The sequence below is a fragment of the Ostrinia furnacalis genome, unplaced genomic scaffold (genome assembly GCF_004193835.3).
Source record: "Ostrinia furnacalis isolate ACB-3 unplaced genomic scaffold, ASM419383v2 OfSCF6157, whole genome shotgun sequence".
Lineage (NCBI taxonomy): Eukaryota > Metazoa > Arthropoda > Insecta > Lepidoptera > Crambidae > Ostrinia > Ostrinia furnacalis.
In genome coordinates, this window is record NW_021136396.1 from 72,063 (window position 1) to 194,959 (window position 122,897).

The window sequence follows — 122,897 nt, forward strand, 5'->3', positions numbered from 1 at the left end:
GTATCAATCATGGTATACCTACATAAATTTTAATTCGTCCTAATATTGTAAGTAGGTAATTAGTAACTATTTTTCAACTTTTTAGTGTAGGTTTTTTTTTTTTTTTATAAAATTTTACTTATATCTTGCTTTTTAGTTAACTAATTATTACCTTGATTTTACCACTGAAGGTAGGCAGTACATTGAGACCATATTCTTCATGTCTACTGTAAAATAATATTCCCTACAAAATACAGGTTACCATATAGGAAACCTAAAAATACCTTAAACCGTCAGCCCACCTTAAAAACACGAAAGAATACAACTGTTGGTCTATTTGTAACTATAATATTTAAAGAATTATCTTCCAACTCCTAAGCATTAAGGAGTTGTACCTACCATGACCAGTTCATCATGATGAGATGATGAATATCTGATGTAAACACTTGAATAACTTTAGAAACTATACTTATCTATCTTCCAACTCCTAAGCATTAAGGAGTTTTACCTTCTATCATCAGCTCATCAATATGAGATGATGATTTCCAGGAGCAAATACTTGAATAACTTAAGAAAAAGTTTAAATTTATAAAATTTGAGGGTTGCCCTCGATTTCCCTAGGATCCCATCATCAGATCCTAACTTGGTGACAATGGGACCACCTCAGAAGTGTACCCTATCGAACAAAAAAAGAATTTTGAAAATCGGTCCACAATTAACGGAGTAATCGGTGAACATACATAGAAAAAAAAATACATACAGTCGAACATATTATAACCTCCTCCTTTTTTGAAGTCGGTTAAAAAGGAACTTTATAAGTTCAATTTTAATGCAATTTAAAGAGAAAACAATAAAGACTGACTGATTATAACAACGTTTTCTTTATTTTTCTTTTGTAAGGAAGTTTCGGTTTCGGTTTCGGTTTCGGCCGAAATAGACACCGTTGCCGAAATTCGTTTTCGGTTTCGGTTTCGGTCGTAAAACTTGTTTCGGTCGGACACTATTAATGCCTCCTGCAATGTTTTTCACCATATTATTATAGAAAGCTCTTAATTTTTAACCGACTTTAACAAAACGAGATTCTTAATTCGGTTGGCATAATTTTAACTATATAGATTGGTCCTCACTGTAATTTACTAATGGCTAGACAGTGGCGGCTGTGGCGGCAACTGGTGAGCGCTGAAGCGATAGGACTCGTAATATTTATGTACTCACTATAGTAGGGAATTTAGTGCAATGATTTGTATGGAGACCCCTTCACTTTGGTATAGAAGGCTCATTTTTGCACCAGTTGTTCTTTGGGTGCTCCTGAGTGGATTTCCGTCGGTAGACATCGGGAGCCCCCCCTGTGGTAGCAGGGGGAGGGGGGGCAAGTTTCCTTCTGCCGCGCTTCACTTTAAGGCCCATATCTTCAAAACTATGGGTATTAGGGCAAGTGTTGTGTCATTTTCGGATAATTAAAGGATGGCGAATTCATTTCTATAACAAACTTTTTGCCTTTTCATACAAAATAATAGAAATATGGAGTAAAATTCACAAAAACCAAAAAGTATTTTTTTAAATAAACGTCGTTTACTTTCAAACCACTGGAGATAATCTAATAAAAAAAAATATGTCCTGAAAGCTACATTTATCAGGATTATAAATATATACCATTGTATGGTACTTTTTTTGAAAAAAGTAGGTGAAAAAAAATTTGCCCTAATGCCCATAGTTTTGAAGATATGGGTCTTAAAGTGAAGCGCGGCAGAAGGAAACTTGCCCCCCCTCCCCCTGCTACCACAGGGGGGGCTCCCGATGTCTACCGACGGAAATCTACTCAGGAGCACCCAAAGAACAACTGGTGCAAAAATGAGCCTTCTATACCAAAGTGGAGGGGTTCTTGCACTAAATTCCCTACTACTAGTGGTAGCGCCACTGTAGTCCTGTGTCACTCGCTATAGTGGCGCCAACTGGTGAGATCAAATTTTTCCGTTCTTTTCAAACCGGACGGAATGAACCTGACTAGAATTTGGCCCGGTTTCCACCAGGCGGAATACCATAGAATTCGACAGCGGCGCGAAGGAGGCTATTGGAGAAGTGGAAATAATGAAATCTAATTGGTGATTCAAAACACTTCTCCGCTCTGTTCCGCCTTGGTGGAAACCGGGCCTTAGGAAGGTAGAATAGGTAGCTAGGTAAATAAAACGTAATGTAATCAATTAAACATTTCTCTATATTTCATGTTTAACATAGAACACTGGCCAAACTGACAACTGTATCAATAAACTGGAATAACCACATTTATATGCACTATTCAAAGCAACTACAATAGCAAATAACAGTCATACAATGATCAATGATTACACATAGTACATCTCGCTTAATGTCACCCCAGTGCTTTTTTAAATCTAGGGTACTAGGTACTACCTCGATATGATTAATGTACCTAAATAATAGGCAATGCACATTGCACAATTTTTTTACACAATCATAGTTAAATCTTTCTATTTTAGGTACCTATAATATTATTTTTGTTCCAAAGCCATATAATTTAACTACCTATTCAATATTTTGTAACTGAATTATTGACAGTATCAGGTACTATTTAACACATACAATGATACAAAGTAGAACTTAAATAAATGTAGGATTTAATAAATATAAAAAAATATAATTTATCATGAAACAAGATATTAAAACTAAAGTTGTAAAAGAAATTTATAAAACATTTGAAGTAAAAATGGAACTTTCTACCCTTAAAATATTAAGTGTATTTTCAATAATTATATTATCAAAAACAACAGCGATAAAATTAATAACCTGTAATAGAAATTGGACAAAATTCATTTGTTCGGATTTCTCCTGCTGAACTCTCTTGAAGTAGCATCCATACAGTATTGTGAGTGAACTAAAATATTATTTCTTCTAAGAACTACATTGTGTAGTATTTATCCAATCAAAATGCGTAGCACAGCCATTAATAATAAAAATTTAACATAGGAAGATAGATAATTATCTAATTGGCATAACACTTAGTGAATTGCAAATAGTGTAGTATTTTCTAGTCCATCCAGTGTTTAGATTAAGNTTTAACAACAGATCTTTTCGATGCATTATCACTTACAAAATTAAATATTAGCCATGAATGCCATGATAATAATAATAAATAAGAAAAATACTTTTACTTATAAAATTAACATGGAAACCTAGGAGTTCTAAAAAACTAGTCAATTTTAAACAGTGCTTACATTGTAATCTAAATTAGCTGTATTTATTACTGTTATTTCAGGCCTCATAAAAAAGTATAATAACAAAATTTGTCTGAAATTCTGAATCGACTAGAGTCGAGGAAGATATTGGCGCCCAACATGGTGATCAGATCAGAGCTGATAATTTTCAGTCATTTACAGTAATAAATTGTTTCAAAAATTCGTCGTATTTCGTCCTGAGTAAATTGTGAAATATTTTCAAATATGCAACAACAGTCTAAATTCTAAAACATAAGTAACCATTGCATTCAGCATCAGCACTCTAGTTTCATAAAAATAGCACAAAAAGAGAGGACCATGAAAAATACGAGTATTCTTCTAATACAAATTAGGTATGAAGGCATTTCATAACATCTCAGAAGTCGGGATAAGTACCTATATTTGGTTAGGTGTGTTTAATACTAATCTAACTGCATAAATATCTAATTACGCATATTAAGGTTATAAATGTATAAATGCTATTAAATTTATGTAACTGGTCTTGGGCGCGCAGGTAAGGGTGGCGGCGCACCGTGTCTGGCAGGAACCGGCGGCGGCGGGCCGGCGGGCGGCGGGGTGCTGCTCGGCGGCGGCGGCGGCGGCGCGCACGACGGCGGCGGCACGCTGTCCGCCTGCGGCGACGTCACAGGGCTCGGAGCGATTATCTTGTTGGAGTCTGGCGTGACAGGCGCGGGCCGAGGAGGCGGCGGGCGCGCCGGACTCACAGGGACCTGCTGCGCTCGCGACGGAACCAAGGGCGTCGGCGACGGCGCTGGGGGCCTGCTGGGCTGCTGTCTGCGCGGCGTCGGCGGGGCGGAACGCAGCGGCCGCTCTACCTGAGCCTCGCCGACTAGCGGAACCGTATTATTCGTGCATAGATTTATTTCAGATCGAACTATGTCGACCCAATCGGGACACTTCAATGTTATGCTCAATGGGATAGAGCAGGCTGATATTTGACCCTTTTGCGCTGCGGCCAATGCGTTCTGTCCATCTCTAAATGTGATGCTCAGAGACTGCTCATCTATGAAACGCACTAGAGTGACTTCGCCGATTGTGGCCAATTCCTGCAGCACAGCTGCCATCACGTTATCGTCAAACACTGACTCGTCGCTATCGATTTCCTCGATGGGTTGCACGATAATGCTTGCGTCGGGAGGACCGAGGTCTTTTACTACTTCATAAAATACTTCCATACATTTGGTGTAACTGACTTGAAGAACCTCCACTTCTAAAATTGCAATAACTGGACGATGGTCACTTTGTTTCAGTTCGGCGCGACCATAGTGAAGCAATTTTCCAGCAGCGAGTTCTGATGTCGTTTCAGGGTCAATGGTGTGTTTTCTGCTTCTCCATAGAACTCTGTCAGTCCAAGCGGGTGCCCGACATTTTTCGCTGGTATCGTAATCATCGCTAAAAAGATCGTATTTATAAGTCGGTGGGAAAGTAATATCTCCTTCAAAACAATTTTTGAAAACCAAGCCTTGCGATTTTTGTTGAATAAGTTGATCTTGTTCAAGCAACCTGTGCATATTGTTCTGCGATACTAACGAACGTACTTCATCTTTGTCAAGATCAATTCTGTAGTTAAAATCGCCGCACCAAAATACGTAATCGTGAGAATACAGTGACCTTCCCATAGGAAAAGCGATTTTTCGCGTGATTTCAGTGTAGTCTGCATTGCGTTCAGTAACTTGAGACTGTCCAGCAGCAAAGTGGGCGCAAACAAAGCACAGGGAAGTTCCATAAATTACCATACGGATTCCTACCGCACCCTTGTTTCCCGTGGCACCTCCTAAGCCAGTTTTAACCGAGTCCAGGGCAACATCTCTAATGTGAGGAACTAAATCTTTTCTCACAAATAGAAATAAACACACACCAACCAACTGATGACATGACAGCAAAGTGTAAGGAGCATCTCTACATAGAACCTTCTCCAGCTCCTCACTCCATGCTTTGGCATTGTCTGAACTAGCTGCCATTATGTTACTGGCATTCAGATCCACTATCTCTTCAAAACCTATAGCAAATATATCAGATGGGTGTTCTTTTAGGTTTACAGTATTCACCAAAGATGAATTAGGACAATCCAATAACCAATCTGCAAGAGATACATCTTTGTATGCAAGACTTCTGAAATGTTTACCACCATTGACATTATAGGTACCAATAGTGATGCGTATGCTCGTTGGTTGGGTAAATTCATTAGCTCTTCGACACATTTCTCTTAGGACTGGGGTTGATGTATGCAAAATATTGGATGGCAGTAAAATTCTGGTTCGGTCTGCTAGTTCCGAGTTTAATGTAGAACCTAGCAATAATATGTCAATAGCTTCTTGTTTGGAGTTGTCCAGCAAATTATTCTGTATAGTGCGGGCTGCAGACCTTGCACCATCAATCAGCTTAGATCCTCCCTGTATAGCACCAGTCCCTGCATAGATTTTTGAAATTTCATTGCCATTATTTACCCACATTTGCTTGAACACTTCTTCAAATCTATTTACATTTTGCTTTTTATCAATGCACTGCAGCAACATTAATTGGATTGCCAGCATTTCCAAACCAATGAAAGTTTGTATAGAATTTGTTCTGTCTAAGCAATCTAAACAATTTGTCCTGATCACACCCTTTTGGATGTTGTAAATATCCTCACCTTTGGCACTGAAGATGCTTATGTCATCATAGTGTTTTTCAATTATTTTTTTAAATTTGGCCAAGGCAGTTTCTATTGAGCCAGCTCTTACTTCCTGGTGATAGTCAAATATGAGCTGGACTACATCAGAATGACTGGATTCATTGAGATGTTTCTGAAATGCATTACTAAGTGTGGCTTCTCCTTCGCTGCCACCAATCAGACTTGATCCAAGGAGATTAACTACAAATACAGATCCATAATTTCGCTTCAATTGAGTGAAATGTCTATCACAGGCACTAGTGGAAGCATCATACCCTCTTGACATTTTCACCTTGTGTGACCCCACCTGAACTCCAGGTTGCTCCCAAAACAATGGTACTGAACCTCTGGTTTGAATGTAGGAAGCCACAGAGTCATCAATATAAATGGCTTGCTCAGTTTCAACAAAATTAGCTACATTACCATCATCATTACATCCTCTCACATTGAATCTAGTCCCTGCCCTTTCACAGCTCAACCGGGACACTAAAGCAGCCCTGGCTTGGCGGTGGCCAACATAGATAGTGCGTATTTCCACCGAGCCACACATGGCTCTGGTGAGCCAGTCATCACAATCAATTCCAAATCTTATCAAATGTATAAATAAGGTTCTGTTCCAAAAGAATCTGTTGTCAGGGTTTGCACCCTTACTTTTTCTTTGAGCACATAGCGTGAGATCAAATAGATTGTCATTATTTTTACCAGTATTCCATGAAAAATAAAAAGTACCAGAGTTGAGAAGCTTTCTTACTTCAGAAACTTTATCCTCATTCTGCGATTGGTAGAATAGCGGTAAAAATTGAGTTTGGGTTATTTTAAACACTTCGACATCGCCGACCTTACCGACGGAGCAGCAGCCCGTGACGAGAACGAGATACAAGAGGCAGCTTTCACCCGAGTTGAGTTGGAGAACGCCCAGGCAGCCGTAGGCGTCAGCGATTTTATGATATTGCTTCTTTAATGTGTCTGTTTCTTGAGAGGACAGAGAAACCACTGCCTGAGACTCGAAGAGTAGCGCTGAGTCTTTATTTCGGTGTTGTAAAATTACACTGTACGGATTCGGGGGCGAAGACTTTTCCAGCACTTTAAAACCTTTTGACATAGCCATGGCTATTGCTAACGTAAATTTAGCATCGAATCAATAGTTATTGATAATTGCGATTATCTATCCATCCGCCCCCCCTAATTTTATCGAAAGATTAATTTTCAGGAAAAATAATCGACCACCACACAAAAACGATCAAATGTCAATTGATTTTTTAATTTCAGCACTGTCTTCTTGTCATGGATATGGAAATGAAATATTAAGCCATGTGCCAAAAATAATCCTTAATACTTCGAGCACTAAACTTAAAAGGAGACGATATCGACCTATTGCTACATTTGTCAATGTTATCACGCAAACAACAATAGCAATCAGACAAAGGGTATGGTTATAAAGTGAAAAATCATATTTATAGTGTCTTCTTTTATTTCTACATGTGTTTAAAATATTATGAACAATAATAAACATAATTATTAATTTAGTAATAGCACAGAATAATAATAAGTACCTACTACGTACAGAAGTTTTTCTTCGCGAAGGTATTCAAAAAATGTATGCTCAATGTCATCAACAATATGGTGTAATTTAGCTTGTCTCAAGAGTCGAGCACCATTTTGTTGACAAACGTCAGTGATCGGCACTGCGCCGAAGCTATAGGGCTGACTTCGGTAAAATGATGTGACGTGAGGTGCCAAACTGCGGAAAATGGCGGAGGAAATACATGATTAATTTAGCATGAATTATCATGAATAACATAACATTAACTACTTATTTACCTCTCAGTGTATTGAGGCAACTTAAAAAAGTACATTCTGTGTTTTTATTATTATTTAGGCAGTTAAATACTGCACATTATTTAGTACACCATTTTCTTTATTTTCTTCCATCATACACAAGAATACGCGTGCGTGAGTCAATGTTCGCTCGTATGTGAGGCCTTGTCGAATAGTATCCTATAGGTGGGCCATCGTGCGTGTTTTGTTTTCGATGTAAACTCGCGGAGATGAACAGGCCTGGTAATAGGTAATTATAACTTAATTAAATATAAAATAACATGAGATACATTAATAAACAATGTTTTAAAGTGACGTTTAGTATGGAAATGTCATTTTAAAACAATGTTCAACAACTTTGTAACTTTTTTATTAGTAAGGGGGTAACATTATAGAGATCGAATTTGATTTTACAAAGTATAAGCAAATTAATTCAGTGCGAAATTAACATATTTCTTGTAGGCGGCTAGGGAAGACGGCGATAGCGTGGTGTGTCCCGTGGTCCTCCGCACGTAGTCTTGGTACACCTGCTTGGAGGCTCGGGACACGGTCGGCGGGATCATGTCCACCGAGCTGTCTATGGTGAAAGCGCTACTCACAGTCATCACCACGTGGATGTCAGACTTGTATTTGGGGTTGGAGCGCTTTTCGAAGTTCACGTAGCGTTTGTATCTGCAATCATAAATGGTTACGGTCAGTATTTTTTTAATCTAATGAAAAAAATATTAATGTCGTTTAGAATTGGGACTTTTAATGGCTTGATTTCAGATTTCAAATGTGAGGTGTCCTATAAATACATGGCCATTCTAGTACATCCGTTCAGCATGATACTTTAAAAGTGCGGTCAATGGTAGGTAGCATAGTGAAATCTCGTTTCTGATATAATATTAGCTGTTGGAGCTGCAGAGATCACTACTTACATGATCATGTCCCGTTTGGAAGGCTCTTTCAGTAAGATCCTATTCGCGCGCTTGATAGCTGGGAAGGGCGGCGTATCGTCCTGTACCTCTGATGCCAATAAACGTGCCACCATGGTAAGCGGCGAAGGCGTCACTTGGCGACTCGGAAACGAGTTAGTTAAGTCGTCGTCCGTTGACGAGTCGCTGTTGGAGCTGAAACAAAATGAGGATGAGAAATAAACATCCCACCAATAGAGACTAAAAATTATTCACGTCTTTGTCAAAGTATTGTTTTAGAGATTTTACAACAATTACTTACTCGCTTGAATTATTAGACGTTGTGCTAGACCGACCACTGATTACAGGATTCTTGGACGTGGGTCCCTTGTTCTGGCCCAGCGCTCGCCCTCGCACCACAAACGGGCTAAAGTTTTCAGTGAAAGTTGGCGCTAAGTCCCTGAGAGTGTGGCACATCTAGAAAATAAATTGAGGATTAAATATTGCACTAAATATTAAAAAATACAAGAAAAAAAAAGAAGTTGTTATGGTCATGGCCACTTTCAACTCAAAACGAAGCCATCTATGCCGTCTCCATATCGTCTCAACACTCAACTGGCAAGAAGCCCGAACTGTGCCGTCTCCTTATTAGACAGCTCGCGCATCTTACAGCACAGTACTCGCCTTGAACTCGAAGCACTCCGCGAACACGGTGTACTCGAAGGGGCGGTGCTGGTCGCTGTAGGCGTCCACCATCTCGAGCGCGGCGCTGTGCTCGCGCTGCACGCCGATGATCTCGCAGCACAGTTTGCGCATCTCGTTGCGCGCCACCGGCAGATGGCGTAGCACGTCGTCGTCCCACCATTTGGTGAGAGATCTGGTCAAAAAATAGTATTCATTATCATCTNCATCATTTTCATCATCATTTCAGCCAAAGGACGTCCACTGCTGAACATAGGCCTCCCCCAATGCTTTCCATGTTGATCGATTGGTAGTGGCCTGCGTCCAGCGCTTCCCACGCTGCGTAAACGAACTAAAGTCGCTGACATAGCCCGACGGATTAGCAAGCTGAAGAGGCAATGGGCAGGGCACATAGTACGCAGAACTGACGGCCGATGGGGCAGAAAGGTTCTGGAATGGAGTCCCTGTACCGGAAAAATAGTATTGTCATTTCAAAATTCAATGCTAGCTGTTATATTAGTACCATCGTTTTGCCGCAAAGAGAAGCGCTAGCGTAGTTTTTTTTAAAGGCGTTCAAAGCGTGATTGCTACTGTTTGTGCTAGCTGTGCCCTCTGCACTAAGTATCCACTCTTCGTCAAATAAATAACTATGAGAAATTACAATAGAGTGGTAGAGAGAGAGGGTATTCTTTTGATCAACTTCGACATTGCAGTCTCACCTGTAGTTAGGAATATACACCATAGCCTCCGGGTGGTGTAGATAATAATCGCTCTGGTAGTCCCATATGGGCGGCTGGAGCGGGTCAGGCACAAACAGGCCTAAGAACAAGTTCATGCTGTTTTGCTTCTCTGCATCCGAGAACGTGTTGGAATAGTACCGGCTCAGAGTCTGCATTATATCGTTGCCGTGGGACGCCCAGGGAGCAGTTTTGCGGTACGTTTTTATTCTAGAACAAGATATTGTGGATAGTGAATACGATTTAAAAAGGAATCAAAGTAAAAAATGCACTAGTCTTTCTTGCGTTCACGCGCTTTTAAAAATGCTCAAGCGTAAATCAGAAAAACACTTATTTGTTAGGATATTTAATATAATTGCTCGTATTTAATAATAATAAATAAATAATGTCAATGATAATAAAAAATAATTATTTTTTTTATAAGTATTGGATATCGACTGACGTCAGATGCTCCGTCGATTCACTCACTCATTCAAGTTCTACTACTCACTCAGTTGTTCACTTTATAGTAATTCGAGCACCGGACAGTCAGTCGCTATCCAACCTCCGTCGTGAACAGACGTCTCGAGGAAACTTTGTGAAGTGTTTTAAAGTGTTTAGTGGTGGAAATACCTACTGCTCGAGAAAACCAAGGTTAGTTATTTTTTATGTTCATTAATATAAAATAAGGAATATTAGTGATTGTGTGAGTTTTATGTCATTAACACTTTCCGTGACAGTGAACTGCTATAGCAGTCAAAACAATTAAACTTCTATTGTGTCTGGGTTACTGTCCGGGAAAGCGTTAATATTTTCATTATGATGTTTTATACTAATTAATATGTATTATTTACGCCGTAATCGTTTTACACGTAATATTATTCCTGAACTTCTTTTAAATGTTTCCTACCTGTGCACCAACTGTGAACCACCGTACTGTAGCGCCAACGTATCTCCGTGGTCTTCATAAAGACCCTCTAGTAGCCTCACGCAGTCCGAATCGAACTCTATTACTGGCTCGCCGATGAATCCCAGGGCGTGTAACTGAAAATAGTTATTATTGTATTGCGAAAATCTTTTGACACTTTTTTGCATTTTAGAAATTAGCAGATTGCTATCGTATATCAATGTTTCATTTCAATTTCAATGCAACCGATGAGTATTTTATAGAATATTATAGAAGCACCACTGTAGAGAAACCTCCTTTTACTTGCTAATGGCTAAGACAGTGGCGCCAACTGCTGAGCGGTGAAGCGGTAGGCGGACTTTCGTGCTTACACTCACCAGCCCACCTAGACTTGTCCTGTTATTGTATTGCGAAAATCTTGTGAAATTTTTTTGGCTGTTTAAATAAGAAGAAATTAGCAGATTGCTATTTTTGATATCGTATATCAATGTTTCATTTCAATTTCAGTGCAACGGAGTATTTATTTATAGAAGTTACTGGCGCTGTAGAGAAACCTCCTTTTACTTGCTAATGGCTAAGATAGTGGCGCCAACTGTTTAGTGCATTAGTTATTTTCGATTCGATCAAAAAGTGCCACTTGTCTACGGGGGCTGTAGGTCTAGACTAGTGATACAATCTCTTCCCCCCCTCACTCCCACCCCGTTAGGCCTGCAGCGCCCACAAGGGGGCGTTATCGCTCACTTTGGGAAAGGCTGTGTTATAAGGTTCGCCTGGCTGACGTCACCATCACCTATCTGATGAGCCAGCACGCACTTGCCGATCGCAAACTGAGCGGTATTGGTCCTGTCCAGACAGTCGACGCAGTTGACCCGTGCCAGGCCCGTCTGCAGGCGGCCGGCCTGGTACCTCACTAATATCGTATACGCAACCATAACAATCATAAGGTCCGGTCTCCACCAAGGAAATGAAATCCGATTGGTTATTCAAATAATTTCTCCGCTCCGCTTTGATAGAAACAGGGCCTTAGGTTCTAAATCGCCTAGCTGACGTCACCCTCAACTACGTGGTGTGCCAGCACGCACTTGCCGATCGCAAACTGAGCGGTATTGGTCCTGTCCAAACAGTCCACGCAGTTGACCCGCGCCAGGCCCGTCTGCAGGCGGCCGGCCTGGTGGCCCGCTATATCGTATACCAATCGGATTTCATTCTGTCAATTTCTTTAAATCTGAATGACCAAATCGCCTGGCTGACGTCACCCTACACCTATCACCTACCTGGTGAGCCAGCACGCACTTGCCGATCGCGAACTGTGCGGTATTGGTCCTGTCCAGACAGTCCACGCAGTTGACTCGCGCCAGGCCCGTCTGCAGGCGGCCGGCCTGGTGGCCCGCTATATCGTATACCAATCGGATTTCATTCTGTCAATTTCTTTAAATCTGAATGACCAAATCACCTGGCTGACGTCACCCTACACCTATCACCTACCTGGTGAGCCAGCACACACTTGCCGATAGCAAACTGTGCGGTATTGGTCCTGTCCAGACAGTCGACACAGTTGACCCGCGCCAGGCCCGTCTGCAGGCTGCTGGCCTGGTGGCCCGCTATATCGTATACCAATCGGATTTCATTCTGTCAATTTCTTTAAATCTGAATGACCAAATCGCCTGGCTGACGTCACCCTACACCTATCACCTACCTGGTGAGCCAGCACGCACTTGCCGATCGCGAACTGTGCGGTATTGGTCCTGTCCAGACAGTCGACACAGTTGACCCGCGCCAGGCCCGTCTGCAGGCGGCCGGCCTGGTGGCCCGCTATATCGTATACCAATCGGATTTCATTCTGTCAATTTCTTTAAATCTGAATGACCAAATCACCTGGCTGACGTCACCCTACACCTATCACCTACCTGGTGAGCCAGCACACACTTGCCGATAGCAAACTGAGCGGTATTGGTCCTGTCCAGACAGTCCACGCAGTTGACCCGCGCCAGGCCCGTCTGCAGGCGGCCGGCCTGGTACCCCGCTAATATCGTATACGTATACGAAATCATAACAATCATAAGGTCCGGTCTCCACCAAGGAAATGAAATCCGATTGGATATTCAAATCATTTCTCCACTCCACTTTGATAGAAACAGGGCCTTAGGTTTTAAATCGCCTGGCTGACGTCACTCTCACGTACCTGATGAGCCAGCACGCACTTGCCGATCGCGAACTGTGCGGTATTGGTCCTGTCCAAACAGTCCACGCAGTTGACTCGCGCCAGGCCCGCCTGCAGGCGGCCGGCCTGGTGGCCCGCTATATCGTGTACCAATCGGATTTCATTCTGTCAATTTCTTTAAATCTGAATGACCAAATCACCTGGCTGACGTCACCCTACACCTATCACCTACCTGGTGAGCCAGCACGCACTTGCCAATAGCGAACTGTGCGGTATTGGTCCTGTCCAAACAGTCCACGCAGTTGACTCGCGCCAGGCCCGTCTGCAGGCGGCCGGCCTGGTACCCCGCTAATATCGTATACGCAACCATAACAATCATAAGGTGGACCTTATGATGTGGAGACCGGAGTCTCCACCAAGGAAATGAAATCCGCTTGGTTATTCAAATCATTTTTCCGTTCCGCTTTGATAGAAACAGGGCCTTAGGTTTTAAATCGCCTGGCTGACGTCACCCTCACGTACCTGGTGTGCCAGCACACACTTGCCAATCGCAGACTGAGAGGTATTGGTCCTGTCCAGACAGTCCACGCAGTTGACCCGCGTCAGGCCCGTCTGCAGGCGGCCGGCCTGGTGGCCCGCTATATCGTATACCAATCGGATTTCATTCTGTCAATTTCTTTAAATCTGAATGTCCAAGTCGCCTGGCTGACGTCACCCTACACCTATCACCTACCTGGTGAGCCAGCACGCACTTGCCAATAGCAAACTGTGCGGTATTGGTCCTGTCCAAACAGTTCACACAGTTGACCCGCGCCAGGCCCGTCTGGTGGCCCGCTATATCGTATACCAATCGGATTTCATTCTGTCAATTTCTTTAAATCTGAATGACCAAATCGCCTGGCTGACGTCACCCTACACCTATCACCTACCTGGTGAGCCAGCACGCACTTGCCGATCGCAAACTGAGCGGTATTGGTCCTGTCCAAACAGTCCACGCAGTTGACTCGCACCAGGCCCGTCTGCAGGCGGCCGGCCTGGTGGCCCGCTATATCGTATACCAATCGGATTTCATTCTGTCAATTTCTTTAAATCTGAATGACCAAATCACCTGGCTGACGTCACCCTACACCTATCACCTACCTGGTGAGCCAGCACGCACTTGCCGATCGCGAACTGAGCGGTATTGGTCCTGTCCAGACAGTCGACGCAGTTGACCCGCGCCAGGCCCGTCTGCAGGCGGCCGGCCTGGTACCTCACTAATATCGTATATGCAACCATAACAATCATAAGGTCCGGTCTCCACCAAGGAAATGAAATCCGATTGGTTATTCAAATCATTTCTCCACTCCACTTTGATAGAAACAGGGCTTTAGGTTTTAAATCGCCTGGCTGACGTCACCCTCTCGTACCTGGTGTGCCAGCACACACTTGCCGATCGCGAACTGAGCGGTATTGGTCCTGTCCAGACAGTCCACGCAGTTGACCCGCGCCAGGCCCGTCTGCAGGCGGCCGGCNTTGAGCGGTGAAGCGGTAGGCGGACTTTCGTGCTTACACTCACCAGCCCACCTAGACTTGTCCTGAAGTGGCAAAACGTGTCGAAAGATAAGTCGAAAGGCCTTTTTTGTATGGAGTTACAACAGATTTATTTTCGATTCAATAAGTGCCACTTGTCTACGGGGGCTGTAGGTCTAGACTAGTGATACAATCTCCACCAAGGAGATGAAATCCGATTGGTTATTCAAATCATTTCTCCGCTCCGCTTTGATAGAAACAGGGCCTTAGGTTTGAAATCGCCTGGCTGACGTCACTCTCACGTACCTGGTGTGCCAGCACACACTTGCCGATCGCGAACTGTGCGGTATTGGTCCTGTCCAGACAGTCCACGGTTGACCCGCGCCAGGCCCATCTGCAGGCGGCCGGCCTGGTACCTCACTAATATCGTATACGCAACCATAACAATCATAAGGTCCGGTCTCCACCAAGGAAATGAAATCCGATTGGTTATTCAAATAATTTCTCCGCTCCGCTTTGATAGAAACAGGGCCTTAGGTTCTAAATCGCCTAGCTGACGTCACCCTCAACTACGTGGTGTAAGCACGCACTTGCCGATCGCAAACTGAGCGGTATTGGTCCTGTCCAAACAGTCCACGCAGTTGACCCGCGTCAGGCCCGTCTGCAGGCGGCCGGCCTGGTGGCCCGCTATATCGTGTACCAATCGGATTTCATTCTGTCAATTTCTTTAAATCTGAATGACCAAATCGCCTGGCTGACGTCACCCTACACCTATCACCTACCTGGTGAGCCAGCACGCACTTGCCGATCGCGAACTGAGCGGTATTGGTCCTGTCCAGACAGTCGACACGGTTGACCCGCGCCAGCCCCGTCTGCAGGCGGCCGGCCTGGTACTCCGCTAATATCGTATACCCAACCATAACAATCATAAGGTGGACCTTATGATGTGGAGACTGGAGTCTCCACCAAGGAAATGAAATCCGATTGGTTATTCTTATTCAAATCATTTCTCCGCTCCGCTTTGATAGAAACAGGGCCTTAGGTTTGAAATCGCCTGGCTGACGTCACTCTCACGTACCTGGTGTGCCAGCACCACACTTGCCGATCGCGAACTGAGCGGTATTGGTCCTGTCCAAACAGTCCACGCAGTTGACTCGCGCCAGGCCCGTCTGCAGGCGGCCGGCCTGGTGGCCCGCTATATCGTATACCAATCGGATTTCATTCTGTCAATTTCTTTAAATCTGAATGACCAAATCGCCTGGCTGACGTCACCCTACACCTATCACCTACCTGGTGAGCCAGCACGCACTTGCCAATAGCGAACTGAGCGGTATTGGTCCTGTCCAGACAGTCGACGCAGTTGACCCGCGCCAGGCCCGTCTGCAGGCGGCCGGCCTGGTGGCCCGCGGCGCCGCCGGTGTCGCAGCACGCGCCGGTGCTCAGAAACATGCCCGTGCGACGGACCACGTTCTTGGCTATTGCTGTTAACCTATAACATAGATAGATGACGTCATTCAAGAGTCTGAGTGGTTTATTTTGAAACATATGCATGCCCGTGCGACGGACCAGATTCTCGGCTATTGCTGTTAACCTTTAAAAACACATGTATAAATTGAGATTAATGACGTCATTAACGTATAGTAAATTCCGGTCGCCGAACAAATATAACTAGCCATGATAATTTGTAAAATGTGTGTGATACAACTATAACTGTAGTAGAAATTGGTCCGTAGACAAAGCTACCCATCCTTATCGCTCGCGCGTAAATATAATGTCGCGCTCGCAGACTCACTGTGCGACAGGCGGCCGCAATAAGTGTGCGAGCGCGACAGCAATATCATACGAAATTCTATCTGCTAAGCACTGGACTTTAGTCAGAGTGGTAGAGCTCCAGGTCCAGGGGTAATCTTACAATGTTTCATTGCTGTTGCTATTTATTATCAAAATATTATTAACTGTTATGTGGGGCACTAAATTAATGTGTTATGACCTTACTAAAGAGAAGATTGGGGGTGTGACAACAAAAAAAGAATATGGCAAGTCCATAAGAAATAATGGTTTGGGGAACTTTGACATAGGTGAACTATAGTCATAAAAGAAACTTTTTTGTCTATCTAGATGGAAAATACAAGCAAAAACTCACTTGTCCAAAACCATAGCATCAGCACCTTTATTCATCCTGGCCATATCCAAATGAATGTACTGTACTGCATGTTCAGGTGGAAGGAACTGGTTCAAATACTTTATGGCATTGCTTATCACATCACTGAGCAGTGACTCATGTTTCTTCTTTTCCCTTTTCTTTACTAAGTTGACAAACATTATCGGCGACCCATAACGTCGCATCAGGTTGTTCAAGTGTTTTCCAGGAATTTCTGCAAATGGATCGCTGAGGTCTATCGAAATTGCTGGTTTAGGCACCATTTTTGACACATCTTGTGACCAGTAGCTGGGTATTGATCCTCTCATCTGAACAAAAGAACTGAATCTGTAAGAACATAAAACAAAAAAATACACAATTGAGTATACCACTTTGAAGTATTGAAGCAAAAAAAAAGTAGATATTTTACCTGCCAGATTTGAAAGAAGACACCATTGAGTCATGGACTATCTGCTCAGTTTCAACCTCATTGGCTACATCTCCATGCATATTAGCTCCTCTTTTCAAAAACCTAGTACCTGCATATCTGTTACTTCTTCTGGCAATAAGCGTTAAATAAACCGGTCTGCCAAATATGTTAAGGTTGCTCTGCTCTACGAATCCATGGACAATGTATAGGATCCAGTCTGGGTGGAGATGTGAGTGCACCGCTGATAACAAGTGACTGTTCCATACAAAACGCCATTCAGGTACAGTCCGCATTCCTATGTCTAGTTTTTGAGCTGACTGCCTGTAATTGATAAAAAAATATCATCAATAGTAACTTTAGGAATAAAATTGTTTGTAATGAGAAATTAACATCTTTTACCCAGTTTTTTCTTTCCTTTGCTGCAATTGCCTCTTCCAAGTCTCAAAAATGTCTTCATCATCTTCTTTCATCTCACAAATGCATTGCTTTTGAGTGTCACCAGTAGATTGCAAAGATTCATACACTGCTGCCGTCACTGGCTTAGGGAACAGCACCGGTGCAAGTTGTCTCGGTGGAGCCATGTTCATTTGTAAAGTGTGTGTGATATCATAACTATAACTGTAGTAGAAGTTTGTAGACAAATCCACAGCCAGAAACATTTTCAGATATCTCTGCTCGTCCGGATGCTGTGGCTTGCTTACGTCACTTGGAATGTAGATCATAGACGTATCCTCTATTTTGTAAATGGAATGGGAGCCGACAACAGCGATTTTTCTTCGTTTTGTGACCAAAATAATGTAATAGCCTTCTAGGAATCTGATAAAACCTGTAATAATGAAACCTTTGTTAGGTTCTTAGATTTATATGAAGAGAAAGACAAAGGCTTCATTCAGATGCTACTAACGATGCAACTCCATTTCTCTTACTTTTTTCCATTCCATATTTCTTTCTTTTTCTGTTTCATTTATTTTCGAGCTGTTATAAGAAAGTCAAATTACTTACCCACAATACCAAATGCAGACACCAGCTTATTGAACCCTGCATTCCTGCCACTTCGGTTCCCAAAGCCAATCATGTTCAGCAGTTGATGGATCTCCTGCTTATTGTACTCTACTTTGTCATCGACTAGAATTAACTCTTTTGGGTCAGTTCTGTCTATTTTAAGTACCCGAAACCTGGTTTGAGTGTTATTTGATCCAATTAGATAAAATCTCTGCAAAAGTAAATGGGAAAATATTAATAAATTTAATAGTGATTAATTGCCATTCCCTATCTCTAAAATAATGGCCATCATGTTTATATTTTAGGGCTAAAAATATCAGTCCTTAACTAAGATATTAAAACTAGGTATGTTCCTGTATCAATTATAGTTATTAATACATCAGCAATACACCTCAGTTTCGTTCGTTCGTTCGTTTCAGCCAAATGACGTCCACTGCTGGACAAAGGCCTCCTCCAAGGTTTTCCACAATGCACACATACACCTCAGTTATAGCATCAATAATGAAAAACGGTAAATAAATAGTCTAGTAAATTAATCAATACTTACAGCTTTAGTTTCGTAAAGTGCAATCCTCTGTATTGAGCTGATGATAGGATGAAACATCAAGTTATGTTTCGACATTGTGGAATGTGGACTGTTTTATTACTAAAATGTAAATATATAAACTGCACCGTTAGGTACACTTATGTAAATGATTAAGTTATTTATTTTGTTATTAAATTGAAAAACTTAAAAATAAACAAAAACAGCTGGGCAGAATCAATCAATGCAGCAATTGACATTTGATTTTTGACAGTGACAATGACAGTTTGTTACTTTTTTCGCTTTAATTACGGAATTGGCACATTTTAAATTTACAAAAATATAATCGCGCGCAAATGGAGATGAAACGCAAATGAATTGGAGACATTACTAATTAGCGCAATCGGGGCCTAGTAGCTTGCGAAAGTCAACTTCTGAAAGTTTTATTACTAGTCTAAACCTCGCTTAATGTGTAGGCGCAGGCCACCGATTTTTAGTTGGCCGATAGTTGGGCCCGATTGTAATTTGTATGAAGAATCGGCCGATATCAAATCGGTATAATGTGCGCACTCTCACACCTGCCCATACTGATTAACAGCCCGGACCAACTATCGGCCAACTAAAAGTTGTGATCTGCGCCTAGGCAAAATTTTCTTATCACTTATGTTTATTCCTATATCTAGAATTTGCCGCGAATTAACTTTTTAGCTGTCGTCTCCTGTCTATGGTAAATCAAGTGCGGCTGTGGGCATGCTGTCAAACTAAATTATTGTAGCTTGTGATCACAATGTTATCAAATATAGTTCCAAAATACTGAACTGTCCTGTGCATGACATTGACAGTGGGGCGCCACCGTCAATACCGGATAGCTAGTTCCGATTTTTGCCATGTTGGAAACCATATAGTTGAACGATGGTAGCGCCCCCTGTCATTGAGTTTGGCGGGACAGTTCAGCGTGGGTCATCTTTAACTGTATCCAATGTCTTAAAACATATAATTAAAAAAATCAATCGGAAAATGGATCCACTATGTGGGCACGATCGCGATGGGCAATCCACAATCCCACAAAACTTATTAGGCTACAAATGATTGCAAGTATTTATTGAGTAGGTGAATAAGTTTTTATGTCATATCTTAATAATCATTACTTAAGTAAATAAAATAAGTAAGTATTAAATAAATAGAAAAACGCGTGCGTGACGCGTTGATGTCGTTTGTTCGACCGTTATCGATCGCGAGTGGAAATCATTTTACTTCTTGCAGAATTGAGGGAAGAATCTTATTTGATAACTATAAAAGTAAGGATAGAAAATTGTACATGATTATTTTATAGGCTTTGGTTAGCTTTGGTTGGTATTTATTGAAAATCGAGCCTAAGTATACTGAAAAACAAAAATCTCTAGCATAATGTTTTTATTAAGTTTCAACTACCAATCGTGTGAACAATTTGACTGTGTTTCATGAGTAAACTCATAAAATGAGGAGTTTAGTTATGAGCCGAGTAAAACTACTGTTTGAAATATGACTTAATAATACAAAGTTAAGCTACGGCACCTGAAAGTAGCAAGTTCGAAAGTGCCGAGTGAGTGTTTATGAATGAGTAAAACTAGTTACTCAATTAATCCTATTCAATGGAATAAGGATAGTTGCGAGTGAATTCCACACAATGCGGTTAAATTATCTCCCTATATGTTTAAAAGTGGGTCAAACCTGTGGGTCAAACTTTGAAGCGAGCGTTTTGCATTCTAAAGGATCGACTGCACCGAAGTATCAATGTCTGATTCCATGCGTGTAATGAGGCTTTGGGTTTGAGTGCGGCGTGAATAGGGACAGTCGCGGGAGCGGGAGGCTGTGGAGCGCATGCGTGGGGCGCAGCGGATGATAGTTGCCAGCCTCCAAGAAGCCTCCACTCGAATCGGGGAAGATTTAATTGTGGGAGATCAGATTTGTCTTATATTCCGAAAGTTACTTTTAAATTATACCTGTTTATAGTTACTGTACAACCTACACAGTTACTTATAAATCAATAATTGAGTAAAATATAGGAAATTTTAGATGTTTATACGTAATCATATTCTTGAACAGTCTTTGAGTATACTACAACCGTTGATCCTAATTTGATACACATTGATATAAAAAAAAAACATGCAGCTTTCACTAATGCAATAAGCTTTACCTTTCTGAAAGGCTTCATGTGTGCAGATATTACTGTTTCTGAAGGAAGCGCGATTTTCTGCGTTTACGAGTCAAAATCTATGTTAAACAGTCGCTAGTGGTTGCTGGTGTTTCGTAATACCCTTTTGGGTGTATTTTGCTAACGATATAGGCTTATAGAAATATACATGTTTTACGATACAAAATTATTATTATGACTTGATTTTAAGCTTGTCAAAAGTGAGTATAACCGTAGAGCTTGTGATTAAAAGATCGGTAGAGTAGGTGGGATCGCACAACGCAGGTCTGGCAAGCGGCTAGCGTCGCCGGCGACGGCCAGTCCCGAGCGAACCTCCGAGCAGGCCAAACCACGCGCGTCCTCCGCGCATTACTCCGAAAACCCGCGACCCCCTGGCCACCCGATGAATTAACCATGACTCGCCACGCCACGCCACTCACCACAGTGTCCCACTAGTTGTTTATGTGACAAACCCGCCGATGCGCCGGTAAACAACCGGTCCAGATAGGGAGGCTGTGCCGGTCTCACGCCTGAGCCCACTCTGACTACGGAGGAATGCGGTAATTTTAACTACTGCGGAGCCGCACCGTTCACTGTTAGGGATCGACGGATTACTGCCCACAATAAGGTAAGTTCAACTCAAAACTCTTTTAAGAATAAATAGCTACGCTACAGATAGTAACTGTAGCTCTACCATATCGACTGTGTTGGGAACGCTTTACTCTTGTTTAGTACTCGTACTTATTCGCGAATAATTTTGCCATTTACGCACTAGAAGATGAATGTTCAAGTTATTTCAAATAAAAAACTTATTTGGGTTTCATTTTTGTTCAGTTTTTTGGCTAATAATAAAAATGGAAAATTTTGTAATCATGAGAGATATTTAAAATTATTACTATTCTTTATGTACTTACGTACCTAAGTGAATGCATGTACATAACAATACAGATTCTTATTAAATTTAATTATTCAAGTTTAAATACGGAATACCAAATAAGGTATGCTTTTATGTTCTCCGTTGAATAAATACGTTAATTACACGCACAATCGGTTGTGAAATACATATTTAGAGAACAACCAAATGAACTGGTGCCTGCGGTATTACATAAATAAGATAGATCACCTTTCGCCTTTAGATCTCGAAATTGATAGGCCGCAATTCAGCAATCGATGGAGAACCATGAATACCAAGTGTTCGTACAATTTTCGCCTTTCATTTTTTATTTATTGCTTCAAAATGTAGAAGAATTGGATATAAAAAGCTGCTAACGCTTTAAAAAATTCTCCTTTTGTCTTGGAAAATGCTAAAGTAAAGTTATTACTGCTAAATATAAATGAATTCAAGTGATAGTACCTACACTTAAATAACAATCTTAGTATAGAGGACTTTTACGTTAAATACACTTGCTGTAAAGATAGTTACCTATTTTGCATCCGAAGTCGACTCTACCGTTTACAAAATCGTTGCCAGCTCCAAATCGCAAGAGCTCTATTCTGTAGTGCTCTCATTTTCTCACGAGCGAAGACTGCGGTCCCAATACCAAATAATGTTATTGTTGTTTTTTAATCCGCTTTCTTCTTATATTTTTATACAAGAGAAACTTTACATACGACTAGTCGATGTCGCTTGAATCAATGTACTTTCACGGATTTTCTTTTATTCACATTTTACAGCGTGTAGAGAATTTAAAGATCCTTCACTATCAAGGATGTTACGGATATCGGAATGCGGAAGCTATCCTAGAAGTTTTCGTATTAAAAAAATCTCAATGCTTCTATTCTCCGGTTTCTGAAACCGGGGAATAGAAGCATGGGATAGTTTCTTATCTCAGCGAATATGTAGCAAGATTGGTAGTTACATACAGGTTTAATGGAGATTTAGATCAATCATCAATAAATTCATAAGAGTTACCGATTTTCCCGCAGTCCCACATGAAAATTGTCACGAAAAAAGGTATTTAAATCTGAAAACATGAGGTTTTGAAATATAAATATTATTTTATTACATGTTATGAACGCAATATTAAAATGCATATGATTATATAAACATGATGTACTACACTTTTCAAGGGTAACATTCATCTGCTTGATGCTCGTAGCTCATCCTTCCGACTTAAATGTTTCTTTGTTGCATTTACATTAACTTTAAAACACATCCGTATATTATAATTTGTAGAACACTATTTCGCTGGGCCTTTTGTGGAGTATTCTTTAATTTAGCTAGTCGCCTCCAGGTAAAATCTTTCTGGAACTCTCTCTCTAAGCAAAAAAACTTAGCATATTCTCAGAATTGGTTCATATGAGTATCTTACAGAAGCAGTTAAAGTAGTAGTTAAATACTATCTAAATTGGTAAAAATTATAACTCGGTCTGTAAACATGATTTAGCGATATTTGCCTGAATAATACACATATTGTTAAAAGTTTTATTTTAATATCGGTATACAGTTCTAGTATGAACTTTTAAGTTAGTAGGTATTTGCTCACCTTATATTACTTCATTTGATATTTAGCTTCTAAGCACTCTTACACTAAAGCTTAAAAGTCTCTTAAGTTAAATTGAACTGAAATTAAATGGTAAGACACTTGCACTTTCTGCAATTCTAATAGCTCGCTTTTGTACTTTAGCCTATCTTAAGTTCCAAATAGTTTGTTGACAATACCGGCCCGGGGGTTATTGCCAGCACTTTGAATATTGTACAAAAGTATCACAAAGGTGCCCACCTCGAAGCACCGCCTTTGTGTCGCCACGACAAGCGGGGTCTCCTATTATTGTCTCTTTACAGGTATTTCGGGAATCAATGTAAATGGCACTGAGTACGGAACAATTTATTACACAAAATCTCTTAAATACATACCCATTAGCCATTTATAAATATTATAGCCGGACATTAAAGAAAAAAGTGTTACGTCGTTTTTCCATATTTATCCTTTTCATTTCCTTAAAATGCTTATTGCTCTGTAAATATTCGTGGGAAATAAAAATAATTGAAATGAAAGGCTCCAACCCACATATCCACCAACACAACGTGTTGACTTATGTTTTTAGTGGCTAGTCGGGATAACCAAATTCAACTCAAAGACCACGTCTGTATTTTTAACCGACTTAAANTTTCATTATTACCTACCTATTTTTTAAAAGCAGCAACCATTAAATAAAATTTAATGATAGTCTAGAGTCCGATTACAGTTTTTACATTTTAAAATTATAAATCTAAATCTAGCCTAAAGAGATAACAGGTAATCTAAAAAGTCGAATATCCTGTTTACTGTTCATATTATTACATTTAATAAAACCGTCAAACTCGTGGGCACGGACGGTAGCGTTAATCAGCTTTTTAAACATCCTGACTCCAGTGCAACGGAGATTTAATAATTCTTTGGGAGTTTGAGGATTGTTTAATTAAAGTCGGTGGGAAAAATCACCGTGTGCCCGGGCAAAAGTTTATTCGGTTCTCATCCAGGCTAACGAGCGTGACCGCGGTCGAGCTAACATCCACCTACTTCCAGGACCGCAGGGAGGCGTGTAGAGGTCACCACTGACGTGAGTTGACGACATTTTCCACTGATTTCGTTTTTATTGTACCTACTCTACTTACTGTTATTGTAAGTGTTTATGCTAGTTAGCCTTACTAAAGGATCCAATAACTATAATAGATACACATATTATTTTTTACAGTAAAACACTACTCTACCATGCACATTTTCCCAAGTTATCTATCTAGGGGAAGAACGGTTTAGAAGATTACCATTTAAAAACTCTACTTAGAGATGCTTATTATTTACAAAGTTTCGTAAAGAAGTGCGGTTAGTTACCTACTTTGTAAAGTGTATTTAACGTAGATATATAGCTGACAAAACTTGTGACTCCGCTTACAAGGGCAATTTTCCTCCGCTTTCAAAGTTTTGTTCAGTTTCTCTTTGATATTACAATGTGCATTAAGCTTACATAATATAAACATGCCGTAGCTGTGTTTATTCAAACGTAGGATAAAGTTGGATGTATAGGTAGTTATCGAATAATAGCTCTATAATTCTATTCTTTCGATTCTTAATTTCAGATTCTTTTAGCTATACCTACCTAAATCAAAATGTTAGTGAGTTAAAGATATTATTTAATAGCAAACGATTGAATAAGTTTTAAATAAAAAATATAACTGTTTTTAGAAGATATACTAGGTACTCATATTATAAAATAGAGATTCTCAGGCAGTGAATAAAAAACATATCCTACTAATAATATAAATGCGAAAGTTTGGATGTCTGGATGGATTTATGTTTGTTATTCTTTAATGCAAAAACTACTGAACGGATTTTGATGAAACTTTACAGTATTATTGTTTATAACCCAGAATTACATCATAGGCTATAATTTATGACAATAGGTGACAAACTAAATTTCACGCGGGTGAAACCGCGGGCAAAAGCTAGCTAGTGTTTTAATAAATAAGTTCACGTCCTCAAATGCAAAATATAACACTTTTCAGGAAAATGTTTACATAATATTTACGTTGTAGCCTAGCGATTTTACTTTAGAATTTATAAATCTACATCGCTAGACGAAACATAAATAGCCCTACAAGTATTTACAAGAAGCGGCGCTAGGGTGCGTTCGAGGGCCCGCTACAGATTAAAATTCACACCACGTAACGGTGTCGTGTGTGACTGGCCTAACGATTAACAATCTGTTTTTTCGTGCCGGTGAAAAAGTAAAAAGCCTGTGCGCAATTCCTAAAAGCAAATAGTAGGGCGGAAGGTACATCGTTATCGAATAGCTGTAATTGGGTTTTTATTTTCAAAAGGTTCCTTTTAAAAAGGTGTACAAGAGATAAGAGCATTGTCTTTTGATCAGATCCTGAACATTAACACATTTAGATAAATTTAAACTAAAAATCACACCATCAAGTATTTATTTTATTTTATTTATTTATTTTACCATAATGTAAAATTAACAAGAAACGATAGTAAGTTATCTTCCTGATTCAAACTGTTCACGCCTCTTTGAGTTAAACCATTCGTAACAACTTACCTATTGAATTAATGCTTATTACGCGGGTGCCTACATGTTTATAGTTTTTCACTGTGTTTACGTTACGCTCTCTGGTTACCGTACCGCAGAAGGTAGACTCTACCATGCTAATGTGCGAAGGGCAGGGCGAACCCTTTGTCTTACCGCCATCGCCACTGGGAAACAGGTAATTAGTGCCATTATTGTATTTCCTTTAACTACTTTCTCACGAGTGCATTGTTTCTTTCGTTTAGACGAATGGAGCTTTTGCAGCTAAAAATAAATTCTTATTAGATTACTCAGTCAGCTTTCGATTTAAGGTGTCAAATAATCCTACTATTGCATAATTATACAGAGATATTTATACGATTATTGTTTAATTGCTTGGCCTGCATATAATATGATTCCATAAGCCCGTGCGAAAACCTGCAAACCGTGTGAAACAATAAAATATGCAAAAAATAATTACTGGTAATTTGGTTTGTATGAGAAAATAAAGGGAACAACAAACTATTTTTGTTCAATCCATAAAATTTGTTTGTAAAATTTAATTGGGCGAGCGAATGGTTTCGACCTTCAACTGTAAGCCCATTTTGTAATTCGAGACTCTGAAACGTTCCGCGTGGCACTCACAATGATGCACAGCTCCAACTTTATATAATAGACGTCCGTGACCTAGAGCTATTATGATTACAGCACATACGTAACGGAAATTAAAATTAAGTAGCCAAATACACGGCGCCGCCTATTCAGTATATAGTACTGGCTCTATATACTGAATAGGCAATATAAACATGATAAAAGTAATCACTAATAGAATACCAATATACCATTTGTGAGGTTTTAAATAACGTAACGTAACATAACATCTGAATGCAACATTTTAAAAAGTTTATCTTATTCAAGCGTTTCAAGCTTGCCAAGTAAATCTCATTGACTTTGTCCGTAGCAGGTAAAAATTCCTCGGACCGATTACTTCTTTGATGCTTTCGATTTCAATTTCATTATAAACTTCCGGCTTTGAAATTACGCGGATACTCTCCAAAGGACCCTCGGGATGCTTTCAAAACTTGAAACCCGTACAAATGCCAATCTATTTACAAAATAAAATTACCGTTAATAATATATATATTTTGCATTTTCGGTGCAAAGTAATCGATGAGCTCAAGTCTAGTCCCTTGTTAAGTATTCAATGAAGTAGTGCAACGAGTTTGTGAAGGATAGTAACTGCTACTCCTAAATGGCTATCTTCGTGAATTTATGTGGTATCTAGATCGATTCGAACGCTGATTCAGTTTTGATCTTTATGGGAAAGAGGATAAGAGCGCATGTGGTGTGCAGGCTCTATCAAGTTCAGTAACAGGGTCAGTCGCTTACTGCTCTGGTCAGGCGGCGGCAGGAGGCAGAGGCCGCTGCATAGATTCGCGGCTGAAGGACCGTGCAACTGAAGTTTATGGCCGGCTCCTGTATAGAACAGGGCGCCACGCCCCGGTCACATAACTTGTGAATACTTAAAAATTATTTTTGATAGGGAATAGTATCATTTCTGTGCCAAACTTTTAATCAATGTCCTACCTAATTTGACACACAGCGGAATTACTCAAAACTTGTACATACTTATACTATTAAGGCATAGTTTAACTAACATACCATATTCAGAGTCATATGCGAAATCTGGAAATCATCTTTTTTTCGAAGCCGCATTCAGGCCATTTCGACCCCACCCACTGTAAAAAAATCCAAAATTTTCAGTAACGTAGAAGGCATTTATCCTTTTGCACTTGTATAAAATAAGTATTGATTGGCCAAAATTCTGAACGAATCGCGAGCACAAACATCCCAAAGTCGCAACTTTCTTCTCGAGTTTGTCTCCGTCTCGACACGTGTAAACTTATATCCACGAGGGGCTAGACGAGCAATTTGTTTGGAGGCGTGGAGTGTTTGCCGAGCGGTGTCGGTGCGGCATCCCTAATGAGCGGGAATCGGCGAAAGTGCTAGACCGCAGCAGCTGCGGTCTTGCGGGCGGACCAAGTAGCCATAGGCTAGGGTTGCCATCCGTCTTCGTTTCAGAGGGTAAACTTGGTGTCTGAGAGCGGAAATGACACGCCAAAGGAGTACCCTATTAAGGCTGTCATCCTCACGCGGCAGGGTTAAAAAGGGGTCACCACCCCTTTGAATTTGCCCGGACTTTTAAACAATCCGGATGTTGATGGAAATTTTTAAGCTTTCAAAGGAATGTTTTGTATTTTTAGGGTATTTTTGAAAACTCTGTTTTTTTAGGACTTCCTAATTTCCAAATGGTAACCCTATCCAGGGCTACGAGAATAATGAGATGATAATGAACCGGCGGGAGCAGGTGCGAGCCGAGGTGAACGCGCTCTGCTGCCGACGCGATCAGTGAGAATTTGATTCTTATGAAGCGGACGAACGGTCCGTGTACTACGCGATGTTAACAGCGATGCGTAGATAAATCAATCTTCTATCAAACTTCTACAATTTTAGGTGTTTGAGGTTATGTTTAACTTTATCTAAGTCTAAAGTTCATCAATTTTGTACCGTGAATATGGAAATCTCTAATAAATTAGAAATTCAGAGGTTAAAAATAAACCTTAACTTTAAACTTGTGTCGAGTTCAAGTTTTCCTTCTATATCTTTTTTACGGCGAAAAGTAGCTTTTCTCTTTCCAGTAACCACAAACTCTACTTATTCTACCTAAACCAAATCAAAATTGATTCAGCAGCTTTAGCAGACAATACGTAAAATATACATAAAGAAACATTATATGTATATACTTTCGTATTTATAATATTAGCATGGATACGTCAGGTCGAAGTAGGTCAACAATGCGCCAATCGCATTCTTGATAAAATTCGTAGCAGAAAATAGCGAACACGCACAGCCCTCAAGAGAGGCGAAAATCTTCCCCAACTTTGATAGCTTCAAAGGAAGTTGGAAAATTGCACGAGAATTACAACAGTTAACTACCTAACTATGTATTGTGTACCCAGTAAAAGTAATCATATTATCTACAAAAAGGATTGACTAAAAAGAAATTAAAATAAAGCTCTACTTGTCTCTTGGAATACTATTGACCCGAAGTTAACGTCTTCAAAAGTGGTTGAAACATTTAAAGCTCACCATAGAAGGCAAGTTTTAGTATTTGACCTACATATTTTATTCATCTATTCTATGCCATATACAGCCACGGTAGACGTGTCTTTATATCAGTATCTGTAGACAAAACAAATAATTTCAATTCAAACGTAAACGTTCCCAGTTATTGAACCGAAATCTTACATGCTCTAGCTAGCGGCATGGGTAGCCAACTAAATTACTATTATAGTGTCTACCTAACAAAACATTTAAATCAACTTTGACGCTAAATGGCTCTCTGAGTTGGGATGTAGCTGCCACGGAGGCAGAATTTGCAGCTGAGGGCCGACCGGCCTGCATACTGATGTTCCATTATCATGTACAGGCGACGGCTCATCAAGCATTGAGGCATCTTATGTAGTTGTAATAGGAACTATTTTCCAACAAAAATGGAGACTGACGTGCTGCCGGATGTACATGTATAACATGGCATCTGATTTCTCTAAAATACGCTCGAGAAATTATTGCCGCGTAAAGCGTAGTTTCAGGACTGGCGTACGAATGCATGTACGTACAAATTCACGAATATTAGGGTTATCATGCATGAAATAAATGATAAAGTCGGAAATTGCACTGGAGTTGTCAGAACATCTAGAAAATTCATGTTTTAATTTAAGTTTAATTACGCACTTCTTAGACTGGATACTGGTCTCAATGCAGCTCTAGGTTGACTTTGCTCTTACATAATAATCCACTAGAAGCAGATTAGCATAAGCGGTGGTACTTTCGTTTAGCTGTTCATGACGTGGAAGGAAAAGAATAGAAAGACTGGGAGAAAGATTTTGTAAGACTTAAGAATTACCCCTCGGTAAGTTATGTCAAAAATTATTATAAACTGCAGTTAACTACATAATTAAAATAAGTAGTAAATAAAATAGAAATTATAACATCAACGTTTATTTCCATCGACCCTTCAGCGTGAAGGGCTTTAACTTTGACCGTACATCAACACTTACATAACCGGCGGCCATGTCAGCCCTGGACGGGTGGACGGGCGTCAGCCGCTCTCTCGCCCTCTTGCTCCAATTTCGTACCTGCAAATACGCGGTTGGTAACAAGACGAAACCCGACGAAATCTGGGTGACGGTGTCCCGTCCGAAATATGTAGTTTGTTTTGTCAAACGTAAAAATGTAATATGTATCAAACACATATTTAGCTTTCGAAATTGCGACGCGCTTACGAGAAAACTTTTCGCTATTCGCGCAAAGCGGGTAACTCCAATTTTAGAACTGAAAGTGCTGGGGTAATCAACATTTATTTTATTTTGCGACTAGTTTAGGTCAAGTGGAGTTCTCGCTGCCTAACAATTGCGTAGGTAAGTACGTTTCGATAAATACTTAAAAGTAACATCTGCTTCTCGGAATGTGGGCAAAGTAAATAATGATTGAAGGCCTTCAGTTAACTTTCTAAGAACACATTAAGAAGGTGCGTTCGATATTTCATGTGTTCGATTATATTTTAGAGTTCATTACTTTTGAAAAACTACTAAAGCATGTAATGAAGATCTTATGAGTATTAATATCGTGATTCGTGAATTAAAATTGCAGGTTGAATTACCTAATAAGAAAATTGTACATAACTAAAAAGCACATTCTCCTTTTTCATGAGCTGTACCTACTTTTTTTCAGTGTCGACTAAAACATAGACCAGTAGAATTAAACACAAAAATGAATTAAATCGGAAATAATTCCTACTAAAGATTTCAGTGCTTTAATGGCTTCATTAGTTGCCCATAAAGAAAAAGAGTCGTTCAGGAGAGTGCCAGGAAGAGGTGCAGCAACCGCAGTTAAGGAACGGCTGGGACGAACAAGGATAAGCGAATCCAACTCGTGAGCCTTCACAGGGATACGCTGGTTAAGGCGACCCTTTACAAGGCTTGGGAGCCTACGGGTGACGAGCTATTGGACGTGGAGAGGGTCATAAATTATACACATATTTTCTACTTTGCCGAACATTTGCACGAGAACGGTTTGTCCAAAACATATGAATTTGGTCTTATTTAATGCAGGATTAAATGCCCTTTAACCGTCAGGAAGACCACTTTTCGATAGGGTAAGTCCTTTACGCGGTATTACCGGAAAACCTAAAAAGCGCCCCTTTCGGGGGCCACCACCACTTAAGCACAACTCCGTCGAAGTCGAAAACCTAGGAGAGTCTTAATGGGCAACCAATGAAGCCATTAAAATCTTTTGTAGGAATTATTTCCGATTTAAAAGCTAATTCTACTGGCCTAACAGAATAGAAATGATTTATTGTATTTTCCTTTTCAGCACAATACATTTACACTTTAACGCTAGTTCCACCCCCACTTTGTCCAGCAGTGGACGTCTTTCGGCTGAAACGAACGAACGAACGAACTAGTTCCACATTTTACCCGTAAACGTGTTTTAACATCCCAAAAGCGAAACAACACAAGTGAACAGACATTTAGTAAAACTACTCACAAAGTTCATGACGTTATTTGCGGAGGTACTCCACCTAAATAGACTTAGCACTAAACCCCTCAAAGCGGAACATACTGTATGTAGCGCCCCAACGGGGAACCAAATAAACTATTTCTATGCGCCAGAACTTGTGCTCACAACTTACTACAGTTTAATTTATTATTCATGTATTTATGGGCTGGCATAATTCTATTGAATTAACCATGCGCTCAGTGCCATTTAAGCACAGCTTATCAAATCTTTGATAGTAGTGAATCTTGCACGTGATTAATTTAATTCACATTAACATTATGGAAAATATAATGATAAAAATTTCATGGTCACTGCATCGGAATTAATCAAATCGTAATGTCTACCTTAACCTTCCTTCCAACGAGAGTCGATGGCGTTTAATCTTATAGAAAACAACAAAGAAGACAACTAAAGAGACCCTGGACTTAACAGTCCCATTGAAAAACTGGTCATCCCGTTCCCAATGGTTCTTTTCTTTTGCTTCTCAAAGGCAGCAACGGCACTACCCGTAAATCCTGATAGTCACATAGGGAGTGTAATTAGAGCAAGCTGTAACCGACTGCCCGAAGAGTGGTGTCCGTTACATAATTGAACTTGATGCGTGGAGACGGATGCGGTGCGGCTGCGGCTGCGCAGCAAAACCGGCCGCGGTTCGATGCCCGCAGCTAGTGATGCCGGTTGATAATCAAATGTCGATACTAACTCATCGCGAACGCAGATCGTATCGTAACTAAGTACCCTGAAGTTGTTTAGATGTAGACTCACTATGCACTCGCAGAGCTTCCTGTACGGTTTCCATAACTATGCCCACTCGAAATATAACAATGGGCATGGAGAAAGTTGTTGGCAGGATAAACGATAAACGAGCATGATCATGCATGAGTCACTCCCGTGCAGCTTTGGCAGTCCAATTGTTTCTGATTGAAGTTAAAGCTCAAGTTTTTGTTGGGAATCTATTTTTATTCTGGGCGGTCGGACACATAGACACCTACGCTCATAATGCTCGGCGTCAAGTTTGAATAGGTACCTGCCTGTTTGGAAATCGATTGTTATGAAAGTATCGATATTTAAGCACCACTGCCGTGCACTTGCTCGTGCGATCTGTCGCCGCACTCGCACGTAGTAACCTTGAGTACAGTATCGATGCCATCACCAACGACTTATTTTTCACATCACAATTCACACATTTCAAAATTCAAATGAATGAATCCGCTGTGTTGAAATTTTAAACCTATACATAGAACCCGAAGTAAGTGGCATGAGGAGAACGACAAAGTCATCTGTCGTCAATCCAAAATGTATGTGTAAATTAACATTTATGGGCTTCCTAAACTCGACTTCAACTCGACTGAGGAAACATTTTACATACGATGTTTATCTGCGTTCCTTCCTTTGGAATAATCGGAAAATCAATAAAGCTTTTTGATTATGCAGTGGGTACATCCAAAGTGTTAATTGCCCATTGAATATTTAAAACATCCATCTTATGTCAGGATTCGGGACACAATAATGAACAACAAATCATGAATGTATTAAGGCTGCAGTCACACGATTTGTCTAGGTTTTTTCATGGTGATTTAAAAAAACCCCGCGAAGCTGGCTCTAGCTCTCACACACAGCTACAAAGGAAATAGCATCATCTAGTCTCAACCTAAGTTCAAAAAGTAGATGTCATTCATATTATTCTTGATATGGAAATGTCATTTTCACAAAAAAACCGTACAGGCAGGCTATAAATAACGAAACTAGAAACTGTTATAAAACGGCTAATTAAAACACGACTGCGCCGTTTGTTAAAACCGAAATAACGCTTGTATTTTCGGCTAGCACGGCCAAGTCGTTTGTACTGGATAGAATTGCTGCATACAGGCCGCATAAAAATTAATAATATAGCTAAAGGCGGCATCTGGCGCGGTGTGTGCTCGTCCCTCGTTTAAATCTAATACCGCATACATTTGTTTGTGAGTTTGTACGAGTAGTTATCTCCCTGGATCATACAATTGGATTAACGTTTGCGAGCGTGACAATTGTCATGGGTGTATACGGCAACGCTTCCTCACAAACAATGTGGCTTGTGTGGGTAGATAACAAATTACCTACTTATCTGATAAAATATGTTGGTACTTGTTACTTATATGCACTTTGTATTCATGAATTAAGAACACAATAATAGGTAGTCTGTCTTTGATCTGTTAGAGGAAGAAAGAAAGGGTACGTGAGGGGTGTAGGTAAAAATATTCCATCACGATCCATGGATACAATTCATTCATTTTTAAAACAATACCTCACTTGCCTAACCAGTCAGGGCAGCTATAGTAAATAAGTCTTCCGAACTAAGTATAGCTCCACGCATCTGCTGCCGATTGCTGCCACCTGTCGCCTGACTGTTCACTTTACCCTTTCAATCAACTTTTAATCCGGTTAACTCATCCATTAAACTGGTGTTGGGTTAACGAAAACCCCTGTTTGTTTTTTGTTTTTGTTTCTTTTTTAATTATAACGTTAAATCGTGCTATACTCTCCATGATTTTAGTACTTATCCATTTACAAAATGCTTAATCCATTTATTCCCTTAGTTTTCATCCAAAAATCAACTCAGTTGGTCTGAAAGTAAGGATCTATTGTCTACTATTTCAAACTTTACGGCCATTGTCTTCAGTAACGAGAACTGAAATACTTTTATACCACTTTTCGCAAATAGACTTGCAATATTTTATATGCTAAACTAGAAAAAACTTAGTAAGTACATAAAAAAGAACGTAGGTATCTACGCAGCACATCAATAAAGTCGCTATAAATATTATGAAAAGCAACAATATCCATCTCAGAAGCCCTATTTGAGTGCGGCGGCGCTCCCCCTGCTAAGGCAAATCAAACAGGCTTCGTGTTGATCTATTCTTTGCGCTAGTATCCGAGGCTTACAGTTTATTTTAACAGCTCACTGGATTTTCGATAATTTTCATTGCTTTTAACGTTTGATTTAATATTCACTGTTGGGTAATCTCGAATCTCGATCTTGGCATTTTTGTACTTAAGATAATCTAGTAATTTTAAGTTAATGTATTATTATAAAATTTATTATCTTAATGTTTATTTAATAAACAGAGAGGGAGATAATCTATAAGTAGGATTATTACTTTATGTTAGGTTTGATCTCTCTTAGGTATTTATTCGTTTTATGGTTAGTAGGCAGTTTAAAAACTTAAAAAGGAACAAACTTGAGCAAGTTGGTAACTACGTTCGACACCCTCGTATATCTACCACAAAAACACATTAATGTTGTTTCATACTTAAATTCATTTTACTTTACTTTCGCTTTACGAACGACTTGGGTTTTACGAGGGGTGTCATTCAAGATATCTACATTTTACCTGAAGGAAAGTGGATAAGTTCGTACCTATATCGTATATTTATTACACGGTTCCTCATAGTTTCCCGGTAAAGGGTTTTGTATGATTATTATGTTGAATTCCTTAAAATCCAGAAAATCCTGAAGCAAACAAAGCAATCTCCTTAAGCAGTAAAGTAAAAATCACTACAAATGTAAGCTTTTAAGCCCGCAAAAGCCATGTCTGCGGGGAAACGTAAATGTTTCGGGCCTCCACTTCGTTGACACGATTGATAGCCCACTCCCAGCCGAGCGACCGAGCAGTCAAACAAAACGGGAGAAATAACCGGAAGAGTGCTCTCGACTCGACTGAGAAACACCAACACATCAGCGGTGATGGATAATCTCTCGAGCCTTTCTTTACAAACCGTGCGATTACATGTGTAAAAAACAAAGGACTCTATGTAAGTACCATTAGACAGGCGATGCTGAACTGAAATATTGCTCGCTAAAGGATGCGATTGCTATCACAAACTCTTTTAGTCAATTGCCAGCAAGTGAGAGAAACAGATGTAGATGAAAAACACTCATTTTACGGTGGTAATAAACCATGCACTAAGACCATGCATCGTACCTTACGTACCTAATTTAATAATGTACACATTTTGTGTACGTGATTTAAAGTTATGGTAACCGTTGCATATCCACGTTATGATTCAATTTTTATTCTAAACAGCTTGTCTAGTAGAATACTTAGAAGTCTTTGGTGAAAAGAGAATGTAAGCACACTTTGTTTCGCTCCACCGAAGCCTGAGGAAGTTTCTCCATTGATGCGACACTGTCGAATGTGGAACGCGTGCTCGTGGTTGCGTGAGGTCCTTCACTTCTTTAATTCAAGGTCAATTTGATGTGTGTGACCTCGGTTACCTACCAAAAACATTTTTCTTTGTTCGTTTTGTTAACATTTTCTACTGATAACAGTTTAGCTAAGCACTTATAATTCGCCTTTAATACCTTTATGACGCAAGTGTAAAAGCTCTAAACTAACAATCTTTATTTGTTAGATTACTATCTAAAACTTTATAAAGAGTCAGTGAAACAGGGCGTAAAGATTGTAAAATCTTTTGTATTTCTTATCATCAATAAAATTCTTTGGATGTTGATTTTTCGAAAGCCGTTCGTTAGTTCTTTTGAAAAGCGGGTTTTCGTGGGCGTGCTTACTCCGGCCTTGACTTCGAGACAGATACGGTCTGGAGGGAATCCGAGATTCAGGGAATAAATTGTGCATTCCTATTTTTTATCTCCCTGCTTTTCTAATCTTTGTTCGTGTTTAGAGCATCTCGGTCGTGCATTTTCTTTTGATGCTATTCTATTATATTATTGCTGTATTATGTGTACCTACTATCGTGATACACAAAATACTTGTTGAAATTTTATTTCAATGGCCTATTTCACTATTATGTAGGTAGGTACTATCGTTACCCACGGAACAGAGCTTGTGTTTATTTATGTATGCGGGTAAGACACATTGATCTATTGGAGTAATTAAGTCACTGCGTAGTATTAATATTGTATTTATACCCTAGGTAGAGCATTTGTCTTTATTAATTTTAGATGTTTTTCATACTTATTATATTTAGGTAAGGAATCCCCTAATAAATTAGTAACCTCTATTTAATTTTGATGTCATAATTAATTTTATTTACTACGTTCAATCAGCCAATTACTCTACCGGTCTAGTTAATGCTATTTAAGTACTCGAAGCAGATAGGTCTAGGTAACAAGTTGCAAGTCGTCGAGCGGCGGTTACCCGTCTCGTCGGTTACCGCTATGATGTTTTGATTGCGAGCGTCAGTAAAAACTAAACTCGTACGTAAACCTGTTTCTATAACCGATAGCGTCGGGATAACTACACGTAGAGTTTCGCGCCATTTCTACGGCCAAGCTAACGTAAAACAAGCCACCATTAGTCGATTCGCGCCATTATTTTATTATTCTACGGCAAAGCTAACATAAAAAACAACAATAGAATAATAGATAATTAAATTTTCTCACGCAATCGATTAGAGGCTTGAGTCGTGATGAGAAAGTAATCCATTGAAATCAATATTAGTGTCAACTGTTTTTAAATTGGTTACATACTCGTGTGGAACACTTGTTGACACCATCAATATAATCCATCAAACTAGCAAACAATCAAAATAGGGTCCCTGAAATTGGTACCGGATGCTCTATCTCTTGTGATGTGAACAAACCTATCGTTGATTGCAAACTGAATTTGAAATCACTGGTAGCGTTAAATTCAATTCAAAACGTTTATTGCATGTTACATTACAATTTATAGTGGTGTGACAAAGTAGAGGTAGGTATACATGTGACGCCCTGCAAGAGCTGCACAGCAAAACATCAGAGAGAGGGTTAGTATCTATCTTTAAATAATTTAAAATAAGATTTAGTTAGTCTTAAATGGTTCAGTTGATGTAAAACCTATTCTTATCTTTAATCATGCGAAAGATTTTAGTAAAAAAATATGTTACACATTACTAAAACTGACTAAAACGGGGATGTCCAGCTATCAAAAACACTATCAGAAAAATATGTGTGCCCCTAACTCACCCATGCATGATGCATGCCACCATCCGTCCTTTAGTTCACTTTTTTATGACAAATATTTTCGGACCGTTTCCCAATCTTATCTCTATCTAAGTAGCAATACTAAAAATCAATGTTTCATTGGTGTACTCGTATACCTGATACCGTAACAAACGGACAGTTAATATCCTATTTATAACACCAGTATAAATTACAAATATCCCTAAATCATCGACCACAAACGTAACGTAAGATGAAAACTAATACAGCGGACTAACAGCATAAAGTGGAGGTGGCCAGGATAAACTCGTGTAATGATGGAGCAAACTTTTTTATTACAATAACCTCTGTTGCCGCCCGGCGACTAGTTTTCTCATATCGGCCTTCCGCTCATTTCGCATCAACTTATGCCGCGAAACTTGAGGTTAATTAACTTCTCATCGGTGGCTAGGGGTGTTGCAGGAACACGAAAATTGTTAAGTTATTTATATCGGGATTAAACTGTATCGTTTTAAAACATACATACATACTTTAATTTAAAAAGCTATTTTACTGATTAGTTTTAGTTTATAGATTAGTCAAAGCTACAGGTTAATAGTAGATTGTCACAATCATAGCTTAGGCTGGGTTGCGACATCTTTCTTTAACTTTGACAAACGTCAAAAATCTGTCAAACTCCATACAAGAAACACCGGTCATCGCTATAGTTACGGTCAAAGTTAGGTGGTGCCTCTCTCACTCAGCCTTAAGAAACCAATAGTGACAAAATAAGAAGCACAAATTGTGCTTATACCTACGCATTTTTTTTTCCTTAAAGGCGTGAGTTAGTCAAATGAACAATATTGGTTTAATGTGAGGCAAATCAATAGAATATACTGAAGTTGGCCTATTATTAACTAGCTAAATGTAAAAGATACGAAAAGAACCAAACAAAGGTCAACTACTACTTTGCAAATGTGCAACTTTGATAGCCACGATAGCCGAACGGTGAAGGGGTCGGACTGGCCGACTCGTGATCCGGGGAACGCGGGTTCGGTCCCCGCCGCCGCTCGACTATTGTGGTGAGCTCACTCGTGACACAAGCATATTTAGCTTAGTACGAGGGGCTAACGGGAATATTAGTAATTTGTGTAATAACAAATTACTAATAATCTTTAAAAAAAAAAAAAAAAAACTTTGTAAATATTGTCTTACAGCACACATCCCTAATCTAAAGCATTACTTTAAAATTGCTGACCTGCGCTCCGCGCCACAAGTATTGCACTGATGCTAACCTAATTTTACTGAAACTTGCTGTTCTGCAAAATATCGATTCGCACTGTCTAGATATCGCAATCGTTTTCAGAATAAGACGTAAACAAAACGGTTCTAGTGTACCTACAACCATACTTAACTGTAGTTAAATAGACAAAAATAACAAGTGTGTGTTGAACGGTTTTAACGGAACTAAAAACAATTATCGCCTAGTGTACCCGTGCCCCGTACTAATGTTTAATCAAGTGACTATGATTTTATTTTGTTCTAAGTTAAATCGAATGTACCGCATCCTATGAAAAAAGTAGGTACGATATCAATTTAAGCTTTATTTTACTTCAAAATGATGTCGTTATGTGAACTAACTAAATAAGTTAAATCACATTTAAATTGAATCTGCGTAGGGGAACCTGTTGTACTTAGGCCAGTTTTTCGAATTTTGATTTTTTGAAAAATAATGGTGATAGTTAAACTTGTCTAGTGCAGTTATATTTAAAGATCATTTAATTAACTATATAATTCATTCATAAAACTGTGTATAATTTAAAAAATTTGGGCATACTAGCTGCTAGAAAAAAAAAGGGAAAACTGTCCTAGGTACAACAAACCAGGTGTACCTTGGACCGTGTACGTTGTACCTATTTTTTAAATAAATGCTTATATTCGCTTCAATNTAATTTAAAACGCTATTTTACTGATTAGTTAAAGCTACTGGTTAATAGTAGATTCTTTCACAGCTTAAGAAGCCAATAGTGACACAACGTGCTTATACGCATTTTTTCCCCTTAAAGTTAGACAATATTGGTTTAATGTGAGGCAAATCAATAGAAAATACTGAAGTTGGCTCATTATTCACTAGCTAAATGTAAAAGAAACGAAAAGAACCAAAGGTCAGCTACTCAGCTAGCCCAAAGGCCCCGCACTTTTGCAAATGTGCAACTTTGTAAATATTGTCTTACTTTACACATCCCTAATCTAAAGCATTACTTACTTTAAAATTGCTGACCTGCGCTCCGCGCTACAAGTATTGCACGGATGCTAACCTAATTTTACTGAAACTTGCTGTTCTGCAAAATATCGATTCGCACTGTCTAGAATATCGCAATCGTTTTCAGAACAAAACGTAAACAAAACGGTTCCATATGTGTGTACCTACAAACATATACTTAACTGTAGTTAAATAGACAAAAGATAACAAGTGTGTGTTGAACGGTTTTAACGGAACTAAAAAAAATATCGCCTACGTACTTATCGATGTGCAAAATTATGATTTACTGTACATACTCGGGTCAAGCTAATCGCATTAATATCTTCATAATTATATTAATGAGTTGATCCACCTGCGATATGTGCATTAATAGCGCTAATATCTGTAATGGATGCCTTATCAGATTTGTATGAAAGCTAACCGCTGCATCTTAGCTCAGTTTAGACGCGATCACAGAATAAACTACCTATAGCTTTCTACAGAAAAAGACTGCTCTTCTTCATATCTGTTTTATAGTAAGTGAAGTATTTTATAGTACAAAAAGTATCTAAGTATAATTATAATACTTTTATAAGTAGGTATCATAACTATACATAACTAGATCGAAACAGCTTCTGTCTCTAGTGTAACGCTATAAAAATCGCATAACGTATTAATCTATCCTATCTATTGAAAGCCAAGACAGCAGAATAACGTGGGAACTGTAATGTAATGTAATGTAATGTAAAAAATATTAATGTAATTAAGACTAATTAATAAAAGCTTTCTAACAATAAGTGATGTAAGGCTACTAAAGCTTTTTTGCAGGAGGAAACTTCATTGAAACTGTAATAAGGTAAAATAAATAAATATCCTTGGATATTTTACAGTGCGCCTCTAGTCCCAAACTAAGCAAAGCTTGTACTATGGGTACTAGACAACGCGAAAGGGTAAAATAGATAGAAAAGGTAAAAGCATTTCACACACTTCGCATGCAGCTGTCTGTCAGTGACTTAAACCTACAATTATTTAGTTATAGACACCGTACTAACATCTTAGCTATGACGTATTACAATGTAATACCCTTGTCTATATTCAGGTTCCGGTTATCCGTACACGACTCTCTGGACACTAATCCATTTAACTCCAATCAATCTCAACTGTGCACTGATATAGGCTTTACATAACTACGCTTGCATCTATTTGCTGTAATCTGGGGCAGCCACATAAACCTTATCACGCATATACAATAATTTAATCTTGCGGTAAATTGATTAGTACGCTTGATAAGCCTGCCCGTAGTAATCCATCCATCAGCTTAGGTGTTTCTTACAAGAACTTGCTAAATATGCTAAGTCCTGTCGAGAAAAAAGTAGTTAGGTATCATGTCTTACATTTTTTCATACAAATGAAACTGAAACTTCATTTTTTGCTAAAAGCGTGAATATATTTTCAGATCCCTTACTTGAAAAATGATTTGATCTCATGTAAACTTTTCCCCTATTTCATACTTTTTTCGATTTATCTTTGGAACAAGGGTCTCTCTCTATGTCCTTTTCCTAAGTCTCTATAATAATATGCGTATTAGTTTTATAGTAAAAATGTTTTTTAATGAACGCATTAGCATAAAAAGCAATGTCTCTAGCGATTTAGGTACCAACTTTTAAACTATCGCATTCTATGACATTAAGAACTGAAATACCTACCTGCATATTTGCTACAGTAGGGTGTTATGACGTTTGATGATCGCGACTTATCTGAAACGTCAAACTGTAAGTACCCTCTCATGTCTACAGTAATACTCTCGCTAGTATTTTTCCGCGCAAACAATAAGGCACAAACACTGTAAAATATCTACGGGTAAACAGCGCGATTTCCACGTGATTGTATGGATAAAGTTTGACAGCCTCGCTGCAGGTAGCTCATCAGCTGGGATTTATGCCTTCGCCTGCTATTGGATTCGAACAACACGAGGGAAGTTTCCCTGTGGGCTTATTCCGATATCCTCTACTGAGTTATTGTGAAACACCCTTCCGTAGAAGCGTCGATATACGTGTATTAGAAGAGAAGTTCAATCTACTTCATTTTACTTATCATCAGATATTTACGAACGTTTTGGATCACTGTTTAAGTAGACCATAGTAATATTTCATTACGAATTATACGAATTTACGAATGCATCTTTACCTCGAAGTTATGTAATTAATATCGTTTAGACTTATCGATGTACAATATGATATGACACTAAGGCTGAGTTGCACCACCTTATTTTAACCGTGACTATAATCGGTGTTTTTGGATGAAGGCTGACAGACTTTTGACGTTTGTTAAAGTTAACGTAAGATGGTGCAACCCAACTTATGATTTTATACAAATACAGTTTCCATTTTATCTGCTCATATTACATATTTCATAACTTACCTATTTTAAAGGAAAGCTTTTGTTCGTGTTTACTTATTATTCCTTTATGAAGCCGAGGTTCAGGAAAGGTCGTACAAAACGCATATCAAAAACATTCTCTGGCATAATTATTAACAACAACTTCACACATTTCATGAGTATTGTTCCACAAATAGATGACACATTTAGATTGTACAAAAACGCAATGAAGCGATTATAATTATTTCCAAAGGCGCCTGGCCACGAGTTATCGCGCGACCTGACACGAAGGGCGGACTAAGTCATGTCATACGCAAACGCAAGGAGTGAACACGCAAGTCGCAATCGTACTTTTTGTAAATTACAAAAACGTACCCGACGACAATTTCTATAATAGCTCATACTTAAATATAGCCTATCTATACACACACAACTTGCAAGCAATTTTCTAAACATTAAAAATGTAGAGCACATAATAAATAGAGCTTTGATGATAAAAGCACACATGAACTGAAAGTACATACTTAGATAGGTCGTTTGGTAGCGGCCCAGGTACCCTGGGACCGGACACGAGTTTGGGTCACGCAAATAGGTTAATAGCTGTTGAAAAACCGCCTTAATGGAAGTATAATCGAAGAAAATAAAGCGGCCGCGTTAGCTCCTGCCATTGAATACGCTGGTGCGGAAGTTGATTGGAACGAATTGAATGCCGTGTAGCGTTTTGTGCAATGTGAAGTGAGTTATGTTGGGCTAGATGCAAATTAAGAAGACTCAAACGACCGCACGAACGTGTTCTGGAATAATACAAAGGCAGGAGAAAGGCGCTTATTCCAGTAGAGTTCGTTCGAATCAATAATTTCACTCGGCAAAAGATAGTCAGCGTTGCATTTTAACTGCTTCGATAGTTCTTTGACAAATTAGCGGTCATTATAGGAAAGAGAACGAGGTTAGAAAGCTTGTGTTTTTCGTACTCAGTACAGCATGCAACGGCAACGGTTACAACACGAGCCTTGGGCCCATGTCATTATATAGCCTCATGCACAGTTATTAGTGTCGTAACATCTTTACAACTCATTGCTTCTTATTGGGTTACTTTTTCTATGCCAGAGTCCATATAGGACAAATCAATTAATGTAATTTGATGCTGAATTTTCTACCTACCTACAATATCATCGAACCAAAATGAATATAAAATTATGTATCCCTTTTTCCTAAGCCTCTCTATCCCAAAAATAATATGTTCAATTAAATTCGTCTCATGCTTATTTAGGTATACTTACCTATACTGATATGAGTGAACGAGACGATAAAATCATACCCATTACCTATTTTGCGCAGCAGACCCATTACTAGCTAAGGTAAACCAAACTAAAATTATATTCTATATTAGATTATAGGCTCTGTTGTTAATGTCGGGTACTGTGTATAAACAGGTTAATTTACAGTTACTCGCGCGTAGATAACAAACGTATACAAAATAGATTATGCAAAATTTCTTTGGTCAATGACATCTAAACTATTTAAATAATATGTTAGATATATGTCAATAATTTCCTCGTCAATAAATTCATAATATAATTTGAGTAACATAGCTCATAAAAAATAAAAAGAATAATAGCATAAAGCAAACAGTTAGTTTTGTTCCTCCATCTAACGATGAAAGTCATAGATTAATAATGATAATTATAATAAAAATAAATTTTTTTTAAAAACAAGCTTTTATTCTGAATTTCGAAAGTTTGTATCGCGCATGGAATTTATTCCTCTTTTTCTCTGTTTGCGCTACAAGCTTTCGAAATTCAGATTAAAAGCTTGTTTTTAAAAAAAGTTTATTTTTATTATAATTTTATTTTACACTTTTTAGTTATATCTTAATCTCAGGACCTTGGACGTTATCTAACACTAAAGTGCTCGAAAAGACAAATCCAACGAACCCAAACTCGATGAGTTTCCGCCGTTTTGTTTAGGAGTTCCTATGGCCACCTCCCGACTCCATCATCAGACCAGCTCAATGGTACCATAATATTGCATTGTCATCGGACTTACACATGTATGCAAAATTTCAGCTCAATAGGAAACCGGGAAGTGGGTCAATTTTAAGTTGCAAGATTTGACGACAGACACCAGACATGTGAAAGTAATAAAAAGCTTGTAATGAGATTTGTGAAAAGTTCCTAAAACTTTCTCTTTATGTGCAAAGGTGGAAATGTAGGAATTGTGAAAGTTTGTGTTCTAACTCATCCAACTTCTGGAAGCAAATATGTAGATAAAAAAATAATGGCGAAGTTACTGTCATAATAATAGACCAGAGGAATCACCTCCGCAGCACGCGCAGGGTAATGCGCCGAATTGCGGCCGTATAGCAACGAGCGTGCAATATTAGGGAGGGCAAGTTCTGATTAAACCGTAAAAGAGATTGGTTCGTCGGGAGAGTGGTTTATCGTTGACGTTATGTCGGCAATTCGCCGCGAGAGTCACGCCGCGAGATCACCCGGGAATTCTGCGCGTTACAGACTTACGAGAATCAAATGAAAAAAGTTAAGCAAATTTTCAGCTGCGACTTGCGGTGAGCATTTGTGCCGCGGTAATGTGTTTCGGAATGCCGTTATTTGATGTGCGGTTCATTTTGGAGTGAAGAAGTAAAGTAAAAGTTCCCTAAGAAATACTAACTTTTGATTTCTATCTTCAATTTATTTATTAAGTATAATTAGTAATTACATAGTTACACAATACATATTCTCAATTACGTAACTGATCAACTATAGGTACCTAATTTAATATTAGATTCTAAGGACAGTATCCACCTCGATGGATTTTATGGGCACTATGTTCATAAAAACCATAACATGTATCATGGTGGTAGTGTTTCAGTGTGGAACCTATGTGAACTGCGGATTAACAATTCATTCTGGTTAAACCCAACAGTTCTGATTCCGAAGTTGGCGAGTTATGAGGCATAATTTTTGTGTGATCCTATACAAAGCACGATACGTCGCATAGGCGGTTGGCGCCGCTGCAAAAACGTCCGAGATAAAACAGGTGGCGGCTGAAATATAGGCCCGCATTGGCGAACCTCCTCGGTGCAGCTGTTATGGGCTCATTCCGCAATTTTATGTACCTACCTCCCGTATATTTTTAAACGGTTCATATGCCTATTATTGTTTTTATACCTTTGCTAGATGCACCCATGTCTGTAATTACGAATTGTAGAGCATGCAGTTCTCGGAATAGGAATTCACCTTTAGAGCTCCCATTCGTGATAAATAGAACCTTTGAACTTTTACTTGTCCCAGACAAATTATAGTCCACCAATACATTAAAACTGTTTTGGACATACTGTAACATGTATTGAAATGTGAACTGAACCATGCATATTACTTTAGCAACTGATTGACATTGCCAATACTCATCAAAGATCACAAAATGAAGGACCCATTTAGAAGGCCACTTTAAACGTTCTCAGATCAAATTGAAGCATTTAATCACGTTTAAAACGCCATCATGCCTTATCGACTTCAAACAGTTATCGGGGATACAATATAGGTAGGCACTGTTTAAAATTAAAAAGCTATCCTAGTCCTTAGTATTTCATTGTGCAAATTGCAAGTAACAATAATAGTTGGTATTATTTGTCTACAATATTGAGTATAGAAAGAAAGAAAGAAAGAAAAATTATTTATTTGACAACTAAAAAGCACAAAAACAACGAGGCGGAGAAAAAAAAATGTTGCCAAAGAGGTCACCCACTCAGTATTATCTTGACAGTTGACATTTTACTGCCAAGTCACGGTAATACTATCATACAGTATTGTAACTTCATATAAACGGACGAAACGCGAGCTTTCCTTCGAAATTCAAATCTCGGTATGCGCTCGACATGCAAAAGTCGGGGGTGTCGCGAATGTGGCACAGTAATAAACGGACGATGTGTTGTTTTTAAAACAGTTAGCGCTCTTTTTTTTATAAAAATAATTACAACTACATACCTATTTATACAGGGTGCTAGGTAAATAGGTTTGTAAGCTGACACTAGAACATGTTAACATATTATGCATATAAATGGTATGGTGAAGTCAGTGATACCATTATTTATTTTTTTTAAATTTTCATACAAAATAAAATTTATAAAATTAGATTGTATGAAAATTAAAATTATATCAATTTTCTAACTTCATTATACCATTTATATGCACATGTTAACATGGGCTAGTGTCGGCTTATAAACCCATTTACCTAACACCCTGTATAATAATCAAGCATTTTGTACACCTCAGTCAAGGCGCATTCATTTTACGATCGCAAATTTAATTTTTAATTAAATCAGCTAATCACAAAATAACATGCATTTTATCCTATTTCATTCACTAAGCTATTTTATTTGTCAAAATAAAAAAAAAATACATTCACAAAACTAGATAGAAATTTTAAGTAGGCAGATGTAATGAAAATAGGGCCTGCAGGTGGGCAGCCCTATCGCATGTTGTCATTCTGTGACGTATCGCGCGGCTGTTGACATTTATTTCAAAAATATGGCCGAGTTGGAATACTGTATAGATAGTATTACCGTGGCCAAGTGCCAAGACACTGGTTTTCAGTGGGTGCCTTGTACGCAGGGGCAAAAAAAATATAATAAAATAAATTCAAATTAATTAAAAATTCACATTAAAATAAAAATAACAATTAAATTAAATTAAAAAAAAATACAATTACTAAAATTTCAAATAAACATGTCAAAAATATATAAAAATTAAAATTCCCAATAAAATAAAAATTACAATAAGAATAAAATTAACAAAAAAACAAAACAAAAAACAATACAATTAATTTCAAATAAACATGTCATCATAAATTAAAATTCACATTAAAAAATAAAATACCAAATTAACGACACGAGTATATTACGCGGACTCATACAAAGACGCAGGAAAACATTTTGAACAAAATTGCCCAATTGCATTCACAGCTAGCACAAGTTGCTGTATTCTCGGCGTATTTTAAAAATGGGTCAAGCATCTTCATGTTCGCAACCGGGAACACCTGTATCAAGCAACGTATTCGATGTTGTGTCGATTCGAGCAGCGATTCAAAAATGTTATGATTTCGGGGAATTTCGCGTTTGCAGTTACAGAGTTTAATTTGTGCAATCGAACATAAAATGTTTCGTTGAAATTGAAATTCGACGATCCCATTAATCAGCCAATTTTCACTGTTTGCTCGTTGAACGTTTCCTAGAGTTTATTTACAAAAGCGGTTTATGTCATTACATTTCAGGTCATGTTTTTTAAATCACACCTCCCCATTTTAAGGTTCATTTGCAATGCAAACATTACTCATAACAGATTAAAAGATACACATTTATTTACCGTAAAATATAATTTAAGCATTACCCTTATTTGCCTTAATTTTACGAGTACGTACCTATAATATGTATATCTATACGAGTATGAAGCAGAGGTTTGACCAGAAACAAATGCAAAATTTTGAAAAGTTAAGGTTATGAGTCTTACAGAGTGTATCTCAAGACGAGTATGTACTTCTCACATTAAAGAAAGTGTTAGGTAACTTAATATTTAATCTGTGATAGGGTATGTGACTTTTGATTGAAATTTTGGACTCTACTGGTATTAAACGCCAAAGAATCACGCTTTCTAAAGTTCTATTATTATAGAAATATGAGATATCAAAATCACATCAGCAACACATTATCTCCGATTCGAAATCAAATATTTGCTAGAACCATACCCGGCTAGTTTGAGTTAAGTAAACCCGAGCTCGCGTCTGCTTCCACCGCTCTCATGTAAATTCATTCATTGTAAAAGTCGATGTTGAAAATTCAACGTCAACATTGACTCAAACTCGTTTCTTTTGGTTTCATCTCCGTTTAAAATTTTTATAAGATATTACTCCAGATAGTTAACAATTAGAAACTACTTACTGAAAGTTTCCACCGAAGTTCCGAACGAGAAATTATTTCTCAACTTATTACTTTGTAGCTCCGGTATCTATTTAGACTTTACCTCGGAAGGTTTAATCACATTTTTAACGCCATTTTAACACGCTCTTTTTTGTTTTCATTCAATCTGATTGAAAATAGTGGTCCAATATTTAAAACGAGTAAAAATTAATCCCGTTTATTCCTATCTTTATCGTTTGATTCGAGCAGTAAAAAATAAACGTACACGAAAAAAACGAACGCTATTTCCGATAAATGCGGAACGCACCTGTGAGCGAACGAGCATTTTTCCTTTTTTATTTTGTTAGCGATTCTAAATTCCACGAAATATGAAAATGGAAAGTGTTGTCTGTTAAATGTTTACGGGTTTTGTTTGTCTTTTTTCCACCATTTTCACCGTAAGCCATCAATCAAAAATTGTAGAGTTTGAGCAATCAAAAACGTGTTGCATTGAAGTGTGGGCGAATGTAGAGTGGTTTTCATTTCGGCGTTTGTTGTTGTGTGGACTGTGGATTGTGGAATGGTATGGCGGAAAGCGTGTCTCCTAGTGGCGCAAGGAGGCTGCAGCCTAGTCCCCCGGTGGGCTAGAGGCGCGCGCGCAGGGTGAACGGCCGCGGACCGGTCGCCGCGCGCGCGCGTTTTGCCACTGCGCCCGACACTCGATCTGGAACTGATGTTAATTAATTTACTTCATTGTTTTTGTGCCAAGCAAGTGCCGGCGTTCGGACGCGGTATGTTTTGCATTCTTTTCTCCCTTATTACGGATACGAGTTGTGTGAGAATTACTAGTTTTTGTCTTCGTTACCGCCCTCGAAATGTGATGGTTAAAATTGTTTCAAGATTTTACTTATTAAAGTTCTTATTGTTTTTTATGATTTTGACAGGCATAAGAATCAGTGCTCGAATATTAAGTATGTATTTTCTTTTATTTCAGGTACATACTTACACAAGCCTTCAAATTATACAGGGTACCTACAACTAAATGTAAGTGATACAATAAGTCGTTATGGTTTTCTTGGACTTTGACCAACGCGACAGCAGCTCTACAACTTGAACCTACATATTTTGTTATAGTAATTGCTTCTAATCCTTCGAACAAACTAGAAAATCTTACACTAGCTGCAAAAAATTAATTGCCCTATTATAAATCATGTTGGCATAATGTGAGATTAACGGTAACCCGTTGTTTTCGTGTTACTTGACCTCTGCACAATGGACAAGCGCATGTGGGAATATAGGCCTCGCCCCGTCACGGTGCGCGCGCGCAGACGCACTGCACTCGACGAAGGACTTACTACTGACTATTCATTAACTAAATGCAAAAATAGTAAAGTTACATAAGCGTTCTGGGCGGACAGCCTTAGTAGCTGGCAAGGTTAGACCAATACAAAAAGTACTCGTATGTTTAAATTGTTATTTGTTCTGGGTTTTGAAAGGAAATTACAGACTTGAAACAATCTGCTAATCCCACATAGATGATCCCACACTCAGCTTAAAGGACACGTTAATTCATCAGTATTGAACAACGACAGACAGAGATCTAAGGAGATGGGTTAAATTGCGATTTTACGAAAGAAGGAGATGTTTGTTTCAAAAGTATAAAAATATCGAAATTATTGAAATAATAAACATAGCTGTCAATAATGAAAAAATTTACTGCCCACATCCAGGCAGGTCTAAGTTATCGAATTCCAAATACCCGCGTCGGTCACGGGAGAAGGCGCAGGCGCCCCCGCAGCGCTCCCGTTAGCCGACAGCCTGCAACTCAATTACTACAACAATTAAACCATCACAAAGATCGCTTCACCGGCTTTAAATTAATTATTAACGCTATTAGTCAGGATCATCAGTCCACGTGGGGACAGTATCAAACAGCATAACCGATTGAAACAGCTGTCCACAATGCAATAAGGGTAGTGTAGAGTTTTAGGTTGCATCTTTAGAGTAGGCGAACTTTTAGTTGGCCGATAGTTGTGCCCGATTTCAAATTGTTTGAAGAATCGGCCAAATCGAATCGGCGTAGTGTGCGCACTCCCATACATGCCCATACTGATTAAACTATCGGCCGACGAAAAATCAACGGTGTGTGCCTACTCTTAGACGTAGCTGTTTTTGAATGAGCAAAGTAGCGGAGCAGATAATTTATTTTCCCATTTCCATATCTAAATCGCTCGCCTGTATTTCATGTAGGTAGATGAAATGTGAACGCTCAATTTCAGTTTTGTTTTTTAACCGCCATGTTACCTACCACCACCACCCTACGCCCCTCATACTGTACCGATATTATACGTACCGCAAGTACGTTTAGAATCGCTGACATTGCAATGTCAGAATACACCTATTAAACCTATCTAAACTTGAAGTCTAGACACTAGACTAACCGTAACAGTAGACAGGCTGGTACAAGTGCACAGAAGACGTTTTGAATGATCACATAAGTACCGTAGTTAGATCGATAGCCCCGTCACGCTCTTCAATAGTTTATCGTTTAGTGAAATTTAACCTCGATATTAACTATCCCTTGTGGTTTCGGTTTCAATAGCTTTATGAATCCTTTATTTTTCTTAAATATCTTATTGTTTTACGTTACATTGAAACGTTTGGACGTTTAGGCGTTTTAACGCCTGTATCACAGTATATTTAAGTATATTGATTTATCTACTGTGCCTGTATTTTAGTACGATCGCGATAGTCCGCCACCACAAAAAATGTCATACTGGCATCGGCGGCGACATTAAAGTACCTAGATGTAAAGGAAAGCATCTTCATCATAAAGGTAGCAGGGAAGCGCTGGACGCAGGCCGCTATCAATCGATCAGCGTGGAAAGCATTGGGGGAGGTCTATGTTCAGCAGTGGACGTCCTAAGGCTGAAATGATGATGATGATGTAAAAGAAAATCATGAAAGAGATAGTATAGTATCCTACAGGTTATATCTATAAAAGTGCTAAACTATAAACATTATACTTAGTGATGTTTGTCGCATCGCAGTACCCTGCCTGCGTAGCGGCAAATGATCACGTTAGGTCGCGTAGGTTTGATCGCACGGCGCGTTGCGTCGCATCATGTCATGTTACTCAGTGACGTAGGTTACTGCGTTATGACAGAGTATGTTCTAGAATTGAAAGTAGCAAGTATAGTAACGTTAGATCCTATTCAATTACATACCTACTCTCTAATTCAAATTAAACTGTTTTCTATTCTCTACAGTAGGTACAGACTAGTACAATAGCAAGTACCTACGTCAGATTCATTCATTCGTAAGCCGTGGGCGGTTTGTATTTGCATAAATTACATACTAATCAATTTAGGTCAAGGTGTCAGACGCACCGAGTGACGCAACCGTTGTCGATTGATGGATTTATTTAAAAAGCGATCCACTGGTGCAAAGGTGGCCTTTGTGTGGGCAAGGGAAGTCGTAGTAACTTTACTATTATTTCTTCTTTGTTTTCTCTGACTTGATGTAGGCATGTAGAGCTCTTCAAGTGCGAGTATCATATTAATCCTTATGTATTTTTAAACAAGTCTTCCTTTTACCCAAGAAAGTTATTAGAATGAAACAAATGTGGATGTTGTTGTAAAACTGCAAACAACACGGTCTCGTAATCCCAACTCCCATACAGAGTTTCATAGTCGGCAACTATATCTTGCTAATGCCTGCTTCCAAACACTTTCAACTGATTACATTGTTGTTTTCATTCGCGTACCTACGTATCTAAATTGCGCGCGCGAAAGAACAACAAAGTAAAGCTACGTGCTATCAGCTATGTACCTAATAACAATTTTGCTGGCACATGGCAAAATTATCATAGTATCGCATGAATGGCTCATTACGTTATACCAATAAATACATAATCAAATATCGTAATATCCTAAGAACTAATTCTAAATTTGATCAAGAGATGGCGCTGTTCCGTTTTATTTCGCGGTATCATTTGTTTTTATAGTATTCTCACTCATTCTTATAAAACAGTTTGCGGAAAATCACGCCCGTCACGTAGATTTCGGGTATTATTTATTAAAAATTGAACACATAAATCATAATAGCCTTAAATAATGCAATGGCCCAAGAAAAAGTACGCCATAAATCACTTTGAAGGCAGAACATTTTTAAACTTCACACAAGTAATATTCACCGTTTCACCCATTATTCACGGCATAGGCCGTTATTGTCATTTCTAATACATTTATTTTGGAATCTCATTATGGTATAGGTATTGGTATGAATTTTATTGGAATTCTGCTCTTTTCTCAATAGGTCGGATTTGCATAGAAAAAAAGTTTTTCATTTACGTACCGCCAAGCGGCAAAAGCTGTAAGCTCATTCAAATCCGCGTGTGCGCGCTCAATATCGAGAGTCGAGAGGGCCTCGCGCTTGGCACACTGATTTCATTAATATTCACCGCGTGTAAGAACTTGTGCAACTTCCTTGCCCTTCGCCCTTCCTAATACGCTTTACAATACTTATGGCGATAAAACTCTTGGCATAAACTATACCTTTAAACAACTCGGTAATAATGCAAATCTTAAGATTGTTACCCATATTTACGTGTTGGGTAAAAAATAGGTAATCCTTCACCCTTCTGTTACCGGACCGCCACGGTTCCGCATGAGTGCTGAAAATGAGCTTTTGCTTTTACGAGTACATATTGGTTAATCATAGTTTTTGCAAGATAGAGGTTAGCTGTTAATAAAGCTGTTCATTAGTTGAAAAAAACTATTCTTCACAGTCTGCAGCACATTTTATTCACAATGTCACTAACTCTTATTTATGGTCAAACCATAAATTGTTTGTTTTTACATAATAGTTTATTATTATTCTAACAATTTCGTAAGTTCGATCGTTTCCTCAAGTTCATGATTACAAAATCATTTTAAAATAGTTGGTCGTAATTCTTAGCTGAGATATGATCTGAGGTGTGATTCCAAGGTTGCCTCGTAAGGTCGGCGGCCATGTGGACAACATCCCACCTAATTAAACAAACTCATCGACCGATATACTTCATTTCCATATTCATAGAATCCTAAATAAGTATAAATTGACCATGTTAGGAGTCACTTCCGTTTATTTATAGCAGAAGGCGTCAACAGAAGCCTTATACGGTAGTATAACAATAGGTTACCTAATAAAACTTTAGCTTTGAAGTTTGAAGTCTAAAGCAATAAATACTGACCCAGTTTCAGTTGGAAACACTATTGTTAATCGATAGCGGATCGGTAACCTGCCCTGTACTTGCCTTTATGGTTATTTAATCGTCCTTTGCGTTTAATTTAGATCTAATTAGCAAAGCTTGTGATGGAAATAATGGTTTTAGGGAACAATACACTTAGGTAGGGGTGGCTGTACATAAACCTTAACAGAGCGTCATCTTCTATGTCGTCTTATAGACGTCATAAATGCTATTTTTTAACAAACGTGTTAACAGAGCGTCATCTTCTATGTCGTCTTATAGACGTCATAAGTGCTATTTTTTAACAAACGTGTATCATGCTGTCGAGCACTTGTGGTAGTTAACTGGTAACCTACTTATAACTTGCCTGCATAAAAATATTTTGCACTGCTCTCGATCCTAACTTGATATTGCCGCAGCGCGTCGATTTCCTACCTCAATTGACACCAATCACCAATCTCCGATCTAAATTACGAGGATCTAAAATACTACGGTTCTAAGGGGAATACCTTAGCAGTTTTTATGTCCACGTCGCACTTAGATAGTGAAATCGGTGTTATCTTAGGATGCATAAGGGCAATATTTGGAATAGTGGGTATGGCTAATCCTCTTTAATGTAAAGGGTGAACACCCCTCCTACAGGGAGATTACTTATCTATTAGGTTGCCACTACGAACCCTCTGTTAGTGCGTCCCGACATAAAAACACTCGCACAAAAACAATTCGAGAGAGATGTGGGTTTTTGACTTTTAAGAATACGCTTCATCACTAAGGCCCAGAACAAACGGTGAAACGCAACTGCAACGAAACTGCAACTTTTTAATGATTCTGATGAATGAAACTGAAACAGTTTCAAACTGGTCGCGTCATGTGTGGTCTCTCAACGGACGCTATGGCAGAAACTTAGATGCAATGCAACTCAAAAGTAACTAGCAATTGCAGTTTCGTTGCAGTTGCGTTTCACCGTTTGTTCTGGGCCTAAGTAGTTTTAATTATTTTATTTATTTTATTTTGTTTTATTCAGAAAACAAACAGCTTACAAATACATAAATTGCATAGATGCAGTGTAGTTGGTCAAAGCTTATAGTTTTCACCTCTATACATATAACCAAGGGGTATACAATTTAACAAATTATAGGTATCCTTCATTACAGAGTCAAGATTTTACAGGGGAATTAAAGAAACCGCTTGTAATGATATGGTTGATAACTATGGTTTGGGAAATTCTAGAATTAGAAAGAATGAAAGAAAGAAATTTGAGTCCTACTTATTTATTTCTGTTTTAAAGATGACAAAATGACTAAATTACTTAGATTTAAAACCTCATCTTGCTTGGTTCAAGTGCATTAAAACCGGCGGGAATAAACATCCTTCTATTAATAGATGTAGCCAGATTACGACTTCAATGCAAGTCGGAAAAACATAGCGATAAGTTGGCGTCGCGTCCGTCATTATCGAGCGAACAATCGCTGAGCAGGCTCCCACGGAACCACGCGCTAGTTTTTGTACCCCTCGTATTGGGAAGTTGCACTTGCTACCGCACAAAAAGCAGTTTTATATTCCACCTTATTCCTATACCAGTAGAACTTCCACTTGACTGAGGACGAAATCACTCCGGATGCGACGTAATGAATGATTGGAAATGTGCGCGGCTGCAGTTTTTCTCCGACTGCAATCCAGCTCTCCACGTTTGGAATGACTGGTGTCGTCTGCTTTAGGCCCTCCACAAAACGATTTGAATAGATTCATAGTTGTCTCTCTCACTCAAATTAGAAAGCTTGTATGACTGTGAGAGATGGATAGAGTTTTATCGTCGAATATCAAAAGCGATTAAGGTTGGATTTGTCGCAAGAGTACCTAGTGCAATGCTCATGCATCGCGATCAATGGAAGTGATTTACCTTAATGTTCTAACTAGTGATTTACATGAAAACTATAAAAGCTGATAGAGTATAAGTCCTATAGGGCAAGTCAGTCCTATACCTTTTAGGGAACGGACTTCTCTTCACCCTTTCTAAATTAATGTGTGCATACTTTTAAGGGTTCCGTACCTAAAAAGAAAAAAATAAAACCGACTCCAAAAAACATACACTAAAAAGTAGAAAAATAATTACTAATTACATATTTATTAGGACGAATTAATATTTATGTATACCATGATTGATACCTTTGGAGTCGGTGCCAAGATTATGAAACGTGTGAACCTAAATGTACTATTAAGGAAGCAATAAACTTATTGAGTATTGAGTACTATATTCTTCATGTCAAGTGTAAAATAATATTCCCTACAAAATACAGGTTACCATATCGGTAACCTAAAAAGACCTTAAACCGTCAGCCCACCTTAAAAACATGAAAAAATACAACTGTTGGTCTATTTGTACCTATAATATTTAAAGAATTATCCTCCAACTCCTAAGCGTTAAGGAGTTGTACGTACCATGACCAGTTCATCATGATGAGATGATGACTATCTAATGCTAATATTTGAATAACTTTAGAAACTATACTTATCTATAAAATTAAAAGAATTATCCTCCAACTCCTAAACATTAAAGAGTTTTACCTTCTATCATCAGCTCATCAATATGATATGATGATTTCCAGGAGCAAATACTTGAATAACTTAAGAAAACGTTTGAAAAACGATATACGTCCCTATAAAATTTGGGAGTTGCCCTCGATTTCCCTAGGATCCCATCATCAGATCCTGACTTGGTGACAATGGGACCACCTCAGAAGTGTACCCTATCAAACAAAAAAAGAATTTTGAAAATCGGTCCACAATTGACGGAGTAATCGGTGAACATACATAGAAAAAAAAAAAAATACATACAGTCGAACATATAACCTCCTCCTTTTTTTAAGTCGGTTAAAAATAGGTAACCCTTTTATTTCGTCGACCTGTGACTGTGAATCTCGTCCCTGTGATTGTCAAGAATATTTTTCTCAAGAATATAATATGGTCTGGATAAGCATCAATCAACAGCCCCTAAAGCATATACGGTAAAATCAAAACTTATAAGTATTTCCTACACCTTAAAGTAATTTCATAACTTAAGCTTTGCTACGCCATGTTTTAAAAAAAATTGCAAGAACGTGTCTTTCAGTTACCAAGCCTAATATTTATTTCTTTACTAGGTATTTTTCCAGATTGAAGGAGAAGAGGGTAAAAAACCATTGCTGACCGGGACCGACTCGCACTTTATCGTTTTTTATTTTAATTGACCTAATATACACAAAGACATTTTGATAAATATTAACAAACCTCGTCCAACGAAAGGATTGTCACGGGCGGCGGGGACTAAGATCTCATTTTGCCGGGTGGGAATCAATTATTAAGGGACGCTCCAGTAGGCTAGGGGGGAGTGGGAGAGCTTTGCCCAATCTGAGGCGAAAGGAAAATGTAAACATATCTCGGTGTTCTCTATTATTTGACAGGCATTAAGTAAGACAAAAATACAGGTGAATTATATTGTTAGAATCAACCTCTCGCATTCGTTTCACAGTTGATACAAATATGAATGTAAGCTTGTCCTTTATGAATGTCCTTCGGTTTCGGGTGTGAATAATAAACAGTTTGTGACAATAGCAGGTAGCGGCTAGCTGAGAATTTTGCTCGTCGGAAACGCCAGAGATAGGACAGAATCATGAGATTCGTTGTTGAATCATAATAGCTAGGTCAAGTTAGCTTCATTTGCATGTTTACAGTAAATTGGCGTTGTGTGTGTATGTAGGTAAATGTAACATATTAACGTATAAGTTATTAAATTTTTACATAGATTGTAAGAGACGTATCTAAACCAGGCAAAAACGAGTATTTTATATTTTTTTGTGACGTGCGCCAGTACTTTCCCCTTTATAAGCTAGTAGGGGATTACAATTCGATCAAAGCAGAAGACAAAATCAAAACATTACATGAGATTGTTACAAATGTCTTGCTTGGAAGCGCTTTGTGTGACAATGAGGATCAGTACTGTTGTAGAAAATTCAATAAAACTAGTATCTACGTTAATCTTTAAGACATAAGAAAGATATATCTTTTTGAATTATCCAAATCGGACCATTACTTACGAAGATATTAAGTAATAAACATAGGCCGTTTTTGCCGCTAAAAGTCAACGTACGCTAGGCCGCGTGACGTCATTATATCCGAATCGAGCGCAGCCGGCGTACTAATGGGATGGAAAATATTTTTTTCCGGCTAAACTATCAGTTTTAGAAAAAAACTTTTAATAACATTTATTCTTCAAAATAAAGTAACCTATCGACCAGTAATTTTTAAAAATAAAAATTGTGAAAAATAAGTATTGCTATGTCCAAAAACCAAATTTTCATAGGATTCGATGCAATGCGGAGACGCGGTTGGGGTGAGTGTAACTTAATGATTGGTGCCATTGAATCGTATGAGCGTATGGATTTTTTGCGTTATTTTTCACAATTTCCATTTTTAAAAATTACCTATCGATAGCTTACTTTATTCTGATGAATAAATGTCATTACAAGTTTTTCTCTAAAACTGATAATTTGGCTAGAAAAAAATATTTTCTATCCACGCAGTACGCCGGCAGCGTTCGGATCGGATATAATGACGTCATCGTCCCCGCGCCGGGCGGTCAGTGAACTTTTTTAGTAATTTGGCCATAACTTCGTCAATTTTTGTCGTAGAACAAAAATTTTTGCACTGTGTATTAAGGATTTCTTAGCCCTATAAATCTGCATTCACAGCTAAAAATCGAAATGATCCTCATTGTTACATTCCGCCTATCACATTCATCGATAAAACTAAATCCAAAACGGCTTCCAGTCATAACCTAATCCAGCCAAGCCGTTGAGCCCGCCATCACAAACGCCTGAGCCGTACAGGTACACGCTTGACAGTGGTTGGCAGCAAACCTACTCGGATCGAGATTCGCCATCAAATATTCACATGTGGAGGTAGGTATGGTTGCCGTTTTACTGCCACCAGGCCCCATCCCGCCGGCCAGCGCCCTCTGCCGACCCCGCTTGGAACAACTGAATGTGCTAAAATCAATAACTGACTTGTTTGACAAAAGTTTTGCCAGACGTCGGGCTACTTAGTTGTCTGCAAGGAAACTTAAAAGTAAATAACTGAAAGTTGTAGTTTAATAAAATACTATAAATAAAACTAGTAGACGCTTAGTCCAGCGAGCCAAAGATTGCTTCTGTACCTACTTACACTTTATATGAGCACACCGATAAATATTACATACCTACATTATAAATTACTTATTAGCAACCCTAATAAAAAATATTATATTTACAATAAAATTCGAGTTCATAATAAGATTAAACATAACCCCCTTTCGGCAGGTCGGGTCAAGCAAGATATAAAGTTCTTCAAATGGCAGGCATTTAAAAACCGAAGTTAATTTTCTATTGCTATAGGGTTAGCATTAGCATCCGAAATGAAATAATGAAAGCTCGAAGCAACTAACAGCCCAAACCGCCCTGCGCCCACATTACATTTAATTGTTCGCTGTATCAAAATTTAATTATCCAAGCGCGTAAAATCCCTGGCATAGAATATAAAGTTATATTAACAGCTCCTTCGCCAAAGTTGGGTAATGCTGCAGCTGCGATGACGAGTTAAGGCACTGTTTCCCAAAGTGTTTCACATCGACCCCCTGAAGTTTAAAGACCCCATCTTAAGATCCTTAAAGGAGTTTCAATCTGCATTGCCAGACAAGGCTCAAAAACCTCGATTCAATCTTAGTCACAGATTCTGTAGGTATTGAATCAAAAATTATGTGGAAACCTGGCGTAACTAGGGTCATATTTCAGGGGGGGGGCTGGCCTCTGACATGCTGTGGCCGATTTGTTCTTACAGTTTGAATCTAAATGGAGACTGATAAAAATACGACTATGTTTAAAACGTCAGAAAAAATGATTTCTTGCAATTAGGTAATCTTTTTTTGTGTTTTTTAATGAAGTAGGTAGGTACCTACCTAAGTACAAAAGAAAATCGGGGTTTAGTAAATGTAATCTAGCCTAAGACTGTAAAAAGTCACGAGACAAGTTTGAGAACCTCTGAATTAAAGTCATGCCGCTCAACTCGATAACTGCGCAGCCCCAGAGAAATCATCATAACACTTAATCCGATTTATTTCGCGTAACGATTCCTTTAAATCCCATTTACTTACAGTTGGTAAAACAGACGAGAGTTGATGAAGAAGTGACTCTAAAGGAATATGCAAATAAGAAAAGGAAAAACCCACTATATTTCATAGAACATTATTTAAATACAAGATAAGTAAACCAGCTCTTTGAAATAGACGTTGGATTTAATAAATATCAACTTTGAAGCTGTTTCTCGAAGTGCAACGAATTAATTAAAGACAGCTTAGGAAATAGGATTTCCTTATTCTTTGACTTGGTGCCAGCTAACAGATGTAGGGAGAAAAGTAAAACAAGAGTTTACAAACTTAATTTTAAGTAACTCCCAGGAGCCTTGGAAGAACCCGTAAAGAAAAGATGGACAACAAATAAAGAGAATACCTTAAATCCAAAAAAAACATCAGGACATTACAGTTTCGTATAATGAATTATTTGAATTTTATCAAATAAGAGCATTAATAAAGAAATAATCCAGTTTCAAATAAATAAATAGGTAAACTGTTTAATTCCCTTGCTTACATTTAGAAACTTAATAAAATTGTAGTGTTAAAAAACCTAAATCTGGGTTTAAAAAATTAAAAAAGTATGTTTAAAAAAAAGTATTAATACTCACTGAACTACTTTTGTATAGATTTTTGGTGTTTTTATCTAACGCCCCCTACATCCGACTTCTGTCAACTTCACTACTCGCACTTCATATTATTTTTGTGTGGTTTCAATTTTTCGTGACTCGAAAGTCGACCCGAAACCAGCAAAAGAGGCCCAAGAAAGAGGTTAGGTTAGGAAACCTCGACCCAAAAGATCCGCAGATCAATGTGAACCGAGACGGCGTGAGCGACTTGCAAAAGATTTCTCGCCTATATATAGGCCCGGCCAAAAACTTTAACATCGCGATTCAGGATTGTACAAAAACCGCTGCGCTCCGGGCCGGTTCTATTGACCCTAACTAATAAACACGTCTCATATTTGTATTATTGGACGCGTTTGCTTAATGCATATTGGTTAAATATTATTAAATATTATAAAACAGTTATTTTATTAATAAAATATAAAAAAAAACTTTTCAAATTCTAATAATTTATTTTTGAATCATTAATAAAATTGTCAATAATAATAATTAAATCAATTTCATAAAATATTTTTATGCATTAAAATTTAAAACTTTTAAATAAATCAATATTGTTGTCAGTTTTAGTTGTCCTGATAAAAATAATTCGCAGTCACTGTACCAAGACCCGTTTATTAATACGAGAATGTAAAAAACGTATCCATTATTATTGACTTCAATAGTCCAACCCTTGAGCCTGGGGACCCGGGGAGCCATATTGAATCGGCAACGAGCGACAAGTTTTATTCAAAAGAAAGAATACAATGTACAAGTACCTGTAATCTATTGTGATTTTGTTCCTCTATTTTGTATGTAACTTTATTCAATCATGAGATATTACTGGCATTTTGTTTACCTCCTATATTTTTTGCAGTTATTTTAGCCTAGGCGCAGACCACCAACTTTTAGTAGGCCGATGGTTGGGCCCGATTCTAATTTGTATGAAGAATCGGCCGATATCAAATGGGTGTCATTATGTCCATATTGATTAATAGGCCGATTCAACTATCGGCCAACTAAAAGTCGGAAGTCTGCGCCTAGGCTAAAAGCAGCGTAATAATAAGTACATAGATTTGCATGTAATTTTCTTTGCAAATGTCCTTCTGTGGCGCCATTATCTTTACATTAAAAAACAGTTACCTATATCTTCATAATAATAATATGATCGGAACCGGTAAATATTTTATGTGATTAGCTGGGTATTTTTTAAACGAATCCAAAACCGGTTATAACTAGATTATCTGGCTAGAATAGACCTGTGAATATAATACTTAGTTAACTTTTTTTCGTTACGTACGTAGATAGGGTGCTAACAGTTGCGTGCTGTATTTAGCCAGAGGCTTCCGGCGACTGAGACCGCAATTAACTGGGACCGCGGTCCCAGTAGCCGGATCCGTAAAAAATAAATAATTTTCTTCCGGCAACTGGGACCACTCATAGATAACTTAGAGAAATATGTTATTCAAGCCAAAATCGGTACAGTCATACGAAAAAAAAATCTAAATTATTTATATGAATATCATTGATTCGTTCTAGACATGATTTTATACTATGCTTAGCAATAAGTAGATTAAGCTAGGCCAATTTTACATACAAATACTAATATTGGACTGAATACTGTAAAGCATTTTCTACCAGTAAATTATTATTTACTAAATTTCATTTATGTAGTACAACATATTTTAATGCTTATTATTTTAAATCCACTATAAATCTACTAATATATAAGTACTATAAATCAAACGACAGATTTTTTTATTAAATCAGTATAACCAAGCTATGGCGTATAATTTTATCCCCAGACACTTTTATTCATGAATGTACAAATATTTCAATTTTTTCAAATAATACATACAATGTATTTTATCTTTTCTTTCAAGCGGTATGAGATGACAAAAGAAAAACAATAAAAGTATTCATGTGGACAATTAATCCCGCGGTATAAGTTTTGAGCAGTGTGAGTTGACTAAAGCCTCGTCGATTTAAAGGTCAGGTAGCCCTTTTTAAATAAATATTTTATATTAATAAATGATGTTTTTAAATTAAAAAGGATTTTTCTTCAATTATTACACCTAAAAAATTTACGTTTGTACATTTTTTTTTCAATTATCATTTACAAGTGGTCCCAGTTGCCGGAAGAAAATTATTTATTTTTTACGGATCCGGCGACTGGGACCGCGGTCCCAGTTAATTGCGGTCCCGGTCATAACCGGCTTCCAAAGCTTCACGACTAATAGCTATTTCATTAATGAACAATATTTTATTAATTTTATTATTAAGGTGACTGCTTTTATCAGTAAAATTAAAAAATAAGATCTTCTTTTATTTTATAATCAATCCCTAAAAATAAAATTACAGCATCTTAAAATTCAAGTAGGGACAAGTAAACTTATATGCGCGCTGTACTGTACCCCAAGCACGAATAAATATTGTCGTTCTTGTTAAGCCATAGTAATCGTTTTTTTTATGAAAACCAGAACAGCGCTACGGTCGATTACGTATAATTATACGACTACGAGAGTTATTCGTGCTCGGGCTACTGTATTGTAAGTTAATATTGTATCGTTCGCGCGCAGGATGGGGTTTGCGGTTTCTCACTTCCGTTGCTAATTTTATGGTTTCATACATCCTGAGTAACGATACTTTGTACAAAACGTGTCCTTTTACGTCTTAAAACTATATCGATTACCTACTTATACTTACATTTGATTTTCTAACTAAACAATGTACAAACCTCAAAATGATCTACACCCGTATTCACAAACGATGCTTGCTTAAGTGAATCAGGAAATCGAACGCACATTGAATAGAGCTCTGCGATTGGTTCGTGTGTGACCCTGTGCGTCCACGCGTACTGTGAGACCTCACAGTAATGTTTGTAAATACGGGCGTTAGGTAGATAGCTACAGATTACATACACAAAACCTTCCTTTAATGATGACTTGGTTTAATTCGAAAGAGCACCAGCGCCTTCTCCGAATCACAAGCCCGGCACCTAATCGCAAGTCTTAAAAGGAATGAGTCTTAAATTCACAGATATCAAAGAAATCTTTTTCCGGAAATTCGTTCTGTTATCTGAACCTGCTGATTTCGTGCTTTCCATTACCACAATCGGTGTTACAACATAGAATGCTATATCTGTACTTATCTCGAATAAAGTATTTACCTTTTTCAAGGAAATTAACCCAACGACCAACATTTATTTCGTTTTTAATGTTTTGCAGTTTACAAAATGGACTTACAACTTTTCAGGATTTTATTTCAGACACGTGTAGATATAGTAGTTGTAGCAATTCACGAAGGTGAGTGAGCTTTACATGTGTGATGTGGTGGCTCGCTACTATTCGTTATAAAAAGTTTTGATAGATAGGTATTACACTATCTTTATGTGCATGTAAGTACACGTACAAACAGAAGTAAAGCTCACTCGCCTTCGTGAGTTGCAAGAACTATAGTTCATTCAACTTATGATGGTGATTTAGACAGATAAAACGTTTCGTTTTATGATTCTAACTTTCTACGAATAAAAATATTGAGTTGTAAAAATCAATTACTTTTGTGTGTTTTCATCCTTCCAAAATATCAATCACTAATCTTTCTCAATTAACCTAAACAAGAATTTCTAATTATTTATTAGTTTATTATTTAGAAAAAATTGTGAAAAAATATTAAATGAATTGCTTCTGCGTTAGTCGGAACTTTTGCTCATAGGGATGGGACATAAACAATCGCAATAAATCAGTAATCGGCATGGTGGTCATCTTAAAATCGAACCACGATTATTATCTCAGGCAGGTCAAAGCTAAGTCAGTACGTGTGCGTTTGCCTTTGATGACGGTTTTGTTTTATGCGATTTCTCCACGTATTGTTTGTTATTGTTATTTTGATGTTTTATTGAATAAAATGCATAATTATATTATTTAATTCTTTGTGATTTATTTTGTACCACTAAGAATATTTACGTTTATTCCATTTCCAGATAGTTCAAATTCATAGATATAATTTTGATCAAGATTAAAAATCAAACAAATAAAAGGCGATTAGATTTCTATAGAAAATATTCTCGATTCTAAAAAATATCGATTAGGTTTATAAGGAGCGCCTCACTAAATAGAACTGTCATAATCACCATCTTACGCTGAATCATAAAGTTAATATTCCTTCGGAATAGAGCAACAATCACGAGCTGTCAAACGAAACCAAAAATGAGATGTCATATGTGTGTGTAAAAATAAATATGTGTGCATGTCAGTGATGTATGTATGTCGTTACTTTTCACATGAATATCGATATCGAATTAAATATTAATTAACACCTAACAGTAATAATATAAATAGAATAGGATGGAATGGGATTGTAGGTATATGGAAATTGGGAGAGTGGCCAAAGAAAATAAAAAAAAAACTCAGAAGATTAAAATTATTCAACTTATTTATTTGGAAGAATGAGAGTTACAAACATCAAGACATCCATACAAACTTTCGCATTTATAATATTAGTAGGAGTAAAACAATAATTAAAAAATGATAGTGAGGATCATTTCGATTTTTAGCTGTGAATGCAGATTTATAGGGCTAAGAAATCCTTAATACACAGTGCAAAAATTTTTGTTCTACGACAAAAATTGACGAAGTTATGGCCAAATTACTAAAAAAGTTCACTGACCACCCGGCGCGGGGACGATGACGTCATTATATCCGATCCGAACGCTGCCGGCGTACTGCGTGGATAGAAAATATTTTTTTCTAGCCAAATTATCAGTTTTAGAGAAAAACTTGTAATGACATTTATTCATCAGAATAAAGTAAGCTATCGATAGGTAATTTTTAAAAATGGAAATTGTGAAAAATAACGCAAAAAATCCATACGCTCATACGATTCAATGGCACGCAGAGACGCGATTGGGGTCTCCGCGGTGGTATATTTGGCGATTTATTCAAATAAAGTGTACATAAGTGTTGTTAGAGTCATATCTTCTTCCAAGTAAAATATAAAAATGTATAAGTATTAATTTATTTACTTCTAACAATAAGGTATAACTTCTAACAATAAGACATTGCTATGAAAATCATTTCGATGTACACTTAATATATTAACTAACAGGTAATTACAAAATAATACTTTTCTATATTCACATACAAACGCCATTTATGTACCTACATAATCAGCAGTGACTGTGATAAACAGCGCAGAAAATATATTTATCGATTGTGGTACAACCCTAGTGTAAAACGAAAATTATTTCTTTACACAAAATATTCATAAATTCTGGATTAAGAGCATGAAATCTTTGCTTACAACTTAAATTAATGTTTAAAGAACATAATTATCACACTTAGTGCTTAAAATTCTAAGCGCATTCACAAAAATAAAGCTAAAGTTTGGAGGTGTCGATTTCAATAAATTTACCTGTGAAATGAATATTTTGCAGGATTATTCCTTTGGTGTACATCACAATCAAGGACGGAACAGGTCACCATTATATAAGAAAACAAATTTTCCAAAAATAAACAGGATTTTACGATATTTTTATAAAAAACTATAATTTAAAATTTTCTTTGTGCCTCTATGTGTCACTGCCTGTCAAATCTTTCGCAAAAATGGTTCTATTGACGTGACGATGATAGCATCACACATCTCTTTTTATCACACAGGGTTGCAGATAGTGACATCTCGCTCGCTCATTCTTTGTTGCTCTATTCCGAAGGAATATTAACTTTATGCGCTGAATGGACTATAGGTACCTATATAAATCACGTTTATGAAAAATTGACACAGTCCAAAATTCATACAGCAGCCTCGCTCGTCTGTAGACGGAGTTATACCCTAATTTGTTTTTGTCACACATGTTCTAGTCTTTCATAATGAAAACAATAACGGATATGGTATCCCCAAACAAAAGGTTGCTAAGTTGAGCATAGGTGTAGGTACATAAAGAAAGCCACATTATCAGTGTGCTTACCATGAGTTTACGTCAGGTGTGCTCGCTAGCGACTGCGTAAAAAAATGACATTTAAATGTATGACATATTGTGCAGCGCCCCTAGCGGCTACTTTCAAGAAATAAAATCTTCATAGAATTTTTTGACGTATTCGCTAGCGAGCTCACCTAACGTAAACTCATGGTAGGCACACTGTACAAGCTTCGGTACTTAAATGGTGCATGTGTTTAAAATAGGAGCCGGCGGGCTTCCTGGCCGCCGAGCCACGATCCCGGATCCGCGCTTCCTTCCTCATCACTGCTGTTTGCACTGATAAAACTAACATTTTGGCACACATTTTGGTGACTACAGATTCTGCAGTTGATTTTTAGACTGTGCATCACTTTGAAGATTTAACTCTGGTTTGGAAGCTTTGCCCAAAAAGAAACTTACGTTAGAATGTCAAATTGTTGTCACAAGTTATAATTACGTAAGTATGCTGTCCATAAAGTGTTTTAGGGCGAAATCAAAGTGAATAAATACTAATTATCTACTTACAAACTGCAGTAGGCATTTGCTATGGAACTGCTAAATGCACTAGCAATATTTTAAAAATACCCAAAATTCTAGTTTGAATTTAACTTTACCAGTAACAGCATAACTGGAAATAGCTTACCTACCTTGGACGAGTATAAAATTAACACTAGGTTGTTTACTCTTATCTAATTTATAGACCAAAGTAAACATATTTAATTGAATCAAACAAAAAACATCGGTACCGTTAAACGTAATATGATGTAATTTATTGCGATAGCGACAACTAATATGTAAACCGTTACCTCACGTCGTTAGCGGACTTGTTTGTCGTTTAGATTCGTCTGTAAACAGACAACTCATGTGCGCATTGGCGAATATTGCTAAATTAGTGTACCTACCTAGATTCCTTCTAATTGTGCCGATAGGGACTTGAGGTAGTAGCTCAGTGACAAATTGCCACCAATGTTCAATGTGAACAGTCCTTTAATCTCTGGCCATTTTTCATCACAGCGGACACTTATGCTTTCTTTTCTCTAAATCTAACGGCCACACATAGCGTCCTTCTACGTCTTATTGGCAGGGTTATCGAAAATAGGACGTTCGAACGTTCGTTGGGAAATGCGACAACATGCGGCCTCACTCAGACGAAGTGGTCTTTGCTAGCTACTGAACAATTTCCATTAATGTTCCCGTTCGCGCGAATAAGTGCCTAATTCAATAACGCGCATGCACAACTTTCATACGATTTCAGAGGCGGCGTCTAAGAGCAATATGAATTTGCAAGGCTCATCACATATTTACTCGTATATATCATTTTGAGTGTTATTTTTATTTGCTTCTCTTCTTCTTTTTGAATATTCTGTTATTAATCTTATTTTATTATGTGCCTACATTTTACTCAAGTATGTAAGTATAAAGTATTGGCGGAGGAGTCATGGATCCTTTAGCTCTCACTGACTCTCTGTCATTATCTAAGTAGGTACTTAAATAAATAACTTCATCTCTTAAAACATACTCCAGTGCCTCTACCATGAGTTTACCTACCGAGCATCTCGCTATCGAGGGCGTAAAAAAATGTATGGCAAATTGTACAGCGCCTCTAGCGGTTAGTAGCTGAACCACAGCAAAACTAAAAACACTACCATGAGTTCATCTCAAATCGTTAGGTAAGAAAACCTATCTAAATGAATACGATAGCGACTAAAGTTTTTATTTAGTTTCATACAAATAACCATAAAGTTANACATTTTATGTACAAGAAGTAAAGTGAATATTCATGTTAATTATAATATTTACTAAAGTAAAAATCAGAACGTTCTTATGGTAAATTTTCTCAATCATATCATAATTTTAAAAGTCCAATACACAATCCCATCTCAATAGAAAAAATATACAAAAATAAAACTTTCACCATCAAGACCGAATGTTCCTTGCAAAGAACTTTTATTTTCAAACGAAAAAAAATCTTACAAAACTACTTCAAATTGGGAAAAATAATTTTTTTGCTTGTTTAGCAGTATTTTAACTTAAATTATACTGGTCAGTTTTGCAATTAAACTACGTTTACGTGAAGAAAAAAAATTAATCGTACATCATGTCTTCTCGGACGAACCACCTTGTCAAAGAAAAATGATAATTTGACAGTGACATTTTGTTTTTTTTATATAAAAAAGTTCGGATACCTGATTTTGAATACTTTAAGCCATACACTATCACTCTTTTTTTTCGATAGGCGCGAATTTTCGAACTTAAATTTATCGCTAAAGTTTTAGTTCCTCTGAAGGCACATCCGGCGATACTTCGAAATCACCTCCGAAAATGTCTCGGCGTTACTGACTACAAAGTTTCAGTTCCTTCTGAGGCACATCCGGGCTTACGAGGTTAACGTGACTCACACTGTATTATATTATATTATATTATATTATATTATATAGGCGAAAGTTTGGATATCATGATGTCTGGATGTTTGTTACTCTTTCACGCAAAAACTACTGAACGGATTTTGTTGAAACTACAATATTATTGTTTACTAGCTGACCCGGCGAACTTCGTACCGCCTTAGCGTAGAGATTTTCTTAATATTTTTTTCCGTAAGAACCATCCTTGGACTTCCACAAACATTTAAAAAAAAGAATTATCGAAATCGGTTCAGCCGTTCACACGTGATGCCGTGACAACGCGAAACGGGTTTCATTTTTATATATATAGATAACCCAGATTAACATATAGGCTATAATTTATGACGATTTATATGACAAATAAATTTCAATAAATAAATATGTGACGTGTCTATCATATAATATAAAAGCGCCATCTATCGTGATTGGTTGGACGTTCGTAAATATTCATGCGGGGGAAAGCCGTAAAACGCCATTTATCAACATGATAATATCAGTCTACGAGGTCTACGCGTACGAAGTCCCGGGCGGCCGCTAGTTTTGAATATTTTTTCATAAACATATTTTAATGTGAATTGAAATGAAATTTAAATATTTTATTATTAGTTATTATAATTATTAACTGTAATCTTAAACCTATGACTGTGTGTTGAAATAAATGACTTATTATTATTATAAACCACACGTATTAAAATAATAATTAACATAACTAAACTATACTTACTTAGTCCTACGAGGACTAAGTAATATAGGTAACTATAATTAACTCAATACTTACATAATTAAGTTTAATTTCCAAACTCTGGTAGGTTAGTTTATTGGTACTAGTAGGTACTGCTGTTTAAAATAGGTAATCGCGCGCTGCGCGTGTTCATTTTGGCTAAGTTAACACATTCTGAAATAATGATGCGTGCTCATAGAATGGTAGGACTTACGTGACCAATGTTCATTGGAGAAAGGTTTTTTTTTGGAATCGAATCATCTAGTCTATATATATAAAAATGAAACCCGTTTCGCGTTGTCACGGCATCACGTGTGAACGGCTGAACCGATTTCGATAATTCTTTTTTTTAAATGTTTGTGGAAGTCCAAGGATGGTTCTTACGGAAAAAAATATTAAGAAAATCTCTACGCTAAGGCGGTACGAAGTTCGCCGGGTCAGCTAGTTGTAGATATTTATGCCTAGTCCTGCCGAGACAAACATACTTAATTATTTACTAACATTTACAGTTCCACGAATATGGATTACGGAATATCTATTCGGCAGTTTTTGTAAAGGCACACGCTAAATATAACATAAATTAATATTACGTTTGGCTCGAAATAACGTTTTGCGCGTAAAAATAATATTTCAGACGTGATCTATTTAAATCTTTCAGACGCGCGAAATAGCGTCCGCCTGCGCTGCATGTGGGCGAAGTGGGAGGTCGTTTGATAGCAAATACATAAAATATAGAGAGCTGTGTGATGATACTAAAAAGAATTTACTTGTGACTAATTACTACAATATTAATCACCAACATTGGCTTAATAAAGATTGGGTACTTAATTTTGGATACCTATGTACCTAAGTAGGCTGTTGTGTTACTGTTTGTGACAATAGTTTTTTTAACTCTTATCAGCATCAACACTAAAAAGGTAAGTATCCCGCTTGCTAGAATTTACCTTAAATGGAACCCTGATAGCTATTTATAAATAAACGGTCCAAATTACCTACTTTTTTTTTTTTTGCTAGTTAGCTACTTACTATTCATGTTGACGCTCCATAAATACCTGCCTGCTGTGTATGAAGATATTTACGCAGATTAAAATGTTCTACTCTCATTGAGAAAAAGAAGATTGCGATGTGTATGCTGCCGATCAAGTTACGGCTTAAAACTTTTACTAAAACTTTTTCGGAACGAAATAGTGAGGCTCGGACACGGCAACTTACCACGTAATATGACTATTAGTTTAATCACCTGACGAACTGGAAACTAAAAGAGAAAGTATCTTTTTAACACCTGTTTCCAAAAGTAAGAGTTATGAATGTCTCAGCTCGTCATTATTACCGTAGGTAGGTACTCAACGTTGCGATTTGGTACATTTGTTGGATGATTAGTTTTTTATGTTCTTCATTTCTGCTCGGCATCTAGTACTAATGACGTATGTAGCTTGGGAATAGTATCATCTCGCAGTGTCATCTAGTTCCAAAGAAAAAATGCATGTAGATAGCTACTTTGGAATAGTATCATTTCACGTATCATCTAGTCCCAAAAAAAATGCAAATGTAAGCATTCATAGACTATCATGATGATTTAGGAATAGGTACAGAAAAAAGTGATATCTAAAAAAACGACGCTGAAAAAGTATAAAACAAGATTTTCAGAATACTGAACTGAACAAAGTTGCTAATGTAGTTGCATAGTAATTTTCACAGATATCTGTGGTAATTTTCATGTTTGGAAAACCGCAGTCACACGTTGTCAAAGTGCTACGGTAGGTAGGTATATTATAACGTGTGACTACGCCTTTCCAAACATGAAAATTACTATGCAACTACATTAGCAACTTTGTTCATTTCAGTATTCTGAAAATCTTGTTTTAATACTTTTTCAGCGTCGTTTTTTGTCGTAGTTGGGTTTTAGTTTTTTTACTTTTTACTTAATTATTTGTACCATTTTGGTGTTAAAGTGTATTTGTGGCGCATAATATTAACAAAAGTTAAATTGATGAATTAATAAGTACTAAAGATGCTATGAACGAAAAGATATGTGAATTATATGCAATCAGCCCATGAATACAGGTAAAGTCACAAGCAAATGCTTGTAAATATATATATACTTATTCAAAATGTTCAAGTAAAGCGCTTTCAAATGATACCAAACACGGCATATTTATCTTAACTTTAATTTTTTACTCTGTATGTTTTGTCTGCTAGAGGGCGCCACATTAGATTTTGTGAAACCCCATATAGCCTATAACCAGCGGACAATTAAGACGCTTCTAATGATATGTCATTTGTCGAATTCTGATAAGTAAGTAGTTTAGAAGTTACGAGGGAACAGATGAACATACATACATACATACATAGCCTGTCAAAATCATAACCCTCCTTTTGCTTTGCCGTAGTCGGGTAAAAATAAAAACGATAATCATTCTTAAATATGTTATTTATTTATTGGAAGACATACGTTTGTGGTATACAATATTTTTAACAAGGTAGATAAGTTTAATAGACTAAAATAATGATCTAAATCAAGAGAAGTTAAAATATCTATAGGAAACTTCAATTCAAGATAAGAATTTAAACCATTCATCATTTTTTATACTTATTCAATTTATGGCACTCACTATTGCTTATCAAACGATAAATCACAATAAATTACCTACTTGTCAACAAAATAATATTTATAGTTAAAGAGTACATAATATTCTAAACATATTAATTACACAAATAACTGACTGAAACTGAATTCAAATTGACCAGTATAAAATAAAGGTTTAAATAAGTAATATTACGTAATACCTAAAGAATATTTTATAATACTGTTTATGCTTCATATAATTTCAATAATACTGTAACACACTAACAAATTACATTAAAGTTGTTTGAGAGTTTTTCGCAAGGCATCCAAATAAATTTCAGCGTGCTTTGGTGCGAAAATCAGAGCTGGGCGAAGACGTATAGCCAGCTCGCCACAGGCGCCGCCCAGAACACCTACAATAAAAATATGTGCGTAAGTACGTAATAAAACCGACAATAAACGGCAACGTTACAACGAATTGACGGGTGATTATTACGAGTTCATTATTATTCTGTGGTATTTATTAAATAAGCCAAAATGAACATTGAAATTATACAGGCTGTTTGGTGGAAGGTTAGACTTTCGTGGGTGGGTAGGAAGGTCATTTTAAAAATACAAGTTCGCCCATTTGACCCTAAGTCACAGAATAAGTAATAGTACTGTGAGCGATTTTTTTTAATTGATATTAATAATTTGTGTATTATTATCTGGGGGCACGGCAGTNGCAAATAACTTACCATGAGTTGCAATTTTCAAAGATGTCATCGAAAAATACCTTAGCTGTCACAGTAACGTAACTCACTGGCTTATTGACGTGTGAAAAGCGAAATAAAATTGTGGTTTTAGGTGTTTTCTTTATTAAATTATGTCGGAACGAAGTTTATTACGATGGAAAATGTTATCAGCATGTGGGCAGACCTCCAACTAGGTGGACCGACGATCTGGTGAAGGTCGCGGGAAGAACCTGGATGCGGGCAGCGCAGGACCGGTCATTGTGGAGATCCTTGGGGGAGGGAGAGCATGCTGCGTTTCCCAGAGATATGCGAGGGAATAGTGTCGTGCGAGGATGTCTAGCTGTGCTGTGAAAATGTGTGCGGATTTCCACCAAAGCTGTGCGAGGAAAATGTATCGTACGAGGATGTGTAGCAGAGCTTTGAAAATGCTCATAAGTGTTGTACAGTCTGAGCCGTTTCCACCAGAGATGTGCTGACCGAGGCGAGGTAAATGAAGCGATTCTAGGTTCTTTACAAACACATCCTTCGCTACGCATCCTCGCACATCTCTGGTGGAAACGCAGCCTTACGAGATCATGATAGAAAGCTAAGCCGACAATGAATATTTTCATAAGTTGAAATTTACTTTTGTTTTTAATCAGTCTGTGTATTATGTAGGTATTAGGTTTTGTGAAATAAATAGTCAATAAAAATTAATCATTTTATTTTCAACTAGCTTTTGCCCGCGGCTTCGGCCGCGTGAAATTTAGTTTGTCACAGATCGTCATATGTTAATCTGGGTTATAAACAATAATGCTGTAAAGTTTCATCAAAATCCGTTCAGTAATTTTTGCGTGAAAGAGTAGGTAACAAACATCCAGACATCATGACATCCAAACTTTCGCATTTTTAATATTAAGTAGGATATTAGTAGGATATATATTTACTTAATTATTAAATACATATCCTACTGACGAGTTTGCTACGTATTGTATGTTTAGTGACCATGAAAGATTAAAACAATATAATGTATTTAATTAATTATAATATCTTAAGTTCTACAATAATAAGGTAGGTAGGTATATCCATCCAGTTACCCTAGGTCTTTATTATGGATTTAATTTACAAGTAGGTGAGCACTCTGCTCTAAACCCTTTGGCTTCAGGGAAGAACCTGGACCGCCACCAGTCCATGCAGTGTTCCCTTGGCAGCTCTGTGTATGCGAGTTGCCTTCTTCTTGCTGTTTAAAGTCACTCCACACCTTAACAAATAAACATTACAAATAATAATGACGAAATATGGACGAAATAAGATAAAAGCAATCAAAATGAATATAGTAGTACGTATTTATACACACTTTTCTCAATTTCTCAGTAGTTTTGGTGTCGCCGGTGGCATCAGCATTTCACGTTCGCGTGTCCGTTAGTTCCACCCATCGTTGACTAATGTTGGCTCTTTCTTGGGGCCCTTCAGTGGGCATACTCAGATCGCCATATCTATAGAAAAACAACTTTATTGTATCTAGAAAATATAAATCTAGCACTGATATTACTGAATTTTAGCTAGGCACGTGGAAGTTATGCTGGAAAGGTTGTATTTCTCCAAAAAAACCAGCTCAAAATTATTCGTTTAATTTCGAAATTCCTCCACCACATAGTATGTTTATTTTTACTTAACTTACCTTTCCATAAATTCTACAATCGGTTTAAACGGATAGCCGCAGGTTCTCATTTTCCTATCCTGGTTAAATAATCCAATTTTTGTGGAAAATTATTCATCAATAATTCTTCAAGAAAACATGTTTTTTTGTCTGTTGTCATGACAACAGCTGCGTCAAAGTCGCAATGACAAGAAATAAACAATACAAATTGAAAATCATCATGTTAATTCAGCTTTAAGCACTGTTCTAGGACACTTAAATTTTGCAGTGTTATTTTTGACATTTTCGTTATTTCCTACTCTATCTTTTCTATATAGTTAGAAAGGAGCGGCATTCGTTCTTTCATTCATCCATTCATAGAGTGTGAAGTTGGATACGTTTACATGCTCACCAACATGACATCACAAAACCATCGAATTATCGCTAGCGAGTATAGTTCCAAAATACTGGACTGTCCTGTCGATGACATTGACAGTGGGGCGCCACCGTCAATACCGGATCGCTGGTACAGATTTTTTCCATGTTGGAAACCATACAGTGTGAGTCACGTTAAAGTGTACATATGAAAATAGATGAAACTAGACCTATTTTTATCGACAAAAAAGAGGTCAAAAAATTTTTGAGATTATTTTTTAATTTTTTTTTGAATATTTTTTCTTTCAATTACTTATTGTAAAGAAAACGTAATAACTTTTAAACTAAGCGGTATATCCTGATAAAATAAAAACAGTAATGATGCTAAATAATAGGCGATACTAAAAAAACACATAAAATACACAAAAAATGCCAACAAATAATAAAAAATGATACTTTTTGAAAAAAATCTGCTTTTAAATTCGTGTTTTTTTGGTTATTTGATAAATTTCTTCAAAAAATGCCCCTATAATAGGTGGTTTTTATTACTTTGTATTATTCTCTATCGTATTACCTTCGTAAAACCAAAAATCGCATGTCTCTATCCCTATCACAACATTTGCTATGATCGTTTGAACAAAGGCCTGCCACAACATTTTTCTCCGCTACAGGTAGAGACAATTTTAATTTTAACTAAAATGCTTATTTTACTTCGAAATCTTTTGTTTTTATTTGAAATCTAACTTGTCTTTATCAAAATTACAAATCTAGAGCCATTTTCAGTTTCGTTGTTAACGAAGCGTTGAATGGCGCGCCCGGAGAGGCTTAGTTCAAACGATCATTGCAAACGTTGTGATAGGGATAGATACATGCGATTTTTGGTTTTACGAAGGTAATACGATAGAGAATAATACAAAGTAAGAAAAACCACCGGTTATAGGGGCATTTTTTGGAGAAATTTATCAAATAATCAAAAAAACACGAATTTAAAAGCAGAATTTTTTCAAAAAGTATCATTTTTTATTATTTGTTGGCCTTTTTTGTGTATTTTATGTATTTTTTTAGTATCGCCTGTTATTTAGCATTATTACTGTTTTTATTTTACCAGGATATACCGCTTAGTTTAAAAGTTATTACGTTTTCTTTACAATAAGTAATTGGAAGAAATAATATTCAATAAAAAATTTAAAAAAAATCTCAAAAATTTTTTGACCTCTTTTTTGTCGATAAAAATAGGTCTAGTTTCATATATTTTCATATGTACACTTTAACGTGACTCACACTGTATAGTTGAACGATGGTAGCGCCCCCCTGTCATTGAGTTTGGTGGGACAGTTCAGCGTGGGTCATCTATAAAGTATACGGTAATTGAACTCATGGTATGATTTTAATGCAAACTTCATCGATCCACGTTTAAACTCTATCGACTGTAGTATACGAATACAAGTTTTCGATGGCAACTCATGGTAGAGGCACAGGTCCGGAATATTCCCATTGAGTGGTAATGTTGGGATCCACTGCCGGGAATATTGCCGACATGGCGAACGTTTCTGGAAACAGCACATCTCTAGTTACGAGCTATCTACCAGACAACTTAACTATTTTTCCGGACCGTCTCGCAGTTTAATAGGCACATAGTGGTAGTCAAAGTTGTTAACCCCTAATGTAACTGTCTGAAAGTTTTAAGAGCGTATAACAGAACCTATTGAGCCGAGCGATGCGCTTTTGTGTCGATTTAAGCCACGGTCTACAACTTCTAAACGATTTAACTTATCAAGTTGTAAGTTTCGGCAAGAGACTTTTAGCATGCGCACCGCGAATATTATAAGTAGCGCATCAGCTGTAATGTTAGTCCTAAAGTTTACTTTAGTTAGGAAATGGAGGTACCTATCTTATATCTATTACTAGCTGTGCCCGCGACTTCGTTCGCGTGAAAACCCGTTTTCGCAACATTTTTCATTTTTGCTCTGCAACTATACTTATATAGCCTATAGCCTTCCTCGATAAATCTAACACTGAAAGAATGTTTCAAATCGGACCAGTAGTTCCTGAGATTAGCGCGTTCAAGTAAACAAACAAACAAACTCTTCAGCTTTATAATATTAGTATAGAAGTATAGATTATTTGAGTAAAATTCGTTACGAATATCAAAATGGCCACGAATTGTTACGCAAAAGCTCTGCCGTTATTCGTAAGGCAGGTAATCAGTGCCGAAGAATATACAAAGTAGGATTTTTAAATAGGGCTGTTCATTTCTCCCCAGTTCTCTAACGTCATTTCATTCTCGAAATGCGAAAGCGTAGCCGTAAATTACATTTATTTATACCGAGCAGTATCTGACTTGATTTATTTTCTTTTTGTGGTACTTAGCACGTTCACGGCGAGGTAAAAATGTATACCCAAGGAGAATTAACAAAAAACGTGCTGGAAATTATTATTTTATACTTACTTTGTTTGTGCAGTTAGTTAAATACATCGTTGTTGGGCAAAACGAATGGACAGATTCATTAAAAGGGTCTCAACTCTCAGGTCAGGTCGGGTCAAAGGCACTCTCGCCGTGCTGTTGGCAACATGAACAAAATAATAAAATTGGTTAATTAATTCAATTGGGTAATAAACTACTTCTTGCCATGCAAAAGCTGAATGTATCACAATTGTATTATGTATTTTTTTGTAATCAAAGCCGACATCTTTATAAAGACCGAGGTATGGAATTTTAACGAGTTACCTACCTGACAAATGGTGTTTTATAATTATTAGTTTAGCTAGTTCATTTTGAGTAGGTACTTACCTGGAGATAAAACTAATGCCCCTCACCTACTTGCAAGTTAATCATCCTCATCTTTTCTTGCCTAAAATAAAAAACAATTGATTTCATGTTGGTCCTGATAGCCTATTTTTTTTTACTTACTTATCTCATTTTTGTTCCACTTCGAAACAGAAAATAGAGCGCTATTTTTTTTTGTCAAATTTTTAACTATTTATGTTACAAGGCTTTCTCTGTGTACACACATTAATGTAGTAGATCCACTATGTAGGTACTACGATAAATAGGTTAGGTGAACCAAACCAGAGACGGTTCCGTGCCCGCGGCCTCCCCCGAGAGCCATTTGCCTCGAAAAGCTTTTAATAACATATCCTAACTCACTTTCGCAAGTTTCTAAAACAGCTCCGTCATAATTAATTAAATGTGAGCTTTTAATAAGCATGAAATTGTCCTTTAGTTCGTGGATTATTTACATAATTTACTGTGGTAAGAATAATGGGGCGTTTGAGAAGAAACGACTTCGAAGTCGAACTAGGTAAGAGGCGACTAGACAAATTTCGACAGATTTGAATCGCTTCATCAGATTTCAGGTCCAAAACTACAGACTCTGATGTTTCACCCATAGTCACAATTGATTCATATTTATGTTTGAAACGCTAGAATTTCCCATTACAATATTTTTCCATCCTAACCCGTCAACATTTTATTTGAAATTATATTAACTTCTCGTATATTATATTTCATTGAGATGGTACTTATTATTGCCATAACACCCCCTCCTCCTGTAATGAAGTATTATTTACATTCCTGAACAATTTTGGAGACAATATCATTCATCAGCGCGTGTTCCATGATAAATTTAGCAATATGCAAAACGGCTATTACGAATGTAGATACTCATCAGTTATTTTTGATCCAATGTGTAGGATTAATATGTTCCACTCTCGCGTAACGTGTAGATGGGTTTGTGTAGCAGCGAGCTAGCCCGGGGCTGTCCAAAATTTAAGCGAATTTAAACTTTATCTACTGAGTGTTTAGAACTAGTGAAAATTCGGGTGGAATGTACGAGTATGTATGGCGCATGTATGATGGCCGCGGGCGTATCGGTACACCCCTCGATGATTAAAACGAGCCGACTTGATTACGTTGCATGTTTGTGCCCTTTCAGCCAGAGAATGAATGACCAATAGGTTTATTTAGGGGCCGTATACAGCCTGATACACTCGTATTTGTAAACAGCTTTTTTCAAAGATGAACAGTGAAAAGAGTTGGATCACTGAAAACATGCTTTCACATATCAGATCACCTCAGTGGTTTCAAAGAGACATAATTATCAGGATTAGACGAAAAGCCAATTTTCGTAGACTTCTAGCATTATACATTGATAAGACCGCCTAATTGTACCTTATGTGTTCCTTTTCTTTCTATTTCTTTTTATGTGGTGTACAATAAAGAGTATTTATTATTATTATTATTATTATTATTTATTAGAGTCTAGTTATCTAGAGTTGACCACTCAGCTAGACTTGTCAATTTTTAATCCCTGTTTTTTTTAGTACAGCGGCCACAAACTACCTGTTGTTTAATCTTCTATCATGTGATTTGAAACAATTGAAATCGCAACCCTAATCTCAGACTTTATGAGCCACCTCAGCTCTGGGGTCTACATGGCTCAATTGACTCCGACCGAAGTACGGATTCAGATTTATTTTACGAACAATTTGACTCATTTCGAATAGTCTATCTACATATACCACAGTCGAAGGCTTCTTTCAGAATTTTTTTCTTCTTTGTATTTCACCTCACATATCCACCTGCCAGAAATACGCACCTGTAATTAAAAAATAGTTGACCGTTACAGTTTTTGTTAACCTGTCCCCTGCTTCGATAGTCCAATAAAAAGTCTAAGCAACTCAATCACGTGACCGGCGCACTATGGAGCGAAATTGAGATTTATGGACATAGCGATTTTTTTCACAATTTCTATTTGAAAAAAATACCTATCGATAGGTTACGTTATTCTGATGAATAAATGCTTCACAAGTTTTTCTCTAAAACCAATAGTTTGACTGGAAAAAAATATTTTCCATTTTCGTTGTATGGAATGAAACATAAAGTGGTCGATTTCGACTAAGCCTTGACAGATCTTGCTTTGAAACTACTTAAGCCTTGTTCTATGGCTTGTTGACTGTAATCCTACGCTATCAGCGCGCATCCAAAGTTGCCCGTTCACAAGTTATGAGGTTCTGAAAAATTAAAAAAAAGTAAGTAAAAGTGACTTTTTTTTGGAATATCTTTAAAGATTTAACAAAAATATAAAGATTTTATACGTTAATAATGTAAATTAACCTTAAATTACTGCTAAAAACACATTTTAATAAACTTAAAAGGAATTAAATCAGCGATTTTTTTTTCACAATTTCTGTTTAAAAAAAATACCTGTCGATAGGGTATGTTATTCTGATGAATAAATATTATGAACGTTTTTCTCTAAAACCAATAGTTTGGCTGGAAAAAAATATTTTCCATTTTCGTTGTATGGAATGAAACATAAAGTGGTCGATTTCGACTAAGCCTTGACAGATTTTGCTTTGAAACTACTTGAGCCTTGTTCTATGGCTTGTTGACTATAATCCTAGACTAACAGCGCGCGCACAAAGTTGCCCGTTCAGAAGTTATGAGGTTCCGAAAAATGAAAAGTAAAGTAAGTAAAATTGACTTTTCTTTAGATAAGACGACAAGAGAAAGGTTAATTACATTACTAAAGTATATAATTTTCATGTTTTAGTTGAATCTTTAAAGATTTATACCCAAAAAAAGATACTTTTACTTACTTTAATTTTCATTTTTTGGAACCTCATAACTTCTGAACGGGCAACTTTGGGCGCGCGCTGTTTTTGCAGGATTATAGTCAACAAGCCATAGAACAAGGCTCAAGTAGTTTCAAAGCAAAATCTGTTAAGGCTTAGTCGAAATCGACCACTTTATGTTTCATTCCATACAACGAAAATGGAAAATATTTTTTTCCAGCCAAACTATTGGTTTTAGAGAAAAACGTTCATAATATTTATTCATCAGAATAACATACCCTATCGACAGGTATTTTTTTTAAACAGAAATTGTGAAAAAAAAATCGCTGATTTAATTCCTTTTAAGTTTATTAAAATGTGTTTTTAGCAGTAATTTAAGGTTAATTTACATTATTAACGTATAAAATCTTTATATTTTTGTTAAATCTTTAAAGATATTCCAAAAAAAAGTCACTTTTACTTACTTTTTTTTAATTTTTCAGAACCTCATAACTTGTGAACGGGCAACTTTGGATGCGCGCTGATAGCGTAGGATTACAGTCAACAAGCCATAGAACAAGGCTCAAGTAGTTTCAAAGCAAGATCTGTCAAGGCTTAGTCGAAATCGACCACTTTATGTTTCATTCCATACAACGAAAATGGAAAATATTTTTTTCCAGTCAAACTATTGGTTTTAGAGAAAAACTTGTGCAGCATTTATTCATCAGAATAACGTAACCTATCGATAGGTATTTTTTTCAAATAGAAATTGTGAAAAAAATCGCTATGTCCATAAATCTCAATTTCGCTCCATAGTGCGGCGGTAGGGCGACGGCACGCAGCGGCCGCGCCGCGTGCTTCGCGATTTGACGCGCGCCGCGTTTAATCGCATTCCCGACATTCATAGTACAAATTATCTACACATTTGTCTTTTTGTCTAGGAATTCTAAACTACCCAAGATGATATAAGTTAGAGGTTACTGACGTGGACAAAATAGTGATGAATTTTCGTTTTAAATGACTGATGTATTCACAACATTTAAAATAAGTAACATTTAAATACAGCCTCAACGGGTTAGGTACAAAATTATGAAGATCGCTATCCATAAAAATCTTAGTCTATGTACTGTCTCATATTAGACTCATATACTATCGTCTTGTGAATGTTTATTTTATTTATCATCTAGATCTAGATACCCATTCTACCTAAGCAAAAAGTGAAAGAGAACGCAAGTAGCTCGCTGCCGTTTCTTTTACCACGATCCAGGATCTAAACTGGCTTTGCGACAGTAAGTCCGATCGATTAACGGTTTCCTATCGGAAATAGGGAGTAATTAATGGTACTTTAACGGTCCCCTTCTACTGCACTAGCTGCGTTTAATTGCATCACTTAGTTTCGCGTTGAGATAAGGTTCTCAAGAACTATCGTAGCTGGCTCATAAGGCTATTAGTTAGAACGTTCAAGACGAATATTCCAACTAACAAAAACATTAAACCTTAGAATAGCTTTTAGTGAATAAAACGAACAATATTCACTGTTTCTGCATCTCGTTTCATTTATCACATGTCGGTACGAGTATATCACTTGATTCGTTAACAAATGAAGTTATACATTAACTATAGTGTTTGTATTAGTTGAACAATTAAGCTTTAGCTAGAACCAATATTAAATGAGCAGGGATCGACGCATCATTTATTATTTAACTCGCGAAACGTGCGATATTAATGACTAAATTAAGATGTATTTTAACGGTTCAATCAATAATGTAGTCACATACATAGATGAGACTATTCCCACCTCTCGTTCCCACCACTGCAACTCCTGTGTAGCCAGGATCTACAGCTTGACCGCCACAAAAACCCAACCAATGAAGGTCAAGTTTGTCCCGGGGGAAAGTTAAACACATACATAGATGATCGGCCATTGTAGCATAAAATTGTAAATAAGACATACTTACAAAAAGTACTTTTCACAAATGGATTGATATGTTTACAGACAGACCCATATTTAACTCTATTCTTAATAAGCATAATCTTCTAAATCAAGTACATTCATAAAAATGTTTAACCTTAGACTGGAAGATATGCGTGAAATCCTTAAAACGAATGTAGCGTAAAGTCAAAATACCCATGAAGTCGCGCTCCGCAAAGTCGCACTTGTGTGACAAATGTAAAATATCATTGTCTTGTTCCAGGCCCGTGCCGGCGGTCGAATGCAGCTGCTGGTGAGATATCTACTTGACTTTTCCCTCGTCGAAACCGCTCCGCCGCTTGGCTCGCTGCCTTCCAGTTAATTATAGCTACGGGTGACACAGACGTACTTGAAACTTGAAATTGCACTCGAAAATTTTAATCCAAGTTATTTGTTTGTCGAGCTCCAGATTCTTTTAAATTTTATTTAATACTTCAACTACTATAGACCCAATTAACCTAGAAAGCGCCGTTCACTACGTAAACCTTCTATGATAGCATACCAAACAAAAACAAAATAAGGTATCGCTGATTTATAACAAGCACTCCCAAAGCTTCTGTGTCGGGATTCTGTATAGGGCAACATAAATGTGCCAAATTGAGCGCAAATATTCACAAGACCCTTATCTTTGTGTAATGAAATGAGTGGCGTTTACAAATTACGCGCCCTACGTCTCCACTAACGGAGGGTAATTGGTGAGATAGTGTTTTTCCATAAAAAGCTAACTGCCTGATCGAACGCTACAGAGATTTCCTTTTAAGAAATCCCACTCTATTTTTCCTGCCTAGCTTCGCTAGGCTACCGCATTAGTGAAATATTAAACGGGGAGTATTGTTTGTTTACACGTATGGAAGGACAGTTCATAAATAAATATTAGGTTCAAGGGTGAACGAACAAGTAGTCCTACGCATACTCGGGCCGCTAAAAATTTAAATCGTGTTAGACAGTGGCTATTCAAAAGACGCCCTTCTATTGGCGGGTCCCGCTCTCATTCGACGTTGCAAATCCCTCCTTTATTGAATTCTAAATTAGACCTCAGTCGAATATCCGACATTCTTCTGTAAATTAAACCACATTCGCCTTGAAAAAAAACTGGAATTTCGAAGGGCTACCTACCCTACATTCTTTGTGTTTTACAACAATTAACAACATTAATGAAAAACTCAATAAGGTAAAGAATATACATTAATTAACTTTACAGCAATAGGGATGTTTCCTGGGTCAAAAAGCAAGAGTTTTAATTAGTCCGTCAGTTAACTTATCAAAAAATACTCTACACGTAATTTTTACTTTTTCAAACTAATGAAAATTTAAAGAGATAAAGCGCGCCAAAGTTCATAAAAAGAGGCCCGTGACGTCAATGCTTGCATAAAAGTGCCGCACGTTGTGACGTCGTGCGGAACTTCAACGCACCATAACTATGTAATTATTTGTTAGATTGACAAATAAAAATATATGTGTCCAATATTTTTTGATATTAAACATGACGGACTAAAAAATTTTTTTTAGGAAACTAGCCTATTGTCTGTTTTAAACTGTTGTTGAATATTTCGTCCGCATTTTACAGCCTTTTATAGTTTCATATTGCACAAAAGTACGAGTTTCAATTTAATGGTACGAGTATTGTATTGTGCTATAAATTTCAGACTTACAAACCCTCAGGGGAAAAGTACTTAACGCGATACAGAAATCAAATCGTCATCCAATCAATCGACGTCGCGCACTGATTTTGCGCCATAAACAAGCGATTAATCACGTCCAGAGCTGCGCTGCGACCACAAACCGCATAGGGTCGTCCTCTCAGCGCCGTCGAGCCAAAATAATCGAGTTATCGATGCACCGGCGTTCCTGAAAGCCACACAGCGACGAAGCCGAGTAAATAATCCGCTTTGCCGACATCACTCGGAACTTTACCGATCGTTCTTTCGAATTCCCCGTTTTAAACTTGCATGTCGCAACAAAAGAGTAATAAGATCCGCATTGAATAAGTTCTCGGCTCGAACCTCTGAGCTAGACTTTAAATCTTATTCAAATGTCTGGTTTCTTAGCCGTACAATTTACGAATAACTCTAGCAGAATCGAAACTTAAAAGATTGGTTTCGCCAGTGAACGCCAGTATTTTTTTCATTAAACTTATGGCAGACAGCTACGTGACATATACATTCACTACTATTAAAATAGGTTTTGCCCTTAATATCAACTGCCGGGGTTTACTTTCCATTCTCATTTCTCATTTCTCTCGACAAAAGTGACAGTAATAAATGACAAAGAGAAGCGTCAAATATCGAGTTAACTCAGAATGGGTGAATGGAATTAGAGAGATGGACTTAGGTATAGATCTACTACATTATTTACAAATCTAAATCTACATATACGGTGATATAAACTACACTAAAAGAAGGAAAACTTGGAGACGAGTTTGGGGATCGGTAAAAAATCCCAGAGGTGGAGTACTACCGAAAAAGAGATTTGTTGAAACAAGGAAAACGCCCGAACCGTGATAGCCCTGAAAACAGTGCAAGCAAATAAAATGATGACTACTATCATAACAATCGAAATTCGAATGCTCCGAATTAGACAAAAGCTGTTAATTACGGATGTATTGGGTGGTTAGCGCAGTTTGCCGAGCAATCAACATCCGATAGGACGAAATGTGATTATTCCGAAGCCGGGCGATCGCCGGCCGCCGCGGGCCAAGCGCTGCATACAGACTCAGTCACAAGTATAATCTCGTTACGCGCTTTATTTATCGCCATTGTGTAATTAGAACAAAGGGATGTGAGCTTTACACGATAAATTCTGGATTAAAATTGTACTCTAGGAGGAGATCAGAATTCTGTTTTATTATTTAGTAACGTACCTACACTACCTACCTACCTACTAATTGTAAAGCTCTGTGTCATACATTTTTAATGCTTATAGAAAGTACCTACTGGTTACCTAAAAAAAGCTTTTTACAAAGATTTTGCATACAAAGACCGGATCATCTATCTATCATCTTAAGGAGTATGCTTAATCATTCGTCAAAGGTTTAGATCCCTAACACCCCTCTACATCACGAATTACCTGGACAAACATCTTAAACTATTTTATTGCCTAAAAGGCTGAACTTTCAAAGACAATGTAACCATCTTACCTCTGAAAGCTGTGCATTATGTCTGTATAAATACTAGTACCTACCAACAATACAATACTTCAGAGAGCCTGCATTTTCAGCAATTGAATATTGCATTTCCCATTAACGAGCTGAAAAGTAGAACTTAAATCGATCCTGGGACGAGCACGGAGGTGCAGCACAAATATTAAAGTGGGGTCCCTTGTACTACGGGCGCTATGATACATTTAGGAAGCGCCCGCCTCGCTCCGGCGCTCGCCTGGTGCATTATTTAGCTGCATTCTGCACTCGTGGCTTTATGCTCTGTACTTAATATTATACACTTTATTTTCACGTGGCAGCTACTTCATTGCGCACAATGGGAATCGTTAGTAAATTATGGTCGCGTGTATCTGTTATTAAACTTGGAGTAGTAGGTATAAGCAGGTATTGCAAAAACTAAGTTTTTGACTAAGTAGCAGTAGCTATTCTATTTAGTCGCGCATATTTAGAGCATCATCGTCATCGTGGCACCTAGTTCTAAACGCGTTTAAAAGTTTTTGTCGTTTTAGAATATAACATTATCACATAACGGTAGAAATATTAATGTAAGTTACTATACGTCGCGTAAAAGAGTAAGAACTATAATTCACGTGGAATATTAGTGTCTAAATATCGTTTTTCTAAGGAGGTCGTTTCGTTTCGAGGGTGTCTCGCCAGTCCTTCGTGCGCTCATTCCGGTCACGAGGTAGGCGGCGGCAAGTTATTTCCCCCATCGCCTCACGGCAACGTTTCAAAGATAGCAAACACTTCAAATGTGGTGGATATTCAGACGTTTGCTTAAAAGTACTTTAGTGTGTTTCCACGAAAATTGCTTAGCAAGCCTGCTTTTCCGTCGCGGAACGCACTTTACTTCATTTTTTTGAAGATTGAAATTAACTTATTATGTTATTATTATTATTATGTTGCTCATTAAATAAATAAATAAATAAATAAATAAACTCCTTCAAAATAGTACAAACATATTTATTTATCTTTGGAGGCTTTATAGGCTTTATAGAGGTCGGATTCAGTTATTACTGGATATGAGTTCAGTTTCACGATGATTTAACTTAACTTATATGCGATGAAAGTACATAATATTGAACGAACTCCAGTACCTAAAAAACACTTGAAAATCCCAAAAAAACATCAACCTAATTTACATTAAGGACGTTTACCTTTGTCCACCTACGACTTAAGCTTAAGTATAGTCAGAATAAAGCGGGTCCACTATAACGAGGCCGAATCACTAGGTAATAGGGTCACCAAACCCCTGGTCCGCTGAATCTCGACGACTCTACGGGCCCATTGCGGTCTGGTCAATGCGCAAAACACATCCCAAAAGCAGCCAATCCGCACTTTTGGACATATTCAAAGCTTTATTTGTATGAATATTGGTATTTTACAGAAATGCTGGTATCTCGTGTTAGAGAAAAAAGGAAGGAATTCATCTTTTTTTCGAAGATACATAATTCGAATCTCACGCGATGAAATTCGTCCAACAGCCACGCTAATTACCTTTTCTAAAGAATAATACTTTCACAACTTATCTTCTATTGAAAGAGCATCATGCAACATAAATATTCTCTTCCATTTTTATTGAAGTTTAAACTCGGCTAAACTAAGGCAACAAAGTATCAAACGTCATAGCCTGAGTGAGCGCAGAACAGTCGGCGCGCCTGATGCACATGTGTTCTACGAATGGAGAAACTTGGCGAATATCCGCCAACTCGTCTCACAAACAAATATTAATACATTACAGTACTGTCTGCAAGCAAACTTTCGTAAAACAATTTATTATTTTCCTTTTATGTAACTAACAAGATTCCCGAGCAAAATTGGATTAAGTTGTTAACAAATATATTCGACGCGGAATTTATGAGGTGTACCTAGACTTTTTTACTGACAACACAAACATACAAGCCTAGGCGCTTAGAAAGCATCACCTAGTTTCATTCGGGCTGGCATTTTTATATGAAAGTTTTAACACAGTATATTATGAAATGCAACGAGGAAAATATGTTCATGAAACTCAAGTGAAGTTGAAAATTCCTTCATAATACATATGAAATGATTTTTGAATACTCACGCAAACAAAACAAAAAGCGTATGGCTCTTACAAAATTAAACATAATCCCGGAGCCACTTCACCCCACCTTCATTTTCCAGTGACGTCATACTCATATATGCCACATAAAATGTCAACATTTTCCATTAATGCACGTCTATTTATAGCTATTGACGCATTAACACGTATATTCTTATTATCTCCTCGTTAAATAGAACAAGCTCTTATGGCGGGTGTAAGGAAAGGCTAACAATGAACGTCTCGAAATGTTCTATCTATTGTAAGGAACGATATCAACATTATAAGAAATTTACCTTATACTACTTTTCACGTAACGTATACAAATAGTATCAAAATAAGATTTAATTTTAGCCAGTATTCGTAGGCAGTTTGTCGTAGACTCGTAGTCGAGTGGTAGCAACGACCGCGTAGCTGGCTACGGGCTACGAAAGAGCTACGATACTACGACTATAACCCCATTATTTTAAAACTGTATTTTAGTTTGGCAAATAAAAAACTCAGTTGTGTAATATTTTTTTATTTCTCATTTTACACGGAGCCCGATCATTTTGTCGGACGAAACATACACCGTAGTTCGCCACATTTGGTTTTTCCTTCTCACCGACAGATTTTCTAATTAAATATCAGAATATTTTGAATGCATAAGCTTTTATGAGATAACAGGACTGGATTGAAGTTTCATTTGAATGGTGCTAACTGCTAATACAGATGCATGTGTCAATGCAGTATCGGGTACGCCATGGCACTGCGCTAATAATAACAGCGCAGGGTGCCGAGGGGAAGACAGACGGTCGTTATGAAATTTTAACTTAGATTACGTTGAGTATCGACGTGCAAGGATGATAGTCAGAGGAGGTCACAACGAGCAGGGCCAGCGAGCACGTGAGCTCCGCACCGGGGACCATTCATGAGCAAGGGCGGAGGCCGGCGCGCGCAGCGATCGATAGCCGGGTCGGGCGCCAGTACCCGGCCCGCCGCGCGACGCCTCGCACGCCCGGCCCGCGAGCCCATGACCGCCGCCCACAGATGACGGAGCCCGCCCGCGCCCTACGAGCACGCACCTCTAGCCCCGCAGCCAGGCCGCCCGCGCCGCCTCCGAGCCCCCCCACGCGTTCACACGGCGCGACGACAAGGTACGATCGATACCGCCGCAGCATCCGCTGACCGCTGCCCAGGCCAGCACCTGCCCTCCCGACTCCAGCCCGGCCTAACCCTTGCACGACCACGTGCTGTGGGGCACGCGCTCCCAGAATTAGCTAGACGGAGCTTACGTGAACTTAAAAACACGTTTTAACTCCAACACGCGCCGTGATGTTCTTAATTCTTAAAACCTCATTTCATAGGGTAGGAAAAATTTAATCGCGTGTCTATTTTAACTAAAAGAACTTCCCTTATAGTACCTACTTGATTTACAAATGCAATAATTTACATTTGAGATAACCTCTTGGTGATGTTCTAGATTTTTTAACGTTGAAAATTTTAACGTTGTCAGTGTTAGATTAGATAGTAGAGAGACCTCTGAACCGCCCTGGGTTCAAGTGGATTTAGTATAAATAAGATATTATTTTTCATGTGATGATAACCTATTTGATATTAAACGACGTTAGTTAATTCTTTGTAGATGTAACTTTTGCGTATACGTACAAACACGGTTCTCGAATAATTCTCACCAAATAAAATCCTCAGTGCTCTAATATTAAAAAGACTTTTAGAACATTCATTCCATGAAACGTAACAAATAAAAGAAAGTCTGCCTCAGTGAAGTGAAGTGTGAAACGAAGCCATATAGGGGTTTGCGCGGTGTATGCGGCATTGCCATAATTTGAGAAAGGGCAATGTGGTTCCAAATTTCTCTCAAAGTTAAACAAAATGTATGATGGAAAAAGTTAATATGCAAAGTCACTTGTGTACGTATGTTATTACAGCTAATTAATTTATCAAAATTTGTAGTAGATGCAACTCTCTCCCACTCTCGATCTCTATTAAGTTTACGATAACTTTCAAACTACTCGTAGTTGACTTGATGAAGTGATAAGATGCTTTGAAACTGCATATACTCGTATGACAAGTTAAGTTTAATATTTATGGACTATTTTAAATGATCTGATAGTGTGATGAATGTTTTAATCTTGGTTTTTAAGTACCTAACAATCTATATTTTAACTAAAGGGTTTTATTTTTTTCCGTTATTGCAGAACATAATTGTAAAATTTTATGATCCTGTAGGAACATATTTTATCGAATATACTACGAGTACAATCACTTGTTTAAGACTAGATTAATGTCTCTACGTGTTATATAGGTAACATTATGTTTATCACTCAGGTTTATCAATAAATATTTGAGTATTGAAATTGTCAGGGAAGTCCAAAGTGTACCAAAACTCTAAGGAAATTGTGTGTATTTTGCGAAATAGAGTAAGTTTTTTGATTATCACAAAAAGACAATCACGCGCGATTTCCCGTTTCAAAAACCGGAATAAAAACTATCCTATATTTCTTCCTGGGTTTCAATTGTTAATTCTCATCTAAATCAGTTTTATGCCTAAAAAAAAGATAACAGGCAGATTTACTTTCGTATTTATATTAATATGGTTTCGCTATACATATAACCAAGTTGGTTAAATTGTAAATATGCAGAAAAATAACTTATAAAGTCTATAAGAGTACTACTTTTCGCCAATAGACACCCACCCCTTCTTCATGGTCAAGTTATTTACATTTAGCCCACAAATTCTACAAAGCATATGAAAGTTTAAATACGGGTCTGGCTGGAAAGTACACACTGACAAACCGGAACGGACAGGTGTTAGTCCAACCATATCAAGGAAAATTCGCGAGCAGCCGTCAACAAACCGGGAAACTCCCATCGTGACCCCTCTTCTAACATCTAAGGATATTTTAATGGCTCCCTGACATTTCAAGTTGTATAGCGACAAACCTAAGTGTACGAAAGTAAATCTACCAAAACACATTTATCATTTTGCATCATGTGGTTAATGTTTTGAAAATACAATTTACTTTTACGCAGTAGGGCACTTGGATAGCTTGAAAAATTGTGTAGCAATGTTACTTGGAAATTACTCCACGGGAAGTAAAGGAAAAGTTATTTCTATTTTAATACGATTGACCTGGAAAATAGACTTTCTAAAATCTTACTATTTATTATTACTTACCTCTGAGCGCAACTTCAGTTCTACTTATTTATTAACGACTAAAGTTCTAAACTATTGCCGATTATAAGCTTTTGCATACCATCACAATAATAACACAACGTCGAGGTTGCTTTCATAAGCATTAAGCAGGTATAAATCGATAAGCTGATTACGTACCTACTCGGTGAAGGCTTGACGAGTCTGAATATACAGGCAGCCGTGGTGTGGGTAGGTCGATTATATGTCGTGATGCAGTGCAATTACTTGCTCGGTAAATGAAAATAGACCAAGGACAAATCTTGATCCAAAGGCCACCCACCCTACAACAGATACCACACCAGCCGTATCTAGTAACTTACCCTTACGAAGCTTTGTTTCAGTGATTTGCAAAACTCACGATACATGATTGATGCATCAGACTTTCAACAAAAAATGCAAGTCTGACATTTACACGATTTATATTTACTGAAAAGTGACGATCAAGAATTTTCAGTAGGTATTACTCATACACGTACTGTATGCATCCAACAAAATATTATGTGCATTGTGCAATCAGAAAGTCTAGATAACGAATCTCCCAATAGTGTTCGTTCGGACGTGGTTGATTTCAACATTTTAGTTACTCTGAATATTCTTCTCACATAAATTCTCACACCTACATTATTTTGAACTCGCTCAAACATAGAAAGGGGTCTGTGATTATTAGGGCAAAGTTACTATTGGTGATACCTGTATGACGAATATCCTGAATAATATAAAAGATCTGAAGCTTACTACATACCGACTCTGCACAGTGCAGTAGCGATAGTCGATACACCATTACATCTTTTACAAGAAACTGTTTAGATATTAGAATCAAAAATGTTATAAGTACCCTTTGCCGGCAGGTGATGCATCAACGATGAGTCGCCGTGCGCGGCCGTGACATGGGAGCGCAGGCATGGGCTGGCGCGCCGTGGCACCGCCGCACATCGCCGCCGGCTTGCTCCTCCTGCTGCTAGTTAACCTGCCAGGTAACCACACATCACATCATCATTTCAGCCGTAGGACGTCCAGTGCTGAACATAGGCCTCCCCCAATGCTTTCCATGTTGATCGATTGGTAGCGGCCTGCGTCCAGCGCTTCCCTGCAACCACAATACGCAAGGTAACCACACATCTTAGCACAAACTCATCAAGTTATTTAGTCTCCATTACAGGACCACGTGTCTCTAATTTAGCAGAAGCAAAATGGAGGATTTGGCCTAAACTCTCCATACTATCCGGCCAGACGGATAAGGCCATAGTCGGCTTTTACGATATCCGTGGCAAGGGTGGGAAAAATTAAATGCTTTAGTTCTAATTTAAGTTAATAATAATAATAATAATAGCCCCGCAGGGCAGCTTTGTGGCGAGCTGTTGGTGAGTAGCGACACCACGGGGCCAGTTGTTAATCCGAGTGCTCCCGAGAGTCGGTCAAGACCCTCGTCTTCGGCTTGCCGAAGTGGAATCCGAGAGGGTCTGCAGGACTTTCACCTCTGGCTTGCCTTAACCGGCCGGCCAGAGTGGAGTCGCTAGAGCTATATGCTCCAGGGGTGGAAGTGTTAAAGGGCATAACGCCGCGAGTAACTTCGGAGAAAGCGCAGCACACCTCTCTACACCCCTGAGCTGGCAGACGCCAATGTTGCCCCTCAGTCCGGTCTATACGACCCATGACGCCAGGGGGGGCCCATTTAGTCGCTGGCTAGTCACCGCCTGCCATTTTTTCAGTCCGAGACTATGAACCAGGCAGGTGTCCCGTAGTCTCCATCCATAGCCCAGTAACCAGTCCATCCATCCCTCATCCATAACCCTAGTCCATTCTCCAATAACTGCAATAGCTCCTGTGCACAGGCTGGGGCTGGTCTCTGGCTACATCCCATGATATAGTCAGAGACTAGATCCAGCATGTGCACCACTTTCACTTGTGTCGATTATTTTGCGCTTAAAACGGCCTCTACGTGTTGGATCTGTATCCCCACGCAAGCCTCATAAAGGACCGGGCCACTTTTGACCCGTGAGCTCCAAAGCGTACAAACATAATAATAATAATAATATAATTTATTTATTCAAGTAACATGACTCATTATTTGTTAGTTATAAAGGACTTAACCTATGTTAGTAATGGTCAAGCCATAAAGAAGTTCTGCCGAAAACAAAAGGTGGTAATATTCCCGTCGTAACGCCATTAACTAGGCCCATAATGACTGAACTGCAGACCAGCAGTAGGTACCTACTTATAGTCCAAGCAGTTCCTATGAGAATTAGGATCTTCTCAGAAATTTGAAGTTGCGGGTGGGCGTCACGTTTTCCACGAATGATATTATGTAGGCGAAATCTCGACGTCAGTAACATTAAGCAAAATCAAATTATTTACTAAGAAACTCGTAGTAGTAAATATAAATTCATGGCATAGTCTTATTACATGGTTAGAACTGAAAATATTGATAGAAACACAGCTAAACTAGCTTATGTTAGTTTTATTTAGTAAGATAGAGGTAGGTACCTATAGCTGAGGCCTTCCAACATCTATTTGAGTAAACACTCGACAAGAATTTCTGTTTAGCATAATATTTCAACTTGACACTAAACTGTTCGTATATGCTGGGAATAAGTGGTTCAACGTGGCCATGACATGAAATAATGGACTGTACCTACTTCACACATGGCTGGCGTCGCTGCCAGTATCAAATGCATCATGTTGCACCACGAGTGTAATTAAATGAAAATGTTCCAGTTGTGATACTCGTGGTAATTGTATTGAAGACAATGCATCCAATTAATGACTTCAATCTACATTTTGTAGCAGGTATAGCCAGTATAGCACGGATCAGTATAAAATAGATGTTACTACAAAACTTTACTTTTGTATATAAGCTACTTATTCCAAAACTGAGAATATCTTTCTCTTGTGCCAGTGACCTGCCACCAAGACCACCAAGATGCTGTGCACATCACGGCAATCCTCGGCGAAAGCGTCGTATTCAACTGCCAGGTGGACTTTCCTGAAGACATCCCGGTGCCGTACGTGTTGCAGTGGGAGAAGAAGGTAGGCGAAACGGTACGACGGCCCACACTCCACTCTTACAATACAACGCTGCTCATCTACCGTGTGTGTTTCTGTTCAGTAGAGGTCGGCTCGTCCGCGCGACGCGCCTCGCAGACTGTAAAGTATATGTTGACGTGCCGTGTCGGCTTCGACACCTCTTATTGTCCGTGGTAGTGGTAAAGCGCGGGCGCCGCGGGCCGGGGGCTCCGCCCCGACGCCCTCGCCCCGCGCGCGCCCTCCGCACGCCTTTTGTGTATCTGCCTCTTCTGCGTATTGCCTCGTGTACCAACCGCGCTCGCCCAAACGACCGGTCGACACGTACACCACAGTGACAAAGGCCTTCAAAGCGAGTCCGAGAGAGCAGCAGACCCCCGTTAGACGAACATGTACACATAACACTGCCACTTTACATATACGATAAGATTTTTCCAATAAGTACCTATAATTAAGTTTTCTTTGGGTGCACCAATTCGTTTTGTTCTGAGATAGTTCCGGGAGCACTCCGCTTGTACACGGCTGACACGGGGCACCGCACTCCCTCGCGCACTGGCGGCGGTTCTGTCTGTTTCTCTCTTCCTGTGGCTGTGGGCTTCACCCACGCTCTTCTGCAAACGTAGCTTCATGTACCAGTACATATTTACGACCCTTTTACATTTAATAATATCTGCACAAACAAAAACATATCTAAATCTATGCATGTGTAGCTTATTTCATGTTTTATAATTTGCATGCAAATTATTTCAATGTAGAACATTTGAGGTAATCAAGATCGTACGACAGAAGCTTTGGGAAATCTTCTCCAATGTGTATAAGTAAAATTTGTGTAGCCTCATTTGATGAAACTCATTGTTCATTTTCTTTTTCCTTGCATGTTGTTAATATAACGTAAGTAGCTTGTAGAGAATGTAAATCTTGTTACAGCAAATTCTTTCCAATGTAAGCATCCAATCAATCTTTGTTTGTTGTTTGTTCCGTGTTTATGTCGTAACGTCTTGCTTTGCTGTTACAAGATATAGGAGGAACGTTTCGATGTTTGTCACGTGCGAGTCGTACTTAGTGAGGAGGTAGCGTTACTTGACCAGACATGGGAGAGTAAGTCTGTAGTTAGTGTAATGTAAGTAGTAGTTGTTACGGCGCGCCAGTGGAGTCCCGGTTCTGACTTGACGTTTTGCGTAGGGACAGGACATCCCGATCTACATCTGGTACGAGAGCTACCCAACGCACAGCGGGGAGGGGTACGAGGGAAGGGTGTCGCGAGTCGCGCCCGACTCCCCATATGGCGCAGCTAGCCTCAACCTCACCAATATCCGCGAATCCGACCAGGTAGGTACACCATAACTATACCTACACTTTTTTTTTTCTTGCCTTTCGCGGTTTGCGTTTAGCCACAACGGTGTGGGAGAAAAGGTTAGGAAACGTTTAGGTAACCGCTTAATTATATCTAAAATCACTGAAAATATTTCATTTTAAACTAAGGAGAAAATGTTCAACAAAAGAAATTGCCTTAGGAAATGTCTATAATATTATGTCAAAAATTAATTTCTACATTTAAAATTATGTAATGTCCAGAACTCCAGACTGGCAGTTTCTATTAGATAGGGTAAACCACCCAATTATTGGCACTTTAAGCAGCTACTTCACAAAACCGGTAAAATTTGCATGTAAAAATATGTTTTATCAAAGAAAAAAACATTTATATTGGTCTTTTAATCTTTGCAGAATATTATAAAGTACTTATCATTAATAAATTAAATCATTTATTCAATATAGTGTACCTTTTAAAAAAATACCTCAAAATACCAGTTGTTGGCATAGCCAAACCTTTTATTGGCAGTGATAATTACCTATTATTGGCACTGTTCTCGCAAGACTGAAAAATAGCTGCTAGGTCTTATGTAGAGGTTTTAAAGAGATTCATGATAGAAATAAACAAAATAAAATCCCTTGTTATAAGAAAAGTAACATTTATTTGTATAGGAACATACCATATCAGTTCAAACGCTTATATTTAAATATGGTTTTAAACTTTCCATAAACACTTTTATCAAATCTTCTTTTCTCTTCGGAAATTCTTTTTTGTTACTGATTTTTATTTTATCCAGTCAACAAAAAGCTGTTCTTCCTCGTCAGTTAAAATTGTGAACGGACCGGGCTTAGAGCGATGATCAGGATGTTTCAATCTGAATTGTATAGTAGACCGTGGTACCACTTTCAAAGCCTTATTCCACTAATCCCGGGGATTAGTGAACTTTTTATTCATTAATCCCCGCTAACGCCAATGGAGCTTATAATGGGGATTAATGAACTTTTTAGTTTATTTTATTTTTCTATATTCAGAAAACTACGTTAAAAATAAAATACTAATGTATGAATCATGTACCTTCTATTTATTATTGGATAAGAACTCACTTATTGATTATTTTTATAATAAAATAAAATAAAATTAAATTTAAGCCTGATTACAAAGCTATTAATTTACACCATTTTTATCTTGTTCATCTTGGCCCAAATTTGTATGTATTCGTCTCCATCTTCTTTTAAATGATGAATGGGGACTAACGATTCAATATCCATAGTGCTTTTGGTTAATCAGGTAAGTGTTATTTTTTTTAAGTATTGTAATCAGTCTTAAATTTAATTTAATTTGATAATAAAAATAATAAGTGAGTTCTTATCTAGTAATAAATAGAAGGTACCTGATTCTTACGTGAGTATTTTATTTTTAACGTACTGGGGATTAATTAACTTTTTAGTTCATTAATCCCCATCGTAAACTCCATTGGCGTTAACGGGAATTAATGAACAAAAAGTTCACTAATCCCCGTTGACGGGGATTGTCAACGGGGATTAGTGGAATAAGACTTTGAAAGGCTTTGAAAGTGGCTGAAAAGATAATATTTTTTATTGGCACCTTTTTAACCAATGTTTGACACCCGTGCCAATAAATGGATTTTATATAATTGGCAGTGGGCCAACATTTGGATTGGTGTATCCAAAACCTTAAAAAATATTTTAAATGCAATTTAAACTAAATTTTGAGACAAACAAGGTATAATTTTTAATAAACTAAAATTATTTTAAATACCCTTTTATTGGCATGTGTGCCAATAAAATGGATAAACAGATTTTACGCATACCAAATGTTGGCACACCACAAATAATTAAAAGTTGGCGGTTAAATTATAAAATAATGTTTTAAAAAGGCAGTTAATATATTCAATAATAAGACAAAATGATTATGTATAGGGACAACAAAATAGATTTGCATTTTTTTAAAAGATTATGATAGCTCTTACCTTAGTAAAAAACGAATATTTCGATTGTTTTTTTCGCACAGGTCGCGGTTTGTCAAACAAATGGTTGATGCGCCGCGATGTTTGAAAAAATAAAAAACGTGTGTAGCCAGTTGAGTAATAAATGATATTACTGTACAATTTCTACTAAAAAATATAAGGTTTGGTTCCAAAAAACCTTAATTTTCTTAAAAAACTGGAGCATGCCAATAAATTGGTAGAGTGCCAATGATTGGGTGGTTTACCCTACTTACTTTTCGAAAAATAAAAAAAAAGTTTGTTAAAACTATTTAGACTTTTGAACCTGGCCACTAAAATTAAAAACAATTTTTTTGTCGATTCTTTTTTGTTTGCGTTTGATTAAATTGTAACTTTTTTAAGCTTTTGTGGCACAGATCATAGAATAAGTCTAAAGATTTGAGGCTACTTTTTAGATTATCCTGCTTTCGCCTCCGAGATTTATTTTACCATGTAGTACCCCTGTACGACAACCCAATCCGCACACAATATTCAGCGTAGTAGTATTAAAAAACAAAAGAGCGGGCAACCCCACCCCTACCACGCTGTGGGCTCGGTGTCCGAGCGGTCTCATTCCTTTGTGCGCACGCGCAACGACCGCACGCAGTATAAGAAAAATGCTTAAGTGACGTCACCAGGACGTTTTTACCGACAAAAAACGTAATTATTTTAAGTTGTGCAGTGTAGTGACGAGAATTAGACCCAACAAAAGGTTGGTTGTAACAACTATTTTGTGCAAGTGCTCGTACATTTTTATTATAAGCGTTGTGACACGACGCGTAACTTTGACCCATTTTTAGCTCCAAGTTAACGCGCGATGTTAACCAGTAGCCATTTTTTATGATCAAACGAACTTACCAAGTGAAGTTCGATCTAAATTATCCTGTTTTCGCCGAAGAGATTTAAGGTCCCTCCCAACCCGAAGATTTCTATATCTTCTTCCCTGGAGGTAAACGTCAATGTCATCTCTTCTCTAAATATAATGAGACCGCTCGGACACCGAGCCCACAGCGTGGTAGGGGTGGGGTTGCCCGCTCTTTTGTTTTTTAATACTACTACGCTGAATATTGTGTGCGGATTGGGTTGTCGTACAGGGGTACTACATGGTAAAATAAATCTCTTCGGCGAAAACAGGATAATTTAGATCGAACTTCACTTGGTAAGTTCGTTTGATCATTCAATAATATTTATTATTTGTTTGTAGAAAAAAAAAACTCCTTTTGCTTGAAGTATAAAAAATACACACCGTGTAATTTGTTTTCTTGAAAATTGTTACAACTGTGAGTGATTTATTACAACCAGGGTTGGTACGAGTGTAAGGTGGTGTTCCTCAACCGGTCACCGAACCAGCACAAGAACGGCACGTGGTTCCACCTCGACGTGCACGCGCCACCGCGCTTCTCCATCACACCGGAAGAGATTATATACGTTAATTTAGGTAAGAAGATAAAATATCTAAGTAATGTAAAACCGTATTTATTCTGTGGTGATGGCATGGGTCTCAAACACGACAAACTAAGTACCTATAATGTAATTAATACCTAGATAAGTACAAATAGCTTGAAGTCTCAGCTACAGCCGTGGTCAATCAAGCAGACAGTTTGAGAGCGTAAAACCAACTGTTTCAAAAATATAAATCCACTTCTGTTTGGTAGAGACTAGTTACATTTGTCACAAATCATCTCTACTATACCTAACCCTTTCCAAAAACAGATCGCATTTCCATGACACCCTCTATTTTCGTATCTCGGAATAAGTATATCTTCAAACATTAAACAATCCCAACAAAATCTCCTTCAGCAGTTGTGTGAATGTAATAATAACGAAGACAAAGATAAATTACGTCCTAAATAAATGTTTCTTTTGATACGGAACAACAAAGCAAACTCTGTTCAATCGATAAGAAACAACCCTGGAGACAAGTTGAAGAAATTATTCAATTATTTAATTTTATCCATTCGAATGTCGATGTCACAAGTCGCTCACGGTTTTGGAGACGATTTCAGATCTGATACGCACCGGGAAAACGTCACTTTATTGATGTAACGTCTACGATTGAGGAAACAAATATTTTAGATCTAATAGTAGGAAATATACCTACTACAAATATACGTTGTTTGTTTAAAAACTGAATAAATCGATTGGTATAAATAAATGAGCTCTTATGATGTTAAAGTTAGCAACTAAATGACACTTAATACTTATTAGTCTGGGCCCTAACTGGGCCCCTATAAACGACACCCGAAGCAGCTCGAAACTAATTAAACTCCTGTAAAGTTGCTGGATTAAATAAGTTTTCTTTTCATTACTTAAAAAAACGGCCTATTAGAGGGGTTCACTAACTACGATAGTCCAGCAATAATGGGGATCGAACGTGATTCGAGAGCGACCCTTGAATGGGCAGTCCGATGCTGTCATGGGATTATTATCGCTTTAGATAAACAAAAAGTATTTTTTCAGGAGACGCTATCATCCTCAACTGCCAGGCGGAGGGCACGCCCACGCCCGAGATCCTATGGTACAAAGATGCGAACCCGGTGGAGCCGTCGGGCACCGTGGGCATCTTCAACGACGGCACCGAGCTGCGCATCAGCAACATCAGGCACGAGGACATCGGCGACTACACGTGCATCGCGCGCAACGGCGAGGGCCAGGTGTCGCACACCGCGCGCGTCATCATCGCTGGAGGCGCGGTCATCACTGTGAGTACTACGTCCATTGGTAAATGAGTCTGTCTCTACTTTCAAACCTTTTTGTTTGTAGGTACATCTAAAGAAATGATCTCTGCAAAAAATACTTTGATCCTGAAAATTCCAGGCATGATATTACTAATATCGACGTGTGATAGATAGAGCATAGGTACCTGTGACTAACCGAAATCGAAGCATTAAATCGAAACAATTGACATTATGTGGCAAATCAGGTGTATCTCCTATCCTACTTCATCTGCGCTCTATGCTCTTGTTTTGCCACTTTGTGTCTTCATGTAACGATACACCAGCCATAATTAAAATATGTACGTACACAAATAACTCCGAATTCTATTTCTAGATGCCACCAACGAATCAGACGAAGCTAGAAGGAGAGAAGGTCCAATTCTCATGCGAGGCGAAAGCGCTGCCGGGCAACGTGACCGTGAAGTGGTTCCGCGAGGGGGCGCCAGTGGCGGAGGTGGCGGCCCTGGAGACGAGGGTCACCATCCGAAGGGATGGCGCCCTCGTCATCAATCCGGTGGCGGCCGATGACTCGGGGCAGTACCTCTGCGAGGTCTCCAACGGAATTGGGGACCCGCAGAGCGCATCTGCGTATCTAAATGTTGAATGTAAGACCAATATACCTAACTTTAAGGTCCCTATCTCATTAAAACACCATGGTGGCGCCACTGATCATGACCATGACACCCGTTGTTTGGGATATCCAATATGTATACCGAATAGGCTCTAAATTTTTCGGTCGCCAGCAACAAATTGATTGCTCAACCAAGCTGACGCTAAATGTGCGGTACCTTTTATATACCTAACTGTATATTTGTTGGTGGCGCGATTGGTGATGCCGACATGGGTTTCTAATGAGAACAGAGCCCTAAACATGACTAATTTTAGTTGTGCAGCATCTAAATATTGTATTACTTCCTTGCAGATCCAGCTAAAGTGACATTCACACCTACAGTGCAATATTTGCCGTTTCGGTTAGCGGGCGTAGTGCAGTGCTATATAAAAGCAAACCCACCACTTCAGTATGTAACGTGGACGAAAGACAAGCGATTGCTTGAGCCGTATCAGACGAAGGATATAGTTATAATGAACAATGGGTCGTTGTTGTTTACTCGCGTCAACCAAAACCACCAGGGCAGGTACACGTGTACCCCCTATAATGCTCAGGGGACTCAGGGTTCTTCGGGTAAGTTGAATATTGATGCTTCTCTGTAATAAAACCATTGAAGAAATCGTTCTAATTGTTTTTTCTATGCAGGTCCCATGGAAGTGCTAGTACGAAAACCTCCAGCATTTACCGTGGAACCAGAACCTTTGTACCAGAGAAAGGTAAAATATAAACATAAGTTGTTAATATTAGAAAAAAAAATGCCATTTTCCCCTTCTTTGATTTTATCTGCGTCAAGACACTAATCAGATTATCGACCGCTGTGTCCTAGCCTAGATCTATTCTTATGACTTCACATCACAGAAAGAAAGAACATCAAGGGCACATGTGCTTTTGACTGTATTTACATCAAGATGATTTGATTTAGAATTTTCTCAAAACTTTTAGTAGGGTACAACAACTAAAACATGGCTGTCAATGCAGGTCGGCGAGTCAGTAGAGATGCACTGTGAAGCTCAAGAGGCCGAAGGCACGCAGCGTCCAAGCGTGCAATGGCGGCGGCGGGACGGCCTGCCTCTACAGAAGAGCCGAGTACGAGCGTTGGGCGGGAACATCACCATCGACACGCTGCGCCGCCAGGACTTCGGCATCTACCAGTGCGTCGCTTCCAACGAGGTATGCCCAATGTTCCAGTTGGATTAGCTCTAGTTTTCAGGATATAGCCCAGAACAGAGACAAGAGACACAAGAGAACTTATCGACCTTATCGACATAATATCGACCACAGCATCAATTCAGCAACTACCAATGCATCGTCCCCCAGAAGATGAACTTCCAGAAGAAAAAATAAACTCTGTGTACAAATGTTATAAAATGCCAAACAATTTAGATTCCGCGCTTGCGATATGATTGTCAGTGAACAAAAATGTAATTCAAGATCCTATCATTTTTATTTTTACCTACCTAAATCATTGATTCCATTATTATTGTTTTTTAAGTTTATTTCATAAGACGCTTTCAAAGTGTTATGGTAATATCCTATTTTATTTTATTTGGAAAACTATATTTATGGATAAACAACTTCTTAAAATCTAGTATTTATTAAATTCGTGTATAAATAAAAATAAAAATTATACCTACTTAGTGTTTAAATAAAAGATAAAAAAAACAACGGCGCGTACACTCGCAACAAAAACTATCCGAAGCTGCAATGTGTCCAAGTGTTAACGGCAAAGGACTGCTCACTGTCAGGTCGCCACGATAGTAGCGGACACGCAGCTGGTGATCGAGGGCACGCAGCCGCACGCGCCGTACAACGTGTCGGGCACCGCCACGGAGTTCCAGGTCACGCTGCGGTGGCACCCCGGCTACGCGGGCGGGCCCGACTACAAGCAGGACTACACCATCTGGTACCGGGAGGCTGGCTTCTCCGAGTGGACCAAAGTGCCGGTCACGCCGTCGGGAGCTACCTCGGTAAGAACAAAAACGATGTTTGACTCTACCAGCGTCTTTTAGCTATAGTTATTAGGATGTTTGCATATTTATAGGTAATTCAAAAGACATTTAAATTTCATCATTTAAAAGGGCTGATTCTTCAATCATAGGATAACTTTGAAGAATAAAATTGTCATTCTCCCTAATATCTATAAGGATTTCTATATGCTAAACTGATTTATAAGATAAATTATGTTAACTGGCGATTGAAAAAATTTACCCTAATTGTCTAATTTTGTTGTATGAACCCCCTAAATAAAGTGAAACACTTCCAAATCCAATACTTCATTCAATATCAAACATAAATTCAGCCTGTGATATTGGTTTTAGTACAAGATTGAAACAAATCAGAGGTTCACTTCAGTTGGTTTGGTTCTATTCTTGACTGTACAACATTCTTAACTTACTTTGTAGAGTGTTATTTCATAACACGGACAAATAAATCATACCTACTAATTATCACGTTTCTCTAAGGAGAGCAAATATTATCCAAAGTGCCTTTTCATGTTATTATTTTAAAACTAATAAGCCAAAAATCTAACCCTGATTCTAATGTATGATGTTTTGCTATTGAAGGTAACCATAAATCGGCTGCAGCCAGGGACCACGTACGAGTTCCAGGTGAACAGCAAGAACACGATCGGCGAAGGCATGATGAGCAAAGCGATCACAATCAGAACGTTAGGTAAGTTTTACAATGCAATAACGATCATGGTGAAGGTAGTTTGTGTACACTAATATTGGTTGTTTTTGGGCAGTGCTCAAGGAATTTAAATATTAGCAGCTGTGATTCATATTTTATCAATAGCGACGATGCTCGTAAAAAACTGGCTCATTGTTATTAAATAGTCCTCCTCCTATAAATATTTTTATAACTTTTTATCTAAATCTGTAAATCTTTTCACTTAAATACCATTAAGATCACTTTCTTGATCTTGAATAATTTCTCCTCCAGAAAAGTTAGCAATTTTTATTGGCAGCCTAATCGAGCATATAAACTAAGCCTGTTAAGAATCAATATCTAACAGTGCCTGTTACGGGTATATTTATCTATGTATAAAATGTATTTGATTAGGTTGTTACAAGTATTTCAGGTGCGAGGATGGTGCAGTACATAGTGCTAACCGTGCATTGCTTTCCGTAGATGTAGGCGCCAAGCCGAAGGCGGCGCCCACGCCTCCGGGGCCCGTAGACGAAAAGATATTTCAGAACGCACCCGAAGGCTCTGGTACTTACTTACCTACCACTTCAATTGCTTACTAACTTACACCCGTAGTTTTAGTTTCGCTACTGAGTTTTTGTTTGCATGGTATGGTTTAGTTCCATTTAGTTTTATTTCTAGTTCATTTTAATTTTCATCATCTGTTACAAGTACGAGAAATACCTACCATAGGCACCAACATATTTTTTTTTGTTTTTATCTTGCTACATTTTAATCATCCTTAATCTCTCACGCAGGAATCCTACAAGCATCCTACCTGCAGGATCATTACCTACTTACAACATTTCAACCAGTGTTGTCCAATGTCCTGCAGGAAGGTATGTGAGTAGATCGCGCTTCACTTGTCGTGACTACATTTCATCTGCACTTACCCCATGAAATAGATCTGTTAGAATGAAAGATTTTTTATGACATGATATAAACTTAGCAACATTGTATTTTCATAAAAAATCTCAATTTTCAATCAAACACGTTATACGAGCGGGTGAAATGAGGGCAACATTACGTTGAATGGTCGATTTTGAGATTATGTACTCGATTTTTTTCAATAATTGCTAGTGTTATGTTGTTAACATTGCTGCCATCATCCACACTGGTAACTTTAACAATCGACTGTTTAACGGATTCAATAATACTGGAAAAAGTTTTAAGTAAACTCTACAAAAAAATACAGATATATATGGGCTCACATTAACACATGTGAATAGATAGTTTTGACGAAATTAGTCTAAAACAATCGACAATCGAGTTGCAAGTTGCCAAAACTGAACTCGGCAAGTTTTCGTGGAAACTCCAAAGTGTAACATTCGTTTCAATAAACATAGGTCCCAAATCGGGTCCGCCTCGGAACCTGACGGTGACGGAGGTGCACAACGGGTTCCTGATCACGTGGCAGGCGCCGCTGGAGCGGGCGCACCTGGTGCAGTACTACACCATCAAGTACCGCACCGACGCGCAATGGAAGACGCTCAACCGGGGGCAGATCCGCCCCGAGGAGACGAGCTATTTGGGTAAGGGTATAATACTTTCTTTATAATAACACAGATGGTCATTATAGGTAGAAGTTGGACAGTCAGCGTTTTTGAACACAGATGATTGAGGATTTTACACGTATCACAAACCGCGTTCCTATTAGAAGCGTGCGCGGCGTATCCGTCAGTATTCTTTTGCTTAAAAGTTATTCTTCTCTAAAACATTTTACAAACATTAAGAAAGATGCCGAAAAGACTAAGTCTAAATGACTGGTTTAAAAAAATGCTCTACATTTGTTATTTTAAGTCTCAAAGCATCAGGGCAATGGATACATCGATGTAACTGACTTGTAGGTGAAGTAGTTACCCCGAAATACATCAATATATCAATTACTTCCAGTTAAGAATCTAGTCGGCGGTCGGACGTACTACTTCAGAGTGTTGGCCAACTCGGCCACCAGCTACGAGAGTTCCGAAGAGGTGAAGTTCCCGGTGCCCGCGCGGGTGAAGCACAAAGCGATAACAGCGGGCGTGGTCGGCGGGATCCTGTTCTTCATCGTAGCCATCATCCTGTCCGTGTGCGCGGTGAAGATCTGCAACAAGCGCAAGCGCCGCAAACAGGAGAAAGGTGAGTGACCGGCCGAGCGCCGCCCGCCCGCGCGACACCCGGCCCAAGCGCTTGCTCGGTTGTTACTCGGCTAAAGTCGGCTGCTGACACGTTTGTCGGGTTACACATACACAAATTTCAGCTGAATACACAATTAACTGCCCCTCTTGTTGTCCCACACATTCTCCAAATTCAGCTGAAATACACTATTAAGTAACTGTGTCTGCGGTATTAATTAAGCACACAAACCAACGTCAGTTTTCAGATCTCGAGATTAACTTTCAGTTAAAGAAAAGTTTAGCGTACCTACTTTATCTTTTGTAACTAAAGTATGATGACACTCGCACTTTTTCTTGAAAGCGAAACAACAGCGCTGCTTTTATTATAAAACCTGTGTCTTGAATATACATATGTTTATAGCATATTAATATTAATAGATCCTTGATTATATCTCAAGCCACTAACCACATAGATATGTAGGACTTACGAGACTAAACGTGCAAAATATGTTATCTAATGCCTCCGTAATACTGACTCTTTAATATTTCATAGCACCAGTAACAATCGATGCAAGCGATAACTCTGCCTGTCTGTAGACAAGAACATCGAAATTTTATCGTCATGGGATGGTAACTTAACATAACTTACCATATTGTCGTGAGCGAGCAAAGCATCTGCATATTCATGCTTTGCCTTGTCTTGTACGCGGCTGTAATCGTCGTTTAGATGTACCCGGCTTGGTTGTGCTTTTTGCATGCATTAACATTAATATCGCTTTTTAATGTACGTTTACATGTTCCTACTATAATTAAATTAGGTAGGTTTTATTTGTTTCCATATTTTACATTAGGTATGGTTATGTTACCGAATACGAATGACAGTTTTAAGTTATAGTTATTCGTTCTGTACCTCTAGTAGGAAAAACTTTCGAGTTCGTTTCGTTGCGTATTCAAAGTGTCATCGAAAAATTTTGTATGAAAAATTAAACAGCGCCCCCTATATTATAGCCGCCCTAGGGGGCGCTGTTTAATTTTTCATACAAAATTTTTCGATGACACTTTGAATACGCAACGAAACGAACTCGAAAGTTTTTCCTACTAGAGGTACTGGAAACCTGTCGATCGTATTAACAATTGCATTGATGTTAATGCAATTTACATAAGCGCAATATTTTTCAAATATTAACTTTTTCTGTATAATTCGAATTATGTATTAAAAATCGATTCAGTGGTAGAGTTACGAGTTTGGGACATTGCATTTATTTATGGTGTAGCCGTAAATTGTCGATGTTTTTTATTTTTAAAACTCTTTCTTAAATAATGTCAGCAAACTTTGTAACAGGAGTTACGGATAGCTGAACAAAATTATGTTAAACATCCAAGGTTAATAAATTTTGGTAGAGTCGTCCAAAGAAAATGTAATGTTTTTTCCTCCAAATTAGCGCAAAGTACAATATTCTTGTGTTAATATTAGTGGGTTAACCAGTTATCCAAAAAAGTCCGGCAGTAGACGGATGTATTCCCGAAATTCTTGAATCGGCAGGTCGACGCTACTGTATTGGCCTATTGTCGCCTATTTAAAAAAACGCTTGCAGTTATTACCATTAGTAGTTTAAATAAAATAAAAGTTATCGCCTTTTATAAGCCAGCTTCTAGCTTTATAATTGACAATTTATTTGACGAAATCACGTAACTCATTGAACAATGAATTATTTCATTTGTCATTCTTATTCTTTACCCATTGACATGTTCTGCTTCTTGTTAAAGTGTTATTCACAATTTTTTAATATTATTCCATTAACGCAAAAAGTTAAACGCGAGTTGAACACTGGTTTAAGATGAAATTTCAATAGAGTTCAACGCGCGTTCAACTTTTGGTAAGGCCCTGACTTTTTCAATGTTTTCATTATGTCAAAGTTGCAAGCTCATTTCAATCATTATTACATTGATCACCAAATGGAGGAGGAATATACTCGGCAGTAAATAAAGTTATCTATGATTTAAATAAATATGTATTAAACGTAGCGTAAACAACGTATTCCATCAAAAGGGGCTGATCAGTGTGCCTACCATGAGTTTACGTTAGGTGTGCTCGCTAGCGACTGCGTAAAAAAATGACATTTAAATGTATGACATATTGTGCAGCGCCCCTAGTGGCTACTTTCAAGAAATAAGACCTTCATAGAATTTTTTGACGTATTCGCTAGCGAACTCACCTAACGTAAACTCATGGTAGGCACACTGGTGGTCAAATCAATTTTTTATGGGACTAATATTGAAAACTCAATATTTATCATTTATATTTTGAGCTTTCCATGTTGGTAGAGCACCAGACACCTCTTTTTTGATCAGAAGGATTTTTATACACCTGGTATATCAATACAATATATAACGAGTATATTCCTCTTACGTGGTTGCTTGTTTTGACAATATGGTTGGTGAGGGGGTAGGTGGCGGGATCGCGCCGGTGGCGGGCGGCGGCTGGGGGCTGGGGAACTGACTCTCTACCCGCGTTAATGTTCAGAAATTATCCGGTTGCAGCATACAACATGGTAGCCGCGCGGCTCACAGACCTGCGCGCCGCCGACAGCACTCAAGTGCCTTTTAAGAAGTGAGTAAACACCAAGTCAATATCTTACAAGAGGTTTCAAGGCCTCTACTCTTTATGCCATAACAAACGTGTCCAAAACATTGTGATCTAATTGTCATTTCCTATACGCTTACCTACTTCAGGAAATCAGGTCAGTGAGCTACAAGTGGTAAACTACTGTTTAAATAATATTTTCCATTTTAATAACTTTTTCTCAATAACCAATAAGTTAGTATTTTGTTTATATTGATTACGATTATGCGTTTGTTTTATTGATTTGATTTTTGTATCAATTATTATTATTATCTCATCGATATCCCTCTCAAACCCATAGATTTAGAGAACGCGGAATATCGAGTATAGTCCAGTGTCTACGGTTCACCGCGAACTGGATATGGCCGGCTTCGCGATGCGGCGGAGAGGCCCACTACTGGAGCTCGGTGCGGCGCGTGTCGCCCGCGCCCTCCGCGCTCGCCGCGCCCTCCCCGGCGCCCTCGCCCGCGCCCTCCTCCTCCGACGACGGCGGCTTCCTGCCGCGCGTGCGCGCCCCGCTGCGGCCCGCCGCCGCGCCGCCGCTGTTCCGCGCCTCCTCGCCCGCGCTCGCGCTGCACTGGCCGCCGTGGCCGCCCTGGCCCCCCTGGGCGGCCGCCTGGACGCCCTGGTCGCCGCTGCACGTGTCCGACCTCAGCTCGGTGCCGTTCCCGAGCTCCGCGGACGGCTCGTTCCCGACGCCGCCCTCGCCCTTCCGCCTGCGCGCGCTGCGCCTGGAGCCGGCGCGCGCCGGGGCGCCGCGGCCGCGCGCGCGCCCGCTGTCCCGCCACGCGCGCCCGCGCACCGCGCTCGACCCCCCGCCGCCGCACGAGGCGTCCCCCGAGAGCCGCAGCTCCTCCAGCGGCTTCGGCAGCAAGAACGCCTCGTCGCAGCACAACCGCAGCAGCCGCACCGGCAGCCTCGCGGAGTGGCGGCCGCCGCCGTACCGGCCGCCGCCGCCGGCGCCCCCGCCGCGGCCCGGCTCGGGCGAGGCGGCGGACGCGGGCTCCGTGGACGTGCACTACGAGTGGGACCGCGCCACGCGCACGCCCACGCCGTCCACGCCCGAGCGGCCGCGCGCGCGCCCCTCGCGCGACGACGTGGAGGCGCGCGTGCGCGCCATGAAGGAGGAGTTCCTGGAGTTCCGCAAGCGGCAGGCGCTGCGCCGGCGCTCGCCCGAGCCGCTGTCGCCGCTGGCCGCCTTCGCGCCGCCGCCGCCGCCGGCCGAGACCGTCTGCTGATCTGCGTGATAGCCTTTCCCGTCTATATCCTTGCGATTTCTGCCAACGTTTAAGCGAAAACTTTAAAATCGTAAATCAGTTCGAACTAGTCCTAACTCCAATTTATTTGAAGTCCGAAGTCGATATAGTCCCCACCTTATCAAAACAGGACTCGAGTAGCCGGAGTCTCAAGTTTCCGCGGGCCGCCGAAGGCGACTGTCCGGGGCAGATATTCGTAGAAGCAATCTCCGCTACGGAGCGCAAAGATCCCACCTCTATCGCCGGCGCAACGAACGCGACGGCGACTATTTATTAATAAGTTACTTAGAAACGACTTCAGGCGCATAAAGCTGTTTGACTGTAATAATGTACGTATATTATAAAGTGGATGCCGTGACGTTTCGTATTCGCACTGCCTGCTCTCCTCTTAAAACATTTAAATGTCAATTAAATACTATTGTACTTATAATCGATTGCACGAACTTGGTGCATTTTTAAGCGATATATCACACCTACTTTTAAAGTCGGAACGGTGCTTTCATTAAAGTAAGATACTGCGAATTATTTCAGTGAAACTACGGATATAATTATTATCAAGCTGGCCTTATTGAGAACAAACGAACGTGCCATACATTTACCTCGTAAGTAACTGGTAGCCCGGGGCGCCGGGGCGTACGAGCGTAGAGCGCGCGGCGCGGCGCGGCGCAGCGCGGCGGGCGGGCAGTGCGGGCCCACGTTCACCTAAACGCTTTAGGTATGAGCGGGGTAGCATCCACGACACCGCTCATACCAAAATTATATTGTAGTTATTATTGTAACTAATTTATGGGATAACGACTTATTAAAGGAGGAGGCGGCCGGCGCCGGCAGCCGCGGCTCTAACGACACTAGATAGGACTCACTCACAAAGTAATGATTAAGTATAAGCGCGGCCGCGTCGCCGGCCGCCGGCGCTCTTTTATATAATATACACAAATAATCATAAGTAGAACTTAGACATAATGTAGATCGAGACGAGATACTTAAAACGGATTATTTGTTTCATATTTTTAAATGAATTATTTTACAAGTACAAATTTATTATTTTTTATTGTTTATGTACCTACCTTATATAATTTTTAAAACTGTACATATGTAAAAACATATTAGATATTATCTATACACTTATTTATTTAGGTATGGTATGATTGAGATTCTAAAGAACTTGCTGCCAGTGCTTGAGTGGCACGCACGAGACACGTGAGTCGTCATTATTTTTTAAACTGTTTACATTTCCTAGACTTGTTTCTTAATGTTATTATTCATATAGTGATGCTAAAAGAAATTCAATGTCACTGCCCAAGTGATAGCAGAAGTTCAGTCAATTCTCTTTTACTCCATGCACTGACTGAAATCTGTGACGGCACGTGTACTGGGTACTTATTTGTTTTCGACTGAAAGTATACTGTAACTAGCCTTCTCTATTTATTATGTTCAACGCAATTTCGCCTATCTGTTCCTGGAGCAATCCCACCTATAGTTGACCAGTCAATGGAAAGACTGTTTAGTGTTATGTTTGTTGTTAGTTTTACTTGTCGCGTCGAGTGCTCTTCGCGTTTTCCTTGCATGCACGTTGTACATTCTGTGTCTATGTTTGTTATCTGATTTTTTTTAATACCGTGTTAAGGACCTCCTACGAAATAAGTATAAAAATGTACGCTTTAAAGAAATTGGAATAAATAACTCATAACAAATAGGTAGGTAGGTATGATAAGATGTAGTTATGTATGTGCGTGCATGGAAGCCTCTGAAAGGGATAACAAGTAAGCGCGAGTTGGCGACGTGCGGAGTTGCGGACGAGTGACCAGGGCGCATGAGAATTTGGGCACTCGAATGGCCAGGGCACATGAGGATTTGGCCATTCGAGCTCCCAGGAAAATCAAGTGCCCAGGCCACACGGGGGCCTGAAGCGGAAAAACGCTAAAGCCGTACCCCACGCAGCAGACCTAGCGCGCATCGTTTAGTTCACTGCCGACGACGATTATTATAGGGATAAGCTATGTTTAACAAAGACACATTAGATGATTGTTTTATTATTTTCTAAAACGTTCCCTAGATATCTCCCGAAATAGAGTTACACTTAGAATATTAGGATCGACGACATGTGCAATAAATTAGCCACTGTTCAGTAAATTAATGGTATGTTAAATGCTCAATATTGTCGACTGACCAACTGTAAAAAATATTGATACACGTACATTTTGTGAAGCCGGGTACTCAATGCGGACAACTGTCGTTGTAAGACCGATTGTGGCTGCAGAGTGCGGCGGAGCGGTCTCGGAATGGCCGCTCCGGTGCGGTTATTGTTGATTTGTTCAGTACGGTCAACCCAGAAAATTATTTTGAAGAAATTATTCAGTCTTTAGTCGTTCACGACAGTAGGCATATCAAGCAAGATATGATAATGACGATTTTTAACGTATGGTACCTATGTAAAATTTTGAGTATACTTATACATTTTTATTACTGTAAATATTGAGTGATCAATTATTTATCCACTATTGGCAAACGATTTGTGACTACAGACGTAGGGAAACACACAGTTGAGTAGTTCGTGTAGGTTTTATATGCCCATTTACTTCGAGTTACTTATAAACGACTTCTTAAGTAAGCGATTACACAGCAACATGAGGTTTGGCAAGCGAGCTCTGATCCCGGTCTTTTAGGAAATTATGTTAACATTTTACGGACGTACAAGATTAAGAGAATGAAAAGTAATATATATAGCTCAAACCATGTGATATCTAGTCTTTTTCCAATATAAAATTATCCTTCCTTTACGTACTAAACTAACGTTAGCCATAAAGTGCAATCTTATCAAAGTGCATTAACATTATGTTTAGTTTGTAACAACCGATCGTACTACATCGGTAACCGGCCGTCGGAGCACATAAAGTACCTTAATACACTTAAGAACTTTTTAATGTTGTTTATTTCGTATTACTTACTTAATTCGAAAGAAATTACGTGAATTATTATAGCATTTCGAACATAGCCTAAAAGTCACTTGACACTTTCTATAGACTAAAAAATGAAAAGATAGCAATATATTAGAATAATGTAACTAAATCGTATATATCAGTTTGTATAAAGGAAAGTAAGTACCTAAACGAAGTAATGTGCACATTGGCAGAAAATAATGCGGTGAAACAGGGCACCCGAATATTAAAAAATTAAGGCATACTTAAATGCACAATATCTCAGCACAATAAGTGATATCGAATATTCATAGCATCATACTGAGCACTTTAACTGTCACACCAATAATTCCACAATAAGTTCGCCTCGATTGGAAACAAAAATGCACAAGCCACAATTTTATAACTCGAAATATCCATTGTTTTCATTTTTAGAATATTTTTAGTTGTAAGTGTTGAGGTCATGTGTTTACTGTGTAAGCACAAAAAAGGATTCAATTCGAAAAAATAAAAATACAATAACGTTGCTATGATTAATTCTTGTATTTTATTTAATTCCCATTCACTGGCAGTTATTCTTTCTTTTTAACACTGGGTCATCCATCATCTTTCAAACGTAACGTAAGTAATAATCTAAACCTTTACCGAACCTATGAATAATAGGTACGAGTAGGTATGTACTAATTTTTTTTTTCAATCACGTGAAATAATATCATATACACAAAATAACACTGTTAACACAAACTGTAGTAAGTAAGTAATCTAATTGTACACGGTATCTACCTAATTGTAGACTTACCTAGTACCTAGATAGGTAATGTGACATTGTGTCAAATAAGGCATAATTAAGTACTTATGATGATAACGAGACACATGTAAGAGACGATGTAAGTTAGTTATCTCTAAGGAATTACCATGTTTATAACGAAGCATCATGAATTCATTTCGGTGCCTTTTGGAATAGTAATACGACGCTTTTGTATTCATAACGAAAATGGCTTTGAATATTTTCGATTTACTTATTTATCTCGTAGGTAAAGTATAAATAGTATCGTAGTCATTCATTTAACACCACATCACCAGACTGCACTATATTAATATTTTGGATAGTCAATAACAACACGCACTCTATTAGCGCGCGCCTGTGGCCCTGTGCGCTTGTTTTGGAAAATCAACTCAAAATTAAAATGTCAAAATTAGTATAGAGTCCTGACCAGTCCAATATCCAATTGAATAATGCCTCGCGGCTAACTGTTTTAGCGCGGGCCAGATCAGCGTTGGGCTCTCCTCAGGGTTTTGGTTTTCAATAATGTACCTATACTAAGATACACGACCCCAGTGTGTTCGGGCAAAAGAGTGTATTTGGCAACTGACCGCGCCGCGCTAAACCGGCACCCCACGTTGAGCGCCAATTTAACACGGGCCAACTGTTATTGATTATATACTGATAGATTGTGATCTTTGAAACAAAATATTGTACTACATTTTTGCCGAACATTATCCTGCGTCATGTACCTATTTAATTTGAAAACCAAAGCCTTGAGAAGAGCCTACCGTTGGACTGACTCTCGCTAAACTGTATAAATATATTTATTTATTGTTCGCTAGCTTGATGATGTCATTTTATAGCAAAAGCCTGCGTCGTGGCCCACGAAGACGGTAACGACCCAAGTTATGGCAGCCAGTGGCTATTGTATATGGATGAAAGTGGCTATCTCCACGAGATGAATTTTTCAACTTTACCATTGGAAACAAGGGGCTTCTCATATGGAAAAGTATACTGTTACTTATACACCAGGTAAAATCAATATTATTCGTTCCTCCAATAATTTATAGCCCTAATTCCTTTAAACTTCCTCCCCACTCACTGCCAATAGAAAAAATACTACTTACTTATTTAATTAGTCGTAACAGATTGATTACATAACTACCTACATAAACAAAATCTCATCATGTATTAGAGAAAACAACAAACAAGGAGAGTTGCTAGTACCGCCAGATGACGAAAATGACAACATTGAAAGTAAATATTTCAAAGAATCTGGAGATATAAAAGCAATAACCCATGGTTGGCTATCCAAAGAAAATACCGATTGGATCCAGAATATTAAGAATGCAATATTGGGCGTATCTGATGTCAACGTTTTAACTGTGGATTGGAGTGAACTAGCGGACAATCCAGTGTATCCGTGGTCTGCATTTAGCACAAGATATGTAGGCAAATATTTAGCCAAAATAATACGCTCACTTATGAAAACCTATGGGGTGAAGAACAGCCGGATACATTTAATAGGACATAGCCTTGGAGCCCAGGTTATGGGTTACGCCGGAATGTATTCGGGAGAGAAAATACATAGAATAACAGGTAAGTTTTTCTGATAGTGTGGCTACGTTGTCTTTTATTAGTTAATGGTTAGGGAGGCGAGGTGGCTAAATGGTGTAATTCAACGGCGCCGTCGAGACCTACCAAAATCGAAAGATAAAATAATTTGGAAAAGAAAAGCTCGTATGGCAAAAACCATTTTAGCGGTGGGTTTGGCGTGTACGGTTTTTCAAAAATGTTAAAAAAAACAGTTACCTACTTGGGCATTCTCGAGCGCGTCAGATATTCATACTACGTATGCCCCGAGTGCCTCTGATAACAATGGTTATACTAATCTGCCGGTTTGCGTAGTGGGGGTAGGCATATAAAGTAGTCAAAAATGAAAAAAAAATTACTCGAGCGCGTCAGATTTTCGGAAGGGGTGTTAAGTAGGCCCCAAGGAAGCTCCCTTTAAAAAAACTGACGATTTCGGCGTGACGATAAGTTACGATGAATTTTTGAAAATGCAAAAAAAAAGTTTTTTTGAAATACTCGAGCGCGTCAGATTTTCATAGGGGAGGTTTATCTCGGTATCCTGAAAGCATATTTTTTTAATCTGACAAAAATGTTGGTGGGTTCTCTTAATCTGACCGAAAAAGGTTTTTAAAAATAAAAAAAATAAAAAAAAATTTTGGTTTCTTTTTATTCCTTTATTTCTCCTTGATAAAATGGGGAATTTAAGAATGTCAATAAAGCGATAGATACAACCAACGTAAATGTTTATTTAAACTTTTTTTTGTAAAATGTATCGTTCGCGACTTATATGCCGTAACGCGTTCTTAGGAAGACGAAATGGCTTCTCCACACTTCCGGTCATGCGGAAACCGGCAATTTTGTATTTTTAGTAAGTTTTAGATTATATTCTTCAAAATAAAAAATAAAAAATCGCGCTCGAGAATGCTGGATTAACGTTTTTTTTTTTACAAGTTCGCGACCCTATAACTCGGCGGCGTCAAGGACTCGTCAGATTAGTTAATTTTAGTCTATAAACACTAAAATCAACCAATATCTTAATCTGACGCGCTCGAGTATTTCAGACTATCCATTTTTTTTTACTAATCTGATCGTCTATCCTAGGCGCGCGTCACTACATATAGAGCTAAATACCACAGTAAATACTTTACAAGGTTGTTCTATTAGGTCTAAGGTACTATCTCTCATATCTTAAACTGCCACGCTCGAGTATTGCCGAAAATTCCCCTATTCGCCTCCCTAACTATAAGTACTCTGGTCCGGTTGAAGCTATTTCGAAATGAAAACTATCACGTTTTGCAACTTGTCTAAAGGGATTGATGAATTGTTTTAGGGCTAGATCCAGCACGGCCATTGTTCGAACTACCATTGATGGATCCAAATTTTCGCTTAGACCCAAGTGATGCTAATTTTGTAGATATTATTCACACTTGTGGAGGAATATTAGGATATAGGGATAGTCATGGACATGCAGACTTCTATCCAAATGGTGGTAAAGCACCACAACCAGGATGTGGGGGAATTAAAGATATTATCGGTAAGAAGTTTATAGAAAAAAAATAACATGTAGGAATTTGATGTGTTCATTCATGAAATCGTGTGCCTATTTTAGAAGGTTGCAGTCATGGACGATCTCATGAATATTTCTTGGAATCTATAGACTCGGATATAGGTTTTGACTCCTATCCTTGTGAAGATTGGAAGGAATTCAAACGAGGCGAATGCAGAAACGATCCGGCAATGATGGGGTACCCTGCTGACAATCATCGTGTTGGAGATTTTTTTCTTTATACTAATAATCACTCTAAGTATGCTGTGGGGTCGGAGTAATATTGTAAATTGTTAAATTTCAGTTAGGCAGTTGTAGTAGCACCAAAAAACACCATAGAACCTAATAACAAAGGTTATAGTGATAATAATAATATCATTTCTCTGAGAGAAATTCTCTCGCAGAAAATGTATGAACTTGCCTAAAAAGTACTATTATAGTCGCTTTGAAGGAGCTAAAGACAAAAAAAATCCAAGTTAAAATGTAAAATATAGTTACCTACTTATCTACATTTACGTGTAAATCAGCCTAAGTCAAACGATGACCGACAGGAGGAAATGTGTAACTTTATACTTGTGTAGGAATAAAGGTAAATAAAAAAAGATATTCATTTAAATAATTATGTATTTGTCTGGTTTAAAATTACAATTGCACATATTTATAGAGATGCATACGACGAATCAATAAGAAATATACAATAGTTTCAATTAGATCGATTATTTCTTACATTATTATTGTGCAGCAACAGACCTCTAAAATGAAACTATACAAAAATGATTGTGAAGTTAAAAGTGCCTGAATCAATTAAGTATGTCATAATTTATGACTCATAAAGAACATTTAAGGCTGATTCTCCACAATCCACCACAATCATTACATTATATTCGGTCACACAAAAATATGTGACTAATAACAAAAAGCTAAACCCACGGGCGTTCAAAAAATACTATAAGACAACACAAAACAAAAAATACTGTAATTATGATTGATTTTACTGAAAACAACGAAATAAACGATTTTTTAATTATTTTAACAACTTGTCATGTCAGTAAATCGCCCATATAAGGTTTTCATTAATTCTCAAATATGTAGTATGTATAAAAATTTGAAAAATACAATAATAATTGGTATTGCTCTAAACACTGAAATTCTTAAATTGATTCAAGCATCACAATACCAACTTCAACAAAGCTCTATTCTCTATCAGTCCAATAATGCTTAAAATACTATCGTAGTTTTATAAAACAGTAATAATTTCTACATACAATAATAAACTGCTTGTTTATAATTATTAAATGAATCACTGTTAAAATAAGGAAAAGGCTTACAAATATTTAAATTTAAGTAAACATTGTTACATATTGTTCATTAATTGAATGTACCTAGTTTGATCATACACAATTCTACGTGAAATACTTCAAATGCGGGTTGTTGAATTACGATTTACTAAAAACTTTAACTACATAATCACCCAGAATCAACTTACAGAAAAGCAATGCAATTTGTCAATATGAATAAATTATCCTGTTTACTAAAATCAAATGAGCAGTATCAGTCGGAACACTTGTTACTGTTATAGTACTTATACCTAATAATACTTTATCAAAAGATATATTTTCGGCACAGAATCTGAAACAAGAAATTATAAAAATTACTATTTCATAATAAAATGCATTTTACTTGGATAACATTATCAATAATCAGAATATACAAATTTATGCATCACTATGCATCAGTCGGGAAAAGAAGACAAAAAAAAAATGAATCATCATGATCAGTAAATTGTTTTATATTAAAGACGTCAATAAAGCTTGTTTCAAACATACCTGAACGGAGATCAGACACCACGTACAAGGCTGCCCATGCAGTGATGTCGCGTATACACCAAAAACTGAAAAGATATGATATTATAGATATAGGTATGATTTTAAAATTTCTCTGAATAATGTATAATATACCAGGTAATTGTTAACCTTATATTCTACACATCGAAATACATTATCTTAAAAATCGTGGGAGTCACATGTAAACTAAACAATCTATTTGATATTTAAATGATAAAAAGTTACCTATGTTATAAATAGATCGTTTCATCCACAAAGACGCGCCCCACCAATTTTTGGAAGCGCGGGGTGCGGAGTTTCGAGCGTCATTATTGTAGTGTGCGTGTGCAGTCATGGATGATGTAACGTGTACCGATAACACTTAAACATTAGCGGAAGAATGGTGGGGCGCGTCTTCATGGATGAAACGATCTATACTATGTACATAAGAGGATGTTTACCTTTTCCAAAACTTGTTTTTGCTGCCTTTTGACTTTTTTTCAGTACTTCTCACTCCACCAGTATCAGAAACTGCAACCGTTAAGCCCTGAACGGACTTGCCTGTCGAAAAAAAAGTACATAACTTAAAAATGTGTAATTTGAAAACAATATGCAATAAAAATGTGAATGAAAGATCAGATAAAATTTTATGCGTCATTATGCATCTGTCGGGAAAAGAAGACAAAAAGTAAAATTATCATCATATCATTTTATGCCTGTGACTATTCATGTTGTTGTTAGTGGAGGAACTTTAATATAATTTTAGTTAAAACTACTCTTTTACAATATTGTTCCGCGCCATTAACAGCTACCGAACCGAAGCCAAATTATCTTTCATCATCTTCGGACGAGACAACAACTTCGCATAATTACAGTCGAACTTCAGGTACAGGTAAGTTCGTTTGACTATTAAATAAATAAATCATACCTTGTATTTCTAACGCGTACCATGGTGGGAAGAACTTGACCGTTCTTTACCTAAAACAAAAAAAAATACAAATTACTTTAAGTTTTACTTAAAAAAAAACAATATTATGTACAAGATTGCTCATAAATATGATATTTACCTCAAATATCTCTGCAGTCTTTAACTAAGGACGGAAACCTGTAAATTAACAAAGGGTGAGTATTGCAAAATAAATATAAATCAGCCTAAACAGGGGAAGTCATAGTATACGCAAACACGTTTTAATAGTTATATGATGCGTCTTTGCATATGAATACCCATAGGTTGTAGACTTTCAGGGGTTACGTTATAGTAATTACATGACTTCCCGTACATTTCCTTCCCATTACTTATACCAGATTTTTACGAATTGTATTAACAAATTATTTCCATAACTTCTTTAATAGACTATTTGACACCATTCCCCAATAAATCAAAATCACAACTTATTTAAAAAGACACTTCATTCTGATCTTTAAAACTTAATTAATTTTAAATTACCTGTAAATTAAGATTTCTGGTTGCATTGTAATTGAAAAAAGTAGTTTAATTGTGTTGACAAAATAGTGACGTCGCTTGCTGGTATTGCCATAGGTACAAAATTGATGGGAGTCTCGTTTTGACAGTTTTAAAAAGTACATCAAATAATTGGTGGTGTCAACTATTAGTGGCCAATGCTCTTATGTTGATAAAAACATTTTTAAATTGAAAAGAGCTGAGTTGGTTTCATAGCCCAACTAGGTACTTACGTAAAATTTATTCATTATAATAAATATGGTTTATATTAATTTTACTCGATAAATATTGAATCTATCATCTTATAGGTCGATCTTATAAAATGGCAATACAGGTATCATAATAGGAAGGTGAGTTGGGACACCTCAAACAATAAATTTATATTGTGTCTAGTGATAGTGTCTCGGCGTTCAACGACTTAAAAGTTTATCATCCAGTCAAAATTCAGAATCAATTTTCCAAACATAAATGTGTAGTAAGGAAGTATAATAAAAGACATTTTGTAGTGATTTTGGAGAGTTTCCCACAAGTTCCCATACCTATGTCTATTTCTATCGATATTTTGGAAGAATGTTATAGTGAAAATTGACTCACTCATTGCGGGCAAAATAATGCGTTTCATTAAATGTATGTATGACATAGAACTTGTAATGTGCTGTCCTTATCAACAAATGTCGAGCAAAAAAAAAATTAAAATATCGTCCATGTCAGTACTTCTCTGGTACATAGAAGATATAACGTAAAACAATAAAAAAGCTTTTTAAAGGTTCGTCCAATAATTATTGGCCAAGTCGATAAGCCGATGACCTGATAAAGGTAGCGGGAAGGCGCTGGATGCAGGCCGCTACCAACCGTGCGATGTGGAAGTCATTGGGGAAGGCCTATGTTCAGCAGTGGACGTCCTGTGGCTGAAATGATGATGATGATGATGATGAAGTTTTTTTATTTAACTTCACCCACTTTTTACCTCCCATAAATGGTCTGACTTCCCTTTAAATAAAATAAACCATAATATATTCCAGTTGTCCAAGGGGGTAGCTACGGGGCAATGCGGGACAGTGCCCCGGGGCCCCCAAGCTAAGGGGGGCCCCCAATTCTTACCAGAAAATCTCAATTGAACTGAACTTTGAAAATTTCTCCCATTTTCAAAATAAATAGAGAGAAATTCGAAAGCTTTATCAGGAGTAAGTAAGCATAATGACACTAAACTTGATAAAACCTTCAGGGCTTACTTTTGAGTATCATTAATGTAAATTAAAAGTAGAGATCATTTTAACTGTTTTTTTTTTTATAATAAAGTAAAATAAATAAAAAATAAAATACTAGGTTTCTGCCTGAAATAATGTGGCGATAGTATTTTTCTCCATTTGAAAATTGAAAACTGCGCGGTCTTTGCTAAGTAATAGAGGCTAAATACCTCTATTTTTGCAACAACATATAAATTGTAATGTGACATGCAATAAACGTTTTGAATTTGAATTTGTTAACACGGTGCGTTCCTAGATTTTTTGTATTTTTCCCAATAGTGTGTTAAATAATAAAAGCGGTTGTTCCTTTGTTTCATTCTACCCCAATTTTCTCACCCCCCATACTTATTCAAAAATGTTTTCATGTTACCACCTCTTCAAACTGAAGCGGGTCCTGACTCCTGTTGAGTTTGTTGGATAGTCACATCATCATAACGAATGTTTCAGTCTCTGGACTCTACATAATTTATCTCCGACATCCCAAGATACGATCATGAATGAGATCGTCACGCGTACACGGTCAAGTTGTGGAGACGCTCCGTAGGTTAAGAAGACACGATCATTTTTGTTTTTGCATTTCAAAAAAACGTAGGTAATTTATATTGACAACCTTTGGGTCTTTGTGATGAACCATCACTTGCGACGATTGGTTACGACCTAGTGTTGCTTTTATAAATTTGTAATTAATACCACTATCGTCCCCGGCTATTGTTGATATTTTATTTCCAGCTAAACATACCCCAAACGATGAAAATTATCAGCAAAAAACAAGATAATTTGCTGTAAAAACTACAGCTATACTTTATCAGGTCACAGCCTCACAGGTATGACTTTCAAAGTTAGTCTATAAATTTCAATAACTACGTTTTCTCGTCTCGCAGTACACTAGAGAAGTGAAATATGAAATCAACTGAACAATTTTAAAAAGTTCAAAATATGAAATATAAACAATTTACCGCAACTTACCCTTCTTACCCTTTCGACTTTAACAATATTATTCATTTAAGTCTTCCTTGCAGAAACATGAGAATGAAATGGTTCTGATTTTAAACAGGTGATTTATCTTCTGATGGTATCGCCAAAGCTGTTAAGGATAATGAAAGATGAAGAATAAACTAATAAATTAGTAAAAAAATTTAATGAATATTATTTTTTATTAAAAAATATTTATCGATTATGCTTTTCGAAATAAAAACCACACAATTTGACAGGACTGGGGTCAAATATGTGGTAATATTAGTTAAAGAAGTTTCCTAATTTTCCCCAATTTGATAAAGATTTCTAAAATCCCTTTAATTCCCTTTGAATTTGAATTGAATTCCCTTAAATCTTTGAAATTAATAAAAAAAAATTGCGTTTACTTAATATTTAATATTCAGTGGTATTTCAACGGTGGTCATCAATTGGTGAAGGCAGGATTTTGCCATAATTTATTATGTTAAAAATGTGAAAAGGTCAAGTCCACGGTAATACATATTGTCACTAATGTGCCTGTGTTTATATTTCTGAACATATGATAAGTCTTTTTGCTCGTAATTTTTATCCTAAGATTGACCACCGATCCACACACGCCAATGCCTTGTAACAAAGCAGCACTTTGTTTAAAACAGTTTTAAAATAATGAGTACACATCCACATATTTATTGTGAACGATGTTTGATCTTTTACAAAATGTTATGAAATCAATTTGTGAGTAGTATGAACTACTTTTATTTTTCAAGTTCTTTTAAAAATGAATCTTATTCATAAATTAACATACCGATTTGGAGCCGTTGATAACATTTAATTGGAATCGTGTATGAAGTGACTATAAATGGTGTTTCTACTTATATTTATCGTTATTCAGTCAAAACAGAATTACCTTTAAGTGTAGTGCAGAAAAGCTTNAAAAGCTTCTATTGTCTTGGCCAAATAACGCATATAATGTATAGGTAGTACATCATTTGTAGTCGCACCATATCAGCCCATCCATCAGTCCTCTGCTGGTCGTAGGCCTCTTCCAAGACAATTCATCGCCTCCCATCTTCAGTATTCCATAATCCTCAGTATACTTTATACTGATGCAACTATTCTCTCTCGTACCCACCGCTGCAACTCCTGTGTAGCCAGGATCTACAGCTTGACTCCCATTAAAACCCAACCAGTGAAGGTCAAGTTTGTCCCAGGGGAAAGTTAAACCGTCATTGGACCCGCAACGAAATTAATAATCAGAAGAACATAGGAGGAGTTCGAAATTAAGTTTCCACTTCCCTCCAGTGCAAAGCGGATGACAGGTGACAAAACAAAGGCATAAGTAACCTTTAAGAAAATATATACACCACGGACAGTAAGTATCAATTGTGGGAACCAATCTTGCGAGCTACGTGTCAATAATATTTTTCATAGAATCGCTTAAAAATGTTCCTTGTACGTATGTAGTACAGTTGTAGATGTATAAGACTGAACACAATTTGGAAAACCTGAAAGTACGTGCATACAACACGAGTCATGCTGAAATTCATCTGATCTAAGTAGAAGGAATGACAGTCGTCGTAGTTGAGAAGTTAATATATCTGGGATCAGACTATAAAGCCGAATGACGGAGTCAACCAATTCTCACAGAAGTCGGTATCACTGTCTTTTAGTCCACGGTCTTATAATCCACAAAGTTTTCCGTTCCACCGTTTGTAAAATTCTGAGGTTGTCTATAATCATAAAATCTCCATCGGTGTTATCTGAAAGAAACTGGACCAACTAATAATATGTGCTTTCCACATCTCACTAACAAAAGTGGTAAGTTCCCGTAGAAGAAACCCAGCAAGCATTCAATAATAAAATAAAATAAACCAAGTGCTCTGCGAACCAATTAGGTTTAATCTAGGCGAATTTATCTTTTGAGCAATATTTCGAAACTCAAATTATAATCCTTTGGATTTATGAACACAGCACTGAAGTGAGAAATCCAGCGACTAGTTTTTAAAAAAAGTCATAAGAATTAGTTAAATAAATACTAAATATTATTACCAAAAAGACGCTTATTATTTAGAGTACAATAATAATGTAGCTAAATGCTAGGTCTTACCGTCAGATAA

At 37.9% G+C, this 122,897-nt stretch overlaps 4 protein-coding genes and 1 long non-coding RNA gene across 6 annotated transcripts; 2 read left to right on the plus strand and 3 right to left on the minus strand.

Annotated features, from left to right (window-relative positions):
- Nucleotides 1-3,051: 3,051 nt before the first annotated feature.
- Synj (synaptojanin) lies at nucleotides 3,052-7,123 on the minus strand. Its single transcript, XM_028317325.1, has one exon. It carries the CDS (start codon nucleotides 6,989-6,991, stop codon nucleotides 3,698-3,700), a length of 3,294 nt encoding a protein of 1,097 aa, XP_028173126.1. The 5' UTR covers nucleotides 6,992-7,123; the 3' UTR covers nucleotides 3,052-3,697.
- Nucleotides 7,124-8,070: 947 nt separating this feature from the next.
- FIG4 (polyphosphoinositide phosphatase FIG4) lies at nucleotides 8,071-18,768 on the minus strand. Its single transcript, XM_028317327.1, has 12 exons — nucleotides 18,694-18,768; nucleotides 18,147-18,357; nucleotides 17,544-17,970; nucleotides 17,145-17,465; nucleotides 16,718-17,062; nucleotides 15,865-16,063; nucleotides 10,905-11,038; nucleotides 9,998-10,225; nucleotides 9,282-9,474; nucleotides 8,920-9,074; nucleotides 8,622-8,813; nucleotides 8,071-8,373 (listed from the first exon to the last, which is right to left on the minus strand). The coding sequence occupies exons 1-12, from the start codon at nucleotides 18,766-18,768 to the stop codon at nucleotides 8,130-8,132; spliced, it is 2,724 nt and encodes a 907-aa protein (XP_028173128.1). The 3' UTR covers nucleotides 8,071-8,129.
- A 2,375-nt stretch (nucleotides 18,769-21,143) lies between these two features.
- Nucleotides 21,144-111,898, plus strand: tutl (immunoglobulin superfamily member turtle). Of its 2 annotated transcripts, XR_003656651.1 has the most exons (19): nucleotides 21,147-21,470; nucleotides 81,967-81,996; nucleotides 91,010-91,135; nucleotides 93,058-93,200; nucleotides 94,365-94,511; nucleotides 97,802-97,937; nucleotides 98,960-99,201; nucleotides 99,551-99,821; nucleotides 100,139-100,399; nucleotides 100,472-100,542; nucleotides 100,805-100,996; nucleotides 101,572-101,793; nucleotides 102,391-102,499; nucleotides 102,959-103,042; nucleotides 103,861-104,046; nucleotides 104,408-104,635; nucleotides 107,138-107,224; nucleotides 107,347-107,354; nucleotides 107,538-107,650. XR_003656651.1 is itself a non-coding variant. In XM_028317315.1 (18 exons), exons 3-18 carry the CDS (start codon nucleotides 91,063-91,065, stop codon nucleotides 108,472-108,474), a joined length of 3,372 nt encoding a protein of 1,123 aa, XP_028173116.1. In that variant the 5' UTR covers nucleotides 21,144-21,470; nucleotides 81,967-81,996; nucleotides 91,010-91,062; the 3' UTR covers nucleotides 108,475-111,898. The 2 variants fall into 2 exon arrangements, 1 of the variants encoding a protein (XP_028173116.1); XM_028317315.1 differs by lacking the exon at nucleotides 107,347-107,354 and having other exon boundaries at nucleotides 21,144-21,470; nucleotides 107,155-107,224; nucleotides 107,538-111,898.
- LOC114362062 (uncharacterized) lies at nucleotides 73,354-74,006 on the minus strand. Its single transcript, XR_003656652.1, has 3 exons — nucleotides 73,883-74,006; nucleotides 73,559-73,697; nucleotides 73,354-73,462 (listed from the first exon to the last, which is right to left on the minus strand). It is a non-coding gene; the product is annotated as an uncharacterized LOC114362062 (long non-coding RNA).
- A 387-nt stretch (nucleotides 111,899-112,285) lies between the features above and the next one.
- On the plus strand, nucleotides 112,286-115,624 carry LOC114362072 (inactive pancreatic lipase-related protein 1). Its single transcript, XM_028317331.1, has 5 exons — nucleotides 112,286-112,444; nucleotides 113,040-113,208; nucleotides 113,372-113,775; nucleotides 115,079-115,282; nucleotides 115,358-115,624. The coding sequence occupies exons 1-5, from the start codon at nucleotides 112,405-112,407 to the stop codon at nucleotides 115,573-115,575; spliced, it is 1,035 nt and encodes a 344-aa protein (XP_028173132.1). The 5' UTR covers nucleotides 112,286-112,404; the 3' UTR covers nucleotides 115,576-115,624.
- Nucleotides 115,625-122,897: the final 7,273 nt, after the last annotated feature.

Excerpts from the sequence above, each read along its gene's own strand:
- Synj (XM_028317325.1), bottom strand. The coding sequence starts at position 6,991 with ATGGCTATGTCAAAAGGTTTTAAAGTGCTGGAAAAGTCTTCGCCCCCG.
- FIG4 (XM_028317327.1), bottom strand. The coding sequence starts at position 18,768 with ATGTCGAAACATAACTTGATGTTTCATCCTATCATCAGCTCAATACAG. Across the intron at positions 10,226-10,904 it reads GGTTCACAGTTGGTGCACAG|AATAAAAACGTACCGCAAAA; the intron begins GTAGGAAACATT and ends ATCTTGTTCTAG. Across the intron at positions 8,374-8,621 it reads TCCAAACGGGACATGATCAT|ATACAAACGCTACGTGAACT; the intron begins GTAAGTAGTGAT and ends TTATGATTGCAG.
- tutl (XM_028317315.1), top strand. The coding sequence starts at position 91,063 with ATGGGCTGGCGCGCCGTGGCACCGCCGCACATCGCCGCCGGCTTGCTC. Across the intron at positions 94,512-97,801 it reads ATATCCGCGAATCCGACCAG|GGTTGGTACGAGTGTAAGGT; the intron begins GTAGGTACACCA and ends TATTACAACCAG. Across the intron at positions 99,202-99,550 it reads CTGGAGGCGCGGTCATCACT|ATGCCACCAACGAATCAGAC; the intron begins GTGAGTACTACG and ends TTCTATTTCTAG.
- LOC114362072 (XM_028317331.1), top strand. The coding sequence starts at position 112,405 with ATGGCTTTGAATATTTTCGATTTACTTATTTATCTCGTAG. Across the intron at positions 113,776-115,078 it reads GAAAATACATAGAATAACAG|GGCTAGATCCAGCACGGCCA; the intron begins GTAAGTTTTTCT and ends GAATTGTTTTAG. Across the intron at positions 115,283-115,357 it reads GGGAATTAAAGATATTATCG|AAGGTTGCAGTCATGGACGA; the intron begins GTAAGAAGTTTA and ends TGCCTATTTTAG.